Genomic DNA, 117,500 nt, shown 5'->3' on the forward strand with positions numbered 1-117,500 from the left:
ATTAATGCTAGACAGAAAAAAAAAAAAAAACATCCACAAACGGAGCCAAGCTGAGCTTCTCGTATCGAAAACTTAGTGCTGCTTATTCATTGAGATGTTTGTTGCAGATCGTTTTGAATGGAATTAAAGAAATTTTATTTTTGCATGAGATAAAACAATTCCAATTAACATGATAATAAAAAGTCCCAACTGCTGCCTGATGTCATGATGGACTACTGTGTGTGTGTGTGTGTGTGTGTGTGTGTGTGTGTGTGTGTGTGTGTGTGTGTGTGTGTGTGTGTGTGTCTGCTGCAACATTAATGGGGCGGATGGACCATTAGGTCTATGACATCATCTCACATGTTAAATCATTGATAAGCTGCGGCGCCATCGCTGGATCAGAGGGGCCCATTAAGAAAGCGTTTAAGGGTCGGGAGACAACATGTTGATGGTACATCGGCCTGCAGTGATTGTACCATTGAGACCCCCCCCCCCCACACACACACACACACACACACACACACACACACATATAGCCAGAATCAAGAAAAGACACCACCGTGGAGTTCGGGTGCCTTGGCCTCTGGCCCTGTGATGGATTACAGCTCGGAGAGAAGACACCGACACGAGTATTTACAGGACAGCGCAGCACCGAGTGACTCTGAAGAGGGATTTAAATCCATCACAGAGAGAGACGCACAGGTCTGACAACCAGCCCGCGAGAAACGAGTGGCGCCTTCTACTACGGTGAAGAGGGTGACGGGTCACAGGTCAGCTGGCTCTGATGAGTAGCCGACAGCAGATTTATGTGTGATTTAGGGTTGCAGCTAATGATGATTTTCATTAGTGGTCGATGTTGATTATTTCTCAATGAATCAAATAATTGCTCAGTAAAATGTCCCAGAATCGAGTCCTCAGATTGTCTGCTTTGTCCAACTCACCGTCCAAAAAGTTATTTAATTTACAATCAGGACTGTAAATACTGTAGTGATTATTTTCATTATTGACTAACCTGCCAATTATTTTATGAATGAATCAATTGGTCTGTGAAATCAAACCTGATGGAGTTCAGTCTATTACCACAGAACGTTTGGAGCTTTTGATCAATAAATGAAAAGAAGTAAATCCTCGAAAACAAAGTGTTTTGCTTTTCTGACAAATAGCTCAAACAATTACATACTTGCATCAAAAAATGACATCCTACGGTCAACAGTGATTTCTGAAAAGAAAATGTGCTTTTACAGAAGTTCTGTTCTAATTAAGGTGGATGGGAACAAATGCTATTTGGGCCGGTGTGCATCACACAATCCTGCCAGAAGCTGAATTACAGCCCGGCGCTGATCCTGGAGGCTTGGATTAGAATACCATTTTTAGAAGAATCTTGTTCTAAGTGCAAGTTTGTACGAAACAGATGAGCCGTTTTTCCATGTGGCATGCTGTGGCAGGGACAATACCACTTCTGACATATTTACTCTCTTCAGTCGAGCAAAATGGAAAACCATTAGTTGAAGAAGAAGCGTCTTAATTACAGGAAGGTGAGGAAACGTGTTCCTAATGTTAATAACCGCACATGAGACAAAAGCTGCTGTGTTCACTCTGTTCTCCTTTGTTTACAGTAATCACACTAATTAAGACTAATCAGAATAATCAGACAGAACTTAAAACTGTTACACATATCACGTTTAAGAGCAAAGAATTAAAATGATCCCATTAATTTCTGTAATCATCTGTGCTGATGCACTGTAGGATTCTCTCATTATTAAAGCGCTGTGAAATCATAAACAGAAGGCATGATTATCTGCCCTGCCTTTTTCATTTGGTCTAATTTGGGAGCTCTCGGGCTCGATTCCCAGTGCAGACTAGTTTTGCATCAAAAGCGAAAAGGGGGAGGGAAAGAATAAATTATGCCAATAATAAACAGCTCAAGAGGGCTATGAAGCTGTCATCGCAGTTCAAATCACAATGATAGTAGCAGAGAAAGAGATCCAACGGCAGCAGCGGCCTCTGCTCTCCACGAGCTGTGAGGTCATTAGTACGGCAGGAGAGGCCCATGTTCTGGGTTCACATTTAGGACAGAGCTGAACACTGTGTCCTGTGTTAGTCCGGTCTATATTCAAAACAGCCACAAGACAGCGGTCAGCACCACAGCCTCATATTCAGAACACAAATATGCCTTTAAAAAAAAAAAAAAAAAAAAAAGGGCTGCTGCTCCAAGCCAGACCTCCCGAAAGCCTGAATGAAGCTTCTCTACTGGGAATCCACCCACGGCCCATGAGCCTCTGGTGCACTCAGCCCACCACAAACCATCGACATCGTCAGGAAATAAGGAGTGGAAACTCTCTGAAGCCGGATCCCCGGTATCCGCCCTGAAACACAGCTCACGCCGCAGAGCTTCAGCACGGACGGATCGATGAAATCAATTGAATTTTTGATCAACACTGCAGTGCATTTAAATAATGAAAGGGGCCAGGTGAGCGCAAACAGAGGAGCTGCTGGATTCTTACCAACAAAACAAGCAGGAATTTGTCCTTTCACTGATGAAGAGTCTGATGCCGTTTCTCAGAGCAATTAATCACGTCCTGGATCGAGACAGACAGGGGTAGAGTGTGTGTGTGTGTGTGTGTGTGTGTGTGTGTGTGTGTGTGTGTGTGTGTGTCCTCTGTGAAGTGAATCTGCACAGTGGTCAGCATATTGGCTCGGCCATTTCCTCTTCTCTCAGGCTGCAGTCTATAAAAGTTAACAAGCCTGCTGAGCATCCATGCACGCACACACGCAAACCCACCTACACGCGTGTGTGTGTGTGTGTGTGTGTGTGTGTGTGTGTGTGTGTGTGTGTGTGTGTGTGTGTGTGTGTGTGTGTGTTTATGTGATTATAGAGACGTGTAAATGAGCACATGTGGTCCGTCGAGCCTAAAAGGCTCAGAGGAGTCGGTGAAAAAGGGAGGCAGGAGATTTCCTCCCTGTCTCCTCAAATTTCACACACACTTCAGTTGTAAGCCTCCTTACGTAACACCGCTTCTGAACTTCCGCTGGGCTGCCAGAGATTTCTGTGTGTGTGTGTGTGTGTGTGTGTGTGTGTGTGTGTGTGTGTGATTCATCGGGCCACGGGGATCCTTTCACTGGTCAGTAATCAGTGTTCTCAGCGATAGCCGTTGTCCTGAACTTCTAACTCTCTGCTCTGCCCCAAAAGACAAAAACACGAAGACACTAAAGGACAGAATGAGCATGAATGGCCCCAAAAGTAGGCCCTGAACACACACACACACACACACACACACACACACACACACACACACACACACACACACACACACACACACACACACACACACACACACACACACACACACACACACACGGCTGGTTAGACATGCACACACATCTCTGTCACGACATTTAGCTCCCTTACATTTAGAAGAAATATTAGTCTGCCTCTAAACCCTTGCAGTATCATTTTTTAACTTCTCTGAGACTAAGGAAAGATTATAATCACGTTATCGGCTTATTGTACGATATCTGGACATGATCTCTGATATTTGCTCACCTTGTTATTACACGTTGTGCTTACTAGGTTTTATTTTTTTAGTTAGAATATTTTTTTTGATTTTAATTCCAATATCTGAACTTCCTTTAAGAATTGAAAAGGTTATTGCTAATAGGAAGGGTGTACTTGAATTATTATGCTATTAAATTATCCTCATAATATACAAAATGGTCTTGAATAACAATATTGTTTATTGCAGTTCTTTCTGGGACAATATATCGTTCAACAAAGGCATTGTGACAGGCCCAGAGACACACGGATGAGTGTTAACGAATGCTCACTGTGAGCAGACGTAGTGAAAAGTGAAGAGGAGAGAACACGTGTCGGTCTTACAAACAGACACATTAATACAAACACTGGAGGGAATGGAGATAATCATTCTGTGCTGTGTGTAAGTGTTGCAGAGAGAGAGAGAGAGCAGCATTGCTAACAGATGTCACATTACAGTGTCACATTGATGTGATTTCTCTCGATGCATGCGAGTGAGGAAGAGGAGAGAAGACGCAGTCAGGAGGTCGCATGTTTATCCCGCTCTGCACATACGCGCTCTGTGAAGTGTTCTCTCGAACGTTTCTTAATCCCGTGTTCTGTTAATCCCTCTTTCACAGTTTAACTCTCCCAGCAACCTTTTCTTCCATCCCCGTGTTGCTCCACATTTTTTTGTTCCTTTCCATTAGTTGTTTTTTTTCTTCTTCTAATGCGAGGCCTTTGTAAGACGCCTGCAGCCTACAGAGAGTGGCCTTGGGGGCATGAAAGGCTATGCGTACACCGAACACACGCACGCACACACGCACACACACACACACACACACACACACACACACACACACACACACACACACACACACACACACACACACACACACACACACACACAGCTCTTAACCGACGGGCACACTGAAGCATTCTCACAGACAATGTCTTCATTGCATTGTCTGACCCTTAACCGGTCACATGACCGCGTCGCCGCTGTTCAGCTGCCGTCACGAATGTGCAGCAGAAAAAAAAAAAAAAAAATCACATTGATGCTTGTCTGGAAACACAGTGTTCACAATGAGCGCTAAGATATCGCAGCAATGTTCAAAAGAGACGTTGCATTTTATCAGGGTTGTATTTGAAAAATGTTTTTGCTCCTTTAACTATAGAAAACTCTGAAGACTGCAGTCTCTTAATGTTCATATCAACACAAGGCGTGTCCATTCCCAACACACTGATGTGTGTAAGGACCACTTTGGACTTTGTGTTGGCTTCTCAAACACAATTCATCAAATCCAATTTATTTTGACAATCGGGGCCATGAACATAAAAATACAATTTCTAAAAAAAAAAAAATCAATAAACTCATTACACTTGAGAAATCTGTCCAACTCTATACTTCGAAGGGTTCAGTATAAGCGGCCGGCTGATATTATTAAAAAGGTCACAGATGATGTTGATGAAATTCAGGTTTCGCTCTAACGATTGACTGATTAGTTCAGTAATATTAATGGAGGACAATTTGTTAACCTTTCGAGTTATTTATTGACCTAAAACAGCGTCGCGATGTGATGGATTGCTGTTTTCTCTTGAAGCCGTTTCTCACTGCAGATTAAACACGTTTAGATGCTCTGACTGTTGATCCTGATGTAAAGAGTCACTCCGCTCTGCTCACTCATGAAGAGCCGTTTGAGATTCTTTGTGACGTTCAATCTGAGCGTCTCATTGAATCAATTCAACTCACTGAAAAAGGTCAACAGATTAATCAGTCATGAACATCAGCTGCCGCTCTCAGCACAGGGAATACAAAAGCCAACCTAGTGCTGGATGCATTAAGGCAGATATCAAATACTGATATTAGCCGATACTGTGTCTACAAGTATATAATCACTAAATAATTGTGACCAGGTGTACCACTAAACAGTGTAACAGACCGTAGTTGATCTGTGATCTTCCTCCGTTTAACCATCAGTGTGAAATAAAGTCTTACTGACGATACTCAGTGAAAACATCGATGCTTTCTAGTCGCCGATCCGTGACAGCGCTTCATAGTGGACAACAAATCAGTGTTGAAATCAGCAGGGGAGCTCGTGATGCTGGCATCACGAAGCTAACAGCTAACAGCGTAGCATTCACACGGTTAGATTATGATGCATTCATGCTCTATTCAGTAGAAATGAGTGTTGAGCGAACGTACATTATAACGTTATCTTGTAAAATATAGTTTTGAGTAAGAAACTTGACTAAATAAAGTTGTTTGAAGGAAATGTTTTCACAACAATATAAAACAGACAACTATGACCGGTTTAACTTCTATTTCCTAATCGTTTAAATTGCGTTTTTGTTATTTAAAACCTTCTGAGCCCGAGAGCGAACCTGAAACTTTTCAATTTATGCTGTGCCCCCCCCCCCCCCTCCAGTACTACTGAGCAGCATTTCACAGTAACACCGCTTCTAAATGACCTCAAACATCTTGGGCATTTCTGTGCTGCAGTTTTTAGACACACAGCGGAACCTTACCCGTGATAAGCTCAAACTGCCTTATAATAAGTGATGCATACAGAGACTTCGGTATGTGCAACCAACAAACCACAAAAACATCTGGCAGAACGGTTGGACGTTGCACGTCTGATGGAGTCGCATTAGACCACATCCTTGTCCGAGTCCCACATACCTCCAAGAGGACTTTCACTGAACTCTGAGCCACAAAAATGCTGCAATCAAGCTCTCACAGTAACAGCAGTTTGTGGATGGAAATACTTGTGAACACTAAGCTAGACCATAGCCTAAATAATGGCTTCAGTATATCATGAAAATGAGAGCGCTGGCTACATTCTCAGTTTCAACTGGAGTCATCCCGATCATCATTACACTCGGAGCAGCATCAGCCTTTTCCCAGCTTTCTGCCAGCTCTACAAGTTCTCCAGGACTGAACGGCCGTGCCAGAGAGCGAGAAGCCAGTCGGCCGCTTTCTGCCAAGTTCTCAGAGAGACTTCAAAAGAACTGAGCTGCCATTCTGTACCAAAGAGAAGAAGTTAAGCGGCCCGCGGGCCGAACACAGAACCAACGAGGAGAAGCAAAGTGGAAATAAACAGCGACAGACAGAGAGAGAGAGAGAAAGAGAGAGGGATGAAAGTAAAATACAAAGAAGTGTGTCCTACAGAAAACACAAGTTAACCTTGAGGTGATGGGGGCGGGAAAAAAAATGGCACAAAGGGTAAACGTGCTTTTATATCTGCAAATGCAAGCCTCCCACCTCTCCTCTCAGCCTGCTGCGAGGGTCAGCTGCTAGCATCTCGTCTGTATGCACACTCAAAGACATTACCGACAAGCCGCGTTTACGGTTTCGCCGTGCCGGCTGTAAAACACCACCTCCCTCCTCGTGCACTTGTCGTTTTTCTTTGCTCGCTCGTCGTGCTATTCTTAGAGCTCGGTGGTGAACCGGCATCCTGACACGCGGCCTAACCTCGACGTGTTCGCGTCCGGCTGTACTGATCTCCTCTCCACAGTCAAAAGGCGAAGCCACACAGCGGAGAGCTGTATCTGATTTCTTGTGCGAGTCCGCATCGATTTACATGCCAGCGATGCTTCTCCGAGGGCCCGAGCCCCCCGAACAGCCCTCCACACAGCATACACTAAATCTGTGCTACACAGTCAATTGTCTGGGAGCCTGGGAGAAGCAGTGTGTGTCAGAGAGGAACTCGATACTCAGCAGAAAGCTCGGAGCAAAGCCTTTCTCTCCGGCCCACAATGTGTTCCGGTGTGCTTGTAAAGGCCGGCTCTGATCCTGAGTGCACCGCCGTACGCACCGACCAGTCAGCCTGCACTAGAAACACTCAACGCCTCCGACCAGCTCAGCGGGACCTTCCAGCTAAAGGAAAAAGCTCTGACCTTTACCTCGTCCGCTGCCTTTCTCATGTCTGCATCTGTCTGCATCTGTCTGCATCTGTCTGGAAGCTGCAGTACGACACAGAGCCTACTTCTCTTCATTCGAGTTCGGACAGGAGTCAAAGGACGAGGCGGTAATGACAAGATAACATGTTCAGCACTCGGCGCGTAGAGAGGATGAAACCACAAGATGAAGTTTAGTTTCTCAGTGGTGACTCCCACTGTGCCACTCCGTCTGCTCGAGGAACATGTCTGACGTTGTAGGAGTCTGAATCATCGGCGCTCATAGAGGCGTCCTACAGCCAGGCCCACTGACGGACACTTAAAGAATCAGTTCTGTCAAGCTGAGAGTAATACCAAGGCTGAAACTATTCTCATGTCCTAATTATCAACTGCTTTGTGTATAAAATGTCAGAAAATAGTAAAAGAAAAAACCCCAATCTGTTCAATTAACTGATGGAGAACTAAGAACACCATCAAAATGCACTTCTGAGAAGCAGAAACCACTGATATGTAAGCAGTTTGCAAAATCAATTCATTTTCTGTCGCTCGACTTATCGATTAATCTAATATTTCAGCTCTATTCAAAATATATTGATATTTTATTGATTTTTGTGTTTATTCCTTTCAGTGCTGTATTTGTCCTGTTTTATCAGCGCCTCTAAAGCACTTTGAAGTGCACTAACATGTATAACGATGACGTACAAATAAACATTGATTGATTTTCGTATCTTACGTTGACGGTGCGTGAGGAGACATCATCGGTTTGGTTCCATTCCTGTTTCAACACCATCTTTCTACCTTGAACTGTCAATTTAGCATTTTGTAATTCTGGCAAAAGCTCCACTTGTTGTTGGCTGTGAGTGTGAACCTGCCATCTGTCTTTATTTATTTATTTAGTCTCCTGAATGTCGCCGCTCGTCTCTCGTTTGAAAGGAATGATGATCAGTGTCTTTGTCTCCTGTTTGCAGTGTGAGTGTGGACGCACGGCCGCACGCTGACATGAGGCCCTCCTACTCTCAGTTACTACTTATTTATGTGGACAGCACCTTTGTTTCCACTCTGCTATTACTCATAAATAGTGCTGTCGTGGGCTCACTAAGTGATCTGGGTTTAATGACAGAAGAACCGGTGCTGAGAAAATGACACGATGCCACCTACGGCAACTAGCCTAAACCAGTTTGTGACGATCACAGACCAGTTGTAAAGGGATAATGTTCATATCAGATTTTATTGTTATTATTGTGTGATATTGTTACATTTAGCCCTATTTTTTTATACATTTACCAAAGTGTATTTCAGTTCATTTAACCACTCTTCAACCAGGAAAGCGTCATTAGCCTCGTTTCTATCCAAATGAAGCACAGATTTTAATAATATAAAGAACAACATTTGCAACGGCAAATGAGAGGTAATGTGCATTTCCATCAACTGCTATTATGTGAAGGAGTTGGTTGATGGAGCCAACTCTTCAGAGGGTGCCATCAAACCACCACAGAAGAAGAGGGCACAGCGTGATGAGGTCATTCAAAAATTCGGTTTTTACTTTTTTGTTTGTGCGCAAATTGAAAATGTGCATTTAACACTGAGATAAAAGCAAAAAAATATTTTCACTTGCCAAAAAAAAAAACGGCAGCAGTAACAACAATAAGAACAAAAGAAAACCTGTTTCTAGGATGGTTTCATGCGATTTGTATTAGACGTTTTATTCATTATTTCATAGTCACATTTCAGTTTAATTCTGATCTCTTACAAGCTAGAAAACATCTTAAAATGACCAATGACACAGTCAGCATCTACAGGGAAGCCTGACCTGCGGTAGAGATGAGTGCAAAGGTTTTTCTTCAAGTAGTATTTTCTGCCCTAATTAAGTTTCCACTACTTTTTGAAGCGTCATCTCCGACTCCTTCTCTAGCTCGTCGTCGATATCGAGCTCCGTCCAGCGGCGCTCGTCATGTGCTTGTCTCTTAATCCTCATCGTTGGCTAAAGCCAGCGCTAAAGCTAAGATTAGCCCACATACACACCAAGGGGGTCACACACACACCGTTATAAACTAAGAGATCACATACGCCTTGCATGAACGGGGTGACACCAACTTAGACACTCATGATTACACGCAGCACACACACACAGTCTTCTCTGTAGCTGCTGATGGAGAGAGAGTAGCTGACATCCTGTGGTGTCAACACTTAGTCAGAGGCACATGGGCGCTCATCTGGATGGATGGATGGCAGCACCGCACTGCGCGCGCGCACACACACACACACACACACACACACACACACACACACACACACACACACACACACACACACACACACACACACACACACACACACACACACACACACAGAGCTGAGCAGCCATATGAAGAGTTCAAGAGGAATGTTAATTCCTCTTTCGGTCTTCTGCGAGGAATGTAGTAAACTAATCAGCCCCGGCTCTGTTCACTCCGTCTCACGTCAAGCTGCAAACAAGTTCCTCTGTGTTTGGGCCTTTGAGTCCACAATAAGCCGGACATTTTACACCCATAACTAAGCATGTCACAAGATCACAAAACTCACAGTTTGTTTTTTCGTCACTGGTCAGATCAGCAGAAAAAAAATGAGCAAATCTTACTTTTAGAGATGCCTCATTCATGGTTTGTTTTTTTTGCCGCAGATGCCGGTTGCTGTTCCTTAATGAACCATGTCGATCGATACAGATAGTTTTTGTTGTTTCGTTTGTTATAGCTGCTGGTTTACACCGATCAAAGAAGTTGATCAAAAATTCTATTTCATATTGCTGTGTAAACATCTTCAAACAACTGTATTAAGTCTAGTTTCTTGGCAAATATTACATTTTAAAAGATTACATTGGAACACATCAGGATAACAATACAATAATACAAATTTTTACTGATTATAGTGTGACCCAATCATAAACTGTGTGGAATCTCTGTACGTTAGCCGTTAGCCGTTAGCCGTTAGCCGCTAGCCGTTAGCCGTTAGCCGTTAGCGCCGATGCTGCCGGCTCTCCTCCTGATATTCACAATAACATTATCAGGGATGAGCAACTAGAAAGCATTCATGTCGATCCTTTCACCGGATCAACTACGGTCCGTTACAGCACATAACCGTGGTTTTACAAAAAATGCTATGTTTTGGCATCTGGAAAAATGCCAAACACGCTTTTAAGTGTTAACAAGAACAATTAGGCCTTTAGAACACAATGACGCGTGTCAGTTGTAGTCATTAACACGTGTTCATCATGATGAAATGCATTATTTGATGGTACTTCAGTAGTGTGAAAAGCAGAGAGAGAACACCATATACATCAGTATGTGACTCCAGTGGGAATCAAACCATCATACTGAGACAGCGCTAACACAATGTTCCACTGGCTGACCGAGGTCACACGTGCAGGTGTAGAGTCATCTCCACGGTGTTGGTGTGAGGGAGATGGTGACAGATGGGGGTCAGCTCTGCTGCCACGGGCCAATCACAGTGAAGCAGACTGGAAACACCTGTGTGGGTGTTCAGAGGCTTTCAGGTGCCGGCGTGAAACCTACAGGATGAAACGAAGGCTTCCACTCCGTCAAAATACACCCACCGACACCAAAAAAAGCTGATTTATACATTTTATTCTTTCCAATACAGCTTCTAGACGTTTTGTTATGGTTCTGAAAATGATTTTTAGACATGTGGGACGTCGTTTATCTATCCACTGGGTTACCTCGGCAGTTAAAGATGAACCCAATTTTATCTCCGTCTGCCTAGACAACTCCATTATCTTCTCCATTCCATCGACCGCGGTGGAAGACTTTCACTCTCATTTCAGCGTCTGCATCATCATTACATCATTGGATATGCTATTTATCATAATGTAGTCACAGAGACAGACGGCGTGGATTCTACGGATGATTGTGCTCCCCTGCAGGTTTAATTTGCGTTAAGTAATGTCCTGCAGTGTGACTGCGTGCATGTGTAAATGTGAGGCTGCAACAACGCGTTTCTGAACAGCATTTAAAAAAAGAAAGAAAAGAAAAACGTGCATAATTACAGAGACCCTTGAAGGCCACGGTCTACACGAGAGCGTGGGCCTTCCCATAAGTTCTAGAGCCAGAGGCGTCAACACATTTATCCAGACATGAGAATGTAGTCCAATGCTATTTAGATACAATTACTTATGTTGGCTCATCGTGTGTAAACACTGTCGCACAGTGGGCATGGCTGGGGACAAGCTTAAGCCCAGGATATCAGACCACACACACACACACACACACACACACACACACACACACACACACACACACACACACACACACACACACACACACACACACACACACACACGGCAGCAAGGCATCACTGAGAGCGGAGCAAAATACTATGATGCTGTCTGGGCAACCATATGGAGGTTGTGTGAGTGAGTGCGTGTGTGTGTGTGTGTGTGTGTGTGTGTGTGTGTGTGTGTGTGTGTGTGTGTGTGTGTGTGTGTGTGTGTGTGTGTGTGTGAGAAAGTGGGCTCGGGAATGCGTGTTGTTTGTTTACCAAACAGAGGAGTTGTAACTTGTGTTTAAATAACTTGTCTCACAGCCGCTGTATGTTTTCCTGACCCCAGTAAGGACTCTACCAGATAGCTTTACATAACAATCCAACATGCAGTGGGACAACCATATGGAGGTTGTGTGAGCGCGCGCGCGCACGCGCGCGCGCGCGCGCGCGCGTGCGTGCGTGCGCGCGTGCGTGCGTGCGTGCGCGCGTGCGTGCGTGCGTGCGCGCGTGCGTGCGTGCGTGCGTGCGTGTGTGTGTGTGGTACTGTACAATGAGCCGGGAACCTGTCTTGGTCAGGCGCTTTAGCAGAGGTGAACACAGCCTGAGAAAACTGCTGAGCGGTGCTAATATTGTGTATCGTGTGTCTGCATGTGTGTGTGTGCGTGCGTGCGTGCGTGCGTGCGTGCGTGCGTGCGTCTTTATACACAGTTATCATTTGACTCCTTATCCTCACTAAACCTCAACCCAAACTTCAGCACCGTCCTCAATAACACTGACACCTCTCTCTCTCTCTCTCAGAGTATTACTGTGAGTAAAACATACGCTGCCCTCAATCACTTCTAAGAGATTCTCCATCACAGGCGTATTTTCAGTCTCCAACAATCGCTGCCTGTAGATTTGAAAAACACAGCGCTTTTTGTTTGTCGCACATGCTGTGAGCGAGCAACAAAGGGAAGCAGATTACCACACAGGTGTGCAACTCTTCTTTCTTTGCACTGATTATAAATAGCTCATATTCAGCTGAAAGAATTATATTTAATGGCTCTGTCCCCTTGATATGAGATGATCTGAATCACGCGATTATTTAAAGACGTGCATTTTGCTGACATGCAGGCTCTCAGTCTTACTCTGAGTGTCTCGGGTCACTTCTGGTTGCAAAAAAACAAGATGCTGACGGCCACAATACTGCCCGCAAACTACGGCGACTACGTCTACTTCTTATACATGTCTATGGGGACGACCCTGCAGGCTCAGGCCATTACATCTTTGTAGATGTACTTTTATGGATTACATCTTCAACGTTTGGCTGAAAATGCTACGATCTAAGAAACGACAAAGACATAAGAGCCAAGATACACGACTGCACCGTGTACTTTACCATTTCATTCTCAGCATACTTCAAAAACCAGACGATAAAGACGGCGGCTCAGACTCCTCTTACAGGGTGTATTCCCACACACTCTGGCAGGTGATTCGAAAGCCTTACAAGCCCCCCCCCCCCCCCCCATCAATGAGTGCACCTGATCGCAACTCATCCTCTCATCACTCCCGCTCATCCAGCCCCAGCAGCAAACATCTAGGAGGTGAATCCACAGATTGGAAAAGAAGAGGGTAAATATTTGGAAGTGCGTGTGTGTAAATACAGCCAGCCAGTCGCAGAATCTCTCCCATCACAGCAGACTATTGGCTGTGTAAGGATAAACATCCGTATCAGACGGTATGAACCAAAAAGCTGTGTTTTAACACCACTAGCTCTCCACAGGCTGCACAGAAGGTGAGGTGTGCGTGACAGCTGGGTGTTTTGGACACAGAGTCATGCTGCTGCTGCATGTCCTTAGTTGACAGGTGTAGACATGGGATATTTTAGAGCAGATTTTTCTCGCCACACATGCAACCGAAATCAGAACATATGCCGTGGAAGGCTGTCGGCGCCCCGTAGTGCTGCAGATGGCAGGGCAGAGAAGGCTAAAAATTGACAGTGGCACTGATCTTCCAGTCATTCTCTGTCCTGCTGCTGCTGCTGCAGAGACTTCATATAACTCCTCTACCAGAACAAACATTTCCTTTGTCAATTGTGAAGAAGCTGAGTAATGCCAGCTTCATTTAAGCTTCTGACAGATGGAATAAAAGAGAACAAATGTGAGCGGAGGCATTGTACAAGGCCAGGAGTAGGAGTGACACGAACGCGTCAGAGAGCCCTCATTGTGCGGTGTGTGTGTGTGTGTGTGTGTGTGTGTGTGTGTGTGTGTGTGTGTGTGTGTGTGTGTGTGTGTGTCAGCACACACACAGAAACACCACATGGTTTGTTGGTGAGATGATATCGTAGGAAGTTGAACCACAACGACTTGGAGATGGATAGAGAGACAGAGCGTCAGTTAAGACTGACATTTCAAGCGGGAGTGGAGGGAGAGTACGGAGATGGAGGGGGGTGGAGGAGATAAAGAGAACTGAAGTGGTAAATGTGCATTGTACTGTGAGATTGTGGCAGCTTCAAGTAAGACGTGTGGTTTTCCACCCGGCTCACCACGGCGAGACTCGCTTCGCGCCTCCGACACCGAAGCCCACAGTTGCGCTTACAATGGGGCTGGGACACGGAGCATGTGTCACCCATCTGTCAAGACAATATGTCAACACCGCCGTAATACCCGGCTAAATGTGGCAGCGGCCCGCTGAGGGGCCTCCACATCGATGCTCCTCCAAGAACTCACTGCTTCCTAACCCTGGTCTCTACGCCGCGTCTCTTCCGCATCCATTCATTTCTCTTGTTTTGTATGTTTTCCGATCGGTTCATGTTCCCATCTTCTGTGGGTGGAGAAGCAGACGGCGGAACATCTTCCCCAACACACACACACACACACACCCTTAAAAAGGTCTGCATCATTACAATGACTGATTACAAAAAAGGTGAGACATTGGATGCATGCACCCACACAGACCCAGCTCTCTGCACCGCATGCTGCATCTCCTCTGCAGCCACGATCAATGATTTAAACCCAGTTGCAAGCCACAGCACAGCCACAGACTTTGACATAAATAATGTAATAGGTGCGGCTTGATGTCCAAGTCTGTCAAAATATATGTGTGCCGGTTTTGTAAGTGTATTTGACCCGTTATATATCTGTGCAGCGCCATGAAATAATCACAAATCAAGCTCAAGGACATAAAAGGACAGACAATCGGTGGGCTACAAAGACTCACAATCTGATGGTTGAATGCGTGTGTGTGTGTGTGTGTGTGTGTGTGTGTGTGTGTGTGTGTGTGTGTGTGTGTGTGTGTGTGTGTGTCTCACAGGCGCTCTTCTAATCAATATGAAGCATAGTTTAGGAGGCAGGCTGTGATTATCACTGCTACATGAGACTTCCTGTCTTTAGGAGCCCATTAGAACCATTACAGGAATAAAAAAGCATGTTAAACACAAGAACAATAATGAGAGACTGAATGAAATACATCTATTCTAGTTGTCACCAGGGGCCAACATCACAATACATCAGACTCATGTGAATGCACACAAACAGCCAGGGAGTATAGAACATGAGCATGGAGCCGTGTGTGTGTGTGTGTGTGTGTGTGTGTGTGTGTGTGTGTGTGTGTGTGTGTGTGTGTGTGTGTGTGTGTGTGTGTGTGTGTGTGTGTGTGTGTGTGTTCGGGTCGGAATCAGAACTTAACACTGTATGTGTTTGAGGTCGGCTGAGGAACGGTTGGAGGATAGCCGCTCAGATCATAGCGGTGTGATAAAGCAACATTTTTACGTCAAAATCTTTAAGTCAGCAAAGTCCTGGATCACACCCACATCCCTGGATAGAAGTAACAAAGCAAGGTAAGGAGAGCGCGTTGCCCTCCAATTAACGGGCAATAACTTTTAATGGGCTGGTAGTACCTTGTTAGAGCCTGGAAGTGTTTATAGGTTAGTAAATAACTAGCTGGCAGACTAATAGACTACACAAACCGGAGGCTAACACGACTCCACGGAGAAGTCTCGTGATATTATAGCACTCAAGTCTATCGGCTTTACATATTCATTTGAGTGTTGACAGACATAATGATTCTACTTAAGAGTAAAGTGATTAAAGATCCTAAAAAAGTGTGTTTTTTGTGTCGATCTGTGAATCCTGCAGTTGCGAAAAATACATAGGAGCAAGTTCAAGTGTATTGTCATACAACTTTAAAGTACAGTTGTACATTCAAATGCAACACATTGCATCTGTCCTGGTTCTCTCATCCCTTAAAAACTATAATATATATATATATGTATATATATATATATATATATATATATATATATATATATATATATATATATATATATATATATATATGTATATATATATATATATATATATAAATAAAACAATGAAAATAACCTAATTCAAGCAAAGAAGAACCAGCACGACCACACATGCGGCACTCCGCCACACAACAGAGTGTGTGTTGCGTCTCCAGCTGTCTTGTCACACTGGTTTTGTAAATGTGCATGTGTCGCTCATTAGATGGAGGTCAATTACATTATTTTTCAGTGAGCGTGTGCACGAGACAGAAAGCATGTAGAAGCAGAATGGGTTGATCTCTCACCAACATGGATAATGGCGAGAAGAAGAAGTGCGAGTGCTGAGACGAAGCTCTATAGAACCGGCTATAGAAACGGAGCTGAATAGAGTGATAAAAATATCATCTATTACAGCGGTGCACATGCCTTCATGGCTGCTGTCACTAACAATGGGCCCGTCACTGTGAGACACTTGTAAAGCCCCGAGGCTGATCTGTGATTTGTGATATTGGGCTATTTAAATAAAACAGACTTGAATCTTCTGTTTACATTATAGAACTCCATCTGCATAACAATAACTAATTCCTACTAGATGGAATTCTTCTTCTCTGCTCAGTGTTCCACTGTTATACCTTAATGTTGACTGTAATATCATAAGCACTAATTCAACTATAGATGTCATTTTATGAATCGTTATCCATCCGATTTTAAAAATGGCCGCATTCCTCTTTTTCTGCTAAATGCACGAAGAACTCTCTCATACTTCTAAAGTAGAAAACATTAACGTCATATTCAGCTCCTCCATGTTGTTATTTTGAGTCATCAACACTGCTGTCCACCGCCAACAATGCCAGAAACGCTGAAACTTTGACACATTCATTTCTTCCAGACTTGACTCACTGTAGTAATTTATGGCCTAATTTACTAATCCACTAAATGCCTGAAGCTTTATAAGAATAGGTTTGCTATAAAACTAACCATAACTACTATAACTAAGCACATCTCAATGAAGAGGTGAAGCTCCAGCAACATTTGTAGAACACAGAAGCACTTATGTGATCGGTAGAGGTCCAACACGCTCTCCCTACAGACTCTCTCCCTACAGGCTGAGGTGAAGTCATGCCAGACATCCCTCCTCTGCTCAGAGCAACAATAAGCCTCATCTCCCTAAATGTTCACGCCAGGGACGACTTCAACGTACTCTGATCTCATTAGATCACACACACACACACACACACACACACACACACACACACACACACACACACACACACACACACACACACACACACACACACACACACACACACACACACACACACACACACACACACACAGTGAGCATTACCAAAGCAAACACTCAAAACAGACCTCTTCAGCGTCTGACCTATGAGCTCCTCCAGCGAGTGTTTTATCTTCACCACCTTAGTGTGATAACACACTTTGAATGAACTGTAACTTGACCTGAATTATGCGTCGGGTCTTAAGCTACAAGCTGAAACAGGAGGAGCTTTCACACAATACACACAAACGTACTGCGATGAAGGTGTAGCGCAGTGAAAACCGGTGAAATCACGGCAAAAGCCTCTCGACATCTGCAAACCATCTTGAGCACAGGAGGGTTCTTACTTTACACGCTCTAACATTTCCCTTCATATCTTCTTCTCTTCCTGCCACTGAACAAACAGGTCGGACTGTCATCGGGAGCCAACATCGAGCCCAATCCTTTCTCCAATACAAGCACATTCACCTTTCATTCTGTGTAATAAGTAACTTCTGGGGCTCTGCGTGGGTTGACAGTAATGTCCTCTAGAATTATGTTGCTATAAACCCGTTATTTTCTAAAGGCTTGAAAGGGAAATGTCTTTTCCCCGTGTGTTGCATGCTGGGTGTTGTTTTGTTTTGTTCCAAGGCCCCATCTGTAACCCAGGTGACACTGTGTGCTTTGGCATGCAGCGTGGAAATTGGTTTAGATTGAAAAAAAGGCCCCAAATTGAACGACAGCAGGACAAAGAAAATAAACTGGAAACAAGAGAAAGGAGTCAAAAATAGCAGCAAAATGTCACTGCATGCACCGGCGACTTTTGGCAACTTAATCCAGACAAACCAAAGACCAACAGGAGCTTTAAAAAAAAAAAAAAAAAAAGAAAAAGAAAAAGACATCATATTTATTCATAGAAGCCAAAAGCAACGAGCATATAAACATTTGTGCTGCTGCTGTGTTGAGTGTATGACTTCACAGAGATCTTCATCATCTTTCTAAATGTGTTTCTGTGTTTTATTAACCGACAGATAAGACTCCTCTCTCTCTCTCTCACACACACACACACACACACACACACACACACACACACACACACACACACACACACAGAGAGTCAGGTGGGGAATAACATAAATAATGTATCAATAAAACAGGTACTATATCACCTTGTCGGCTAACAGAAACCTGCTGTGATCACACAGTCAGATCCTCACTCAGAACACATGCGCTCACACATATAAACCAGAAACTGGTAAATAAACCATCTGGGTGCTTTAGTGCTCAGGGCAGGTACAAACACCTCGTGTCCTCTCCTGACTACGATGGTGTTGCTTTAAGAGGCTTAACTGCCTCCTGTTCCCCTTGTAGTTTTTACCGTCCAAATTAGTTATCGATCATCAGAAAATGTATTAACAACAATGCCGAAAATGTTTTGTTTTTTTCTCTAGTTTTGAAATGACATTACTCAGTGGTTTACCTTTTCATAGTCTTGCCTCTGACAGTAAACCACATAACAACACAATAAATAAAAGATACTGAGAGCCTCTGAGATCATAAACTCAGAGAGTGTCATTCTCTCTCCGGCGGAAACGATCCGAGATCCCTCAAGCTTTTGCAGCCAGAGCAAATTAAGTAACTGTAGACAGTACATTCAGTTTCCTGATGAAGAATATCTCCAATAGCCCAGAAGAAGAAACTTAAACTACGCTAAATTCCAGCTGTGTCCGAGGCAAAAGCCCGGTGACGAGGCTCTGTGGGTCAGCGTCCTTGAAGAGGCTGCTGTTCTAGAGATAACTGAAATACTGAGCCCGCTTAGTCAATGTGACAACAATGAGACAGGCTTTTATCAGACGGGCCTCTTCCTCCGCATCATCTGGAGAACATGACTGATTTCTCTATTAGTAAAAAGGTCAGGTGCTGCATATGCTTTTTCTTCCCTTCCATGCCAACATGAAGTGGAAATGAAGAAAGCTAGAAGAGATCCCTGGATAACGGCTCTGATTACGCTGCTCCTTCCTGCAATTCTGCCAAGCGCACACACACACACACACACACGCACACGCACACACACACACACACACACACACACACACACACAACAGCCCGAGGAGGTGAAAGAAACACATCCATACTTGGTTTAAAATGAACCAGTGACTGGCAGTCTCTATAAATATCTTAAGGATTGTGTGTTTGGTGGAGAGGCTGCAGATAGTTGCACAGCTTCAGGCCAGATACACATTTTTTTCAGCGGAGGACACAAAACCATTTGTCTCGGTCGACCACTAAAACACACGATATCAAGCATGTTGCATAATCAGATAGCTGCAATATAAGGGGTTGACAATATGGAAAAACCTTTGCATAATACCATATCAGTAAGGTTAATTGTTTGACAAATGCACGGTCCGGTTCTCTGTAGCGACCCAAAGACCAGGTATCGGTATCGGGACTGGAAACAGTCATTCCAGGTTCAAAAAAGGTTCTGTTGACTACAAACAGAGCTGGTTCTTCTGAGGGGCTCAACAAGAAGCCAGATGTAGCTCCTCTACTCTCCGCTGCTCACGGAGAGCTGCTGGGGTCTGCTGGGGGTGTTTTCTCCGGCTTGATGAGGATGGATTAATATTTTAGTGGCTGGGTGCAAGATCTCTCTGCTATATCATCTATGTGTAATTGTGCGTGCAGGAACCAGCCTTTCAGCAAATTTTTCGCCTCCAAACCCCAACAGAGAGGCGAAGCTCACATAATACAAGTTGCCTGCACATAATTATACACACGGTGCAGGCGAAGGGCCCCGGGGACGACTCCATGCACATATTCCCTCGAGGGCCCCGGACCCAATTCAGTCACAGCCACGTTGTTGTTGCATTAGGACTTCTAAAAACTTGCATTTTTCTTATTTGGTATATTGTTTCGGTAACTTCAGAGGGAATTAATTTATTAGGACGGAGCTAAAGAGAAGGAACATCCTGCCAAGCACACATGAAAAGATGACAACTCACTGCAGGAAATGCCACCACTTGGCACATGCCGATATTCAAATTGACCCCAAGTGTAATATATTTTTTCGAGGAGAAGAGCCTCTGCAGTGAACACAGCTGCCATTAAGTTGTGTGCCGGGCAGACTGCCTTTAAGTCACACACTTAAGTCTGACAATGTAAACAGAGCCGTGTTTAACCTACTGACCCACAGCCCTTGGGTCTGCTGGGTGGCTTATTTGTAGAATATCTCAGAGAGCGGCCGGCCACCACTCGCGCTCAGCGTTAGCCATTAACAACCTGAGCCCCGCGGCCAACTCTGCCAGAGACGTGGCTCCTGTAGTGGGGCCGCCCGTCCCGATGTAGGTCGGCGTTTCACACGTTTTACCGAGAACGAACGGGGCGCAAACGCCTACGCACGCACATAAATACACGAAACCTTAGCAGAGCCTTTAAAATACATAATTAACTAAACTGAAGGGCGGCACCTTGGCACAAGAAAAACACTCTACTCCTCCTGAGGGATGAGGGAGGCACACCACACACACACACACCTACAAAACCTTCCTCATTATTACCATAATTTCTCCCACAAGCAAGCTGAAAGAGACAGCGGTGAACTAGCAGGTATTTCATCCCCCGTGGATTACAGGGTGATGTCGGTTCACTGCAGGAGGGGAATGGGACACACACGAGATGGGCCTTCGGGCTTATATTCCCTGTCACCTCTTGGTAAGGGACACACTGGACCCCACACACACACACACACACACACACACACACACACACACACACACAGACACACAGACACACACACACACACACACACACACACACACACACACACACACACACACACACACACACACACACACACCTCCTTGGACCGAGAGTTATAATGACATCCGGGCCTTGTACAGCACCCTCGAGTGTCCTCCTAGGCCGCGAGCTATGCAAATGGAGGGTAATTCATTTTGTTCAGAGTGGAGCAGATCACCTCCACGGCGATATGTTCCAGTACAATCTCCACTATTAAATTCACAGTGATTCCAAATATTCGGGACAGGTAGGCCATTGATCCGTTCAGCTAATACTAACTCACGGTTTTGGCTCCATTAAGAGAGGAGCTGAGAGACTCTACGCTTCGCTGCATAAACCCTCAATGGCCTGTGACTGTAGCAACCTTTACATGCACACTAATATTCCACTGTTATTTGCAATAATCCACATTTGATACGTGTCATGTAAACAGCACACACAGTTTGGAGTTACGATTGCAGAGATGCATGGCCAGTAGAGAAGCCCACGTTTCTGGTTGGAAGGAGAAACAGAGGTTTACGTTTAAACTTCATGAAAGACTTGGAACAGATTTTCTGATATGTACACAAATACCGAAACGCCGACCTTTTCAAGAAGGTGGTTGAAGGAATGAAAGCGCGAAGGCTGTGCATTCACGGCTGCATGTAAACGGGAATATTGGTGGAATATTCATTTTACATCAGCTGTGTTCACGGCTTAGTAGGAATATTGTCTTTTTCGGGATAAGGTCAAAAACTGGAATACTTTGTGCATGTCTTTGTGTAGACTGCATTCTGATGTTGCAAACATGACGTCATAGCTTTCACCAAACCTGGGACGCTGTGCCGTTTTGGTCCGATGCACTGAAATTAGCATTTGCTGTTGTCCACAAGTATTAGCTGCAGTGCAGTTTAGAGCTGCAAGGAAAAACAAAAGGAAAACAACATCTTTCTAGCTGTCCATTTCTTTATGCACAGCGCTGTGTTACGTCCCCTACTGTGAGAAACACAGGCACAACTTTTTATTTATTTATTTTTTCGTGGATGAACCAGAAAAGAGCATGGCCCGGGGGCACAGGATGTCTCTTAATGTGTGAGTCAAACTAATGGACTGCTTCCTTCTACTGACCTCTCCTGCTCCCTCACTCGTCCCACATCCAACCTCTCTCATCCTCGATCCATGACTTGCTCTCCTCGTTCTTGTCTCCTTTGTTCCTCCCACCCTCACCCCGTCCTCTTGTTTTTGCGCCTCGGGACACAGCTGCACAACGGGCAGGATCAATCTGACAGCCAGACGGATGTACACAACATGCTCATGGGGGCTAAGTCTTCATGCTGTAGTCGACTGATGCATGTGCATAAATATATGGACACGACTACGGGGCGGCTCCTGTTCTCCAAGGGGCCTTAATCCAGGGGACAGGGATCACAACACTGCTTTCCAAGCACAGTTCAGGATGACATTTTTATTTATTTATTTATTTTATATATATATATATATATATATATATATATATATATATATATATATATATATATATATATATATATATATATATATATGTATATATTTGCAACTACATGGGTCTAAGCCTGCAGAACACACACACACACACACACACACACACACACACACACACACACACTTGCTCCAATGCACGATCCAGGGCGTTGGGCTTTTAAAGTAATGTCTTTCCTGACTGCGGTGTTGTCATTGGATTTCCCTTGCAGTTAATCCGGTCTCTTTCGGGATCAAAAACCCACAATTGGTACTTCGGTGCAGTCTTAAAAAGAAGCCGCGGCTGCAGCAGCTCTCCACATGGAGAGCAGCAGGTCGGCTGATAAAAGGCTGCTCTCTTCTTCCGCGAACTGTAAATCACAGACGGTCTGTTCGATGAGTAACACTGTGATTCAGAAAACTGAAGAGCAAGTGTGCTGTTGTGTGTGGCAGAATGACTCAAACGCATTTGGCTTCAGAGTGCTCCTTCTGCCCCACAAGAACCTGAACACATATTTAAAATGGTGATCATTATAGGATTACATTAAACATGAAGGCGCGGGGCCGATGGTGCAGGAGGGGCTCTTTGGGACCACGCTTGTGTGCGTTTGAGTGAGCGAGAGTCAAACAGCTTGTGACTGTGTGGGACAATAGAAAAAAAGAAAGAAAAAGAGCACACAGCGTTTTCAAACTTGCCTAAACATGTGCAGTGCGGTGTAGGTCTTATCACCCTGTCAAAACAGTCAACCACCTCCGTGACACCCCCAGAACCAGTCAGCCCGCTATGACGGACCGGCTCTGTCCGTCAAGCCTGCCAAGCTCCTGATTCACATGGAGCTTCTGTTTGTAACGCCCAATGAAGTGCTTCATTCAAGACCAGCAGTTTGGACGACACAGTCACTGCTTCATGCGTCTGTCAAAACAGAGACAGTTTCCCCTCAAACAGATCTTCTTCTCCTCCAAAACAAAGCGGCGGTTTACCCGCCTCTCTTGTTACTTTCTCCGGTTCCTTTTTATGTGATATCAAGTTGGAAAGTCCCAGGTGTGGTGCAGGTGCTGCAGCCATTAGGGCATAACAAAGCTCCTGAGTAATGACCGAAGAGGCTGGGTCACCGGAGCTGTATGGAAACATCTTGGCTGCAATAGATTATAATTATAAGGATAAAAGTTAATGATACGCCGAGGTTTGTTGCCTCCCTTATTTCTAAAGCGGGATTACAACAGGAAGGTAATTGTAGCAACAGTATAAATCACCTGTCACATTCTGAAACTACTACTCTGAAGGAAGTTTATAGTATTTGAAAAGACTATAGTCTTTCGAATAGTATTCTATACTATTCATATAGAATGAAATGTGTATTTGCTAGATAGATATTTGCATTAGTTACTTCAGTGCGGGGGTAACTTAGATTCTTATTCCTCAGGGGATAAACCCAACCTAGACGAAATGCTCAGGGACTCCTCTCTGCAGAAACAGTCTCAACATCCTCTCACCCGAGCAGTGAACATTACTAGAAGTAGCCTGGGTGAGACCTTCAGTCACTAACCATGACCAGATGTGACCAGATGTGCTGCGTGCATGACTCACGGTGGTCTGGTGCCCTGCCCTTTCATCTCTGCAGCAAGTTGCCAACCGCCACCGGGGGTCAAAGCACACGGTATCACGCCAAGTGTACTGTGTAATGTCCGGGCAACCGCAGCAGGAGGATGATAAACGCTGCCACAGCGAAACAGGATCTTTATCTTCATGTTGGAATAAAAGCAATAAAACTGGGAATGCAACAACTGTTATCACATCCACGGCCACCATAAAAAACAGCAGTAATACCCGTGTATTCAAATAATATAGTGTGCCATTAAGGTCACCATCAATTATGATGACCACGGGGACACCGTTAATTCCTACACAAATATCACCACGCTTTTATTTATTTTTTGAAGCGTGCATGTGCGTTTGAGTGTGTGTGTGCGTGCGTCTTGCGCGCGTGTCCATACCCTCGTGGGTGTTAGGAGGAGCTAATTGGAATGCCCCGGTGACCAACGTTCACCATAAAGGAATAAAACTGTGGAATAAAAACAGCGATGCAACACTTACTTGCCAATGACCTCGCAGAGCTCGTACACATCTTCAAAGAGGATGTCGTCGTCCGCCATAGTCCGACCCCGGCTGGGGAAAAAATTATCCCCAAAATATGCGTCCCAAACCTGACGGTGCTCTTAAAAAAAAAAGAGGGGAACGGAGAGGCCACGAGCAGCTGACCGTTTTGGCAGAGATAAATGACAAAAACACCGCTCGTGCAGTCGGTAAAGAGTTCCCAAGAAAGGTTTCTAAATTCCAGTTGTTGCCTCCTTCGTCGACCCCCCGCCCCCCCAAAAAATATGCTGCGTCGCTGTGGGTGATTCGGCACAGGGGGAGCTCAATAATCCGGTTTGGGAGTCCGCCGGTTCGGCCCCGCCTTTCCCACGGCTTCCCGGTAACGTACTCCCGTCTCAAAACGCAAACCATACGTGGTTGTTCAAACAAGCATTACTCCGCTGGCGTGTCGGCTCCCGGTAAAGACTACGGTGTTGATAAATGTTGCACTCACACAGAGGAGGAAATGCCCCGGACAGACCCCTGGTTGGCGGTGCGCATCAAGGCTCGGGTTACAGCTCTGGGTCCAGGTGGGTTAACGTCACAGTGATCTCCACTTCTCGAACAGCCACGGGTTACACTTTTCGGGGATACGCGCGCAACACAGACGCGCGCAGTCCTTCTAGTCGCGTGAAACCGACGGGCGGGTTCAAGTGTTCACCGTACAATTGAGAAGCTCCACTCTCCGTCTCTTTCTCCTCGGCTCGGCAACACTTTCCAGCCGTTAGTGTGTGTGTGTGTGTGTGTGTGTGTGTTTTGTTTTTTTCCTCCCCGTGTGTGCTTGGACGCTCTACGGAGCTTCCAGAAAACCAAGCTCCTCCCACACGAAGGTTGTGCAACTGTTCAGCCGTCCTCCATTTTGGCGCCGGGCTGTTACCCAGGATGCTCCTCAGAGGTCCAGAGGCTTTGAGCCAGTATGGCGGAGGAGCGGCGCCATAAAGGCTTTTCTAAAACCGCAGTTTCCGTCGGACTTTTTCAATGGATAGACGCGAAGTGGAGTTCCCACCCGGAAGCGAGGAGGAGTATGAATGAAGCATGTGCATAAATCTAAACAACTACCCAAGTTGAGAAGTTATGAACACTGATATGATTCAGACAGTTGTATGGTCAATGGTAGCCTATTACATAAACACAGGGGTGAAACAATCGGCCAATTTTCCAATTAGTTGATCAACAGAAAATGAATCTGCAACTTTTTTTGATAAATCAGTTGAGTCATTTTTCAAGCAACAATTCCAGGATTTCATGATTTCCTCCATATATTTTGTTCCTGGCATTTGAAGAAGTCACCCTGGGCTCTGCCAATCTCAGCTTTGTTTTGCTATTTTAACAAACAATGAATCAAGAAAACAATTAGCCAGATTAACCGATACTGAATTGCTGGCCAAGATAGAATTTTAGAAATGCTGAAGCATTTTGGTGTCTGACAAGCCCCGAAACTCATCAATCTACTACTTAAACAGACAGTCTTTGATCGTATGTCTTCATACGGTACAGGAAACAGCACCACACCTCTCCTTTCTGTTGAGCTGACTCTCAAATGTTTTATGAAAATGAAATGGATGGAGCCTCATATGTTTCTAGATGTAGCTAAACTGCAAAGAAACCAGATTACCTACTGGAATAATGCAACACAAAAATGTAACATTGGATACGTGTCTGCAGCGTCAACATTCACACCTTTTACCATTTCTACGTTGACAAACTGTGGAAACATGCGAGTACAACATACAGACAAGTGCTGTCTATTCATATTTCATTGGCTCCGGTTGGGATAGATGCATTGCCAGCTGATTGCCTAATTAATGCTGGGAGAATAATTAAGCAGAGTCGGTAAACCCGAGATGATGAGCTTGTTCCTTTTATTTATGATTTTTCTACAAAAAGGGTGGTGATGTAATTAAATAAGCCCCAATGCTGCTACTGTAGGTATTGCGTCTCTCCCTTGATGCTCAGCTGCTTATGCAGCACTAAAAAAAGGCCATTTGAAGTATAACATGTGTGCCCTTGCTGATCATGTGAGGTTGTGTACGTGTGAGGAGGCGTTGCGAGGTGACAAGCAGCGGGGGGGGGGGGGCACTTTGGCTTAAGAATAAGAGACATCAGGACATCAGAGAAAATCTTATCTCTAACCAACACACCCTTCTAGACTCAGCCGGTGGGGCAGCGGTGTGTGTGTGTGGGGAGGAGTGTGTGTAAAATATACTGATGCACTACAGACTGTTTGTTTGTTGAATAGGAGCTGTAGCACTACACACACACACACACACACACACACACACACACACACACACACACACAGAGTCGTGTCTTGCTGGGGGGTTTTAGCGGTGTAGCAATAAAATTCAGAGAGGAGGTTGTTTATGGGTTAGCGTAACAAACTTCAACCTCCAAATTGAAGCACATTAATGACTTTGTGGACCTGTCAATGTTATCCATTTAAGTGGTCCTGCAGCTATTAAGTATGGTAGTTTCATAGTTTGGGGACTTGTGAGAAAAGGAATAAGAAATGAATTGCTTAAGTCTCTTTGGGTCACGCTCCAAAAATGCTGGATATACGCTGTGCATAAACAGTTCAATAGTGTATCTACATGCACATCAACACCACGCAGGCATAGCGTAGGCCTTGTGTTAAATCCAGCACTATACTAACCAAGTGCCGGGAGGGCCTAACCATATACAAGTTTAGCTGGCATTAGCTGACATTGTATTTCAGGAGCAGATGTTGAAGGGAAACAAATCAAACACGTTGCTAATACGCCCATATCAACATTTGTACGACATGCTAGGTATGTAAAAAGATATTTGCTGTTGGCATAATTTCTAGGGCAGAGAGTTTTGTGACGACATGTTCCAGTGCAAATTAGAAATGTGCTTTCATTGGTAACGCCACAGCGGCCTCTATGATCAACAGCTCTATTGTTTGATACAGTTGATCCGGTTCTCAGCTCTGTGGGAAACTAATGTGGCTTCCAACGGTGCAATCCGTCCTGTTCGGACGTAATCTGTGCGTCACCGGAGAAACAGGAACACGACAGACGTGTGCTTCAGGCAGCAGGTAATGTTGCAGGGCTGGTTATGATTATGATGCACGGCAAAAGGGCCTTTGACATTTCCCCGGTGTGATCAAAGTAGAGACGCCCAACAGGAAGAGACTTAACACTCTCCCCTGTGTTCTCCAGAAGACTGGTGTCACTTTCTTCTATAACGTTACAGACACATAATATGTCATTTTACTGCATTGTTTCAAGAGGTGTTATGATCTCTGTGCCGTATAGAGAGCCACAAGTGTGTAGCAGCGAGAGGCGTGTCGTAGCGTTGAGGAAAGTTGTGTAACTAAAAGAGATATCTGAGGAAATCTCACAGTAGTCGTCTTGTAGAGCAGCAGAGCTCTATAAAGCGATCTGAGTGGCGGTGATGAAGAATACAGCGTGTGTTCCGGTGTGTCCTTTGATGTCGGAGGAGGATGATCACAGACTGTGTACAAGTCTTCAGCGTTTCTGTGATCTCATGGAAGTCGTCGGCTACCCCGGAGCGTCTGCTGAAGGGTGACATGATCTCATTCAACTCTGTGTTCTTTCACTTCTGCATCTCCTCCTCTCGCTGTTTTCGTGAGTTTTCCATTGGGAACGGCGTGGTGTTTGCTCTGTGCAAACTATGCATAGACCTGTGCGAGAATGATTCCTCTCAATCAGCACTTACGGCTCCACGCAACCCTGTCGCCTATAAAATGACGTTACGACTCTCAGTTACGTTCCGAGGGAAACTTATTTTCTCCCGGATTACATTATGAATTACAAACAAAACAGCAACAGAAGGACTTTGTTAGCTTCAGTAAAAACCTTGTGGTTTAGATGAAAATGATTAGGATTTTTACATTAGTTAAGCTACTAATGTAAATTTAAATCTGTGAACGTTGACTTTTGGTTTCATGGGACACAAAGAGAACAGTCGGTACTGAACATACTCAGTGATGATAAGGTTGCTGTAGAAATGTGATACAGATCACTGGTTACTCTGTCTATACTTACAGTATATTGTACATTTTTAAAGCGTCAGAAGTACACTGTAGTATTTCTTTTTTTAGACTTTAAAAGTGCTATTTTCTTTTTCCTCTGCTGTGTTGGAGTTTAACAGCCATTGTGACAGAAATAGCAATTTTCATGAGATGCTTTATTCCTTGCTACACCGTTAGTATAATATAATATAATATAATATAACATTGTAAATGGTGCAGCCACTGATGCAGTTTATTTTTTGGATATTAAATCATTATAGTGCTCATTTTTGCACCTCACTCTGTATTATCATCCCTCAATTGGTTGTGTAGTGAAAATGGAGCAACCTCTACTCACTCAGTAAATTTGAGTGAATGCTGAAGAGTTTTGTAAAAGGAATATCAATGTCGTCCTTTCACACTCTCTTTTCTTTTTTACCTCAGCAGAATAATATCAAAAACACTTCTCACAGGTTAGGGCCAAATCAAAACTAAAGGCAAAGTGAAAGGAACCATTCTTCAAAAGGAATAACTTTTAATCTCTATTCAAATAATTCTGTGCTTTGGGGCAACACAATAAGTTGTAAAGACAACATTGACATATTATAACCTTATGAAGTTGTTAATGGTGAACATTATTACACATCCAGACAACATTAACATTCATTTGAAGTCGTGTTTCTGGCCATCCGGCAATATTTAAGTCCAATGTTCTGTCTCTTTAGCATTTATATGATCCAACATTTTCACCAGCTTGTCGCTAACTGTGTCTGTTTGCTGCTGAGCTACAGTAGTACCAGTGGGTTTATCAGAGGGTGAAAACAAGACCTGCTGCGGCTGGAGACGGTTGATGATTGCAGTACGACTGAGCCGAAAACTGTCACGCTGCCGCCATGAAACCAGAACGATGAGCCGAGAGGAGATACAAGTAACACAACACACTTGATCCACTTGTTTACTGGTTTTCTGGCAAACCTGGACACATGCTAAGACTTCCCTTGTGCAGGGGTAGTTTACTTGCTTTAGAAACAACTGTTTTTATCTCTGTACACATCTCTTTAAACAGCCCAGCGCAGAGGACTGTCTCTGATGTGGGATTCATCCCATCCGGCCTCAAGAAGCTCACTGGTACACATCACAGAGGCAGATCACGACAGTGCTGCTTAATGATGTCCTCCTCTGGTTTTGGTTTTTGGAGTATTACGTCTCGCCCCCCTGGCCGAGTCTGAAGCTTGTTCCATTTTTCAAGAGCAGAACCTCCTCACTAGGAGGCTTTAGTAAAAAGCGTTGCCTGTAGAATGCATCATCCGTTTGCTGCAGCAATCCATTTAGGAGCTGTTTGTGTCTTTCCCGTAGTCCTCTGACAGTCTGGACTGAAAAAAACAAACCAGTACAAATATTTTGTATCTTTCTCCAGGCGTTTTTGAGGGATTTGGTCTTAATTGTGTTTGTTTGCCAGCTTCATAACAACATGCACATCCTGCATGGAAAGAAGAGAAAACCCGCTCTGTGTTTTCTCTCGGCTCAGGCAAATGTCAACAAGTGTTATTCTTGTACCGACCCAAAAGCCTGTCAGTGGTTATTAGCGAGTCAATTTTCTTTCGCCGTAGATTTGAGACTAATTGTGTTCCATCTCGTCTCTGGGGCAAACAAAAACACACAGAGGGCGATCGTTATAAGGCTGTCTGGTCCAGCAAAGAAGAGACCTGTCCTCACACTGACTAGTGTCTCTTCTAATGTTATTAACGAAGCAGAAATCAATGCTGGTTAACACGAGCTGGATCAATGGACTTCACGGCCCACAGGATGGATGAGTAATTTGGTTACCAGTGGAGCTGACACAAGGAATGGGTTACACTTTAATTTAACGCCCCCTATTTAGAATTTATAAGCAGTATATAAACATTTAGTACATGCTCTAAGTACACAAGAATGTAGTTGCTACATCTATAACTCCCATGTGTGGAGGCTGCTGAATGAAACAATAACAAAATCACGAATCCCAGTGGTAATAATGATAATATTAATTATGGAGTGTCTTGCGCCTGGTGGTCATATGGCAGCTATTTGGCTATTTACACCTGGACAAAGGAATGGTAGTAATAATAGCAATAGTAGTAGTATAAAGAGCGACAAAGTATGTGTAGGGAGTAGGTTGTGGTTGATGAAAAATATCTATATTTTACACTTAATTGGCTTATTCATTTCTTTAGTTTTTTTATTGTTATAATTTGTTTTCAGTGGCAGTTTAATTAGGTTTAGGCACCAAACCTCCTTGGTAAGGTTTAGCAAAAAATAGCCAACATTAAGCTACATATATACATACAGTATCTACTGTGTGGCATTGTTGGCTACATACACGCTGTTCATTAATTGACACTTAAAATATCCTAATACCTCCTTATAACTGCATTATAGTGGGTTATATAAAACATGGTATACATGTTTGTGTTGTGTGTTTGTGCATGTATTTGTATTGACAAAGAGGAAGCTCATGTGCCTGCAGAGTGCTTATCAGGGACACGCTGAGCAGTGGGGAGAAGTAGGCGAGAAGAGGAGACAGGGTGAGGAGGAGGAGGAGGAGGAGGAGGAGGAGGAGGAGGTATGAGATAAATGGCAAATGGTGTGTCTGAGTTTAGAAAAGCTGCGTCTTCGGGATGCAATCACACAAAGCTCAACGTTGGAGTCCACAAGAAAAACATTTCCCCCATGCGCCCCCATGCCCACACATGTTTGATGATACTCTCACATTGGAAGCAGCTCAAGTGACTACTTGAAGGGCACTTTTTCTCTGTCCTATGCTTTCTGCTATCCGTCTGTACCGAGCTTGTCTCTTTAGGAGAATGTATTGGAGCTGAATGAACATACTTTTCTTTGTTGTTTTTTACGATAACTATACATTTTACTCCCAAAACAGTGAGTCTGCTTTGAGTGGATGTCTGGATAAAGTAAACCCAGTGGAAGAGGGTGTATACTGTGCAGCCACACTCCCGTATGTGTTGGTGTGCGGCTCAGCACTCTCAAAATGAATACGGTGCCTTGAAAAATAGCTCTTTCGGTGTTTGCTCAATTTCATCTGCCCCGTGGTACTCTGTCCCCAGACAGGTGAGTTGAAAGACGCGCCGAAGGAACGTAATGGACACATTTTTAATGGATTGTTGCTCCGCGGTGGAGAGGAAGGAGGGGAAAACACAATTATTCACTCTGTCTGTTCCTCCATCAAGACACGCTTCTGTGACGAGCAGAGCAGTTAGGAGAATATTCAGCAGTTCAGACGTGCACTTTGTCATCCTATTGATTTTGTCTAGTTGTTATTAATGTAATAAGAGTAGAGTGTTATTAGTGTTCGTATCAATGTTGCTTTGGCAGTCATACGATTAACCATGAGAGATAGCACATAAAACAGATTCGTCATCTTTCACAACATCCAGTCACAGAGATGCAGCCTTTTTAAAGGTCACATTTTACGGAGTTGAAAAGCTAAAACTCTTACAGCTTAAATTGATTCGACAAAATATTCGATCTATACATTGAACTCTCTTTGCTGAACAAATTAGATCACAGATACAAACATGTTCCATACTGTATTTCTTGTAAATGTGTATCGTACAATGACATGTATGAACCTAAATGCACAACTGACACAAAAAGACATATTTGAAAGAACAATACGTCCACTCATGACTTCACAAAGGCCTACTACATCATTTGCCATAATTATTTGACCATGGTAACTCAGGCTCAGCAGCTTATCTGCCCTATATGGTCACAGTGTTCGTGGCAAGAGCAGATAAGTATTGGTTTCTATTAAAGTTGTACAGCTGATGATACTGATTAAAGATATCGTGTGTCGGGAGAACTTAACAGAATGATTTATTGAATACGGGATACATTACATATTTGTAGCATTTCCAGGAGAATAAAGTATGTTTTTTTAGAGACAGCTTGCACTAATTGACTTCAATCAAAAGCAAAAATAACTGTGAGGACAAGGGTGTTTAAAATCTGGCAGAACTACTTTGCTCTCCATGATGAGTTATAAGATAAAAAGCTTTTCAGGCTTTTTTTTTCAACCAAATTCCTTTTTGGCGTGTTTAGTTTGCTGAAGTCATCTGACTTCTTTCTCAGACAGACTCACCTTGACTCATTGTGCGCACACAGTGTCGTATCAGTGAAAATGAAGTACAGTCTGGCTTAATGATGAAGCAGTGATAAGCTAATGCACTGATTACACACTCTGCAATCATCCTCCATCAATGATGTCAAGCTTTGACAGCAGCTGTGTTATTTTTACCAATGGAATTTTTTTATTTTGTAGAGCTCATATTTAATCATTCTCTCTTCAGATCTTCAATCGTCACAGGTGTACATCAAATGTGACTTCTGCATTTAACCCATCCTAAGCATTTAAGAGCAATGCTGCTCAAGGACACTTCAACATGCAGACAGTAGGAGTCTGCACCGAACCGCCAACTTTGTGATTAAAGTACAACCTGCTCTACCCACTGAGCCCCAGCAGCACAAAAGCACATTTAGAGGCTGCCATTATACATAGTCGTTTTTATTAGTTTTAGTCTCATTCGACCTTGTTGTCCATTGAGAGCAATTCACTCCCTCTTACATAAGTGCCCTGTGTACTGAGGACAGCACAAGCAAAAATCCAACAGTTAGACAAACAAAAACACTTGCTGGACTGCGAATGAAGCATAAGGATAATGTTGAGTAAGATCTAACTGTTGCAGGTACAGGGAGATTCACTGGTGGACTAAAATCTGCAGAAGAAATCAGTTGATCCAACATCCATCCAATCCATTAAAGTGGAGCGAAACATGTTTTATCAAGCTCTGTTTTCAATTTTGCAACCTTCATTCCTGAGATGTGGTGAAGCAGCGAGTGTGCCTGCAACTGAAGAGGAGACGCTAGATGAATGTCCTGTTTCCTTGCAGTGCTTTATAAATGCACACTAAGGAGTGAAAGTCTCTTCTAACAGACAGAGAGGGCCAATCTACATTCCTTCTCGCCACGATTCGAAGCGTCTTAAGAGTGAAGAGATGGTGTAAATGATATCATCACACTCCAGTTCTGACAAGATTGAATGAATTGTCACCGAATGGCACAAGAGAAACAACTTTTGTGTTTGTACAGATCTTTTACTATCTAATTTAAAAATTTTCATATATATATATATTTTTTTTGTTCTGATCCTTTCGGCTCAATTTGAGCTAACTCCTATTTGAAGGTCCATCTCCTGAGCCACCGCCTCTCTCCTCTCGGTGAAGTGGTGGCAGGGAGGACCAAACGAAAATACGAGTCCTTTTCTTGTTTCTGCCATTTTGGATTTAATCCGCTAAACTGTACGTGGACCCTGTACCTTCAACGGGATCGACAAGCCATCGGGGCAGCTCTGCTTCTCCCTCCTCTCATGTAAGACTTCAAGCAAACTGGACGCTAAAGTGATTCTCTATCGCAAATCACACAAGTGGTATTAGAAGACAGGACTGGGCTGCGGCTATTTCAGTAGATATCTCTGCAACACAATACATAGATGTCTTCGACATAATGTCAACATTCTGGCCACATGCTACACATTGCACCTTCAAGATGATGTCTTAACAAGACACACAATTTTTGAGATCATACCCTGAGACATGGACAAGATGCTTCCACTAATGCAGACAACGTATTGGTTTACTTTAGAAAGTGAATCTGAGCAGTCCATTCCCACAACATTCTGTGCAATGCATTTCATCCGTGCCATTTTCTTGTTCTTCCTTGGAAATAAGGAGAATGTTGGTCCAAATGGCAACGTGCTGCTCCTTCAGTTAAGTGTACTTTGTGCTGAAAGGTTTCTTAACACGGGCCTATTATTGTGTTTCCTGGCAACACAAGCCAACACAATCAAAGACAGGTTTGTGTCTGCATTAGTCTGCTCCCAGATCTCGGTGAATGCTCCTTTAATGCAGTATCTAGTGTTGCATCTCTGACTTTTGTATCACCTCTTACTATTACTATAATTGATACATTATTTATAGTGTGGAGAGTATTCTCAACAGTGGTAAACATGAGTGTGTGTGTGTGTGTGTGTGTGTGTGTGTGTGTGTGTGTGTGTGTGTGTGTGTGTGTGTCTTCACACTCCACCTTAGAGATTCAGATAATAACAATAATTCAATAAAGCCCAGTGGGTTGAGATTTTTTCTCATGTCTTCTTTTGAGGTGAGGTGGATTTTTCATGATTCAGTCAGTCTGTGTTGTGAACAAGAAGCTTGTTAAGCATGCACCTTTAAATGTGATTAAACAGACATTTACCCTCCATTGGTCTAACAGGAGATCTCTGTCCCCTGACAGAACACAGAGGTTATATCCTCAGGCCGCTGTATTCAAAGCTATGCCCAAGGCAGTCTGAAAAGCCCATCTGACATGTGACGTACTAATTACTTGTGCTGTTCACTGAAAGAGAGGCTCCCTGCAGTTAAAGTGCACCGTGTGACGACAGTGAGGCAGCGCTCCTTGAACAACCCAGAGGCAGAGCTGCAAGGGGCAAAACTGCATCCAATTTAGTCAACTTCAGTTACTGAAGTTGACTAAATTGGATGCAGTTTTATGATGATATTGGTTTTAAATAATATAAGACATAATAAACTATATAGATTCTATATAGAATTTTTTTCTATATAGAATCTATATATTCAGTACTACAGCAGCCTGATTGTTGTTGTTTTTTAGAGGAAAATAGGATCTCTGTCTTCATAAAATGACATAAAACTGATGCCTATTCACTTGCCCACCATCATTAGTCTCATCAAGTTCAGAATTTTGAGCCCCCCAAAAGTCTACAGTGGCCCAGAGACCTTTACACACCTAACACGACACAACATACAAATAGACAAAAACACAAGCAAAAGAACAAAATGTCCTCCTCGGAGGCAAAACAGCAAAGATAAAAACAACACAGGAAACGTGCAGCATAATGAAACGCGCCGCAAACACAGACAACAGGGCCGAATACAGAAACGCAGTGAAGCTGTCTTTGGTGTTGGAAAAGGAACAAATGATTTATTTTGATCACTAATGTAGTTGCGACATCCTCGAATTATATCTGTAATGATAGTTAAAAAAAACACAGAGAGGCACTGCAGCATGAAATAAACACTTTGTGATTTAAGACGTAAAGTTTCCCAGTTTGCTTGAAAATCTTGCAGTTCTTAGCAACAGCATTAGGCACATAGAGAAACACAGTACAGACTCACTTAATTTGTCCTAATCATGATGCACCAAATCTGAACTAATGTTGATTTTCATTAGTGGTTTGATGCTGCTATTTTGAGGCACACGATACTGTACATGTGTAATGATTCATGCTGAAAACTTAATGGCAACCACGATTAAAAGATAAACAGAGTGGAGGAAATGGATTCCAGCCGATGCAGAGCGAGAGAGAAGAGCAGAGAGACAGACGGATAAGACAACTTGGAAACAGAAAAACAAACAAACAATGCGAGTGGTGACATTCCTTTCATGTAGAAGGTGATAGAGTACAGCGGGTGGATACAAGTCTGCGGCGGCGAGGAGGACGTCAGACTGAGATGTGCCCTTGTTGCATCTTTGGGACGCGGCCTGTGAAATGGTAATGTGCCTCTGGGATCACATTCATCATCAGATGTAAAGTAATGAAGCATTTTGAGCGTGTGCCAGCCTGCCGGTGGATGTGAACGCACCGGCTTCTTCCTGCTGGCTTTTACATATCTGCTTGTTTTTCTCATGAATTAGGACGACGGAGCGTTCTCGTAGACAACCCAACTAATATGCAACATTTTGGCAGCAGAGCACTGTGGGTAACACGAGATGTAGCCGCCTGACGATCAGACCGACAAGAAGGAGTGATATTGTGATATCATATCTCGAAGCTACATTAACGGTGGTCATAAACATTACTTTTGTGACTTGAACGTAAAACGCAGAAATAAATTTTGCTCAATGTGAATTCCATTACTCTGGTGTAAGAAGAGGCTGGATAATGTGTACATAATGTTACATATTCGCCTGTGATCTACTGTTATTATGATCAAAATTAGGCCTAAGAAAAAAAAATGAAGTGCTTTGTCTTCTCTCAGGATCTCTTTGTCTCTTCTCCGTTGGTGTGAATGGTATCCTCGACTTTTGCCTCTTGTGTGTAGTCTGTCCTGTTTCCAGGTCTTCATCGTGAAGACAAACCCTCCCTAACTCCCTCAGTTGTGCAATACTGTCAGAAGAAAAGAGAAACATGGTGAGTATCCAATTTAGTATCATTTACACTGGACTAAATTTAAAAGACAAAAACAAGTAAATTGACATTGACACCGTAGGAGCGTATCCAGAGCATTGTCCCCTATAATCACATCCATGTTAGTCTTAGCTGTAATATGAATGACAAACACGCTTGGAGTGACAACAAAAGCACCAACCCTTTGTCTCTATGGTCAGTCCATAATTATTATCATCGTTATTGTGAAAGTAACACAGCTGCTGGCTGATTACAACGGTGTCCTGTATACCCGGACACTCTCTGCCTCTCTGAAAGCCGTCCATCAGTGTAATTTGTTTGAGGCTCACTGAAGCCTCTCTGTGTCTCTCTGCTGTGCTGCAGCTCTGTGTGCTCCTCCTCAGGATGAACTGAGGACAGCCTTCCTGCAGCAGCCCTGTCTCCTGAAAATGATGTTCCATTATAACAAGACTGTATCGTGAATTACATTTAAGAGGGCAACGTATTGTGTCGTGGGTTACGTTTGCTTTTTTTTTTTACCTATCACATAGGTCGTTTCAAACACGTTTCAAATGAGTCCGCAGAAGTCCTCGTATGGAGGTCATGGTGGATGAATAAAAAAAACTAAAACACAGGGCTTTTACCTAAGAGGCTGATTTTCTGTTTTCTTTCAATTTACAACGTAAACCACTTGTTTTTAAATGATTTAAAACTGCAACAGTAATCTGGGAGAAAATACGGTTCCCTCAGAACGTAATTAAAAGTGACGTTTAGTTGATTGGGAACATATTAACTCGTCAAATATCAATGCTTGGTCAGTGACCATCGGCGTCTGACACCGACGCACCAACTCCAATGTAAACCGACCCGCGTCATTATTAGATGTTCAGAACAATTGAGCGAGATAGTCCTCACATGGCGGGCAGGAAGGGAGGTGGATGGGTCAAACAAGTACAGGCCAGGAGAACTTTTTTTGTGTCCCGCACAAAACTAAAAGTAAACATTGACATTTTGTACGTGAGTCGTCACTGTGAGTCGTTAGTCACGTGACTCGTCAGTCACTCACTAGTCACGTGAGTCAGTCTAGTTAGCGTCAACCACGCTCTTTTCTTAAACCAAACTGTTTTTGCTGCCTAAATCTAACTTTCTGTGAGACCGGATGTTTATTATGAAAAGACTCTATTCATGTAACGAGCGGAAACTGACACCCCATCCCTGCCAAGTCCAAAATGGACTCTAGAGGGATGACTGGGGCGTCGTACTTTAAAGCTTAGGGCCACTGACCAGGCGGCGGTGTTCGATGAATTGGGAGTGAGAACGTGTTGGTTTCCCTTCAAAACGTAATTGAAAATGCAGCTTAGTTGAACGGGAACGTAATTTTGTCGGAGACAAGGCTGCCTGCAGATACCAGGTGCAGAAATACATTATCATACTCTGTATTTGGACAACCCTTGTGCGACGTCCACGTGATGGATTAATGTCTTCGGTGACCAGGTTCATCTATCGTGTCCTTTAAGAATATAACTGTGGTACAGTGCATCACGATAAGGGTCGGAGAGGATCCTCATTAGCAATGACATCTTTATAAAGCCAGCACCAGCCTGTGGAGATGTCACATCTTAGCTCAGTGGGATCCCTGAGCTCCTGATACAGTGCAGACAACAGAGGAGGCTGCTTTAGATGAGCTCATCACTTTCATCCCCAATGATCTCAGCCTCAGGTCGCCAGGATGTGTCTCCTGCAGCTTCTCCTTTCTTTTCCTCTCACTGCTTCCCATCACACTCTCCCTATGACTTAATTTCTCCTTCCTCTGGTATATATATATATATATATATATATATGTGGGTGTTATTATTTCTTTTAACATCTCTAGGATGGTTCGTTTCTCAAACCCAGGAAAAAGGTGGCCTTGTTAGTTGGGCAGGTATGTTTTAATACCTGCCTCGATAAATGTACTGGCAGATGAAATATTGAGTTCTGCTTCTTTGCGGGTCACAGAAAGATGTTGTGTTTTGGGTCGGGTTTGTTGTGTGTAAGCTTTTTAAAGGCATCATGAGCGCCACTCAAAAGCAGGTGAAGTGAAAACAATGTTTACTGTATTCAAAGTGCAGAACAAAGTTCATCAGCAGGAGGTCAGTCCAAACAGGCAACAAAAGCAACACGGCAGTATCCTTCTCCGGAACTGTTTGCCGGATAGTTCCAACCCATTTGCCATTTTAGGCTTTTCGCGTGCCCTTTATTTACTACAGCGGTAATGTCGTGAAACTGATTGCAACGCCGGTAAAGTGAAATGAGCGCGCTTATGTTTAGGCGACAAAACTACGGTAACAACCGCAGTTAGGTTTAAGAACCAAAACCACTCGGTTCAGCTTAGGAAAAACATCCTGGTGGGACTTAGAATAAGCACGTAAACTATGTAAAATATGTACTGAAACAACGTTACAGGAAAACGCCACTAATGCAACTTAAAAAACAACAACAACAACACATTAGAACGTCCTGTGTTTGTTAGACCCATCCACCGCAGTAATAGACGGGCACACAGAGAAAAAGATGCTTGCATGCTGAAGCCAAAGCTCAAAATAGACAATCTGGCAGAGAACTGAGGGAGTGTGCAAGCATGTGAGGTTTAGTTGACTGGGGAATGGAGTATGGCCAGAGAGGTGAGGAGGTGATGGTGAGGGAATGGCAGGGTGTGAAAAGGAAAGAACAAGGAAGTGGCAGGCAAACAGGCGGCGGCAAAATCATCTTAAACACTGGTGGAAGCCAGTTACAAGCTTCAGGTTCAAGTCAGGTTTGCTCGCTTTCAACCAGCCAAAAACAGCTTGAGTCGCTCCACTGTTCATTGCTCTACACTCGCTCCCTGTTGCTGCCTGCATTAAGGTCAAGTCATTATGTCACCTAACTACCAGTCTACCCCTGTCTTCAGTCTTATTTGTGCTAAACTAAGCTAGCATCTCCTGGCTCTAGCCTCATATTCAGATATCAATCAACTCATCTAACTCTCGGCAGGAGAGCCGATAGAATAAAAATCCACAATTATAATGTTGAGTTGGTCTGTGTTTGATTCTCACCCCTCAGGACAGACACGGTAATCTGTCACATAACACACTTAAGCACCCACACACCCACACACACACACACACACACACACACACACACACACACACACACACACACACACACACACACACACACACACACACACATTTTGCATACTGGTCAATCACAGAGCTGCAAACAAAAACAACTGGGGATTCAGGTCACCAGTAAAAAAAAAAACAGAGGAGCTAAGGATATTCCCCACACTGGAATATTCTAACAGATTCTTCAAAGGGGAGGAAGGCAGTAAGTAAGGATTGGATTTGGGTGCTGTTGGTGTGTGTCGCAGTAAAACCATCTCAGAGCGCTCTGAGTGCTTTATCTCCTCGACTGCCTGGGCAACTGCCTCTCTACCCCCCTCTGAAGGGAATTAGGCTATTAAAAACCACACACATGCATGCACACACAGTCCTGCACACTGGACTCATACGCGCAGACACACATGCAATGCACGCAAACACACACAGATTCACCCAAAACCACTTCCAAAAATGTGAAGAGAGAGCATTCACATTTGGAGCTAGCTCACTGGGTCTAACATACCTTCCGGGGGAAAAATCCACAGGGACCCCACGCCATTAACTTCTAATCAATACAAATAGCCCCTCAATGCATGTAGAAGCGGGAAGGAAGAGATGCCAAAATACATCAGTTTGTCATTATTCTCGCCATGTAGCTGATTACAGTGCAGAGGAAAAAAAAAAATCAGCATCCAAGCCTCACAGTAGGCACGTGGCTTTATACACAAAGGCAGACCAGAGGGTGTTGTTAAGTCATCATGAGGTATTGTGCTGAAGGCGGTTGAGACTGGAAGACTGAAGTAAGGAGGAAACAGCTACTCGGCTCTGTACAAAGGTAACAAAGTCCTCTGACCAGCAGCTTGAAAGCTCACTAATTACATTTCATTCATCAGAAACCATTACGGATTCAAGTCTTAAACATGAACTGTTTTCTAATCAAACACTTTTATTGATGAGGGCTGGTTAGATTTAAACACGACCGAATGAAAGGACTGGGTTACATTACTCCGTTAAGGTTAATATTAGGTAACAATTGAGGAAGACAGTCCCAAATCGATGCAGCAGGACCAGAGATAGCCTTTTTTATGCCATGCATTCTTGCCTGGCAGCTACATTACCCACAATGCAACTCCACCGGCAATAATTTAGTCAGAGACTCGGGTGCGATTCGCAAGTAGCGACAAATGTAGCCTGGAGTGGGCAGTGGGTTACAGATAAGGTGAGCTCACTTCTTTCTACACCACACCCCAAGACTTTTTTTGCAATTTTCTAAAACTCTAGATCCACAACAGGTTTTACACGATTTTTTTTCACATGTAGAACTCTCCTGTAAATGATGTGGAACAATATGTGGAGATCCGCTTTAACACATCTAGAATTTAGCCATTTGTCTTTTCCTCTGAAAATAATCTGTCGTCAGTTAACTGATGGACTACCGCAGTGAGCTGTAGGTGTAGCTCATGAGCTTATAAGCTTCACAAAGTCCTTCCTTGGACAGCAGCTCAACACAGTGAAGGGGCTTTTTTTGGGGAGAGACTCGCCCTATTCACGGACAGAGGAGGCTGTTAGGGATTCACAGGGCCTACGGGAGATTAGGCTGGAGAGCAGCAATTAAACCACGACACAACTCTCCATCTCTGTCTCTCCCTCCACCTTTCTCTCTCCTCCTACCTCATCCCAGACTCACATAACTACAGGTTACTATGGAAACTACTTCCCTCACTCCCTCCTTTCCACTTTCTATCCCCATCCTCGCTCTTGGTCTCTTGCATCCTCATTCTCCTCACTTTACCTCCAGTCATACCATACATTCATCAAGTTCTTCGTTATCTCTACATTAACACCTGTCACCTTCGTTATCGCCTCTCTTCATACCAACCCTTTTCAGTATAGCACCACCTTTCTCTCCTCCTGTCCTCCCTCTTCCCACTGCTCTCCATGCTGCTTCCTCTATCAGACTTTCTATCTGTCCTGCTGCTCTGCAGCATGAAACCAAATGTCAGGTCTGAGCTGGCACAGTGAGGGAAACCGTAAGGAAGGCAGATGGAGGAACCAAAAAATGAAAGAGAGAGAGAGAGAGAGAGAGAGAGAGAGAGAGAGAGAGAGAGAGAGAGAGAGAGAGAGAGAGAGAGAGAAGGGAAGAAGCTGAGAGAGATAAATTGAGAACATGGAGACATGGAGGGTACAGACAGAGGCAACAGCTTCTGCAGATAATGTTGATCAACTTAAGGTATGCAGTACATGCACACATATAAACAAAGCTGGGGAATAAGCACTGTAAAAAACAAAAAGGAGAGGATACGAAAACTTTGATTACTTTCTGAAAATGATATTTGGATTGTTGAGTATTTCAAAATAAACTTTTGTTCAGATGCTGTTTCTTTGAAGTTTAAAGTAACACTTCTACATGTGTGTAGGTCCATTCACACAGCTTTTGATGGTATCACACGATCTTCCTCAGCAGACGGAGCAGCCACTCCATGAAAACTGTAGATGTATTCCTACAGTCAACATTAGTCCTACGTGAACGTTATCAGAACACTGAATGGCCGTTATCAGCCTCATGAGTTAGAAGGCGCCGGCTACACCTAGTTGTAGATTAAGAAGGCCGTTGTAATCTCTCAACATGGATGAGTGACGATGCCAATCTCTAGTGGTCGTATTAGTTATGATGGGAGATAAGGTGGAAGTCAGGTGACGTAGAATAAAAAGTGGGTGGTAAAGCTCGATGGATGGGTCAAACAAACACAGGACTTTCACCTGACAGCGTCTGCATCCCCTGTGAAACCAAAAGTCAACGACTTATTCTACCGTACTTATTTTAACCCAAACCACGATCTTTTCCTGAAGCTAACCAAGTAGCTTTCAGTTGCCTAAACCTAAAGTTGTTTTGCTTCACCGTCACTAGTTGGGCAAAACATTCTCATCCCAATGTGTCGCGTCAAATATGGTCAGTGGCTGCAAACTATCATGCTCTACACATAACCCTCTTGTGTCAGTGTCAATGGCCGGGTGTCGATGTCGTCGTGCATAGTGTCTTTTTAAAATAAACTTCTTTCTTTATAGGAAGTTAGGTTCATTCAACACAACCACTTAGTTTGGGTTGAGTAAAACAGTGTGGTTGACTTTAAATTCACTGACTAACGATCCACTTGACTGACGACTGGCGAGACAAAATGTTAACGTTTTCTTTAAGTCTTGTACGGGACATGAACAGTGGTCTCCTGAAGGAAAGCCCTTTATTTGTTTGTAAGTATTTTATATAAATATTAAGAGCCGTATTGTTTAAAGGCTAGGCCAGTCAGACCAGCCCTCCAGAGACTATAATATCATCTATAAAGCCTTCCAATAACACTTCAAGGGCCTAATCAAAAACTAGAATCACCAAAATCTCTACCTAGCTTCTCGTATCTGGGCAATCTACAGAAATATATTTTTGCAGGTTGATGTCTAAGATATGGTGAATTATGTCAATAGATATCCCCTCCCATCTCCTTTGCAATAATCCACATCATGTGACAAAAAGTTTACACCTGTTCGTGGAGGACTTTGATGTTTTGTCACTCACACAGCATCTTGTCTTTCTACTCTGATAATACCACATGCGATTAGAACGATTTAAGTTGCTCCATAAAGATTCCTTCTTGACTTCTTAAATGTTATTGATACAAGCTTCACAATTAACTACTTCTGATTTAAGGAAATGCTTCACACCTGTTTTAATCTATTTTTTTCAAGAGGACTTAAAAACAAATCTAAGACAGAATATTAAAAGACCTTTAAGAGGAGTATTTTCTAACTGTGTGGGTGTGATGCATCTTTTGCTTCCGTGCCATGTCAGACTGGCTGTAAGATCAAAGTTTCTCATCCTTGTCACAAGTCGGAACAGTCACCCCTTTTTTTACAAGAGCCATTTCTTCACGCACATTTTGGATTTACATATACTTTCATGTCAGAAGTGTTAATAATTCTTAAACACTGATGTTATGCAAGCGACCTCATTTCTGAAGCAGTGGAGTCATCCTCCTGCTCCGATCTGTTAGCCTCTCTGCGACTGCTGAACCGGGTTTGAAACCTGCGCTGCTCCAGGTTCTTCAGATGTGAAGCTTGTCCCTGATCCACACAATGAGAGGGGGCATCCGTTTGTGTTTGTGGTTGTGACTGTGAGAGAGGAGATAAAGAGGGGATATAGTGCTTTTGGTTTTGGGCTGGTAGTGCGCTTGTAGCACTTTGTTTTTCCAACAGTGCTGTTTACTCTCTAAAACTGTGTTGAGGCTTCGAAGGAGAAGGCTGGCGACGTTCTTTATTTTTATGGCCTGAGGCATTATGTTTTCTGGTTGTCTCTACGTTCACGCGATATCTCGGAAACATTTCTCTTCAAATTTGGCACAAACGTCTTCAGAGGTCTTCAACCACGAGACGGTAATTCTAGTTCTTGCTGTCCATCAAACCTCATAAAAAGATCAAAATCAATGATAAACTGATCCCACTAGCAGTTATTTCCTGTGTGGTCAAAGCATGACAGAACTATCCCTCTGTGCCCCAGACCTCCATTGTTGTCCAAAAAAATTAGCAACATCATTGTGACACAGAGCGGCTCATAGCGTGTAACGAGCATGGGAGACAAGTCTGCTAATGACACTCAAACACGTTAACTTATTCAGTTAACGTGTTCGAGTGTCAGAAGCGTGAACTCTCTTTCAACTTGTGTGGATGCATCATTTGCTTCAATTTGTGCTTTAAAGCGTTAATTATGCATCTATGTGTGACGTCATATTTATATGGTCCAAAGTCATTTATTTGCCTCAAAGGGATTTACAATAGTGCTCCGTGAAACATCCTCTATGGTGATCAAACTGACTTCTTCAAACACACATTTTAACAGTTAGATAGCAAAATGAATCTATATTCGTGGTCTGTTTAAAATTTAAAAAAAGATTAACGTCTTCAGAAGAAACAAATGGGCTTTGGGTCACAGACGGGGGAGAACAGGATTGTTGGTTTTGATATTGTCATGGGACTTGTTGGTAAAAAGAAAAATACAAAATAACACCAGCTTTATGATTTAATATTCATGCGAAAACACTGTCTACATCAAACCTCCCTCAAGTGTCTCTGGTTTCTTCCTCTCTGTCTCCGATCCCAGCGGCCCCGTCCTTCTCTTTTTTCACGTAGACGGCCTTCCCTTCCACTCTTCCGCCCCCACCTGTGTGTCAGGGACGGAGGTGAGGGTGGCCTCTCAATAGGCTCCCCAGCCCCAGATATCAGCCATGCTGCCCACAATGCAAGTGGCCAGTGGAGCGTGTGAATGGGGTCATGCCTGGGAGATGGGCGACGGAGAGTGAAGCTGCCATCCGTGAATACGGAGGAGAGGGATAACAATTCCTGAGGCTGTCTCCTCTGCATTAGCAATATGTGAGGGTCTGCAGTGGAGTCTGCCTCTCACTTGTTTGTCCTTTCTCCAGATGCTTAAAGGGAGACAGTATGTGCTCTGAAGAAGGCTACAGTGGTTTGTCTTTGCTGCTGCTGTGTGCTTTATAAAGTAATAAAGTAAGTGCTTAGTTGCTCTGCATTTTTGTGCTGCCTTCTACATTTTTTACATTGTAATTTTTTTTTCAATGGCAGCGGGAGACGAGGTGTTCGGTATATTTCTGAGTGCATAACTCAGTGAGCTGTGAATTCATCATCAGCGCTTCTACACTTCGTTTTGTATGTAAATAGACGTCTCTTATCAGGGTCTCAGGTTGGGAAGCGCCATAAAACTAGATAGGAGGAAACATTTTCATATTCACTCACTGCTTTCCACCACTTGAATTCAATTAACAGGATAATGGATGCATTCACCCTCTCCTCGCAGGTTCTGAATTAAAAAAATCCAATTGGGTTTATAATTGAGTTCAAATTAATCTGTTGGCCTCAGGGGGGTTTGGGACAGATCTCCAGGGGGTCTCGTGTGTTTTCATGTGTGTGTTTGTTTGACGGTGTGTGTGTGTGTTGTTCTTTAAGGTGAAGCATGTGTCGAGAGTACAACAGAATACACCCCAGCTTTTTTTTTACCACATCTGCTGAAACTCTCCACTCATTATCATGTTATGTATATGATATATATGATAGTATTCCCAGTCTTCTCTTCTGTGGTAGCCTCCTCAATTACCTCAATTTTCGTTGAGGTGTATCTTGGATTTGTATCTTTAGCCGTGCTAACAGCTATAATGGGAGGTCAGTCCACCACTTTGGTCCAGACGTATGTGTCCCTCTGAAGATGAATTGGTGAACTTTAGTAATGTTTTTCATTTTCCATTAGCACCTCTGTCAGGTCAACATTTTCATTTAGCAAATGTCAGTGTGGTAACATGCTAAACTAAGACGTGGTAAACATTATACCTGCTAAACATTAGCATATTATTATTTCCATTGTAACTGTGTGAGCATGCTGATGTTAGCATTTAGCAACGCTTAGTATTTAGCAACACTGTGCCTAATGCAGCCAGGAATTTCCCAGTTAAAAATAACTGTTTTGATGTCATATATATATGACATCAAATATATATATATATATATATATATATATATATATATATATATATATATATATATATATATATATACACATATATATAATGATTATAATGATACATTTTATTTGACAGACACACATTTCTGTGCAGAACAGGTTAAACTATATGATAGTGTGTATTATTTTCATTAAATGCAGGCAAATGAATATTCTTTTTGATGCCTCTTATATTAATGGTTTACCATTTACAATTTGCACTTCGATGGGTGCTTCGGACGGAACGGCCAAACAAAGCAAAAAGGACAACATGTAGGAATGTAACGAGCTGAGGGATAGAGAGGGGTTATATATGCTGAGCAGCTGATTAGGACATTGGGAAAAGGTTTGCAGGTGTGTGGCAGTCATGTGATCACTAATGCAGAGCAACAGGGGAATAACTAAAAATCTAGCCTGTTATTTATTCTCCTAATTGATAAATCGGTCACGATAAAATGTTTAAATGAATATCCAGATATTTAAAATTTATCCAGATCTGTGTTTTGGTGTGCGGCAAGCCCTTTTCTCATATTACATTCTCCACTCACTTGTCACCTCGAGGGCTCTGATTTAAATGAATCCATTTTGATGATGAGAAAAAAGTCAAGATATACGAGCCTGTAACACTCAAATGAAGATTTCTCATCATGAAATTCCATCAAGTGTGCCCCAAAATAGCTTACTTGCTTCACTCTTTCTGTGCTGCAGTACGGGTGTTTCAGTAAGACCACATCTCCCTGTTTTTTTAATCTGCTGAGTATCACCTCACAATCATTTTAAGTCATCTGCTACTATGTACCTCATTTAGATTGTCAGTTAGATTGCGTGACGAAAATAGTGCATTGTCCAATTTGGTTTATTGGTAATTGTGATAGCATGTGACGGCAGCGCCATGAAAGCGCTCAAGGGAGGCATCAAATTATCATGAACAATGTCTCTGCATACGACACAGAGAAAACGCGGGCACATCATTTCACTGCTGAATCAAGTTAAATGCTCATGGATGGCAATTGCAGACACACACACACACACACACACACACACACACACACACACACACACACACACACACAGCTGCATTTACATATTAAGCACACAACCGTGAGAGACAGTTTGGCACAGACGGCACTGCTGAGGTGTTGTTTTGTGACTAAAAAGAGTCAGGTGATGTGGAAGAGAAGGGACAGACAGAGGATGAAGTGGTGTCGGGTGCACAAAGGTGTGATGGCGGCACATATGTTGGCCTTCAGTGAATATTGGGAGGCACATGGCGCACATACATGCAAGAAATACACACCGGTGCACAGATATGCATAGTGCAAAGATCCACTTTAAGGGTTCTCTATTCGATATTCAGAGCATCAATGGCAGCAAACAACAATGTGCGATGTACAGATCTAGTGGAGTAACGTCTACCTGAGCAGAGGTGTCGCTCTCCCTCTGTGTGTGTTGTAATCTGAGCTTCTCTGTCACATTATTAGTGCACGTGAGCGTGCCCTTCATGGCTAGCTCAGGGCCGCCGCTCTGCACTGCGCTCATGCGGCGGTTACAGATGATAATGTCGTCGCCGTTGAACTTCATATTTCGCCCACCCATAGCTCCGTAAGGCTCTGCATTCAGAGTTTAACATCTTTAACAAATTATTTAAGCCAAATCACTCAATCACGGTACTAAAGTGAAGATACTTTCTTCTGCAAATTATGGTCAGCCAGCATCTAGATTTGATGGATGTGCTTCTGCTTTCTGATAATTGCACTTTCGCAACTTTATGGAAGAGCAAAACTACATTTCTGGAGTTTCCCTTAAAAACTTAAAACGGCCCTAAATGACTGTGGGAAGATGGACATTTCTTTTCTGCAGTGCGCTCCCTCTCTGTTTGTACGCTTTAGTGAATTTGAATTAAGAGCAACATCCTGCCAAACCAAGTGTGACAGCAATTGATTCCTTTGGATGCTTTTCTTATGGGGAAAGTTTAATCCATCACAACAGCGCTTCTGTTCACTCCGACCACACAAAATACTCACGTTGGCCTCTTGAAGATATTTAAATGTATTGAAAGCTAATTTACATAATGTGTATACATTATTCTTTCTTGTTATTCTTCTCTTTCCTGCTTTTGTTGTGAGGCACATTTTCTCCAGTGACGTTATAGAGGCAGGATACTCTACAGGTGAACAGATGGAATTTAATGACATTCTTGTGTCGTTGCACTATACGATGCATTTGTTTGTGTGTACACTTACACCCCAACTTCCCCTGCAGAGGTGTGCGTTCATGCTGGGTCTTCGGTGAGGCGGAATAATCAAATAACACTCCACGCAGTTAGATTTCCAATATGATTAAGCCAGGTTGCCGTTTGTGGAGGCTAATTTAAAATGAGTTGTGATTAGCTATTTCCACCCTCTAAGGCATTATGCATTTAAATGGGACACATTTTAACCAGCTGGGAATATGACAGCAGCAGCTGATTCCCTTAAGTGCTTCACTTGAGTGTTTATTTCCCTGCTTTCACTGTAATGGACCATTTACCTGCACGGACAGGAAACGGGAGACGAGAGCCTTTTATTGTTTAGGGAGAGAAAATGAGAGTGAGAGAAAAAGGCTATTTTGGGTTCAGGGCTCGACTTGTTCTGCAGTCATTTCACTGGAGGGATTAAGCCTCCCTCTACTCTCCCTCCATCCTCTCCTCCTTCCCACTGCAGCCTTGGGTGGATTTACTATTTACCCCAGTTATTTATCACTTTAGAGCTGTGATGTGAGAGGCCGGCGGGGCTGGAGGGAGTGACACACGGCCAGGGCTGAAATTAAGACTCTAAGCCTTGTGTAACTTGATTTGATTACCCTCTCATCCATCTGTCTTCTCTCTGTTGTCATTCTCACGTCCTGGTTGTATGGATGTCCTGCAGGGGGACGCAGGTTGGTGCTATACTTGTGTCACTTGCCAGAGCCTGTCATTTAAAGGGACATTAAAGGTGCTGGGTCATTTACTTTTACTCAAACGTCAAAATATCTCTCCCCCAGCGCCCCACTGGACTCCCTAGAAGTAAAACCAGAGGATCAGGACTGACAGAACTCTCTTTTCTTATCAAAGTACCGGAGCAGATTGCCTCATTTCCTCCCCTTCTGTCCGCATCCTCCCCTCACCTTTTCTCTCCACTTCCTCTTGATGTTTCTGCATCATCACCTCCTTTGCCCTCTCCCCTCCAAAGATCTTACCTCTCTCTAACTTTTCCTGCCGAGCTCACTTTCTTTCGTCTATGTGCTTTGACAGAGTGAGTGATGTTGATCGTTACCGGGCTCTGATGGCTCCGTATCAAATGAAATCCTCCTCAGCGCTCTGTCAATGTCACCAAGAAGCCATTCTGAGGCTAATGGTCCAGCTCCAGCTCCGGGATCTTAGTGGAACTAAAAATAACCAATAGACTACTGCGCTAAGCTGATTGTTATGAACACAGCTTTTACTCAAGATTAAAGGAATAGTTAGACATTTTATTCTTGCCGAGAGCTGATTCATAGCACCGTGTCTGTATGGGGAAGATGAAGCTATAGCCAGGAGACAGCCAGCTTAGTTTAGCACAAAAACAGTGTTTTTTTGTTTTGTTTGGAGCAGCCCAAGGACAGAAATAAATACAGAGAAACAGAGAAAAGTATATAAAATAAAACAAGAACAGTTAAAATCCGAATTACAAGGCAAGCAGTACCCACACAGCACCAACGACCAGTGTACTTAAATAGTGCCGTACAAGTAGTCTCCAGTGAAGTGACATAGTGATTCAATAGTAGCCGAAAAGTCTATAACTATAACAGCGTACACCAGATGAATATATGATATGATTAAGTGATGATTCTGCCAATGAAACATAGTTTTATTCTAAGGTAACTAAATATGCGCACCAGCATCTCTGACGCTCACTAATTAAAACAACATATCTAGTTAGTTTACTCCAAACATAAAGGTAATTCAATACAACGCTGCAGTGTTACGCTGGGTTGTGCTCCCCGCTAAACTAAGCTAAGCTAAGCTAATCAGAGCGGTATCAATCTTCTCATCCTACACTCAGCAAGAAAACGATCATTAAGTAGGTTCAGAAACATAACGGGAAGACACCTCAAGCCGGAATATTGTGCATCTTTTCTTTCTTCATGTCTGTGCATGACGACATCTCAGCCAAAATGTTCCATAAATCACAAAGGTGGATGACTGGAGGGCTTATTTGTCCTCATCCGGCCAAAGTGAAATGTCTAACAAGAGAAGATGCTGTAATCTATTGAGGATCTCGCAGTAAATCTCGCGGAGGTCCCACCAGCCCCGAACAATAAGTTAGAAGGTCTACAGCACTGTGAGATGGGGGAAGCACTGAGCGCCCCGGGCTCAGGCTGGCTCAGATTCATAGAGAGCCTGCTGGTGAAGTCAGGTGGGATGAGAAGCAGCGACGACTGTATTACCGTCAATATGCTGCCTATGATAGAAGAGTGACAGTTCTTATGAGATGATGACAGTGACTGAAATATAGTCACTGATTATTTTTAAAAAAAGCATTCGTACCACCTTCTGTAAGTTGAAATTAACGGCTATAAAAGCTAATGGCTATATGAAGCTTAGCATAAAGATTGGAAACAGGGAAATAACTAGCCTGTTTCAAAATTGACATCGCAGCACGTCTGAAGTTAACAAACGAAGTCAATCTTGTTTGATGTAATAACGTTGCTTTACAGTTTGTGTGCCGCTAGTTGCCAGGAACATAACCCCTGTAGAGTAAAAGCCCAAATGTTTTTACTCTTTGTTGTAAGTACAGACTAAAGAAACGAGATATAACGCCCCGATTAGTAAACTATACAGGTGCTCAGAGGCCGATTTTTCACCTGCGAACAGAGCAAAGCTACCAGTTTCCCACTGTTTCCATCTTTATGCTAAGCTAACGCCCGTACCACAGTGCGTGGATCACTGAACCTCTCTCGCGCCCACGTTAACAAGTTAGAGCAGCCACATCGCCCGCGTTTCAGCTGCTGTCTCTACGAGAGATCTGAGGTCTCGCATATTATTTTTTTTTGCTTGCCGTGCACAGATAACAGCAAGAATAGACAGTGGAAATCATCTTTAGATAAATATTGCAATTAGACCAGCATCATTACGTTTTGAATCGTGACTGCAGATGAAACCTATTTGTAATTGGATTACCAACATTTAAACTATTACCAAAAAGAACGGTTAACACTACCCTAAAGGACATTTTACAACATGATAACCCATAATTAGCTTTTATTGATGGCTTGAAACCGATTTTTTTATTTTACAACCTATAAACCTTCTTTAAATTGTGTCCTTACATGGCTTATATTATAAGTATGATTGCTGGGAAAACCTGGTGACCTTAGGGTCCTCTGTTCCACTTCATCCTCTCATCCTGTCATCTCACTATTGTCTTCATAATAATGGCATAAAAGGCCCCAAAACATCTTTAAAGGAGGAGGATTGTGTATCTCATATATCTGTGCAACTAAATAAAAGCAAACATACTTAAATGTTTGAACTATGGCAAATCCCCAAATCCTCCCTCATGCATTTTGAACCACCACAATCAAAGAAAGAATCAGTTTTTCATCAGAAGCAGTTATTTTTAGCGAACTTCGTTGCTGCAATTCACCTCGGCACTCAGGGGAGAGATTCTGGGCACCCCCGATACCTGCGGACGAGAAAACAATCTAGCGCAGAGTCTGGGAGTGGGAACATTTAATGGGAGATTTCAGACGATTTCACCGTTGAGGGAACTTGTGGCGGTATGGTCGTGGGTGGATAGCGGTGAGCAGTTGCCTAGGCCACAGCTCCGAGTCCCCGGGCCCCACAACACTGTCATCTGAATCCAATCCACAGTCTGACGGATTGGGAGGCAAATTGACAGTGTCAGATTTCATATCACGAAAGCAAGCTGCAGAGGGGCCAGGAGCAGGGATGTGGTCTAATAAAGAGAGGACAGTGTGGCTTAAAGTGATAGGGGAGCATGTGTGTGTGTGTGTGTGTGTGTGTGTGCGCTCCTGCTCGTGCATGTGCAGTTGCATGCAGATGTACTGACACCTACATGAAATGAAATAAAAACAGCAACCCCTGCACCATCGGGCCACTGCCCATGCAGCTGCAGTTACACAACCTTTGTGCAGACTGGGAAGCAGATGCAGTCAGAGCCTTGCAGCGTGGCAATAGAAAATGGTTGCAGTGACTAAGCCTGGTGTGTCAATCAGGGATTGTACAAGCCTCTGGCTACCACAACTCAGACGGGAGTGATGAGGGCAACATAAGTGCCATATGTCAACCAGCAAAACCAGCCCAGAGACAACATGACTAACCCCTGTTCAGGATTAATGTGACAGCAAAGCCTTCCTGCGCTCCGTCATGTGTGCACATAATCAGCAATTAGCAACAAATGAGAGAATCAGGAGAAATTTAAAAAAAAAACATGTTGTGTCCATGGGTGACAATATTTCATGTTCGCACAGCAGTCTGTACTGTAGTTTTCTTCGACGGTTGCAATCTGCCCTCTTGTGGCTGCACAAACACAGTGACTGCAGGTAGACGTCACCGCTTCAGGCCGCACAGTAGCAGCACATTATCTCAATGTCGACATCCTTGTATTGGCTCACAATCACGATCTATATCGATTTTACAATCCTTGAAATTTATGTGAATGGTCCTGCGGCGAGGAGCTCAAAGGGGAGATTTAATTAAATACAGAAGAGATGAAAGAGGATTGCAGAAGAGAAGTCCTGGCACACACACACACACACACACACACACACACACACACACACACACACACACACACACACACACTTTGTAGGGAGGAGACTGGACTGAAGCTACAGTGTTTTTTGTCTCAGAGAGCGGATCATCTGGGTTAACCGGGATGAAAGGTCACATGGAGTTTGACATTTCTGGCACGTAGAAGTGGTATTGTTTGCTCTCTCCGCTGGTGCTTTGGTTTGGTCTCTAAAGACATCCACTCCTGCTGTTTTGTAGCCAGCAGCACTCCACATCTGAACATTTAGCTCTTTTGGGGTTTAGCCAGAAATCTTTATACGCTTCAGTTATGCATATGTGCACACACACACCCACTCTGTACACAGGGTCTCTCAGTGAGGCTGGAGGGCCGTTTTGAAAATTACACTAAATGAGAGTCTAATGTAAATCACTTATCCATCTGTCTTAATAACCTTTGGCTGCAGCTTTTCCACTGCGACCCACTTCAGGCAATTTATGGTCTACCAGCTGCCTGTTCGCCTCGCTGTAAATTATACAACACAGCTTAGAAAGGCTATCAAGTGTAATACAGTCACAAAGAACTCTGTCATATTTTCAGACACGGCACTAGAGGTGTCCCTTGATCGAAGTGTCCACCGCTTTTGTCCAGACTGAAATATATCAGCAACTATTGGATGGACATTTATGGTCCCCAGAGGATGACCCGCAGTGCTACTTTACCATTTCCTTGGAGTTTTGATGTGGTATAATTCATTGTAAAATGAATAATGATCCTGTTTCATCAAAAAATATTTATGTTTTATTCGTCTCTAATCACCTGAAACTAAGAATCGTTCTGTTTTCGTTAGCTTAGAATGAGCCCTTCATATAGAGAGCAGGTCCTCCTCACGGAGTCCATCATGTTGCACTGCCATTTCTCTACAGTAGCCCAGAACGGACAAACCAAACACTTCTAGAGGGAGCCTTTCTCGTTTTTACTACCTGAAGTTTTATGCTCAATGTGTTGTTAGTTGCATTTGTTCCACCATAAACCAACCAAGAATTGTGATTAACTATAAACTTTTGTACAAGCCCTGTAGAGAGGTATAGAAACAAAATATTCTGAAAACAATTTGATTTGGTTGCAAAGTACAAACTCAAATAAATTTTAAGACATAATTTTTCTAAAGCATCTAAAAAACGAATTGGCTTTCTTTGTTTAATCCTTAGACATGTAAATATCACTTTTATCAGTGAACTATTTGCATGTGCATACTTAGGTTGGTGATGATTCCTGTGTAGTCAGCGTATTGTTGCTGGAGAGTTACTGACCATTGTGACAATAAATATACTAAAGATCAGCCTCTCGCCCATTTATACTCTTATTCCTCTTTCTATTCTCCTCCCAAATATAAATATGTCCTATCATAGCTCATCCTATTTTAATTTTTTTACTTCTGTAATAGACTGAACGACGTAAATCTTTTCACATTTTTTTCCACCACCTGATTGGGCATCACTGCCTGAAGTGTACAGAATACATAACGCAGCATCCCCACGCGAGAAAGACACAAACATGATATGCAGTTCAACACGAGTCAATTAAGTAGATTTATTTCACATTTTGTTTCCTTTTAAATATCACCAGCTTTGTTTGAGGAATCAAAGACATCAAATAATGGGATCACAGGAAGAGTCTCAAATGCACAGCGGGACAAGAGGGATGGAGGAACAGTCTCAGGTCTCCAGAAAAAAATCGAAGACGGATCAGATGCATTGTGTCGGCTGATGGCGCGGGGACTGTACGGTAGCTCGGACAGAGTGTGCTGGCTGTCTTTGTTCACTGAAGTCAGAAACGTTGTAGAGAAATGTGAAATGTCGCATGTGCATGTGCTGGGATGAGGGGTGAGGGAAGGGGGGGGGAGGGGGAGACACATAGTGAAGCACTGTAATCACAATACAAAACACACACAGACTTGGCTTCACTGGAGATAAGCAGTTTGATCAACTCAACAGTCTGAGCTCCATTATTCACGTCTGACACTGTGTTTACACACCTGGCTTTACCTGAGTCAAGTTTATACTGAGGAGGTAACTCAGGTAATACAGGTGGATGCTTAGACATGAGGACAAAGAGGGACATGGGGTCGCTTTGCTCGTCCCCCGAGTATTGATGGTTACTGACGATAACCCAGTGACCATGGTCAATCTGACCTCTAATCTCCAGTGCAGAGTCACACAGGCACTTGAGAGAAATGACAAAAAACACTATGACTTCCATTAAGGCACGACAGATAACAAGACTCACACACGCACACACACACACACACACACACACACACACACACACACACACACACAGACACACACACACACACACACACACACACACACACACACATTTTGGGACGAGGACCGTCTCTCAGTGGGCACACAGAGCTGCACACACACACACACACACACAGTACAATGCCCTTCAAAACAGACACACTTACAGAAGAACTCTTTTAGATTCAATCGTGTTTTTTTTTTTCACATCTACCTGAAAAATCTGATTTCTATTATGCTACGGAGAAAAAAAACACAAAAAAAACACCTCCCACTCCGACAAATGATTGCTGAAATCGAAGTGCAACTCGTCATGGATTGCTGTTGAAGTGCTTGCAATGTGGCCAACAATTACTATTCACTGCAAGTATTCTGTTGTGTTTATCCAAAGAATTCAGTTTTTTTTTAAATGTCTGTTTTCTTAAATTTATTTCACCAAAGAAGGACATTTTCGGTGCTCGTTAACACATATGCTACATCTTGCGTGCTTTAAATGTATTCGATTCTCTATAAGTATATAGTACAATAAAGTATCTGTTAAGCTCGATAATGTAAGTAACACTCTGTTATTGTTGGAGGCCTTCACAGAGGAACTGCAGGCCGGCCACATCTTTCCATGGTGGAGGTTCAAAAATGTCTTCCAATAATAAGATTTGAAACAAACTTAGCATTGTGCTGTTTAGTTAGCTACAATACCATCCACTGTGTTACTATATTTATGAATGACAAAAAGCAAAAATATCCAATAGTTATTGTTATCTAGTTTGAAGAAAATACATTCGAATGCCTCCATTACATTTACCCAAACATAACAGAGCAGCTTGGTAGAACTACATCACCCCTAAATACAGGTTTTAATGAAAAGACAACTTTTGTAGTGCATTTCTCTTCTTCTTTTTCTCACTGTCAACAACTCTCATGTAAACTAACAATTCATTATTCCGTCTCTCAATACTTTCCAACTTCCCTACCCTGTTAGCCCCTCGTCCGCTTCTTCCTACAGAAGATGTAAATCTTTTGAAAACAGGTCACAAACATATAGTAATGTTAAAGGTTGCTATTTCCTTTAACAGCTGGCCACTGTCATTTTCAGCGAATGTTACTCAAACATCAGTGAATAGTGCATTTGGACTAATTTCAGTCGTGCGTTAGTGAGTAAAATGAGGGATAAATTCAAAAAAAGACAGCGAAGGTTCTCATATGTTGTACGAATTATAAAGCCTTGAGGCAAATTCAGGATTCTTGGATAGATATAAATAAAACGGACTTGACTTGATGCGTTCACAGGAGTTGAAAATGTTTGAATTTGAGCTAAAGATTGGGATTCATCCCGAGGCGGTTCGACTCCACTTCATAACTGCAATGAGGGAAAAAGGAATTAAAGGGAGAGAAACTGCTGAAACATGAAAGAGAGAACTCTCTCTGTTATCTGCGGTTCATCTCCTCTCCTGGTGAGTGTCTGAGATCGTCAGAGTGTGAGCTGCACACACACACACACACACACACACACACACACACACACACGAAGGGACACGCCAACCAGTGCCACAGTGTGGGTCATTTATGTGTGTTTTTTAAAAGTGTTTTTTGGACAACTAACTGAGCTCTGAGGCACAGATGAAGAAGATAAAGCCGGCTTTTGGATACACAGACAATGCTTCATAAAAGTAAACGATTAATGATGGGATTAGTTGATAAAAAAAAAGAAAATAGAACATCACCAGCCTTATCCTTAAACCTCATCTGTGATTTTATGACGGGCAATGGCACAACTCTATTCTATTCTGGTGTTACTGGATCTCTACAAACAGCTACAGCTGCTTGGCCAGAATAAATTAGCACCTATAACCAGCAGAGGTAATTAGACACACACACACACACACACACACACACACACACACACACACACACACACAGACAGAAAGCATGATGAGTTAATAAACTCACATGTAATCAAGAATGTGAATATCATTGGCAATTTATGGAATATTCATCGTGATGTATTTATATATAGTCATATATTTATTTCCTTTTTAAAATTGATTCTGTTGTTTTTCCTTCATTGGTTTCACAAAATCTGAATCTCAGATTATTTGTAGATATAAACTGAAGTTTGGTCTTCTTCTCTCCTCTCACACTAGCATCTCTTAACTTCTAATCAGCACGTTTCTTTGTCTCACTCTCTCTTTCCTTTATGAACAGACAGTGCACAGAGCGTTGGTGCATTAGTGTTTTGTGTGACCAGTGACCAGTGTTTTTTTAAAACACTCTATACTCAATATAGTTCACTACTTTGAAGTATGGGCCATAAAGTAGTGCACTAGAAGTACAGGAGTGTCTATGGAGGTGTGCCCCCCGTTGAGATGCAGAGGAGTGAGCTGACGGTTGTGGGCCATTTAACTCCGGGGAAGGAGGCCCTTCTTGTAGGCCACCAGGCCGGCTGCAGCGGCAACAGACAGGAAGGTGGAGAATCCCACGAGATTAAGGAGACCACGGATTGAAGGCAAATTTCTCTCCCAGAAGTTGGTGTCAAAGGGGAGCGCTGGGACTTCCTGTTGGAGGGACAGAAGGAGGAGTTTAGATTACGTTAGTTTGACTTTTGAGTTTAATTTGGTCTCAAAACAATTATTTAGAAAGATTTCCCTCACCAAAGACTCAGGCTCCGTCTGCCAGATCTGACTCTGGTGAATTATGTTCATTGCACACAGGACCTGCAACAGAACACACTGGTTGTTAAGTCAGAACACTCAAGATTTATTTATTTTGACATCATGTGAATTTGAGTTTGGCTACTTAAACTAGTAGTGCAGCAGCGTTGAGGAGCAAAATGACCTCAACTACAGTGATACGACCCGTACATAAAGTATTATCGATACAGTATGCACAGACAATTTAAAATGGAATTGCACTGTAAAAGTAGAAAGTTACTCCAAAAAGGCTTTATTTGCTGTTTCACGGGTAGGCTGCTGGCTGTAACTTCATATTTAACAGAAGTGGTATCAATCAAACAACTCTTGGCAAGAAAGCAAACTATGCACACATTTCAAAATGTTTTTGCATCAATTAGGCTGATGATGTCACATGCCTAATTGACACCAGGCATACCTGGTGCGTATTAACCGTTAACCAATCCACTGTACTCAGAGCTCATCCTCCAACAAGGAAAAATGCAATGAGATGGTCATTCAAGTCAGAAACTGCTGCAAGATCCATCCGAAATATGCTGTAACAACGTTAGATATAAAGAGCCTACTCCTCCTGTCTCTTTTAACAGGGTTCCTGTTCCAGATTAGATTTTCAGAATTTAGGTCATAAAAAGTCATTTTTTAATTTTCTATTTTGAGGTGATGCCTTGTTGAATGAGAAATATCTCCCCACAAGATTCACTAGTTATTGATTTAAAGATGGTTTGATCTTCTGTCACGAGACAGACTTGCGGTATGTTTTCCCGAGCAGATGCATTTGGGAAGCATTTAGATCACTAGTAGGTAAAACAGACTCATAATTATCGATTATGGATTGCAGCACGTTTCCTCACAAAGGTAAATACCTTAATATTTAAAGTAAAACTGAAAGCTCAAAACAGCAAATATACATTGTCAACTCTACTGGTAAACGTTCTAAATATCGGTGTCTGTTTCCGGGTGTTTTGCGGTGACCTCTGACCTCTCTGGCTGCTCTCTCTCCGGCCTGCACTGCCCCCTCCATGTAGCCACTCCATTCTGTGGCCGTCTCTGTGCCGGCAAAGTACAACCTGCCGACCGGCTCCCTCAGCACCCTGCAGACAGGAAGAGACAGAGAGCAGGAGAGGTTATTGAGTTTAAAAGTGGCCTTTAATTAAATGAGTCTCCACAGAGCACAACTACTGCATTAAACCAGCCGCAGATACATGTCATTACTGCATTGAACTGTTCTGTGTAAATTAATCTTTCATTCAAAGCTGCAGTTTCTTCCAAAGGAACAAATGTGATGGAGGATCAGCTGATTCAAAAAAAGCTTTAAACCCATGACTGAATTTCATTGCTATGAGTTTTATTTTTTAATCTTAATCACTTCACAACAGTTGACTTTGAGGGACTTAAAAAAAACATTTTAAGATTTTTTTTTGAAAACACTGTAATTGGATAGAATAACAAATCAAAACAGCGAAGAAATTCAGCATCGTGAGAGTCGGGACACAATGTTTACTGTGAGCGACTCCATCTGTGCGACTTACTTGCCGTACTGGGTAAGGATTCCTGGGGGGAAGTAGGCCGTGTAGCAGCCCCCAGAGTACTCCTCTTCACACCAGTTCTTCTCCTCGTAGTGCACCGGCTGACAGACACAAGTGGACACATGAAATGGTTTAACTGGTGATGCAGTGCCACTGTAGCAGCGTGACGTTTTGCTGGTCCGTATTCCAAACTCACATGCAGAGCCTCTTTTGAACCAAGCACTCTGGAGTAGATCTCGCAGATCTTCTTCAACCTAAACGCAAACAAGACGACATGTGTGGATTAAAACCTGCTCTTGCGGCTTGTGCGGGCGTATTAAGCTGCTGCGTTGTCTCCGCCGTGCACCTTACCTCTCCTCTTTGGTCAGAACCGACAGCTTTCTGCACTTGCGGGCAAGGATGAATCTGGAGGAGACGGAGAAGAGAAACGTTATCCACTGGAAATATATGCCACTGAAGTAGTGAATACACAATTCCAGGTACACACTGTGTACACTACCTGGCCAGATGTGGGGACACTGTCCACACGCATCTTTTTTTGTGTGTATTCTATTGAAAGGAAGTCTTAATACAGCATAATGCCAGATTTTAAATCACATGAGACAATCACACATGGGTGTCATGGTCAGGCGTCCGCATACTTTTGGCCATGTGGTTCTGGGTACACAATGATAACATTGTCTTATTTAATATGATCACCCCATAATGGCGGGTACGGCCCCGTCAGGCTTTGTGTCATCCAGTGTCAGGCCGATGGGAGCGCCTTCCTCTTCTATCACCATAGTGCCACAGTAACCTTGATGACGCACAGGTGTAGAACAAAGAGTGTAAAACATGAAATACGACATATACTTCAGGGTTCCTAGTCTCCGTCTTCTTGCATACCCTTTTTCCTCCAGAAGTTCTCTTTGTAGTAGACCATGCACTTGATGACAGAGCCCATGGGGACGCGGTGGATCAGCTGGTTCCTCAGCGGGGGCAGCTCCGGGTTAAAGTGCATCTTCAGGTTCAGACCGGGAGGCGTGGCCACGATCACGTACTTGGCCTGAGACAAAGACACACGTCAGAAAAAGGGAGGCGATGCCGACAGAAACAGGACAGACAAACAAACAGGACAGACAAACAAACAGGACAGGGAAGTGTGGGCTGAACCACACGGTCTGCAGGTTGACAAGCTACCAGTAGATGGCAGCACAGAATAACATTGCCAGCTGCACGTTGTGATTCATACTGTTGGTGGAAGAGTTATAATGTTAAATTATGTTACATTATGTAGTGTGCAAAAACTGCATGCGTTATTACACCAATAAGTTTACAATGAGAGCAAATATATGGCTGCAGCCCTGGAAGAAGTACTCAGATTGTTTGTATTGTTATCAAATCTGTTTGGGATTTTTCTCAAATCTTTGCTGTTTTGTGAAATAATGGTTAATTTAACCTCAGTTATGAAAATGAAACTATGTGAGATGTTTAGAGGAAGAACGCATTTTTGACACGTAGACAAAGATTTTTTTTGTAACAAAGCAAACAAGTTGAGTCACTGTTTTAATCTTAAAAGGCACAAACCCCATCGACTCAAAGAGGGTTACAGTGCTCGCCTTCGGCTGAAAGCCGACCCCATGTTCACTATCGTTCTATCCCCTTTCTTTCCATCACTGTGTGGCTGTGACATGCTTACTGTGTAGGTCTGCTTGTCCAGCGTCTCCACCACCACCATGTCTCCGCTCTGGTCGATCCTGTAGACAGGAGACTCCAGCTTCACTCGGTCTCCCAGCTCCCTGGCCATGCCCTCGCTGATCTGACTGGAGCCGCCTACAAACTTCCTCTCCTGCAGAGGTGGACGGAGAGAGCAGGAGTCAGTCACCGACGCCGTCACCGCAAACCACAGAGAGCGGATGCAGCGAGAGGGTACAGCTCTGGTTTAGCTTTTTTTATGCTCTACCTGCAAGTTTCATATTATATTGGGTAAAAAATCTGATCTTTCTGAGTGTACGACTCTGCCAGGCTGATAACAACTACGTTTAGGAGTCAAGCTGACGAGATCTGACGCTTTATCCTTCTGTTACATGCCAGTTATCCCCAATCCACCCTCTCTTCTTCGCTGCAAATTTCAACATCTTAAACCAAACTGGAAAATGTGTTTTCAAAGCTCAGGGCCAGCAACTGCTGAATGATGGAGAGGACTCAGGGGTTGGAGATGAAGTGCTGCCAAAGCTCTGATAAACAAAATGAATTAGACAGTGACCTTTCCCATATGGTTAGTGTAAACATCTCTCTGCTTTCCCTGATTAGAAACACATTGTGTGCGTGACACCGTGTGATTTGGATGAATTTGCCTGCCAGTCGCCATTGAAAAAATCTGAGCTAAACCCAAATGGGTGCTGGCAGTGAAACAAGGTGAGTCAGTGTTTGTCTCGTTTGATTAAAGGAGAGTCTGTTTTTTTCAGCTTCAGAGGAAAATTGCTTTGAAAGTGAAGATCACCAAACTTCAAATGCAATACTTTATATGCGTCGTGGCAAATTTTGTAATCTGACAACAAAAGAACGAGACAAAAAAATCTCAAACAAGATGACCATATTGTTGTCGCATGTGTACAGATTGTAAAGCCCTCTGAGGCAAATTAGTGATTTGTGATTTTGGGCTATACAAAATAAATTGAATTGAATTGAATGAGGATGGGACACAGACCAAGGGTTAGTTTGAAATGCCACCACAAAGGGAAGCTGTTGTCTCTCTTTAAGCTTTGGCCGTCTGGATGCTTCTTTCTGCTCATATCGTGCATGTTTTTGTTCAGCAGACAAAAGGGATCATTAGTCTTCTGATCATCCTCAGCTAACGAAGCCTTCGTTTAGACAATCAGGCCAAGATTCATTCAGTCAAAGGTTACATTGGAACAAACATAAGGGATGTCAAACATGATTACACTGTGCATTATCAGAGGAATTTCCTCTACACATGACTCTCTGCTCTAAACAGAATATCAGCTCAAACAACTGTTCATGTGTATGTGTATGTACTGTGCACACACACACACACACACACACACACACACACACACACACACACACACACACACACACACACATGCATGCGCCCATAAACATGTGTGCTTGCAAACAGGACATGGCCCTGTTTATCTAAACACAACTCCCTTCCTCAGTGGCTATGACAACAGGGAAACTCTGTACTTTAGAAAGTACGAAAACAGAATGTTCTCCCGCAGAACTCCAAGAAAACAGCTTTTGTTTGGCTCATAATTATGCGAGGTTGATCAGCAGCAAACTGAGGTAAACTAAGCTAATGTTTTAGGGCTGATTTAGGGGGCTGTGGGATCTCTCACCGATACTCAACTTCCTGGTTTGCATGAGCGAATGTATTTATTTTGGCTAGGAGGAGCTTAAGTCCTACACCACTTCTTGGCAAGTCTGCACTGGCCTCTGTCACCTCGGCTGTGTTTTTTAGTGGGGACAGAATTTCTGGAAAGCTGAAAGTTTAGTGGGTAATAAAGTCATTTATTAGAGTGTGCATGCACACAAACACCCACCTGTCCTCCGTTAGTGGTGGAGAAGATCCTCATGGTTCCTCCGCACTGCTTCACGTACCAGAGGAACCACAGAGCAGACACCTCGTGGGGTTCAGAGGTCACGTTCACGTTGACAAACAGCTCGGCGAAGTGGCGAACGGTTCTTGAAATAAGAAAGAGGGGGGATTAAACCAACAATCCTACACACGTTTTTGGTTCATAAACCTTTAAATCTTTGAACTAGTTTGGAGCAAGTCTTTATGTGATAAGAGACAGACTTAGACTCATGAATGCATTTTAGGATGCATTCATGAGTCCTTTTTTTTGGACTTTGCATGCAAAGGTAGGAAATTTCATATAATTCCATCTTTTCTCTGCTACCTGGTCCAGCAGATTTTCTTGAACAGCTCCTGCATGGTCATCTTGTCCCACTCCTCAGCATGGGGAGCTCTCCAGGGAGCCTCTCTGGGAATCTGAAACACAGGAGGGGGATGAGGAGGAGGAGGAGGACATTTAGCAAAGACGAGACTCAACGAGTGGAGAGTAAAAGCAAAACAACAAGGGTGACTGTTGCTTTACCTCCTTGCCCATCTCGTCCATTGTCCTCCACAGGTTGTTGAAGTCCAACAAGACGAAGGGGTTCCACATGGGAGGGAAGGAGCCTTTGAACGGGTAAGACTTTCCCTGTTGGACACAAGTCATCGTCAATATATATATTTAAATCGTCAGTTTAAATTAAAACTGAAAAGTTTGCTTTCTCACATTGTATGCAGATGTGTCACATTTCAAACTGCTCAGCGCCACGGACACATGTTGACATCAGAGTTTGGCTGGTGGAATATTTGGCTTAAATCGGCCGTTTAAGTTAGATATTGATGTTGAAGTTACAGAAGTTTCTTCCTGATTACAAGCAGTTTATAAAGGCAGGTGACTCTTCTCAAAGCATCTTTAAATGCCTGTTTATTTGAAAGGCAGCATTGTATCCCTGAGTTCCTTATCCCACTGAGTATGTAATATACACGACCATCCAGCATTACAGAGCTGCTAACTCTGAAACTGAATGGTTTTCATGTCCTTGTGTGGTTTTAAGGTAATTCACACCCTGCTGAGGGCTCATGTTGAGGAAAACACAAACTTTAAAGATAATGAATTAGGTCAAAGTGAAAATATTGCTATTTGCCTTCGAGACTCCAATGTGCTTAGTCAGAGTGACTGTAGACAGATTTCAAAGAGCTTTGTAGAAAGTAATGGACCGGATCGTTTCAGTTGTGCAACATTTTACAACTGATTAAAATACTCAGAGTCACCAAGTCTGATAGGATTGTAAATCCAGGTGATGTGTGTTTGTCTGAACTGTTGCTCTATTTCTCAACCACAAAATTGATTTACAATTGTAGCAAAAAACACGAGTGATGGTTCCAAAGGGATAAAGGTTACTATGGACGTGCAGAACTAACTCTAGGTAAAGGTTGTTCTTTCTTAGTTGCTTTTTAGCAATTGTCTCTTAGCTGTGTGTGTGTGTGTGTGTGTGTGTGTGTGTGTGTGGGGGGGGGGGGGGGCAACATCTGTTGAAGTAAACCATACATATTCTCTCTGGCCTTACATCACTGTCATTTAGCTTGACAAGTACATTTGTTTCAAACCCCAGCTTCCGCTGAAAGAGACAGACATTGGCTCCATATGGTGAGGCCTTTGTGTGAGTGCTCTCAGCCTCACAGTGGATATCACTAGTCTGCTGGAGCTGCAGAGATGACCAGAGCACAGGCCGTCTGGTCAACCTCTCATACAGTTCTAATGGATCGGGCTCCACCAGTATTGAGTTAATAATGGCCTCTTATTGTATACATTTTCTCATTTTGGCTCCTTTTCATTTTTTCTGTATATGTTATTTTGTTCATTCAATTGTCCACCGATGGGACAGTAACATGTCTCTCCAACTGTCATCTGGCCTCCCAAATACATTAACTTTGACACGAAAACATGAAGAAATAGGGTCCAGGTTGAAAAATCTGCCTTTAAAGTACAAAAACCAAGCATGTTGATTATAAATTCAGTCTCCAATAATTGAATATGTTGCTTTTGGCTGACATCACATATCAATCAAATGCCAAAATAAAAAATAAGGAAGCAAGGAAACCACTAAAGGATGTGACTTTTGTTGTGTAAATATAACACGGGACAGAGATGTAACGCTGCAGCGCTTTTCTGTGTTTGAAAAGTGTAAAAGTAGCTCAGCAATCAAGTGTGATGTTAATCAGAGTAGTGTTTATATGAATTAATCCACATGTATATGTACCATATATCAATGTATAAGGTACACTTTCATTAGCTTTCTGTTTATTCTTTTGAACTAGAAAAGACACATTTGTTGAGATTCTTCTTAGGCTGCCACTAACGCTGTTTTAAAGAGCTTTTAATACGGTGCTTTCATAAGAAAAAAATGAAAACTTAACAACCAGGACTGCTTGTACCCTGCATATAAAGTGATAATAAATAACCCATGGGACTGTTCTAGGATGCTCTCTCTCCTGAAGTGAACTGTGTTTATGAGAGTGAGGAGTTTCACTAACTGACACTTAAAAACAAACAGAAAACTTCCATTTAAAAAGATTATTAAAAATATAACAGCCAATCCACCCACGGCAAGGGCAAAACCAATTTCCAGTCAGTGAACGAGTCAAGTCTGCATTTTTTTATGAGGCATAATCAACACTAATCTCAAGTCAAAGACAGAAACAGACAGCGATAGAAAGAGCGAGTGTCTCACAACGTACAGCCGCGCTCAGAACCGTCCTTTGCCGTGTAGCAACAGGTTTGTCACCATGGTGATGCTGGCCAAGGGGATGCAGAAGGTGAGGGGGGGGCAGCATCTGTTCTCCTTAGTGAGCAGTGAGTCAGCCTCATTCAGAGGAGAAAGTATACACCAGATGTGCTGCATGGAGACACAGGTAACTGCACTGCAGATCAGATCTGGAAGAACTGACGCTCGTCTCCTTCCTTTGGATTCCCGTTCTGAACTTCATTTTTTTTTGTTGTAAACAAACATCTGCGTTGACGTGAACCCTATCATTTGCGTATCATCCGGCAGACTTTTTTTGGCAGCTGGAACATTGTTCATTTGCACATACCACCCACAAAAAGGAGAGTGAAGATTGGACTTACATTCATCATAAAGCCTGAAACACTACTTCTAATGTATGCTTCTGTTGCCACATCTTTTTTGAGATGATTTCAGTGAACAAATAGTAATGAAGAAATAGAAAGTCTCTCTGGCTATTGGTGTTAAAAGTTGATATGCAATATGTTTTATATTCTGATATATGAACACTTTAGTTTCTCCGACAGAAAAAAACTAGAGAAAAATAGTGTTCTAAGTTCATCCGCTTCTGATGTCTTTAATGAGGCTACCGATGAATGTTATCTTTTTATTTAGATTGCAGGCAACATGGAAACAGATAAGGGAGCTGCGCAGCCACTTCTTTCTCTATCATTGAGTATCATAAACAGCACAAGCATCGGCCATTTCTGCCAGTGGTTCCTGTAAACGTGCAAACATGCACGACATCCACACTGCTGCAGGAGCGATGGGACAATCCCACGCTCTTTCTCAATCTCTGATAACCGGGGAGAGTATTTAATCAAAGTCTGTTTCCCCGTCTCTGATAGCGGTATCTCATTAATAAATCCAGTGCTGAGAGCCAATGCTGCCTGTAAGGCAGTAGTTTGCTGATTAGGGAAACCAGCACTGGCCTTTTGGATTACTATCTGCCATAGAAAAGCTGATTAGCTACGCAGCTTGCTTAAAAAGCTAGCCCTAATTACACAATGGCTTGACACACATGCTGGTTTACTACTACTCTAGCTGCTGTCCTGTGACGTGATGCAGACCCTTTCATATAAATTGAATCCAGCGTGCTTTCCTCTGTTATTAAATTCAGATTTTAAACGGTAACATGCAGCGTCTGTTTAGAGCTCATTCATCTGAATAGCTTCTTGGCTAATCCAAAGCTATTTACAATCAAAAGACAGTGTGGTTACACTCGCAACAGCGACACACATGTTTAAAATCCCGTGTGGTGAAGAACAGGTAACGGTTGGGTTTGTTCTGTAATGCTGATGAGGACAAAGATGCACAAATCAAAGGTTGTTTCTAGATGTGAGACAGCAGAACGGCCAGTGGCAGGATAACAGATTCAATAAGAGAGTACCGTTTCAGTTCTGTCACGTTTTGCTGCACGTTTAGATGTTAAGTAATGTCTTTGGATTGTAAGTGTAACTGTGTATCTATTGTTGGATCAGGATGTAATCAATTTGGTGCCTGCTTTGTCGTGTTGATCATTTGCCTGATGAAGACTCAATCCATTAAAGCTTTGGAGCTTTAAGGGTGCGCATAAACCGCAACACATTACTGATCCCTGTGGCACACTTCTCTTTTCACTCAGGAGGCCAGAGAGCATCCAGCGACATGCTGAACAAAGACCGGCCAACCAGGGCTCAAAAAGTTACAGTCCTGTCTTGTCGTGGATTCCACTATCAGTCTTTTTGTACTGCATCCATGTTTGTCTGTAACGTTAATGCTGTTTTGCCCTAGAATGCACCAACAGGCATGCGTGCGTAGCTTTAGCTACACAGACAAAATGCTTAGAATATCACCAGCCTCATTCTTTACGTATTGCAGCGGGGATTCAAATTTTCTTCGCACCATTTTTGCAGACTCAGCTGTGAGATCAGCGGCTCCAGAAATAGAGCTTGTCTCACGCCTCCAAACATTTGCATGCACAAATGCATGAACGCACAAACACACACTCACACTCACACTCACACACACACACACACACACACACACACACACACACACACAAATATACCGTCTGACACTGGTAGAGGTGAGCAGCTTTTGATGAAGCATGCTGCCATGGAAACCAGCCAGGAAGCTACGAGTGTGTGAGTGTGTGAGAGTGTGAGAGTGTGAGTGTGTGAGAGTGTGAGTGTGTGAGTGTGTGAGTGTGTGAGTCTGGGCCTTTGAGTGGATCTTACAGAGATAGTAGCTAAGGAGACACACTCGCATAGGAGCTGCTGTAGAAGAGTATGGATGGATTCAGAGCTCACATGAACGCTTCACATCACCGGGGCCGTCCACACAGGTCCTTTACTAAACTGCAGATTCATTCTCTAACTGCTGTCGGAGCCAAACGTCATGCTGCTGACATTTCACAGCACTGCTGAAGTAGGTCAAGTCAATAATACATCAGTGCTAAGGACAAAGTGATGAGATAACCTGAAGACTAGAAAACCAAGCTTCAGCTGGATGAGTCCTTATAGCGATACAATATAGTTTTAATGGACAGACAATTTAAGTAAACCATAACAGAGAGATGACTTTGATTGGGTTAAGAGACATATTTCTTAATAACAGAGCGCAGAGGTCTGTTTGTGCTCAGTTATGATCTGGTATCCTGCCTGTTGCACTGGAACTGGATGTTTTTTTCCTGAGTGGAGGACAAAAAGTGTCTACCTTCTATTGAATCAGCCCCTTCAAGTTAAGATTTTACTTATATTTGTCTGTTTGACTGGACAGAAGAATGTAGATCACGGTAAATATTCACATATTGTTGAAGTTGCAATCCTTAAAATAGTAGTTTATGTGCCTGCACACACACACACACACACACACACACACACACACACACACACACACACACAAGATTCCCTTGAACCGATGATTACATGTACACCAGTGTTACTGTTCATTTGGCCTCATTCATAGAAGCCTCCTGGTTCCCTGCTAGCTCTCCGACAGTGATATAAGATCTGTATTAAGATACACATGCAGCATTTCCTACCAATGCTACTCATAATACTTTCATTGTGAAAAAGCCACAGGAAGTGTAATGTATATTTGTCACTTAAAACACGTCTCCACCAATCATTTTCTGATCTTTTTTTACTTTTGTGAAAGGGGAATTGCACCAGCAGACACAATGAGCTGCGTTTCTCCGTTAGCAAGGTGAACAACTTAGTTTCAGCAAGCTACTGCTGTTAAAGGCAGCCGCCCAGATTTTCATTAACCAGCAATGATATCACAAATTGAGCGTAGGTTGATTTCAGGGCAGTTCAGGACACACAGTAGGTGCACAATCATTAACTGCTGTAGTGTAAATCCCTTATATGGGAGTAGAGAAGCAGTGGTCAATAATATGATAAAACACTAATACAATAATCCTGACATTAATCGATTTTTAAATCCTACAATACTGAGTTTATTGCTGATTCATGGTGATTTATGGGCCAGTATTTCTGTGTGTCGTTCTCCTCGGTTTAGTTTACTTTGAGAGGTTTCTATAATACTCCGGGCCTTTCTTGCGTGTAGATGAAAGTGGGCGGTGGACATTCGCAACAGGTTTCTATCTAATGGAGTAAAAAGTGGGTTTGTGTATGTAAGTTTGTGCCCTACACACCCTCAGGCCAGAAGCTCAAAGTCCATCTATGAAGTTACGATTCAATTACTTGAACACAGTCTATGTTGAGATAAGCTCTCGCTATCACACACACACACGCACGCACACATGCACGCACACACACACACACACACACACACACACACACACACACACACACACACACACACACACACACACACACACACACACACACACACACAGAAAGCTGCCTGCCAGTGATTTACAGTAAGTTTGACCAGGGTACAAGACTGCAGCGGCAAATCAAATCAGGTAGAGGAACACAACTGTGTTAAGGACAGCGGTGCGCCCACACTAATGAAATATAGCGCAAAGGATAACAACAACAAAGATGGCCTCAGCATCTCTTCCTTCCTTCCTTTTTTTTTTGTTGCTTTGCGGTTCCTTCAAACACTCAGAGAAAATAAACTGTTAAGTGATTGCATAGGAGACACCAAAGTCCTCCATGTGTCAGGAGAAGGTAAAGAGTGTGGAGGATGGGAGATGATGTACTATTAAAAGCAGTCAGTGAACAACTAAGAAGAGTCATGTTGGCTTATCTTTTGATGGAGCAAATTTTGTTCTCCTAAAAAATAGTATACAGCACATGAGTCAACCGACTGTTCTATAGAAAAACATGTTTTAAGTCACGGAACAAGCTGATTAATTGCAGTAAATGATCTTTGCTGCCACGGCCTGTTGAATGATGCCAGAAGATTTACACAGAGATGAATGGTTCTGGATACTGGTACATATGCAGGATGTCTGCATTATCTTCTGGAAACACTTAAGTCAACACTTACTGCAGAAATCAAACTGAAGGACACAGTTAGCTTGAACAGATATGGAATCAGCCAAAGCTCGGAGTAGAATATTATCTGCCATCCTAAAAAAAACACACACACACACACACACGAATGCTGCACTCACATTGACATAATGCACCAGACTCTCCTCCTCGTTGACTTTGTAGGTCTTAATGCCGTACTCTTTGGCCAATCGGAGGATGCGGTTCTGAGTTGGTCCGATGTAAGCTCCGCCCAGGTCAACCCACTTTGTCTCCTTATTCTGAAAAAGAAAAGAAAAACACGTCGTAACATAAACAGATGAATAACAAAAACCGTTCACTTTACAGATAATGCTGAAAATGATGCTGTTGATCACAAAGGTTTTGTGGATAGATATGTATTTTAGGAAGCCTTTTCTAACACCTCGGACATTGACTACAGATGAAAAATAGCCTTTTTGGCTATGTGGCTACATGCAATGTCCCTTCTCAAATAAACAAAAGTAAGGTTGGAGAGAGTTTAGTCTTGCCAATTAGACCACAACTTTTTTTTGTCTCAATAACACAGATTCTCATCACAAAGAACAGAGACTCAACATGGAGTACCACAAGGCCCGGTCCTGGGTCCACTACTTTTCAATCTATATATGTTGACACTATACTATAATCATCCATAAGCCCATTATCCATTCCACTGCTATGCAGATGACACCTTACTCTATATAGCTGTTGATCCTATTAACTTACCTCCCTTTTTACTCCTCTTTTCCTTTGTCATCAATTTATGCATGACCCAAATATTCATCAAGCTGAACCAGGACAGAACAATGGTCCTTGTTGTCGGTCCAAAAGAGCAAAGTTAAGACATCTACCTACAGTTCATTACACTGCCCCAGCACATTGCTCCACAAGCAGGAAATCTGAGTGTTATCATTGCCTAGAAAAGTTACTATCAATGTATATTTACATTCTAATCGTTAATTGTCTACATTTGAGCTGCATTTTGTGTATGAAAGGTGCAATAGAAATAAAATGTATTATCATTATTGTTATTATTCTCAATAATAGCACAACAGAATTGTACTGCACAAATACTGCTCCCTATATACAGGGATGGGTCAAATGCAGAGAAAAAGGTCCCCTGCCGGGATGAATATAGTGTATAAAATACAAAAATAAAAAGTAACGTGAGCTCTCCTGGTCTCACCCGCACAGTGAAGGTGCGACCACCGACCCGATCCCTGGCCTCCAGGACTACAGGGCTCAGTCCATTGGCTTTCAACAGCTTCGCTGCACTCAAACCTGCAGACAGACAGAGAAACAGAGATGTGAGTAAGGGCACATACAATCCCCTTCCTGCACCACACATAGGCAAGATTTCACTTGTATACTGATTGTGCATTATTGTCATGTGGCGGTGTACAATGGTGTCTGTTTGGAATGTGAAATATGTGGGACAGTGGGGAAGGTGCTACTTCTTTCTTTAGTCTTAATTCCCTAGTAGTGTTCTCACAGTAGAGCCGCACAGGGGTGGATAAGGTCTGTAAAACTTTGATAGATTGGATATGTGCCACGCCTTTCTTGACAGACATGTTTTTTTATGTCTTTGTGAGGCTGTGTTAGTTAACTTTCAGACAGAATGGATGGATTTTTGTAGAGAAACAAATAATGTTTCTCATCTGCGAGTCAGCCCACCATGGTACCATTTACAGTTCAATATGTCTGTTTGATTTGTGTTCCTTTCTGATTTTACAGCGTGTCATTTTTTTCTTTGTACACAGGTCTCTTGTGAAAAAGTACAATGTGAGGGATTAAACACCTAACATTTGCCTTTGGAATGACTTGATATTGAGAGAGCTATGGGAAAGATGGGAGATCAGGGGGGAAAGGGGGAGAAATCTTTACAGAGAGAAAGAGGGGGAGAAATACTTCCACGACAAATTACAAACCAGCTGACCTGCTGATCATGTGAACAAAAAGACAGGGCAGCACAAAGAGCAGAGCATGACTTTCACATATACTGACTGACTGACTGACCCAACACAGAGTCTATGACAGAACAACAGCTTGTCACACACTGACCTCAGGCTATCCCTGCCATAACTTTAATGAACACACACAGGCAGGATTAGCGTGCAGCACATGGCTCCGCAGCACTGGACTATGTCTGGGCTGCAGACGTTTAGAAGCACAGAAACAGCATAGAGACAGAGAGCGATGTATAGGGGATGAAGATGAGCGGTTACTTACAAGATGCCACTCACTGTTAATGGGCATTAACATGCAACTATAACAGCCTTCAGTCTTTTGGGAAAGCATTCTACTGGAGGGATTTGATCCCATTTAGCCAGAAGAGCAGGAGTGAGGAGATGTTGGGCTGACGAGGCCTAGCTCAGAACAGAGCTCCCAAGTGGGAGGAAATGTTTGTTTTCTTCAATGTTAAAGAAAATATAAACACAATAGTCTCCTGGCTTATGTAACAAACTTAAAAGGTTTATGTCATGGCCAAACATTTTTAATTATTTAAACTTAGTACGTCCTTGCTGAGGAGAGGAAGCCAGTCAGAGGCACGATCGTAGCTGAATTCCTCCTCAATTGACCGAGAAGTTTAAAGAGCGGTGTAATCTTTAGCTTCCGCCTGCTGTTAGCACATGACATTCATTTTAAGCTCCCATTTTGGGAGTCATAGTCGACTTCTTGTCATACATTTTTGTGTACACTGTTGAACCGTCTACCTTTTATCAATTATCCACATATTTTCTCATACCGAGGCACAGCAGAACAAAATTCCATTTCTTAAGTGCAAAATATTTGATTATTGTGATTTGAGTCTTCCCAAAAATGTATATCTATGTTTCCAACTGAGCCTCTAATCTACCTAATGTAACATCTTAAAAATACATTTAAAGAAAGGCCTGTCGAGGGGTCAATTTAGGCCCAGGCACACAGGAAGAGTGAGGCCTCAGCCTTTCTTCCATGCTAGACTCTGTTGTAATGGGGTTCCTGTATTCAGTTTCACAACGACCTACTCATTGTTAATTTCCCAGAACAACGTTACACACTCGATTCGAGACAAATGGAGAATCTCTCTGAAGTTTCTTCACTAACAGGCCTAAAGTGCTGCGTTCAAAATGTTAACTATTTCAACTTTTGTCTTTGTTTCCGTTTACCTTTCGGCTACAACTGTTGTTGTTGTTGTTGTTGTTGTTGTTGTTGTTGTTGCTGCACAGAAACAGTGAATAGCTTCATTGCACACTTTTTGATGACATATTATAGCTGCGCTGCTCTTTGCCTCTCCAAGCCTCTGTGCCTTACCTCGTGGTGAGCAAACAGCAAACGTCTTGTCATATAAAGGCAGCTTTACTCATATGCTCTGGTATCCACAGGCCAAGGTGATTGTTCTTCTTTATTATATATATATATATATATATATATATATATATTGGGATTGAAATAAACATATATAGGTTATGCATGATTATGTAACAAAGCCAGTTTCCTTCAGCAGTTGTTATATTGATGATTCAACCAGGTGTTTACAAGCCTTAAAAATGCTCCAACTGTGTGTTGGATGAGGGTGAGGCCAGAGATCTGTACCGGCCAGTCAAGTTCTTCTATGAAAACTATGTCATTATTTACTCTCAAACTGTTACCACAAAGTTGGAAGCGCTCCAAAATACCATTGTATGATAGTAGCATTAATATTCCCTTCAATGACACTCAGGGTCGTGGCCCAAACCATGAAAAACCGCCCCTCTGTAAACTCTTGGTGTCCGACTGAACACCTCAGCGCTACACTCTCAGCAGGCACCCACATCTGTGCAAATAATTTCCTAAATTCCTTTCTTCCATCCCGTCTTTGCCCCACTTACGCTCTCCTTCCAAATCCTGCTAAGCTCTGTTGATGCTAGCAAAGTTTGTATAAGTTAAACATAGTTTGTCCCGTATTACCCAACTTCAGCCTGCTCTCCTTGTACAAACACACCCAGCCTGCCAGGCTTTGGAGAAAGCATTAGCCCTGACAAGAGGAGGCTCGCAAATCTCTCACTGGTAAATTGATGCTATTACCTGCACTCAGCCGCAAAGGTCAGTCTCTGTCTTGAAAAAACAAAGAGCATCTGTCTGCATCTCTTTGTTTATGCCTACAGCAATCACTGCAAAAAGTAGCATCCTGTTGGGATATCGCTTTGATCAGAAAGCTTGTTTGGCTTAATGGAGGAATCTTTTTTTTTTTAAATAAAGAAACCTTGTATGAATATGACAAATAGATCAGTATAAAGCTTTCATCACTTCAAAGACTTCAGAATGAGCTCCCCTTTCCCTTGTTTACCCCCCCCCCCCATGGAATGAAGAAGAGGACTGAGCTGCACTACTGGAAAAATCAACATGGGGCAGATTGAAACTCAACTCATGCAGCGGGGAGGCAGAAAAACCCAAAGAAAGACAGAAAAATGCTGAGATCATACGCATCAACGTGAGGAATTTGTCCTATGGAAATATGAAAAGGCGTAAGAGTAAGAATCAAAACAAACGAAACAAATGTTTTATGTAGGCTAAGAGAGAAAAGCACCGGACAAACATCTGCTTTCCATCGAGTTGTTTCTTTCGCTGCTGCCACACGGTGACGCAATACTGCATACCACACACTCCCAACCATTCACGCTGACGTTCACCAGGTTGAGTGGGTGTGTCTGCAATGTTTAAAACTTCAAGAGGGGTTACATAAAGGGCTTAAATATAACCTTAATTGTTTTCCCATCTACTCCGAGGGGATTACAAATGGATTGAAAAAAATATTTTTTGTTGGAAACCAGCGAGAATCAGAGAGAGAGAGAGAGAGAGAGAGAGAGAGAGAGAGAACACAGATTTCTCCTCTTCCTCCTCTTCCTCACAGATTTCCTATGCTGTCAGAGGCTTTCTGCACCTAAAGACAAGCTTGATATTCATCAAACAGATACGACCGCCTTGAAGCGCAGTCATCCTGTCATCTGAGGCACAGCTGGTGTGCATTCAGCAGAGCATCCCCCTCCTTTTGTGCATATGCATTTAAGGAGGGATCAGACAAGAGAAGGGAGGAGATATGATAAGTGAGGTCGGTTGTACTGTACGTCTACGGCTCACAATTCTCATTTGTGCAGGTGTATTGGATATTAAGTCGTCGCCTGAAAGTCTGAGTGAAAGCAGGCCGACAAAAAGTGTGTGCAGAAGGAAACAGAGTGCAGAGACAATCTCACGGCACCAAGCGGGAGGCAGAGAGAGAGTTCAGGCTTTGTGCTCATTAAACATGAAGTTCACTGAGCTGCTAATAATGCATCTTTTGTGCGTCTGTTTTTATATCTTTTCCATCTCTTTTTCATTTCCGTAAAAGTGTTTTTAATGAATTTTTACGGCATTCATTCTTCAAACCTTTCTGCAAGTAAAGATTATATTCCTTAGTAAACAACAATGTTTCTCTCAGGTGGGTTTAAGTAGGTTGTGGCCTTTGTAAGCGTTGCTTCATTAATGGGCACTTTCTATTTCAGCATTTCCACTTCTTGAGGAGGCCGTCCCTGTAGCTTATTGTGCAATAGCTGCTGCATTATGTGCAGTACCTAAAGCAAACAAGGCACAAAGAACGAGCTCAGATTGAATGTCTGTAAGCCGTGGTGCTATAATAAAGGTGAATTTGTTCCTCTGATTCTCCCTATCGCAGTACCCCCCCCCACACACACACACACACACAATGCTCATCTCCTCTCCACCACATCACACATCACCTTGGGGCTCTGGTTGACCTAATTGTCTAGTCTCTTCCTGAGATGTTTTGACAGAAAAAATAAATAAAACCAAATTATTTTGATTGGCTTTTATATTTTATTTAAATTTCAGAAACGCTTAATATTTGTGTTTGAGCCTGAAGATGCGCCACAGTCAGGAGTGAGTTTCTGACACTTTTTGTGCAGATCAACAATGCTAAGCATGTGCACACATGCACACACACACACACACACACACACACACACACACACACACACACACACACACACACACACACACTAGTTACACTCCTTTTCACTTTCTGCCCTATGTGCTGGTAAAATAAATAGAGGCAGACACCGTTTCCTTGACAACAGTAATTGTTAAGATGGAGCCACTTGGCAGGAACAAACTCCATTTGTATACTGTGTGTGTGTGTGTGTGTGTGTGTGTGTGTGTGTGTGTGTGTGTGTGTGTGTTTCTGCACTGAATCTCAGCCATCTACGACAATAACTCAACATGAATACACACACAGTTGCAGACACTCAAACATAACACACATAGACGTCCCCGCTCAAATATGTCTCAATATTATTATTTGTATGATTGAATGTGTATTGTTTAAAGCCCGTGGCTGTTTTCCTCCCCAGACCAATGTATCTCATGTGCTGTTTTTTTTAGAAGATTTTAAATTCAGTTTAAATATGTTTAAATACATGATTTAGTTTTTGAGGTTCCAGTTTGACAGAAGTGAGGAGCTTCATCTGGAGCAGATCTCTTGGAGAGCATTCAGAAAATGTTCAGTGTCAGGAGGTGGAATGTGTTTACACTTGTATCTTCCACAGTGTGTGGATGTGGCCAAGTTTAGTTTGTTCATGCAAATCCAGGTAATGAAGAGGATTCTAAGCAACTTGTGTCCTGTGTGCTGTACATGTGAGTGTGTGTTACATGCGTTCGTTTTGTGACGGACTGACAAACCTGTCCTGGTTTTACCCTACCTCTCACCCAGTGCATGCTGGGATACTGGATGGGTTCCAGCCTCCTGCGATTCAGAAGAATGGATGTATGGGTGTTTGAAAAATGGTTGTTATCGGTGTTAACAGCTGCAGCAGTCTGGTTCCCCGATTTCTTGTTTTCTGATTGTCAGCCTGATTATGTCACAACTTAAATGTGTCTAACCGTGTTAATTTAAGAATTTATCTCTCCACTGTTCCCTCAGTTTTCCCCCTCGTTCCACGTCTGGCTTACCACCTGTCATTCGTCTTTTCACTCCCAATTGCTCATGCCATGTTTTGTCCCTCAGTGTTTCTGATAGTGTAAATCACATTAGCAGGCTTCTCTGACAGCAGATGAGAGTTGACATGCACCTTCAGCTCAGAATCCACCAGCAAATCTACAAATGAAATGGCACTTACTCTTCACCCTTATAGGGATACAATGCTTTGAATTGTTTTCTGACCAATAGGCAACCTTTGTTAACCAATCGTAACCAACAAGATTAGTACCTTGTGTGCAGGATGCTGTGGTTTAAGTGCCTGAAAAGCAGCACAGATGCAACGATAACAAACGCACAAACAGGATGAATCCATCATGTACCGCCAGCTGCAGCGTATGCGTTCCAAGCAAAGCTGAGTCGATACTTGAAGGTGGAGTTAAAACACTGCAGACCACCGATTGGTCAGAGAGAATCCTCACTATCACGACAGGGGACGTCCTGCACAAACCCACCATTTTTAAATAGCCACGCTACCATCAATAGCGACCGTAATTTCTTCATCTCTCGACACAGATGTTTTAAAAAATGGCAGCCCGCAATACTACGTCGTACACTGTGACGTACAATTGACAAAGTGCAGATGTTTCTGTTTGGGCGATAAAAAAGACTGACGCATAGAAGAAGATGTCATGGCAGTTTCATGCGGCATCGCTACAGCAATCAGCTGGGTATCCCACATACACTGAGGTGGTACGATCAGCAACAGTCTGCTGGGTAATGCTCCATATTTAAAGGACACATATGAGAATGGTGCTTTTTCCTCATGGTGGATGTGTATTTGAAATAAATGCCTGAATATGTGGAGATATCTGTTGTATTGTCTAATTATCTAATGCTATTTCACATATTCTCTGTCCTCATATTCACTACCTTCCCTGCCTTCTGAGAGCTGAACGTGTAAATAAAACTATTTCCACGAACATGTTTTTCTTGGAGAGGCGTCACATCACGCTCCCCATGACGGGAAATAACATAAATCTCTCAACAAACCATGTTTGCTGTTATGTCTTCTGAAAAGTATTCTGTGTGATGCCAAGCTGCTAAATACAGTCAGCTTGTGTGACATTTCATTTTATTTGAAAACTTCTGTGTTTGTCTGCACCTCGGCAAAGCGTTCTTTTCACAGGAACCCAAACAAAAGAAAATCCATTACATTCCCGCTTGAAGTGGGACCACCTATAAGGCTCCATATTGATCCAGAGGGGGGGACATTTACGAGACACGCAGCAATCACATTTTCCCCGTCTCATGGTCTCAGCGCGGAGACACTGATTGGCTGTTTACTGGCAACAAACTGAGGAGCAATATTGTAAAGCAATTATACGATGGCTTGAAATTCAGACAGACAGACGTGAGAAAGAGCGGACAGCAGAGTAGCTACTTTTCTCTGAGTGTTGGCATGAAGACTGCTCTAATCACCAGATACAATATTACAGATTAAAAGATGTAGTTGACTCTTGTTAGATTAATATGTTTGGATGACAAGTCATCATTTTATAGGGGGTTGTGTGCCGGACCAGGGCCGGATCACGGTGAGGCTCCAGGGCACATGTCTTCTGGAGGCCTCCCTTCCTCTGCTTAATCATAGCAAAAATCATAATCCCTATCCTTTTGGTCAATATGTCAATATTAAGATTAGGATTATTCAACACAACTACTCATTGACTTTGGAAACATCATGCATTTATTGTAAGTCTTTTAATAAGCTTTAAAACTTTTATTTAAGCGTTAATAACAGAAAAAAGAATTATTAGGATGGTAAACAAGATAGGGTTTGTGTTACAAGACATGTTGGTTGGGTTGCCGGCATCACCACAGACCTCTTAATATTTAAATTATTTAAATATTTAAACTGATAAAGGAATAGTGTATCGCTAACGTTTACCTTCATACAAACACTCACAGAAAGTCAGTGCAATCAAACAGCTGAAAAGACATTTTGTCCGACAAACATTGAACAGAAAAGGAAAATAGGAAGATTTCCCACAGAGAGAGGACTTTGTGTTGAGCAAACATCCATCAGCTTCATGTGGGTTTTCACCACAATCAGTGTCATCATTTATAATTTGAACACTGCTGAGATTACAGCTGCACAGTTCTCATGGCTTTATCTTCCACACACAAGACAAACACAGAGGCGCAGGCACGCAGAAAAATTACAAATGGAAACAAACACGAGCCGTCCATCTAATGATTATATGTGGCGGCTCAGCCAACAGGTTCCCATGTTTGTACAGCTGGATAAGAGAAAGTGGTGTTCCAGGATTGCAGACATGTTGATGGTAATTAGACAAGCTGTCAGAGACGGTTCACGCTGCCTTAAGAGCTTTCTGACACAACGTGAGTTCAGCTCAACGTACAGGGAGTTTGATTTGAGTTTGGTTTTCACAGTAGCGAGTCCCCGGGGCCTTTCGGTGGTCATTTGAGTGGGTCCCCAATAAAATGTGTGTTGTTTTACTAAATTATAGTGTTAAACTCACGTTTGACTTCCATACTTAAATACAACTCAGTTGCTTCCAGTCTCTAACACATTTTATCAAATCAGAAAGTCTGTATATTTTTGAGAATAACTTTATCTTTATTCCAATATATATATATATATATATATATATATATATATATATATATATATATATATATATATACCCATCTTGAAAATAAAGATACAGCAATCAAGTCAATTAACCTTTTGTTTAGCTCCGCCCCTCATGTATACTGCTACAAGCTGTCAGAGCTACGTTACCATAGAGCCCACACTGTGACTAACTGCACTCCCTGAATGAATACTATCTAATTTATGGAAAAACAAAAAAAAAGCAATTTCAGAGAGAAGCAGACAGAAGGGTCAACAGCATGCGTTTGAAGGCTATATATATTTCCAGGATGTCAAACTGATTCAGCAGTGAAAACAGGTTAAAAAGATAAAGAAGCTAAAGCTACAGATCACAGTGTAAAAGTAAAACTCATCACCTGGCGATCGAGAAAGAAGACAATGAAATTAAGTCACAACACTGTTCCTGTAAAGCCGGGTAGATCTTTATTCTCTGTTACAATCATAAAAAGCAAAAGCAGCATGTGTAGACATTCAGTATACTGTCAGAAGTTAGCGTAGCATCGAGATGAATGATGTGCTACATTCTCTGCTAATGTCTCTCTGCCTCTCCTCTCAGGTAACGAGTATCACTGTTACACAACGTTTAACCTCCAAAATCCACAAAGCCATCCTGAAAATGAAGAAAATCTGAAACCGCAGAGAGAGTCCGTGGAGCGGAGCCAGATGGTTGTTGGACCCTCGTCAGACCTGGCCAACGCTGCGCTATGATTGGCCAGTGTGCATATGAGGGGCGGGACTTAGCGTGAATTCTGTCTGTGTGTCCTGTGTGTGAAGCCCCTTTACCTTACTGTTCAAACAACTCTGAACAAACTGAATCAAAAGGGCAGTTCAGAGCAGCCAGCGCCTCAGAGCTCACATGCTTTCTGTTTACTATGTGTGTCATGAAGCATCAGGATATACAACTGACCTATTTTACAGAGCTGATGAGCGTGAACTCCACAGAAAAGTCACTCCACTACTCCATGCGCTTGTATACACTCATACACTTCTTTTGGTGCAATTAAGCCATTTATTCGCAACATTATGCACTCGCTTTTGGTTTTACCTCCAAAAACAGAAAAATAGCTTATCTCTCAAAACAGTCGTCTTATTTACAAGCTGTCTGATCAGGTTAGTCGCCCGTTTGGACCTATATCTAATGATGTCGCCGTGTTTGGTGCTCTTTAATGAGTACCAACAAAGTTGATACAGCACAGATCCACTGAGTTTGTCAGATCAGCCTTAGGCTTTGACTACGCCAGTACCAAGTTACATAAGAGAGTGCTGCAGCCTTACTGATTTAAAATTCAAGATGAAATCATGGCTAAAGTCAACCCAATTATGTAATAATCACGCACTGACGCAAACACTATTGTGAAATCTTGTGGTTGTTGTGGTTTTATATCACAGTGTTCATTTTCTTGACAGAGATGTTATTCTCTGTCTCTGTTGCTTAGCTTATAGCTAACTGCGGTGCAGTGAAGAAGAAGCGGTGCACTGTCCCTGTCAAATAAATAGGATTTGGACATTTTCCCCCATGAAACGGTGTCATCTTAACTCACACAGTGTTGCTGGTCCGAGCTGTGCAGAGGAGCCACGTTTGTGTGTTTTCTGCAGGAAATGGGGCTGTTTTGATACCTGGCCTGCATGATCTGGCAACCCACTGTTGGCTAGCTGCAGCTGAAGAGTGTTATAGAGCTGTAAACGAACACAACTGTGCATATAAGCCATTCAAGACTATACGGCCTTGCCTTTACGTAACACATTTGGTTCACAGATGTAATTTGTCACTGCACGCATGGAAAACACCCTTGAGAGAACTGGCCCTTCGTTTCTATTAAGCATGTTCTAATTTAATAGACTATTAACTTTACGGCAGACTTCTCAGGGTGATGGTCTGTGGAGAGGAGGAATCCAGCAGAGTTTATAAGGCCACAGCCCAGCAAGTGCAGCCAAGTTCTCTAAATCATCTGCTGCACAGTTCATCGGGGATAACTGCACTACGGACTGACTCAAGTCAGGACCAAAAGAGTCCCAACCACCACTTACTTTTTGCACAGTTTTTCAACGCTTCCATCCCCTTTCCAGTTCCCTAATTACTCTCCTCACAAGCACTCGTTTCTCTTTCTCTCTTCCCCAATTCTATAAGACTCTTACCTTTGTGCCTCCTTCCTCCTCTCTTTGTTTCCCCAGTTTGCCTCATTTGATTTACCCACATTCACAGCTGCTGAGACATAACAGGAAGAAGTGGTTCCCTCCTTCTCTTCGCCATTTTTTCTGTTTTCCGCTCCCTCCTCCCCTTCCTCCCCCCTCTTCCTCGGCATCCTCTCTGCTGCTGGTTTGATAACAGGCTGTCAGAAGTGTTTAATGTTTTCTCAGAAAGCGCTGGCTGCCCCTCTGGGGCCACAGTTCTGCCGCTGGGCGGCTGGCAGGCGGGAAAATGACAATTGCATTTGCAGGCCAACGGAGAAACAAACATCTCAGGAGAGAGGGTGATACGGAGAGAAGCACAGGGAGGAGAGAGCGCTCCCTCTCCCCCATGTTTCCTCTGTCCTTTGATTGGACAGTGATTGTTATATGTGGACCTCATTGGAAGCCAGTAAAGGGCAGCAGTATAAACAAATGGTGTAATTACGAGACCCTAATGTGACACTAGGGGGGAGAGGCAAGGGCCAGGGGGGTTTTATTCAATTAACTTTTTTTCCTGTAGCATTTGTTTTGCCTGTTTGACTGGTATTTGAACTGACACTGACCTAAATTCTTCACTGTCTGACACACAGACGGACGTGCCGGCAGGCCAGCAGTCAATGACCTGTCAGCCTAAAAGAAAGAGGACAGCGGCCCGGCAGGGGGACCCGAAAGAACAGGTTCAATTCAGGAAAGTGAAGCCAAATAGGAAAGGGCATTAAACTTGCATTCTTTCAAATGGCCAGCATGGGGCGACTCCTCTGGTTGCAAAAAGAAGTCAGATTGTATAGAAGTCTATGACAAAATGACTCATTATTATCTCAGTAAACATTGTAAACATGAGTTTATGGTTTCAATTGCTAATATCAAGTCTTCTTCAATACAGCTTGATGTTCATTTAGTAAAATTATGGTCACTTTAGAGTGAAATAGTCGAGAAAGCAGGGTATGCTTTAGGGCGGGGCTAACTTGTGATTGACAGGTTGCTACCTCAACAACTCTAACCCTTTCACCATGTGTTTTCAGTTCAACTTAATTATACTATTTTGGAAGCCTAAAAATGTCTTATTCAGCGTTCTGTTGTTTTTAGCTCCACCCTCTTGTGTCACAAAAAAACGACGAAACTCCAGGCTTCAAAACGGCAGTTCACAAACCAACGGGTGACATAACGGGGGACTACGTCCACTTCTGATATGCAGTCGATGTTTTTATTCATTCTTCTCGGTTCATTCTCTATAAAACAAAAGAATAATCTCAACACAACAAGTTGACGGTCTTTAAATCCTCCAGCTGCACTTTGACCCTAAAAGACTGAGCGCTCATCTGCACACGTAACTTGAGTCGTAGAGCTATAAAGGGAGAGTAGCTGCCTTTATAGCTCTAGACCAAGTTCTGTGATACCACATTGCAACTCTGTGATCCAACACACAGATCCTTAAATCAACATCTCCAAGACTTTAACCCCATTATTCTGTTGCAACTACAGAATAATAGATTGTTTTATCAACAAGGAATCCTGCTCAGAAAAAAAAGCACATCACGCTTGTTTCAAAAACAAAAACATGAAACTGGAAACTGGAGGATTGCACACTAAACTAGGAAAATGCCTTTTTCGCCTGTGTTACAGTTTGACTGTGAAAACCGAATAACAGGAACAATCAAATTAACGTGGGCGTGGGAACCCTTTTGTACTCATGAGACGACAGCAATCTGTGATCTTCTGAATTACTGGCAAAATACAGAGACAATCTGTGATTCAGACAATAGGGACATTCATTCAGTTTGGGAATATTCCCATTCCACGAACTATAGTAACCCCGTTCCTCAAATTAAATCAAGGGTTACTTAACAAGACAGTGTGCTTTCAAATAGGCCTGGGCAACATACTGATACTATATTGATATTGTGAGATGAGACTAGATATCGTCTTAGATATTGGATGTTGTAATTTCATCATGTGGCATTTATGTAGTCTTTTCATGGTTTGTAAAGGCTGCATTACAGTAAAATAATGTAGTTTTCTGAAATCATTAGACTGCAGCTGTTCTATTATTTGCCTTTACAGCCATTATATCCTCATTACTGACATCAAAAATCGCATTGCGTAAATATTTTGTGAAAGCACAAATGGTCAACCCAACAAATATCATTGCATTATCGATAACACGGTATTCGCCTGTAAATATTCTGATGTTTGATTGTTATTCACACCAGAAACCAGAGGGCACATTTGTACTAATATTGTTATTGTTGGGGGACCATCCCAGTGATGGTGAGCTTGTAATTAACATCCAATTAACAGCCTATTGCACACATGACATGTTATTATGAAGAAGAAGAGGGCAAACAGCATCATCAGTAACGTTTGCAACACATACACTACGCACAATGGAGAACAATGTATGCTGAAGCAGATGTAGACCAAATATAAACAAGTACAGAGCTTTCATGAGAAGCATCATGCAAGTCAAGTCAGACTTACAGATACAACAAATCATTTATCAGACACCCACCCCTCCTCCTCCTCTTATGTAATACAAAGTATGCTCTGGCTGATTAGCTGTTACTTAACATGCTCTGCTGCGGGGATACACAGTGCGGAGGAGAGGAGAGGACGCCTCGCGGAAGAGACGCGAACGCGGAGAAAATGGATGTCACATCGTGGGGGAGGAAAACAACCGGCTATACGGCTGTGTTCTAATAAAAAGAGTATACAATTCGACGGCGGCTGTGTCACTTTCTTGCCAACAACACACGGGCAGCCCTTGTGCAACAGTTGTGCGGTAACCTCACACAAAACGCAGCGGCAAGAGGTGAGCGATTGTTTTGGATTCATGTAGGCTATAGTTTGACTCCCATCCGTCTGCGCACGCTGCAGCGCGCGACAAAGTTGACCGATGTCAGACTTACCCGATATCCCTCCGCCGACCACGATCACATCGTAGGTGTTGCCGGGTGCAGTCATGGTGCTGTCTGGTCCGTCTGTCCCCTTGCTCTGCCGTGTCCGCTCGTGGCTGAAGGCAGAGCGCATGGAGGTGCGCATCTGTATTAAAAGCGCCGGGCAGGCCCACTCCCTCCAGACTCCGCCCACTGATAGTAGAGCAGCGCACTGCCTGGAGAGCAGGGGAGGTCTGTTAGGTTTCATGGACCTGCAGAGACAATACGATACGGGGGGGTTCAGAGAGGGGACACTACAACAATGTGTTACACAGGAATAGGCAGATGTTGATGGGTTACAATGTTATGGTATACAACTATGTTCTAACAAATAATAAGGGACCCATCTCCATGTGTGCATTTGTGTCCATTTATGTGTGCTCCGTTTGATGGGGGAGTGAGGGGTGTCGATTGAGGATTAGGTAGTAATGGGATACATTTCAATCTACACATAAATACACAAATACAGTACATGTACACAAATGTCCCTATATGACCAGACCATCAAAAGAATGGCCTAAAGCCCCTGATGTGGCAGCAGACTCTGTTCCTGCTGTTGGTGATATGATTGTCTGGCTCCAGGTCTTCTCTTATCAATTGGATAGTATTGAGTAGTAAATAGTTTATTCGTGATACTTTCATAATCTGAATAGTTTGCAAATAAGTGCGGTGTCTCTCTATCAGATGTGCTGATTCAAAAACATAAATAAAAATGTAAATCTGAGTTAAATGACAAGAAAAGCCTGTCTGCCTCCGAGCTCTGGCTCTCAATAACCAGGCCTGCAGTATAATACAAAAGTTGAAACAGCAGTTTGTTATAATAAGAAAAAAAACATGATGCCAAAACAATAAAAATGAAAGAATGGTCCCTCCTGAGAGTTACAGCCACAGTCAGTCACATTATCAGTTATGTAGTTTAGGAAACAAAAAGCACTATCTATATATATATATATATATATATATATATATATATATATATATATATATATATATATATACAGTTGTGGTCAAAAGTTTACATACACTTGTAAAGAACATAATGTCATGGCTCTCTTGAGTTTCCAGTTATTTCTACAACTCTGATTTTTCTCTGATAGAGTGATTGGAACAGATACTTCTTTGTCACAAAAAACATTCATGAAGTTTGGTTCTTTCATGACTTTATTATGGGTTAACAGAAAAAGTGACAAAATCTGCTGGGTCAAAAATATACATACAGCAACATGAATTAGCAATTTTGGTGACTTAGAAAGTTGTGTCAATGAAATGAGCTTCATAGCATGGCCTCTTAACTTCTTGTGAGTGATTATGAGTGACTACAGCTGGTGACTTCTCTGAGGCCATTTAAATAGGGCTCATTGGATACAAACGCCCACAAACGCTACAATGGGAAAGTCAAAGGAGCTCAGCATGGATCTGAAAAAGCAAATCATTGACTTGAACAAGTCAGGAAAGTCACTTGGAGCCATTTCAAAGCAGCTGCAGGTCCCAAGAGCAACAGTGCAAACAATTGTTTGTAAGTATAAAGTGCATGGCACTGTTTTGTCACTGCCACGATCAGGAAGAAAACGCAAGCTATCACCTGCTGCTGAGAGAAAATTGGTCAGGAGGGTGAAGAGTCAACCGAGAACCACCAAAAAGCAGATCTGCCAAGAATTAGAAGCTGCTGGAACACAGGTGTCAGTGTCCACAGTCAAGCGTGTTTTGCATCTCCATGGACTGAGAGGCTGCCGTGCAAGAAGGAAGCCCTTGCTCCAAAAGCGCCACCTTAAGGCTCGACTGAAGTTTGCTGCTGATCACATGGACAAAGATAAGACCTTCTGGAGGAAAGTTCTGTGGTCAGACGAAACAAAAATCAAGCTGTTTGGCCACAATGCCCAGCAATATGTTTGGAGGAGAAAAGGTGAGGCCTTTAACCCCAAGAACACCATGCCTACCGTCAAGCACGGTGGTGGTAGTATTATGCTGTGGGGCTGTTTTGCTGCCAATGGAACTGGTGCTTTACAGAGAGTAAATGGGATAATGAAGAAGGAGGATTACCTTCAAATTCTTCAAGATAACCTAAAATCATCAGCCCGAAGGTTGGGTCTTGGGCGCAGTTGGGTGTTCCAACAGGACAATGTCCCCAAACACACATCAAAAGTGGTAATGGAATGGCTAAATCCCTAGAATTAGGGTTTTAGAATGGCCTTCCCAAAGTCCTGACTTAAAATCCCATTGAGAACATGTGGACAATGCTGAAGAAACAAGTCCATGTCAGAAAGCCATCAAATTTAACTGAACCGCACCAATTCTGTCAAGAGGAGTGGTCAAAGATTCAACGAGAAGCTTGCCAGAAGCTTGTGGATGGCTACCAAAAGCGCCTAATTGAAGTGAAAATGACCAAGGGACATGTAACCAAATATTAGCACTGCTGTATGTATATTTTTGACCCAGCAGATTTGATCACTTTTTCTGTTAACCCATAATAAAGTCATGAAAGAACCAAACTTCATGAATGTTTTTTGTGACAAAGAAGTATCTGTTCCAATCACTCTATCAGAGAAAAATCAGAGTTGTAGAAATAACGGGGAAACTCAAGAGAGCCATGACATTATGTTCTTTACAAGTGTATGTAAACTTGTGTGTGTGTGTGTGTGTGTGTGTGTGTGTGTGTGTGTGTGTGTGTGTGTGTGTGTGTGTGTGTGTGTGTGTGTGTGTGTGTGTGTGTGTGTGTGTGTGTGTGTGTGTGTGTGTGTGTGTGTGGTAATATGTTTCAAGCTGAATTCATTTGATCTATTCCTCCTTTCCAGACAGCAAAGTAACTCACCTTGTAAATCCTGTCTGTGCAGACAATAACTCAAAGGCTTTGCACTTGTTGTCTTATAATAGCATCAGCAGGAACTGGCTGCACATTTGTACTCTTTAGTTTGTGCTGCCCTCTTGTGGTTGGTCGGTTACAGCCAGTTAAGTGCTGATCTTTGCACGTGCTGGATGGTGTGCACACATGAATAGCTGGTCATGTGCTGTCATCAGGCCCATGGGAGCAACGTATTGATGCACTGAAGCATAGAGTGTTACAGCTCAGTTTGGAAGACACATCTTAGACCTGTGCTTCTACTCTAACAGTGGCTCCAAAGCCAAAGTAGATGCAACATTGTCCTACCTGTACAATCTGCATGTTATTGACTTTGTTGATTTATTACCCAAAAAGGTCTTTTCTTCTTTGTCAAATCATCTGATTTAATAACTGATTCAAGAGCTTCTGATCTGCTGATCTTCAGCGACAGAAGATGAGCTATAAAATGTGATTTACAAACATCTTTCTAATTCAAATTTTGACGTGGGTTGACAATAAATTGAGAGCCCCCTAGTGGGTTAATCTTCCCACGATTGTGGTTAATCTTAATCCTCATTTGATCCAATTTATGGAATAAGCCACTGAAGTCCCACGCTAGCACATCCCCGTCCTTACTAGGACTATAGGGCAGCATGGAAGAGACTGTGGGGAGAAGAGGGGAGGTAAGGGTACAAATGTACCAGCTGGACACCAGTATGATCTAATGTAATCCCACACAACAGGCTCTGGGATAAATCCTATCTTTGTCAAGTTCTTGGTGTCAGAGAGATGTTACTGTGACACTCGATGTGGTCCTTTTTAAGGCTTTACTTACATTCTATATAATATTTTATACATAATAACAAAACAAGTCTTGCTCTGGAATCAGTTTTCTGAGCTCATATGAGTAGGAAAATGCACTGTGCTGGAATTGGTATGATAATATGCTGCAGACATTATTGTGGTAATGTACTGAGGATGATGTGTCACAGCAGTTAAAGGCACAAATAAGACCTTAGAATATGTATTTATGTATTAATACTTACTTGACCAAGTCTGCTCCACCCTTCTATTTGTTTCCTCATTGGAGGCGTATCTTCTTCATCTTTCTGTTGACAATCTGAAGCAAGAAAAAAATAATCGAATGTGTGTCATTAGTTAGAGTCAGTGCTCTCCTAAAAAGACATGGCAGTAAAGGACAGAAGCAAACACAATATGTATCTATCATAAATGATCAGGTAAGAGAAACTTTTAAAGGGGATGCATCATGAAAAACCCACTTAGCTTGTGCACATACGTTTGTCCCTAAGACTCGCTCTGAAATGGACAAATAAGTCTTCATGTTCTCTGCACGCACCTGCAGTCCAGGACCGCAGCAGACTGATTTGCAGCTATTGGCTGATCCCAGTTAAAAGCATTGAAAAAAATAAAAATATGAAGTATTCTAGCCCTAGCTAGATTTGTGTCCTCCTGACTCTCTGACAGCGTACAATTCTGTAGTTGATATTGTGAATTGGTTTTATGAGTTTCCATGTATGTTTGTCTGGAACACTGAGTTTATCTGACCTGTTTTAACTGTTTGCGTACATCAGTTGATACACTGCATTGCTGAGCTCGTTTGGAAAAGAGATTTTGTAAACTCAATGGGACTTACCTGGTTGAATAAAGGTTTTAATAATCCATTATATATATAGTCTGGCCTTATTATTATTTAATGCTATCTCAAAAAGTTTCTCACTAATTTTGTGTTTGGGTTTTTGCTTGTCATGCTTCTTGTCATATGACATGACTATGTGTTGGAGGAAAATTCAAGTCTAATTATCTTTCTCCTATTTGACATCGAAGATATGACCTGCACACGAGGCCCTGCCACATGTGGGTTGACTGGTTGGACTTCCTTTGACATGATCAGGGAATTAACATGCCATGGGGGAAATGTACGTTTAGCTTCTGTCTTAGAGCTAAACTACAACCATGGTTTCCTCTGTCGCCAAGAGTGACCTTAATGTGAGAACAGAGTGTCCAAGATACCATGCGCTTCTCTTCCCTGTGTTGATGTAAAGCCTGTTTGTTATCTCATGTGAAGGGAGCCTGTTATGGGCCGTCTTGTGACTTGTGTGTACTTATGTTTACAACTATATAACCTAGTGACTTGGAGTTGAAATTCTGAGCAGTCTTGACACATTGACTTGTATGTGTACAACCCTGTCTCCATGCAAGAATAAATGTCCTGTGATTATTACTTTTACATTGGCTTCGAGTGAATTTCTCTAACACTATGATAATAAGATTTGTATAACACTATACATACATGCTTATTGGATTACAGATAATATCACAAGATGTTGCTGCTTTAATACCAAATCACAAAAATGTATCTTTGCATCTTTGTCTACCTGTCTTTGTGTCTGATGGTGGACAAACGGACAGGTGGACAGGTGAGGCAGTATAACACACATGCACAAAGAGTGGAGTGCAGACGTCGCCATGAAAACGTGTGTGTTTGTGTAGGAGGTGAAGTTTAGAATAGCTACAGAGCAACACAGAGAGCACATTGTTTTGTTTGGTGCTGTGTTTTCTCTCTGCAGGGTTTTATCCAAGTCTCAGCAGGAGACAAACAAACAGCGTTACAGAATACATGAGTGAGTAGAGGAAGTAATACTGTAGCCGCTCTGCTTTTTCTTTTCATCAGCAGAGATTTCTCTTTTCATGTGAATCCTCACTGGGAGATGCAGAGACTGCTGTGGCTTGTCAGCAGAGGGCAGCAAAAGCCTGGACTTCACGAAGAGTTTTGGTCTTAATGACAAATATGTTTTTTCCTGGTAGTATTGATTTATACTCTGGATAAACTGAGAGTTCACTCTAATAAAAAGTTGTGTGTGCCGGTGGGGGGGAAAAAGAGGCTGTTCTTGGGAAAATGTGAATATTGAAAAGAGTTAATAAGTGGAAGATATTTCCAAATGGTCACTGAGGTTTTTGCTCCTCGACAATGTGAGCAAAACACAACCAGTGGCCACTGGTTAAACACACTGACACACAGACTCAGATTATTAAGTCTGGTGTTGAATTTGTAATGCTAAGATGCCGGTCATATTATCCAACCAGAGAATTCATCAATGTTTTTGTTCTGTTCAAATCTCAAATCAAAACTCATCTTTTTAGAAATGCTTTTACGTTTTATATAGGTTTATGTGGCGATGGCGGCTAAGACAACAAAAACTAGGATTTATTCATCCTGTATCGTGACTAACTGTATTGGATTGAAACAAATCGAGCATGCAGACGCTCCACTTCAAAATGAGACCAAACCTTTACATGGATGTCAGATTTTGAGCCGCAACAAAGAGCCAAAATGTGGCCCGCTGAGTTAATGCCAGCTTTAATTGCCCTTTGCTGAGGAGCAGTTGCTGATCACTTGCAGCCCCCTGATGGTATAAAACAGTCAATAGAATCATGAAAAGTAAAAAACAAATAATGATAAAAATAAAATGAAAATGAACATTTCTCTACTGATCTGTGCTATAAATGTAATTTCTGTATGATTCCAATCATTTTTATGATCAAAATCGCTGAATTAGCGCATGTCCTGTTCAAACAGAGAGGAGACAGTGAGGTGAGGCAGCGACGAGCTGTTCCTCACCTCAGACTGTGAATCCCTCACTAACTGGGTTGAGCGCGTGATCTGACATTAAACCGCAGTGAAAAAGCACAGAGAGGCAAACACTACTCTGCCTCAATGAAGGGGGCGTGCGAGAGCCCACGGGTCGGGTTTATGCTTGATCTGTCGTTGCTCTTCTTCTACACTTCTTTTCTTCTTATATTTTGCTTTGACCGCAAAAATGTAATATTCAATATCCAAGCTTAAAAATGTCTCAAAAAACAAGGAAATATGAACAAATCAACAGCAATTCAACGTCGGACAGGTAAAGTAACCTTTTAAGTGTTTGTTGTTCTCTTTATACATCCGTGGTTGTTATGCAGATTATCGCGCAATCTCACGATCGACCTCTGAAACGCTCCCGGTGGAATCAAATAAATAAAGAATGTTATATGAAAAACCACCAGAAGTCAATATGCAAGCTACCAACTGAATGGTCATATATTAGTAAATCTGATTCAGTATTTATCTATGCCTACATTCTCACAGCTATGGCAGCAATTTTGAGGCTCATTGACATGAGACTGGGGACCAAATCACCAACCCTCTGAATGAAGCACGACCCTGCTCTCCACTTAACCACGGTCACCCACAGGCTTACTGGAGGTAACAACTCACAACTCTACAATAGACATCAACTGTAGCTGTTAGATAGACATGGGTGAAGCTGATTCATTCATAATATAATAAGTGTGACTATTCAGACTAATTAGCACTATTTTGAAATAAATAACATTGCTAATCAAGCCACTCCTCCAAGCTGCCCAGCTGTTCAGTCTTTGGATGATCTCAAGAGTTACAAAGAGATTTTACCAGATATTTTAATTTTCAATTATTATCATTACTGCACCACAAACTGAGACAATGTTGTCCTCTTTGTAATTGAGAGCATATGTCTGTTAAAGGTTACCTCAGAAATACAACATTTTTGATTTTATATGATGGACATTTAAGCCCTCGACGTGGTCCAGCTTGTGCTTCTGTCTAAGCCTCACTGTCAGTCATAGAACATGTTCAGCCGTCACATAAGGCCCCACCACACACACACACACACACACACACACACACACACACACACTTGTATCTGCAATTTACTGTATTGAATAAAATACTCACTGAAATGTTAAAAAAATATGAAAAATGTTCCTTCCTGTTTAGCGCTCATGTTGAAGCGTTCCATCATGTCACTGACTGTGTTCAGACTGTTAAAGTGTTGAAGCGCTCCAGCACCACTGACATTATTGTACTCATATTTTCTCAGCAAAGTACGTGCTGACAGCTCGATCACAAACCTCCGCACCACACAGACGAGGAGCCGGTGAATAGTCGTATTGTCAACCCTCCAGCGCATGGCTGTCGTCCACGTTTCACGTCTGGCTCTTTAATGGAACGCTAAACACACAGATGTGAATTTCTCCTTAACAAGGAGGCACCTATAGTGCTGTCCAATACAACGCCTCTTTTCTCTATGATTTTTATTCAACGCTTGGATGGTTCTGATTAGGATCAGGGTGAATAAACGTGTGTGAAGTCTGCTGACTTGAAGGGGGGATACAAAAAAAAAAAAAGACCACATGTGCCTGCATCACACCTGGAAATAGAGATGAAAAACTATATTTGATGATTGATATTTCTGCTTCTTTAGTCAGAAAGTCTGGAACTTGCCAGCCATGAGTCTCTCTGCTGGGACACAGTTAGTATACGAATGACAGCCATTAACCTGCCGCTCTGTCATCCTGTCACACTGGTTCCCCCAAAAAATTACACCTCCTGCTTCATGTCACAAAATGCCTCCTCTCCACTAATATGTGTGTGTGTGTGTGTGTGTGTGTGTGTGTGTGTGTGTGTGTGTGTGTGTGTGTGTGTGTGTGTGTGTATGTGTTGATGAAGGAGAGACGCAGTGAAAGGAGACGGCAGAGAAAGTCAGATTAATCTCCATAGTGGAAGGGGAAAGCGTTTCTTTTTCTTTTTTATTGGGTTCACGTGTGAAGCAGCCGGTCGTGCTGTCAGCTGGAGTCGGGATTGAAATGTCCGCGGAGGAGCGTATTGTTCTGCTTCACGTCGGGGAGGGGTAACGTTTCAGCTCTGAACACAACAACAAAGACATCTGTGCAGGGTTTACATAGTGCACGTGAAAAACCACAAGGAGCTCTCTGCACTCCTGGCTGTGTCACGCTCTCACATATACTGTGAGGAGGGTTTTTAATGGGGTTACTTCATTAATCCACACAGGGAGATCCAGTTTGTTTTTTAATACCCCTCAGGGTCGACAGCATCTGATCCAGTGTCTTGCTCACCTTGGAGTCTGGAGTCATCATTGTTATGAGGTCGATCTCCAATTTTCTTTTATATATCTTTATATGTTTATGTTCAGCGATTGTGCCACAGAGTGAAGGACTGGTTTTAAATTAGTCGGCCACGATTTCACAACCGCCACGTTCATTAGCCTGCACAAGGCCTCCTGCTGATCTACTTTATTTTTATAGCTTTATTTTCACATTCTTGGCTCCAGTGAAAACCCTATGGAAAAATAAAACCCACTACAGCTGTATTTACTGAATTTTAACTACTTCTAATCCTAAAGATTTTAATGAAATCAAACCCCATTTATGAAGCTTTTTACACTCGCCCATTCAGTGTATTTTCATTATGCATCAACCTGTGCTGGAAACAGAAATACATGTGTAGGTCAATGAATGGGTTTCAACAGGCAAGATCACACACCTGCTCCTTGGTGTGTGATCCAGTGTTGTGTTCCTATCAGGCTTTCTGCTTACTGTTCACTTTAGAGTATCAGAGCTGCCACAAGCTGCTGGTAGCACTGATTGCATTGAAATATGATACTTTCAAACCTGAATTTATATGGTTTGCATTCCCTTCTTTTACTATTTTTTTCCCCAAGCAGTGCAATTAAAAAAAGAAATTGCCAGGTTCACACATTTCAGCAACTTCTATCTATCTATCTATCAGTTGAATTTTTAGATCAGAATTGAACTGAATTTGAGCAATTTGAAAATATATTTTTTTATACTGGATGCATGAATGTATTTGAATTTTATCCACAACTTTGGATGACCATCTGGAAAAATTCAAATTGGCGATCAAACCCCATAACATCCAATAAATAGATTTTAAATTAAGATATTTCAGTGCTCAGTGGTATTTAAATTGAAAAGAGGTTTTCAGTTTCTGATGGAGTCAAAATGATTATGGCTGTTATTGCTTCCCTCCTATCATGTTGTTCAAATTTATAATACATGCACGTTTTTGTGGTGAGTTTTTTATGATAGAAGAAACCACAATTGGTACAACGTGACTGAGTAGTTCACTTTTTAATTCAGATAAACGAACCACAAGCACTGATGAGGTTTTAGACGTGTACAAGCCTGACACACACACACACACACACACACACACACACACACACACACACACACACACACACACACACACACACACACTCTCTGAAATGAATCCCCTGTGAGTTTGAAGTTCTGTATTCATCACGGTGGACTATGAGGGAAACATATGCAGGCTTTACAGACGTACACAGAGAAACCATAGCACTGTTTTGACAGGAGTCAAAACACAAGTAACAATACACGACAGGCAAAAAGCGGCACTTTTCATAAATCCGGCAGCTACAGTTTCAATAATGTTGACAGGAGCATCACGAATAGAATAGATTACATTGAAAATGAAACACTGAGAGCCTTGATGGTCTATTGACAGTCCACACGACCACCCAGGCACTGGCTTAACCTTCATCCTCAGAGCTCCTCTTACACACGTCTGCCTCCACTCTTATATGGTCCACCTGATGAGCTCTGCTGTCAGCATCGCTCATGTTTAACACAGCTAAATGAAAGTCCTCAGGGAGTGTGTAAAATGTTATAGGGCGGATCAGCAGGTGCCTCTCTATGGGTCCTCCACATGGTCCGGGCTCACGTGGTCCCGCTTGCTCTCGTCGAGCCTCGTCCTTTCCCCATGCTGCTTTTTTAACGAGGCGCGTTGTTTTGTTGTTAAATGCGTGGTGGAGATTTTTTTTAGGTTTTTTATTTTTATGGAGCTGGCAGAAAGCCGTTGCAGATATTTGTAACGAGCTCTCACACTGGGGTTTGTGAGCATGTGTGTTATGAATTACGGAGGCCTGTAATGAGTGCGGTGCGTGTCCGCAGCGAGGAGGGTCTCCAAGTGGCCCATGGGAGCAGCAGTTTGTGGTGTCTGGCCTCGTGTGCTGGAGGAATATGCTTCGCATTGGCTTGTACTGATTGAATGCGCATAATGGGAGCGGGTATAGTGTGTTCTGTCAGAGTCCCAAAGGCTGCAGGTCAATTTCTGTGTGAGGGTGGTACGATTGCTCCAAACGATCGCTCCCAAGATAACAGCGAGCATCTTGAGCCGCTGTCCTCTAAGGGCAATTTTCCGATCCAATAATCAACCAAAATTCTCTGGATAGCTTTAGAGTCAGGCCCGAGGCCAAGAGGAGCCTGAGAGTCTTGAGGGTGTGGGAGGATGCTGCTCCGACGCTCAGCTGCACTCCTCACAGTTGCAGGCTAGGATGTATCTGTATGTGGCCGTGATGCGAGTCCCGCCGGCGCAGCGCAGCCTCACCGCCTTCAGCTTGGACGTGTGCGGCCGGCAGCAGGAGCAGGTGCTCTTGAAGGGCTGTTTGAGCACCGAGCTGAAGGAGATGAGGGGGTCGGAGCGGGTCGTGTGGCTGCAGTGGCCCTCGCAGCGCGCCAGCAACACCATCTGGAAACAGAGCGTGCAGAAGAAAAAAAAACCCGTTAAGAAAGCACAGACGGTCTCATGGTGTCCAGGCCCCGGTCGTGGTTTGACGACAGGGTGTTTGAGTTTAGTCTAGAAGTGAGCGCTCTGTTTTTCTCCTACTAGCTTCGGCCTTGCACCTGCAAACTGAGAGATAGCAAAGAGACCAGTCGCTCACTCCTACACCTGCTGCAGCTCGGAGCTCAGGGTCGCACACAGACACTCGCACCATGAAGACTCATCCAGAGGAATGTGTGTGTGTGCTGCGGGGACAAAACCACTGTATCAAGCTTTCCCCAAGTCTGACCAGTCAGATCACACACACACACACACACACACACACACACACGCTCACACGCACACACACGCATACACTGGCCTGATTAGTGTTGTGAGCGTCTGACTGGCATTCCTCTGTGGGTCACCACATTCCTGTCGCCTCCCTAAACAGACTCCTGTGTCATGTCCTTCTGTCAGCTGCTGTGTGTCGCCACCCGTGTACCCACTTTGACAAAAGCCTGTCTGGGGCCATGGCAGGGTGACACTGACACACACACACACACATACACACACATATCAGGAGCATTGTCGCCACTTTAAGACCATTTGTCTTTGTCCTAGCTGAGGATCAGGCAGTCAAACGGCAACAGTTCCTCTCCCGTGACGCCCCTCTCCTCGTCTACACGCCTCCTCTCTGTCAGCACCTTTCATTCATGACCAGCTGGATGAATAAAAAATAATAATAAAAGCTGAAACGGTGGTTATCCAATCGCCGAACATTAAACTGTTTCCCCTACAACTAGCGTCAGGTTGAGGTGAGAGATTCTGCTTTGTAGAAACCTTTTAATATGCACAGCGAGTTGAATCAGTTCCCTTCAGATTGTAGGTCAGTTTTAGATGAACTGCACTTTGTTAGTTTGGACATAGAGTTGTGAAGGTGATTTAGTCTTCTGCCCAGTGACTTTGCCACTGAGGCTCATGGGTATTTAAGAGACATTCCTCATAAGAATCTAGATATTTATTAAACATCAAGTTAAAATAAAACAGTCAGTTTATTGAACAGCAATGGAGCCTTTTGAAGTATATACAGTATATATAAGAGCTTATTTAGTGGTGGAATGTAACTAAGTACTTTCGCTCAAATACTGTACTTAACAATGGTTTTGAGATACTTATAACTTGCTTGAGTATTTATGCTACTTTCTACTTCTACTCCACTACAATTAAGAAGCAAATATTGTCCTTTTTACTCCACTACATTTACTTAAAAGATTGAGCTACAAGCTGCTTTCTGATTTATATTATTAATATAAAATATGAATCATCTCATAATAAATATGATACTATTATAGGTTAAAATACCCAGCAGTAGATGTAAGAAATGCTCCACATTGGTCTCTGTTCTGAAACACATCTAATCAATACAAATATTGTCTGTGTTGAGATGATTGTTGTTGCTTTGACTCATCACTTATTCTCACCTGCACACCTACAGGCATGAAGAGATCATTTTTTTCATAAACAAAGTTTAAAAAAAATATTCATAACTGTTGGCTATTTTAACCTATAGAAACCTACTCTGTGTCTGGGCAGCAGATGAAAGCACGCACAAAATCGCTCTGCAAACATCCCCTTTGCACACACACACACACACACACACACACACACACACACACACACACACTGAGCAGGCCCATGTGCAGGTGGATTCTGTGTGAACTGGACATACTGAGGTGTAAAACGACCGCTGAGCCAGGCGTCCCGTCACTTCTCTGTGTACTGTAATAGAAAGCCTCGCTCATGCTGTGAGTGAGTTCAGCCCTGACTTCCCTGAGCGGAGCTGTGGTTTGGCCACCTGCTCAGTGCACTCAGCGACAGAATATTAAAAAAAGACCAAAGAACTGAGCTGCTCACGCTAGCTGAACAACTGCACGACGAAAAAGGACGGTGGAAATTGACAGCCACGTGATTCAACGGGTCATCGCTCTCTTTACATAAACGTGGATGCGTCTGAGTTGTCCGACGCTTCAGGGAAAAGAAGAAGGAATGAGGCGCCACGCCTTCGTAACATTAGGTAACTTTTCCTTCTCTTTCTACAGCCCATCGCTCTCCCTTCAGCCCCTGGCAGAGGCAGGAGAGAGCAGGCCGACAGGGAGACGTCCGCTTCAGCCAAATCTGCGTCCCAGCTGAGGTGCAGAATATGTCTGCAGCGTGGCCCGTGTCCAGCACTGCGCGCACACACACACACACACACACACACACACACACACACACACACACACACACACACACACACACACAAAGAAACGAGGCGAGACTCGTCTAAATGAAGGAGGGATGGAGATAAAGGGAGAGAAGGAGATGGCCAAATGGAGGAGGCTTTCGTGGGGCAACAAGAGTAATACTAGTAGAAAGAGAAAAGTGTGTCTGAGACTAATTAAGTTAGCGTTGGGGGGATTCTTTTTTTGGTCTGTGGGTTTTCTTTGCGTCTCAGAGGCTTGCTTTGCAACAAATAGTTTAGTAATAAATGAGTTCCTTTGTCATGTGACGACTGGCCCTTGTGACCAACTTGCTACCGCAAAAAGTGAGCGGCTGAGAACAGCGCGAGGTTTGTGTGGGTCTGTTTCGGCCTCACCTTGGAGTTGCACTTGTAAATCGGGTGCGTGATGGTCTCCACAAAGTGGTGCCTCATGCAGCGCTCTGGATCGCTGTCTCCCAGGTGTGGGTGTCCATTATCGCTGGCCTTGTTGCTACTGGCGGACTGGACCAAGCCCAGCAGGGGGCAGCACATCAGGACCAGCAGCAGGCCAGAGGGGGGGCCCACAGAGACGAAAGGTTTCATGATGAGACCACCCCGGGGGTCTTGATCCTCAAGAGGATGTCCGACGCCGAGCGCCGTCTGTGTCCAGTTATTTCTCTCGGTCTTACTGTCTTTCTTCACAGTTCTTTCCGCCTCTCATCCGAGGAAATTTTTTTAGGGTCTCTGTCTTGGTCCTGCTAGTACAGCGGAGGTTCAAGGTCGGCGAGTTGTAGGGAGAAAGGTGGTAGGAGGGTTGCTCCGTCGGGCCGCTCCATCCCCCACTGTCTGGATCCAGCACAGTCTGTAAGAAAGAGACAAACAGGAAGACATGCACTGATAAAGAAATAGTGTGTGTGTGTGTGTGGCCAGTATGTTATGTCTATTTGTACATCCAAGGGAATTACTCTGTGCTGTAGAAAAGATCACATGCTCCCTGGAGTGGATGGAGCTGCCTCCAGACTGATTCTCATAGATATTTTGGCCAGTTTTTGGGTGATTGACTGTATGATGAGTGTGTGTGTGTGTGTGTGTGTGTGTGTGTGTGTGTGTGTGTGTGTCTCTGAACCTGGCTGCCTACTTTGTCTCCTTTATTCCACGGTCTCCCCTGCACACCCACACACATGTAGACACATAAGTTCTGGTGCTTTTATTACAGAGGAGAAACTTAAGCCATGCACAAACAGCCTGCAGCCAGGCCCTTTCCTCTCCCCAGGAACGACTTTTTCATTAAAACAAATCGCTCTCCCAACAAGCCCTCTCATGACTGCAGACCCTCTGCCAGTCCCGCAGCATATTTTCACATGCATTTATGTCGTGTGTTTTTTTTCTTTTTTTCTTTTTCCAACTTCATAGTTTTATTGTGCTCCTGACAATAGGGTTCGTGTTAAGAGGGAGCTTGGTGCCGGCTCAGGCAGGTTTGCTAACAGGCAATGTGTTGTGAATTAAGGAGAAGTGTGTCTCTGTGTGTGTGTGTGTGTGTGTGTGTGTGTGCACAAGTGGGGTCAAGGAGAAAGCAGTGTAATGGTTGAGATTTATTTTATACTGTTCACCTGATAGTCATATAAATATGTGTTCAAGGCTTTTTTTTATGTTGATTCGTCTGTAAATGCACCTTAATGAGTTTGTCACACAGTTATTTGTAAATTCATTAACTAGTCTGTGCACAAAGTTCTTCCTAAGTTCTTAAACTTGATTACTACTTGGGCATTAAGTAGCTTACACACTGACTCTGTTGCACCATTCAAACTCAAGAGTTACATTTTAGTTATGTGTAAACATCTGCAGTGATGTGCAATAAAAAAGAAATATCTCTTGAGCACAATTTCCAAATATTATCTTTTTAAGGTGGAAAACTACTATCATTTACCTGCCAACCCTTCGACAGTGTAGGTATTATTTTGTTTTCTTAAGCAGTGCATCCAAGGAGAAATGTGTTTTTCAGAGTAAGTGTTCATGCAGCTTAGAATGAGCAGGAAGTATCACATTATGCTAAACCCATCTGACCTTTTTTTTTGGTCATTCAGTCTGATGTTATTGACATACAGTTTTTGTAATTTGAGATATTTGTGTTATTTCTCTCGCCCGGATGCAGACCTTTGAATCCGCCCCGTCTACAGTCCAGTTGACTGAAGATGGAAACGGAGTGCAACCAGTTCACGGTTGTGTCATATATCAGGCAATCTTTCCAGTTCTTTATTTTGTTAATTATACCAAATTTATTTCCACAGGTAATGTCATTAACACACAGGGTCTCATTCTCAGGAGAGACCTGGTCAACTATTGTTAACCAGTGTTAAATGAGGTTGTCACTGGGTCAAGTGTGTCAACCATATTCCACACTCCTCACTAAATAGATCATATATTAACACGCTAACGTTAGCTGTGTCAACAGTTACACTTTACAGTTACTGTGTGTAAATATTCAGTGATGAACAGCCCTCATGTAAGAACTAGTTTGAATAATCTGCGTTAAGTAAACGCTTACATTATCACCAGGCTAAGTCAGGAAGAAGTGTCTAGAAGTGTCTCGTGTGGACCTGTGCGTGAACATAAGAGTGGATGCATGTGAACGTGACAGTAACTCAGTCAGAGTAGAGGAAATGAACAAAATACTGCTTCTATCAAAGCTCCCTCTTTAGCATCCATCTTCATAGCTGCACGACTCCACTGATTTCCTCACTTGAGCTGAAATCACAGAATGCATCAAGTTCACCTCAAACCTTTATATATCCCCCCCAATTCCAGCCCCAGTGTTTTTCTTTCTAAGGGGAATCATTTAACCTTAACATTCCTCTTGAGAGAAAGTATCATTTGGCCTGTTAAAATAAATACTCCCCGAGATGTTTTGTTGGCCCGTTGAACATGTGCTGCAGGGTTTACTCAGCAGACGGCCCGGTCGTCTCGGAGCAGCAGGCTTCCTCACACAGCCAGCGCCCATCAGCACGTCCAGCCCTGCCAGCCGTACGGCGGCGGTGACTGTTATCACTGTTATCACCATCTCTGCTGCTTGGTGTTATCGGCATCTGCATCATCCGTGTGCAGTGTAGACCACGGGGTCATTTAACGGATTTAATCATCATGAGGATGAGAATGAAGGAGCACAATTGGATATAGTTTTTACAAGATGTTCATGTCCATCTCTTTGAAACTGAGGACATGGAGGCATGGCAGGAGGAGCTCGTTCCAAGCTACTAATGAAGCTTGTCAAGCTTTATTTAATTAGAATCGGTTTGAACTCTAAAACAAACAAATTAATGACTTTTATGCGTTTCTGTTTGTCACGTTAACACTACTCATCTAGAGAGCTATGTTTTTCACTGTGATCTATTTGTACTTGTCACCTTTCTGCTTAAATAAAGAATAACTAAAATATATATATTTTTCATAACTATCAAGGAAGCACTAGGGAAAAATCTGCTGTTGGGCCCCTATCGACCCCCTGGAACTACCACCCTCTGTGCACGGTGTATGTGCCATGTGGTCGCAAAGTTCACATTAACTGCTGTTCATACAGCAAACAACATATGGCAGCTTCCTTATATATAGAGACCCAGTGCTCCTGTTTCTGATGGAATATTACTAACTTGCCCCCAGTCAGCTTAGTCTGGTACACAATGTGAATATGCACTATGTGAGCACATTATAAACCAAAGTAATTAAAACAAGAATTTGTACAGAGCCATCTAAAAAAACACGGCCACAAGATAAGCTATTACTGCAAGAAATCAGAAAAACGAGCCCTAAACATCCACTGTTCACTACCTGCGCCCAGTTAGAGTGTTGCTATTTAACACAATGGAGCATTTAGCAGCGAAATAGACAGATATCTTTCCTTAAGGAGTTGGTGGAGACCAAAACAGAGCAAAAAGGAAGAGTGAATATTGGACTTAGATTCGCCAGGTGGTCAGAGACAAGACTACAAATGAATGCTAATGTTGCTGCATGTCTGTTGGATGCGTAAACACACAAATATTTGCTTGATAGTTTGCCATATTAACATAAAATGTGATAATAAATTATTGCAGATTTAACTAACATTTTACTTTGGGGTGCATATCGTCTCTCAACATGCAGCAGTTGTCCAGATGGTAATCCAGCTTTGCAGGGAGGTTCAGACAGTATATGGGATTGTACCATCCTCTAAACTCTAAATCCCTAAAAGGGTTTTATAAAGTGAAAACATGTTAAATCAATTCAGATCAAACATGAGAATCTGTAAATCACGAATCGCCCACTAGAACATGTGTTTTTGTTAAACAGACAACAGGTTGGCCTTACTGTGAAGTAAAGCAAACAAAGATAATGACACGATTGATCCACCTAGTAAATACCACGACAAACCAAATAAACTTTATTTTACCGTAAATGTTGTAATTTTGGTCCACAGCCAGCCATGTCCTCTCTGATTAACAATTAGTCGAGCGAGCCAAACATCTCCACTACACTATCTATTTATGTACAAAGAGATGCTTTTCTATTGATTGTCATCTGCCTGTTATGCAGCCAGCCTCTAAATGCATTGTAATGCAAACAAGGACATCCCTCAGTACGAGGTGACTACACATCATAATTACTGTCTCTTCTGGAGACTCATGCTTGAGCTTTGAAAGCTGGTGATATTAATACATACTGTAGCTATGAATGGCAGCTGGCTCAGATAACGGGGGCTTTCAGGAGAATATACGGAGATACTATCTGTGTGAGTGAGTTCATTACTGCACTGTGAGCGCTTCAGTGTGTGTGTGTGTGTGTGTGTGTGTGTGTGTGTGTGTGTGTGTGTGTGTGTGTGTGTGTGTGTGTGTGTGATGCCTGGTGGCCTCCCGGCTGAAGCGGAAGTTAAACAAAGGTCAAGAGGTTTGGGGCAGGGTAAGGGCCAGTGTGGCCTCCTCTCCCCCAGCTCACCCACACCTGCCCTGGACTCAGATTTATAGAGCCCTGGGTGTTCACAAACAGCAGCTGGATCCATCCACCCATTCCCCCCCCCCCCCTATCTTATCCAAGTATAATGACCAGCAAACCCTGAATGGTTACGGTCCGTGTCTTTCTTGGATCTATCGTATGGAATCGACCACATCGTCCACTCAAACCAAGGTTGTCTTTCTGATATAACTACAAAAACAAATCCCCTTTGAGTTCCACTTAGAAGCCTTCCTCCTCTACTGGTATCCTCTCCATGTTTCTGCTTCCATCTCGTCCTCCTTTATCCCCAACACCCCTCTGTTGCAACCCTTAGGTCTGATCTATGTCAGGGAGTGTTGGATTAAAACGCACCACGTCACCTTGGGGCTTTACTGTTTTCATAACGAATAGCAGCTCTGTTGGCAGCAGAGCTCCATAAAACACAACAAGTTGATTCATTCTGAATTACCCATGAAATTTCAGCTCGATCGAAGTAAATAACTTCGAGTAGGCCAGGCTCCATCCAGTAGAACTCCACAGAGAAAGTCAAATTTTCCGTTTTACATGGTGAGGATTTTTTTGTGAAAGCAAAACCACCTTATCTCTGTTAAAACACATTCAGGGGTCGCAGGCGGTCAGGGACAAGAAACTGAGTGAGGTCATGGTTATAACTGTAGGTACATCAAGTCTATGTGGTCCAGGTTCTGTCATCCTAAAGCCGCTGGCCTGACATCAGTGACAGCAGTCCCATGTTCAGAGCTCAGTGCTGTGGATACAGTGGCTGCTTTAAGTGGGGAAAGAGATATTCTGGTCCACCGAGACAGGAAGAGAGAGTGGACTCTGTTGTGCAGAGACCTGAGGAGTGCCGAGACATCCAGAAAATTAGCAATCACAACCTTCCCGTGATTGTAGTGCATCCAACCGAATTGGTGCCTTTATTATCAGAGGGGAGGGATGGGGCGGTAGGGGACTGGATGCTGTGATTTTGGTGCAGAAACGCCATTAAAGACCAAGACCCTGGACCAATAGAGGTTAGATTCTACGAGGGCTGCAACTAAAAACATATTTTATTATCGTTAATTATCCACAATCGCCAAATTTGACGCCTGAAATGACAACTGTCACTCGCAGATTTATAAGCTATAGCTTGCTATCTGATTAAGCAAAGGAACTGAGTTGGTTGAATAAACCGTCTCCTGCTGACTTTAATATGCACTTAATGGCTATATACTGTACGTGATCACATGCTAAAAGACTGAAGCGTAAGCAGGCAATAAGACATCATTGTCAACTTAATTAATTTGACCCAAAAACCAGAGTTCCTGGTACTCAAAAAATAATTAGAGAGCTAAAGCTGGAGGCCCACGGGGCGGATGAAATTATTAAACATCATGCGTTATATGTAACTACACGCATATTAAGTGTGGAGACCTATATCTACGTCTGCGTTTACTGCTTATTAAAATACATATCATATGTCATAGGGCAAATCAAATTTAGTAAATTCCACGTCGTTTTGTAGAATCAGCTTTGGCAGCATCGCCACGGGGCGGATCGTTTAAGAAAGGCCCAGTATCTGCAAAAAAGATCCAGTCTGGGTTAAGAATATCTGGGGAGCCAAAACCGCACAACCACAATACAATCCCTCCTTACATACCACAATCCCTCCGGTTTGGAGCTTTAGGACTTTGGGAGTTATGAGATGATGATTCCAAGCTTAAGGAGAGCAGATATTGTGATGTCTCTCTTAGAGGCTACGGTGGGAAAGATTCCTCCACACACACACACACACACACACACACACACACACACACACACACACACACACAGCTCAGAGATAAATATTGTATTTTATTCCCTACAATTATTGGAAAGCAATAATTCTTAGTTACTTTGCAGAATAATATTTGATGCAATAACTTATGATATAAATGTAATATGGGATTTAATCAAACAACACAGTGAAGGGCCATTCTAGTGCATAATATCTACTTTTACTTTTGATGCTTTAAGTATTTCCTGCTGATAATACTTCTGTACTTTCATTGAAATACAATGTTGAAAGCTGGAATGTTTTTTAAAAATTGTTTTATTGCTACATTTACTTTAGGAAAGGGTCTTTATATTTCTTCCACCCCTGGGAAAGACGTTGACAATAATTGTGATAACAAATAAATAGTATTTATTTAATTCATCTGCAAACATTCATTTGTTCAAGCTTTTAAAATGCAAGACATTTCTTGTGAATCTTTTTGGAATTGGAATACATTTTTGGACTGTCGGTCAGACAGAACAAGTCATTTGGAGACTTCCCCTTGGAATGGACAATGGAAATAGCAAACTGAAGCGATGCACAAAAGAGCCGAGTTGCAAAAAAAAAGAAGTCATAATGAGGACTTTTGTTCAAGAGGTAAAAGTGAAACAATGACATCATCTCAGAGTCTGTTATGAGAAGTGACACCATGAAGCCTCCCAACTGTTCCAGCCATATGCTGTGCAGAACAAACTTTCTCAATGCGCGTCACCACGTTTTGTTCTTAGCAGTGGGGTGCATGTATAAATATCCCCTGCCCACCTCACTTGTGGGTTTCTGTTCTCAGACATGCACACGTATATGCAGATACATCACACGGGGGTCTGTGTGTGTGTGTGTGTGTGTGTGTGTGTGTGTGTGTGTGTGTGTGTGTGATGGTGCTGCCGCTCTGGGGCTCTAAACATTGCTGGGATGCTGGTGTGTGATGGCACATGGGCCGTGGCAGAGGAGCCAGATCTTCAGAAGGATCCTGCACTTTATCGCCCCGGGCCAGCCGGCAGCTGAGTACACAGTTGTTGTCCAGAGACGGGTCTGTCTGTGGTGGCAGCGGGCTGTTGTAGAGCCCCTCCAGAAAACAGGTGCATCAAAGGACACCAGAGGAGGGGGGAATTAGGGGGAAATGACAGGTACGGAAGGGGGGGGGGTGGTATAATGTTTTGAGCCATTGTCAATACCTTTCTCTATCTCTACCCCTCCCTCTCTTCATCTTTCTAACTACATCATCACACTCCTTTCTGATTTGCTCCAGTGCTTCGCCGTGGCTCCCCTCCTCCTCAACCTCACCACCCTCCATTGTTTCACCAGCTTTTAATAAACTAAAGGGCAGATTCCTGACTGGAGTGTGTGTGTGTGTGTGTGTGTGTGTGTGTGGGGGGGGGGCAGACCCACAGACCTGTCCTCCAGCCACACACACATATACAGTACACACACACACACACACACACACACAGTTTGGCATGTGGAGTGCCAATCTCTTTCACCGTCTACTGACGCCAGCTCCTGAAACGCACACACAAACTTACTCTTTCCTCTCTCTCTCACACACACACGCACGCACGCACGCACGCACACACACACACACACACACACACACACACACACACACACACACACACACACTCTCTCTCTCTCTCTCTCTTACCCTCCCCACGCGCCATCCTCCTAAAAGCTAAGCTCCCCACTAAATATATCCCCCCCAGTAAAGATAAGACAAACAGTGTGGATTTGAGCGCAGTGTACAGCCAATGACAGGCAGCCAAGTGAGCCGCAGCTAAGCTTGTGTTAGCTTTACAATTTCGGCTTCTCAGAAACAGTGGAGCAGGAAGACACAGATGACATACATGTATGAATATTCTCGGATTTCTATCTCTTTCTGACTAACGTTCAGTGTGTGTTACACGTGCTTTCATAGTAACAGAACCCCCTAGCCTTGCTGGGTCACACATGCACTTCAAATCCTAAATCGGCCTCCTCTGTTTTCTCCATCCTTCGTCAGAAAAAAAACACAACAGTGGGAACCGGCGAGCTGCAGGCTAAAACTAGTGCACGAAACTGGATCAATCCTCCATTCAACCGCAAGCCTAAGGCACTCTTGAAAAAAAAAGAGAGCGAACGAAGGAGTCGTGGGCGTGTTTGTTTTATCGCGTTGGACCAGGTTTTCCGCGGGCAGCAGAGATCTGTCACATGCTCGTCTGGCAGGGCGGCGTTAAGGATCTTCTCGATGGCCCGCGGTTCGTGCAGAGCATCCATTTGTCAGAAGCACATTCCTGCGGCGGTGAGACATTGTGAACTGCCTATCGAAAGCTTCAACACTGTCCAAATAAACACACTTACAATGGGCCCCTGTGTGTGTGTGTGTGTGTGTGTGTGTGTGTGTGTGTGTGTGTGTGTGTGTGTGTGTGTGTGTGTGTGTGTGTGTGTGTGTGTTTGCATGTGTGAGAATATGAAACATGATAGCAGAGACACAAAACTAACCACGCACTGCTCTGCCAGAGCATTGCTGTCTATCGGCACCTGGCTGAACGTGCGATGTTTCAAACACACCTCCTACTCCACTTCCTCACCTTCCTCTTTCTCTCTCCGAACTTGACTTTTGGTTCGAGCGGAGGATGCAGACTCGATCGGCGCACGTGAAAAAACATTTTTTCTCCCTGCGCAAAACTGTTTCTCATCTGGCGTCAGTGGAAGTGGAGAAGGATGTCTGGAGGTGATGTTTGCATCACAGTCTCGATCTCTTTCTCTGTTTTTTTTTTTCCTATTGTGTCAGACTCTCTGTCATTCTCACCTCTCTCTCTCTCTCCCTTTTCCTCCCCCTCTCACACATCTCAGTTTCATTCTGTTTCTCCTATTTATTGTGTCCTTCTCTGGCACTGCCTGTCCTCCGAAGGGTTCACTGTTCCTGTCTCTTTCTCAGATGTATTTTTTTTTCCTCCCACTTGGACATCCTTCTCTTCCCCCTTCTCATTGTCCCCCACTCTTTTGCAGCCACTTAATTTTTCATTTAAACACCTTCTCTCCTGCTCTCTTTCTCACACACACACGCCTTTCCTTCTCAGTTAGATGAAAGTGGTAGCTCGTCTCCTCCTCCTCCTCCTCCTCTTCCTCCTCCTCCTACCTACCACAGAGCCTATTATATCTGTCATCATCTCCTTCTAGCATAAGCCAGCAGCCTCAGGGTCCAACAAGAACAGGCCAAGTCAATCATACACTCACAGACATAAACGCACGCACCTGTAAAACACATATCCATACATATCCAAAATTATTCACACTGCTATTAACCTCGTGCTCCAGCACACACACACACACACACACTCCCTACAAGCTCGGCGAGCTCCGCTATATCCTTCCAGCATCGCTGTCACTGCCTGATTAGCGAATCTGCCGGCGCCAACACAAACATGTTTCCTCCTATTACACATCATGTCACGCTGTTTCCTAATCACAACCACTTGCAGTTTCTGGACACACGCGGAGCAGAAACCTGCAATAAAAGAGGAATGTGCACCTGAGCTTAAGGATGTGTGCGGCCGAGGAATAGTGAGCAGAAGTTAAGCTCAAACTCTGTGTGTATCCTGAACGCACTGCTGTGTATTAATGCATAAATGTAAAATTAACATGCAGCACATTATTTCCTCACCCAGCCTCAAGTAGTTTACTCTGAATTCCTCTACGGCCTGTCAAAAAGTAGCTAGAGAATAGAATTTATCTTCAGCAAATTTGGGTATTAAAAACAGTAAGAAAGGATCCTCCTGTAGCTGTAAATGTGCTGGTCCTGACTTGTGACACAGAGGCCGGTGGTCTTACCTTCAGCGCCCGGCAGCAGAAAGACAGCAGAGGTATCCAGAGAGAGGCTGAGATCCTGCACGCAACACTGGAATTGTTGTTCAACTATTGTTTCCCAGCCAGCTCCTCTCTCCTCCTGTTTCTACCTCTCTCACACACACAGATTGTCTGAGTGCTATTCTCTCCTCCCTCTGTCTCTCTCACCTCCTCTCTCTCTCTCTCTCTCTCTCTCTCTCTCTCTCTCTCTCTCTCTCTCTCTCTCTCTCTCTCTCTCTCTTCTGTCCCACAGTCACACTCTCTCACTTTCACTTCAACAGGGAAATCACCAGAAAGAGGGAGCAGCTTGGATGCTCTGCCTGTGAGGACGGTCGTCACATGTGGATCGTGACACAGCAATCGTATATCATACGCCCTTTCTCTCACTCTCTTTCTCTCGCACACACACACACACACACACACACACACACACACACACACACACACACACACACACACATACACATACACCAGCTGACGCACCGACACGCTCCACAGCGGCAAATGGGAATTCCAGCCCTGGACGGCTCTGCTTGTCCCATCAGGAGAGAGCTGACCAAAAGCTGCAGCCAGTTTTACGAGGTCAGGGTTATAAAACTGTTAGCAGATTTGGTTTATTTAAAAACAACTGGCCCCCGTGGCCTTCCTCTTCACGCGCTTTCTCCAACCATGACATGGGGGGGGGGGGTGCAGGTGGGGTGGGTGAGGGGAAGGAAGTGAGAAAAAAAAAAAAAGGAGAGTAGTGAAATAACTCACCTCAGAAATCTCTCCTGATGGGAGCATCTGTGCCTTAAGTAGTTAATGCAGTTGGGATATCCTCCACCTGCAGGTTACAGTTATATACATGTTAAATATATCATCATAAGAAAGCAAGCAGCATACAGCATGTTCAACTTCACTCATCATGAAAGTTTTACAAATGTTCAAAATGACACAAAAAAAAGAAGCAATGCATTCATCACTCACTTTAAAAAAATATACAGGACCCAGTGGGTCAACGGTTAGTACACTACTCACTCGGTGGATATTTCATTTTGGATTATTTGTCTTCATCTGTAAACAATTATATGACGGTGCTGTGCCTGTACGATTGGAAACGATGAAAACAACATAGAGCCCAGCAGCGTAGCGGAGTAGATCCAAACTGTAACAGCCTCATCCGTCATTCTCACATGGCTCAACGTGAAGACAGACACCCTGAAGATAGAGAGGGGACAAAGCATGATGAATGGGAAGCTAATAACGAGGGAGGCATCACTGTTACCCCGAGACAATGAGCGATACCTTTTATCCGAGGCTTCGCACACGACCGCTGCCAAATTATTGCAATGTATTACGTCAGCCACTTTGCTTCCCTCTCAGCATTTCTGGAATGTTTTGCAGGTTTTGGTGGGTTTATTCTAAACAGTTTGAGTTACCGACATGAGAAGAGCGATATCAGAAACGGACACTGATGGCAAAGGTGTGTAATCCTCTAATTGAGTTGTGGAAAGAAGAACACGCAGCCAGACAAATAAGTCACATCATCTGGTGCCTGAGCATGCATTCTTTCAACGTGCCTCACACAGACGAGAAGAGGGGAGCAGGTTGGGGAGGGCACAACGTGACAAACTAATGTATTTTCTCGTACATGACAAACTAATATATCTTTATAGCCTGATTAAATTAGAAAAGGGCGGTCAAACTGTGTGGTTAGAACAATGAGGACCGTGCCAAAATAGGTGAAAAAGAATAACATGAGCTGTGTGAGGCCGACCGCATATGTTCAGGCACTCATTGTATCAAAAACACACACACAAACACACACACACACACACACACACAACCGTCCTGGTATGCAGAGTCAAAACTCTCGGGGGAAATAAGGGGAGCAAGTACCACACTAAGTAGGGCTTAGTGGGTCAAAAGTTTAAGAAGCACAATTACCTGAAAGACCTCGGCTGACCCCCAAATTTCTCACCTTCTGTTCCCTCACACCCGCGCACACACACACACCTTCGACAGCGGCGATTTACAGCCAGCAGCAGGAGAGGTTGAAAACGTATACACCACCAACAGGCTCCTAAAGAGAAAGAGAGGGAGAGACTCACGTAAGCACAGTTTTGTATCTTGAATACCCTTTCAGGCATTGTAAATGATCACCACTGTGAACAGTGTCAAATTAAACGGCCATTACTCACCTGGACAGAATCTGCCCGCCCCTCCTTGGCTTACTCAGCTTGTGTCCACATGAGGGGTGGTGACAGGGAGTAAATGGCTTCAGATAATGTATCATAATATCACATTAAGGAAATGGTCAACGCGGCCAAATGTGAATCCCATATGCGGTCGGGGAGGAAGGGTGGGAAGGGAGGCCGGAGAGCAGGGGGGTGGGGGGGGGGGAGCCAGGAGACAGCAGATATATTGAGCAAAAGGAGGGGATTCACCGAGATGACATACCACCGCAAAAGCAGCTCCCTGACAACTTGTGAAGACGCTTCCCCTTTCTGCAGCGATAGCGGGTAAATGGACAGCAATAAAAAGCTAAGTAATGCCGTCCATATATGTAACTGCTGCTGAAAGGTTTTTTCAAAGTTTTGATAAACCCCTTTACTTAAGTCCATCTCAGTGATGTGTGACTGCGTGGTTAGCTTTTGGGACCCAGTGTCCATTCACACTAGTGGTTAGGCCAAAGGTCGGGCTGCACCCTCGTTTCATCGGCGTATAAGCCGCTGACTATAAAGAGTGTGATGCTGCACTTCTCCCTGTCTTGATGGAGTCCCACCTTGGCTGTAGGCAGTCAAACACGCTGTGCAACCGGCAACTGAGATGTGACTGGACCTGACGTGACACGAGTCATCATCTCATCAGAGGGGGATTAGCAGGGCAGGGTCAGATCACAGCTCAGTCACACCTGAATCGCACACTCGCTGGCCTTTGGGCAACGGCGTCCCAACACCAGCCACGTTTAGCTTTGTTCTGTTGTACGAGAATTTGGGCTGATACAATAGTAAAACTCTGGTCCCCTACTTGAAGAGTTAAATATATCTCTCTGTCAGTTTTCTTCTAAAGCTCTCAGTTCTTTCTTTCATTGCAGGAAAGCCTATTTCTAGCCGGTTCGTATTATCTGTGATGGGTACAAAGCAGCAGACCGACTGATGTTGCACCAGACATATTCCGTCTTCATTTGGATGATTGATCTCCAGCCTTATTTTCAGCTACATGAAAAAGGGGGCTATAATTTGGGGAGATTTATGTGGACCGGTGCGCAAAATCAAAACAGGCGTGTTTGCCTCAAAATGGTCTCCGCTGGGAGCCAAACGCCTCCCAAAAGAAGTCCCATAGTTGTAATTTACAGCCGGTGTAGAATAACTTTCTCTTCTCTTGACCAGGTAAAGTATTGTCACAGCAGCTGCCAAAGACAACTGATGTTTGATGAGTGTACCAGGTCTGGTTCTGGAGTTCAGATGGGAAACACACTTAGCCAGTAGAAGTGCTCAGAATCAGGGGATAATGTCTCGTGCAGGAATAAAACACCGGCATCAAAGAGAGGCTGAGGACACAGTGAGTGCAGACCACAGTGTAGCTAATGATCTTAACACTCATTTACACAAACACCCGGAGCCGTGTGCATGATATTGCATGTGGAATGAGATCAGCAGTCCTGGGCGGGTGGGCGGGGGGGGGGGGGGGGGTGAAAAGAGAGAAAGTGAAAAATTCAGAGACAGAGATAGAAGGAGATATGGAATAATGACAGAGCAGCTAAGTGGTTCCCCATGTGCACCTGGGGCAGTGGCTGACCCTGTAAAGCGAGGTCTAAGCTTTAGCCCGCTCTCCCTCCACCCCTCTCCCCGTGCCAATGCCCCATAGGCACTGAGGAATCACTGGAATGAGGGAGAGCGGCCAAAAACTGCTGCTAAACTCTCTTCATCTCTATAGAAGTGCCGTTACAGAGGGCCTCCAGTTGCAGACGGAGAACACTTAGCGGGCAGCTCCATCTTTTCAACAGCCCTCGTGGGACACTGACGGCCTCTGACCGACTGACTTCTTTATGTAAGATGCCAACAGGTAGGTCGTCACCTATTTTGCCAAGGGAGCATGCAAGAATTTGTGTCAACGAAAATGAAGACACCAGTTGGAACCAGCTTTCACTCCCAACTTGATTGACAGGTTTTCATCTCATTGGCAAACACTGACATCAACTAGACGTAACGTAATATTGATGCTGTTAAATGTTTGTCGACATCATAGACGTTTTCAAACCAGGCCTATATTTTCTTTTAGGTTGGTTAAGACAGGTTTTCAGCCATGTTAGCAGCGTGGCTCTAGGACTATCAATCGGCCGGTTAGGTTGGTCCACCGCTTTGGTCAATGTATCTTCATATGACGGTTTGTATGATATCTTACGAAAAGTTACTCCTCATTTTTCATGCATTTTCCTTCGAAAGCCAGCAACACGTGTCAATTTTCGCTCGTTACATAAGTACGGTCTCTCTCAAAAATAAACTTCCGCCTTTACAGGAAACAACTTTGCTGCCTAAAACTTAGGTTTGGGCAACAAAACAACTTACTTGGGTTTAGGAAAAGATTGTTGTTTGGGTTCAAATAACCACTGAAGTGCTGTTACTGAAGTGCACAAGTTGCGTGACAAAAACATCAAGGTTTACTTCTTGTTTCACACGGGGAACGAACTGCTGTCTGCTGCATGAAAAATGAGTGTTTGTTGGACCCATCCACCATCCCTCCCACTCACCCTGTGTGAGACTTTTTTTGATGGTCTTTGTACTTCCTCGTTCATGATAATGTGGATAATAAACTATGATCTATGAATTATGGCAAAAGTGAAAAGTAGCGAGTCAAATGATGTGACGCCACTTGCGACCCGCGCGAATGCGACAAGCATATATCATGCTTTAGATCGGTTAAATATTCATCAAACCTTTCTGTTTTGAATGGGGAGATACATTGCATATACAGGCCCCAAAAACAATCCCAAATGAGGGTTTCAAATTGTGAAATAATCAACTGAAGCAGCCAAATTAAAACATGAGACTTACACCGTGATATCAACTGACAGAAGCTCATTCAGAGTGAACTGTAGGGCCAACAATTGCTGCTCTGGGGGAACAGTTCTGAGAAAAACATCTGAATGCAGGTGCTCTGTGATGTGTGTGTGTGTGTGTGTGTCTGTGTGCTTCCAGCTTTAGGATTTGTTGTCATGAGACAAGAAAGGCATACAGCCAGTAAACAGAGACTTTCCCCCTCTTGTTCTCAGATATCTGTTTAGACTTCATAGATTAGCCATGACTCCATCAGACTTGCATTAGGCCCTCACATGCCTGCACACAAACACACAAGTACTTGCAAGTGCACAGACACACTCAGATCCTCTCCACCCCAGAGACATCTATGAACTTCCTGTGTATCAGTTTTTAACGTGCAGTGGTCCCGCGCAGAACAGCAGTAAAGTGGAGCGAGAACAAAACAAGAGAACCAGACTCTTTAGCAGAACACGGAGGTTTAACAAACCTCCGTGTTCTGCTTCTGCTGAGCACAGACAGAGAGACAGCAGAAAGCAGTCACTCAACCACATTCATCACAGTTTAATCCCTGCGTTTGATGAAAAGTTTGATTCACAACATTAGTCAATGTGGTGGTTGAGTTTTGACAAATTGTTTCTGTAAATTACACCAATGCCCTCCCCAATAATGCAGTTATCAGTGTAGATTATATTTAGAATATTTTCACTGCTTTACCTTGGCATCAGACAGCCATTTTGGATAGGGAACTGAAGCCGTTAAAACGCTGATGATCTTGAAAAACACACAAAAATGTATAAAAATAAAGGTGTGGTTAAAGGATACAGCCAGTCTTCTTGTCAACCATCAAAAGACCAAAACAAAAAGTATTGTTTCTTGGTGTTGGTCTTTTCATGGGAGTCCGTGACCATTTAACACTATAAATGAAAATCAATATATATTATTTTGTCTAAACCTAAAGGATGCTCTGTACATGATACCTTGCAACCATAGCATTCAAAGACCAACGATGAGGGTGCAACTCATTCAGTTTGCTGTTGCCGTGCCACAGAGCATGACAGGGCACAAAATGGGATGTGTGGGGGCGCAAAGAGGCGGCTGACGGGAGGGAAAGGAGCGGTGGACGAGGAGGTGTCGAAGTTCCTCCCTCGCTGTCCTCCCTCTCCCGCAGCGTGCTTCACAAGGCAACAAAAAAGGCCAAGTACGCACTGCAGAAGCTCTCTGCCACCGCCGACCGCATCGACGTCACCCTTTGTGTTTTGGCAGTGGGTGACCGGGGAAGCTAATATTTTAGTATGTGTGAGAGCAGACAGAGAAGACCTGATAATGCCCCGCGGTGATGTAATGCACCGTTTCTGTGCTCCGTGTGAAGGGGGGAGAGGCAGGACGGGTGCGTGTGTGTGTGTGTGATGTGTGTGTGTGTGCTGGTTACATAGAGAGGATTGGGTGGTTGATTACCTAATGTTTGACTCATCCCCTTACAACGCAGGCTCTGGTTACAGTGGCGCCTCAACCTGACCAACCTGTGCCTTTTTATAACACACAGACAGTCAAACACATAACGGGGGTGCCGCTTCTTATAAATTAGACCTCGCTGTTTGTTTTTATCCAATTAATATAAGAGGATGAATCCCATCATCAACAATAAACCACTGATAATAACTGACAATAAGCCTCAACACATCTCAAACAGGTGCAGAAGAGTGATAACCAAGAGGACATAAATTAACTTTATTTATTTTTCAACCGTAACATGTGAGATTTAGCCCTGATGATAAACATATGAGGTCGTTGTGGCCTGGAAACACTTCCTGCAGCCCATCTATATATGGTTTCCACACCTTTTGGCTTCTGTCTTGTTGGTAGATGCAGCCAACGAAAAGTCATAAAGCACTAATCATTAATTCCAAGGACATTTCCCCCGCCTTATCTACTCAGCACAGTGTTGGAGGATACAGTGGAACACCCTGTAATCATAATGTGTGTGAGCACACGCTGCCCAGAGCTGAATGATGGTTCTGCTTTAACGCCACCTGTCTGCTGCCATGTCTCAGAGGGATTCACAGCAACTCGTGTAAACACACAAGCACATCACAAAACGTCTCACAAAGTGTTCTCAGAACTTTCCCCCCCTAAAGCATCAATTTTACAGTTTTGTGTTGAGACCATTACCGCCAAAATTATTCATATACAAGAAGACAAAACATGCACTGGCATCCCGCCCCCCTGTAGCCTCTTACACATCTCCATCATGGCACACAGTGAAAACACAGACGCTGGTTTAGCCGACAGACCATATGCTTTAATTGCGGAACAAGCAGTGTGTGAGTTCGAGAGGCAGAATCGTTTCACCTCCCACCTTGCGCCTATGTTGTGGCGACGGTCGCTGGGTCGCCGCTGTTGGAGGGAAAGCTGAATACATCCCTCAGAAGGGAAGAATAGTCGACGTTTTTCACTGTAGCCCAAGCGGCGCCAGACCTGACGTTCACATCAAACTGGAGACGACAGGAATACACAAGTCACTGCACAACTCTGACTACATTTAATACTTTGTTATTCAGCATTGCCAATAATGTATTATTTTGTACGCCACTTTGGTTTTACAATTTGTTGCAGTCCTTTGTTATTGTTTCTCTGTGATAGATATCTCCTTATTTGCCTTACTCTGCTTTGTGTCCTTTATACGACTTGAAAAGCACTTTAAGATGTCTGTGTGTAACAAACGTGCTGTGAATAACACTGCTTTGCTTAAAGTTTCGAAATTTAGGGTTTGTCCCGAACCTCCATTAGACTGATTAAACCTCATACGCAGGAAACAAAATTACTTGTTTTTTTTAACATTACAGAACAAATGTGATTTAGTTTTTTTAGAGCAGGCTTTTTAGAAATTGGTCCCAAGATTGTGAAATGTAAAGAATAGAAAGAAAGGAAATAATAGAGGTAATAACAAAATTGGCCATACTAAACAGCATATGGATTGCAGCAAAGGCCAGAAAGGCCCAGGGAGTAGCGAGTCAACATGACGTTACTGTTGTGTCCTCACTGAGAGACTTTTTCAGGGGTTCACCTTAGAACTTTTTAAAGAGGGCAAAGTTATTGAGCAGAGACTGAGACACTAGTTTGGGCTGAGAAGCCGAGAAGGCA

At 43.2% G+C, this 117,500-nt stretch overlaps 4 protein-coding genes across 17 annotated transcripts in view; all 4 read right to left on the reverse strand.

The window, feature by feature from the left end:
• caska (calcium/calmodulin-dependent serine protein kinase a) overlaps nt 1–25,338 on the reverse strand; it is a 102,593-nt gene extending 77,255 nt beyond the window's left edge. For all 14 annotated transcript variants that reach the window (XM_068702354.1, XM_068702329.1, XM_068702362.1 and 11 more), the window contains exon 1: nt 24,539–25,338. In XM_068702354.1, coding sequence (XP_068558455.1) covers nt 24,539–24,597 — 59 coding nt within the window. In that variant the 5' untranslated portion in view covers nt 24,598–25,338. The remainder of the gene's footprint in view (nt 1–24,538) is intronic.
• A 29,480-nt stretch (nt 25,339–54,818) lies between these two features.
• mao (monoamine oxidase) lies at nt 54,819–85,348 on the reverse strand. Its single transcript, XM_068702374.1, has 15 exons — nt 85,233–85,348; nt 71,739–71,833; nt 70,675–70,812; nt 63,866–63,970; nt 63,668–63,759; nt 63,308–63,449; nt 61,441–61,590; nt 60,648–60,807; nt 60,462–60,558; nt 60,114–60,167; nt 59,959–60,016; nt 59,766–59,863; nt 59,216–59,327; nt 58,198–58,260; nt 54,819–58,101 (listed from the first exon to the last, which is right to left on the reverse strand). The coding sequence occupies exons 1-15, from the start codon at nt 85,285–85,287 to the stop codon at nt 57,946–57,948; spliced, it is 1,575 nt and encodes a 524-aa protein (XP_068558475.1). The 5' UTR covers nt 85,288–85,348; the 3' UTR covers nt 54,819–57,945.
• Nucleotides 85,349–95,098: 9,750 nt separating this feature from the next.
• ndp (norrin cystine knot growth factor NDP) lies at nt 95,099–109,447 on the reverse strand. Its single transcript, XM_068734853.1, has 3 exons — nt 109,324–109,447; nt 99,141–99,606; nt 95,099–96,490 (listed from the first exon to the last, which is right to left on the reverse strand). Exons 2-3 carry the CDS (start codon nt 99,345–99,347, stop codon nt 96,266–96,268), a joined length of 432 nt encoding a protein of 143 aa, XP_068590954.1. The 5' UTR covers nt 99,348–99,606; nt 109,324–109,447; the 3' UTR covers nt 95,099–96,265.
• A 7,157-nt stretch (nt 109,448–116,604) lies between these two features.
• Nucleotides 116,605–117,500, reverse strand: part of efhc2 (EF-hand domain (C-terminal) containing 2) — a 10,620-nt gene continuing 9,724 nt past the window's right edge. Inside the window, exon 15 of the mRNA XM_068734865.1 lies at nt 116,605–116,851. Coding sequence (XP_068590966.1) covers nt 116,723–116,851 — 129 coding nt within the window. The 3' untranslated portion in view covers nt 116,605–116,722. The remainder of the gene's footprint in view (nt 116,852–117,500) is intronic.

Source organism: Cebidichthys violaceus, unplaced genomic scaffold (genome assembly GCF_023349555.1).
Source record: "Cebidichthys violaceus isolate CVI_PGR_0920_01 unplaced genomic scaffold, fCebVio1.0.p SCAF_11, whole genome shotgun sequence".
In the NCBI taxonomy this organism is placed as follows: domain Eukaryota; kingdom Metazoa; phylum Chordata; class Actinopteri; order Perciformes; family Stichaeidae; genus Cebidichthys; species Cebidichthys violaceus.

What these genes read in the sequence shown, in the direction of transcription:
- mao (XM_068702374.1), bottom strand. Translation starts at nt 85,287, where the DNA reads ATGACTGCACCCGGCAACACCTACGATGTGATCGTGGTCGGCGGAGGG. An exon ending in GTCTGGTGCATTATGTCAAT is followed by an intron (nt 63,971 to 70,674) that starts GTGAGTGCAGCA and finishes TGTGTCCAACAG; the next exon opens with GGAAAGTCTTACCCGTTCAA. An exon ending in AGACGGAGCCTGAGTCTTTG is followed by an intron (nt 58,102 to 58,197) that starts GTGAGGGAAATC and finishes TCCCTCCAACAG; the next exon opens with GAAGTCCCAGCGCTCCCCTT.
- ndp (XM_068734853.1), bottom strand. Translation starts at nt 99,347, where the DNA reads ATGAAACCTTTCGTCTCTGTGGGCCCCCCCTCTGGCCTGCTGCTGGTC. An exon ending in TTTACAAGTGCAACTCCAAG is followed by an intron (nt 96,491 to 99,140) that starts GTGAGGCCGAAA and finishes CTCTGTTTCCAG; the next exon opens with ATGGTGTTGCTGGCGCGCTG.